This window comes from Oncorhynchus clarkii, chromosome 1 (genome assembly GCF_045791955.1).
Source record: "Oncorhynchus clarkii lewisi isolate Uvic-CL-2024 chromosome 1, UVic_Ocla_1.0, whole genome shotgun sequence".
NCBI lineage: Eukaryota > Metazoa > Chordata > Actinopteri > Salmoniformes > Salmonidae > Oncorhynchus > Oncorhynchus clarkii.
This window is the reverse complement of record NC_092147.1, coordinates 18,175,384-18,297,279: the sequence shown is the minus strand read 5'-3', so window position 1 is coordinate 18,297,279 and position 121,896 is coordinate 18,175,384. Positions and strand designations below refer to the sequence as shown.

At 42.0% G+C, this 121,896-nt stretch overlaps 4 protein-coding genes and 1 pseudogene across 6 annotated transcripts; 2 read left to right on the top strand and 3 right to left on the bottom strand.

Annotated features, from left to right (window-relative positions):
• Nucleotides 1–223: 223 nt before the first annotated feature.
• LOC139377028 (scaffold attachment factor B2-like) lies at nt 224–9,736 on the bottom strand. Of its 2 annotated transcripts, XM_071120110.1 has the most exons (19): nt 9,458–9,724; nt 8,499–8,589; nt 8,327–8,391; nt 8,038–8,220; nt 7,851–7,913; nt 7,687–7,732; nt 6,494–6,923; nt 5,715–5,761; nt 5,465–5,574; nt 3,853–4,002; nt 3,624–3,697; nt 3,049–3,181; nt 2,805–2,947; nt 2,357–2,668; nt 1,914–2,054; nt 1,610–1,652; nt 1,384–1,475; nt 1,160–1,276; nt 224–983 (listed from the first exon to the last, which is right to left on the bottom strand). In XM_071120110.1, exons 1-19 carry the CDS (start codon nt 9,620–9,622, stop codon nt 860–862), a joined length of 2,529 nt encoding a protein of 842 aa, XP_070976211.1. In that variant the 5' UTR covers nt 9,623–9,724; the 3' UTR covers nt 224–859. The 2 variants fall into 2 exon arrangements, with proteins under 2 accessions (XP_070976211.1, XP_070976249.1); XM_071120148.1 differs by lacking the exon at nt 1,914–2,054 and having other exon boundaries at nt 9,458–9,736.
• A 3,608-nt stretch (nt 9,737–13,344) lies between these two features.
• On the bottom strand, nt 13,345–18,419 carry LOC139416767 (uncharacterized; annotated as a pseudogene).
• Nucleotides 18,420–19,328: 909 nt separating this feature from the next.
• LOC139376954 (mitochondrial ribosomal protein L54) lies at nt 19,329–21,260 on the bottom strand. The gene is made up of 3 exons (XM_071120018.1): nt 21,060–21,260; nt 20,177–20,333; nt 19,329–19,974 (listed from the first exon to the last, which is right to left on the bottom strand). Exons 1-3 carry the CDS (start codon nt 21,241–21,243, stop codon nt 19,842–19,844), a joined length of 474 nt encoding a protein of 157 aa, XP_070976119.1. The 5' UTR covers nt 21,244–21,260; the 3' UTR covers nt 19,329–19,841.
• Nucleotides 21,261–30,482: 9,222 nt separating this feature from the next.
• Nucleotides 30,483–32,024, top strand: LOC139376885 (protein FAM32A-like). Its single transcript, XM_071119900.1, has 4 exons — nt 30,483–30,634; nt 30,962–31,103; nt 31,236–31,289; nt 31,391–32,024. Exons 1-4 carry the CDS (start codon nt 30,483–30,485, stop codon nt 31,457–31,459), a joined length of 417 nt encoding a protein of 138 aa, XP_070976001.1. The 3' UTR covers nt 31,460–32,024.
• A 5,738-nt stretch (nt 32,025–37,762) lies between these two features.
• Nucleotides 37,763–64,502, top strand: LOC139376758 (AP-1 complex subunit mu-1). Of its 2 annotated transcripts, XM_071119702.1 has the most exons (12): nt 37,763–38,039; nt 43,988–44,144; nt 44,418–44,485; nt 44,672–44,802; nt 45,039–45,186; nt 45,379–45,505; nt 45,812–45,954; nt 49,401–49,472; nt 49,614–49,772; nt 49,955–50,080; nt 56,494–56,569; nt 63,043–64,502. In XM_071119702.1, exons 1-12 carry the CDS (start codon nt 37,998–38,000, stop codon nt 63,063–63,065), a joined length of 1,272 nt encoding a protein of 423 aa, XP_070975803.1. In that variant the 5' UTR covers nt 37,763–37,997; the 3' UTR covers nt 63,066–64,502. The 2 variants fall into 2 exon arrangements, with proteins under 2 accessions (XP_070975803.1, XP_070975883.1); XM_071119782.1 differs by lacking the exon at nt 37,763–38,039 and having other exon boundaries at nt 44,077–44,144; nt 44,418–44,487; nt 44,673–44,802; nt 63,043–64,500.
• The last annotated feature ends 57,394 nt before the right edge of the window (nt 64,503–121,896 follow it).

The following is a 121,896-nucleotide window of genomic DNA, read 5'->3' as shown; positions in this document are numbered from 1 at the left end:
CCAGATAACCTGAAATACACACACACAAACACATTTCACAAGGATTGTGTCCTTTCTCTTTTTCTGGTTGCATGAAGAGTCCTGAGCTCTTATAAGCCCACTGTTCTATTGGGATTTGTGGAGAGTTATACATCTACCATGATCCTTTTGTTGTTAATCAAGTTTGACAGGTAAATGTTAATCATTATATTGTTATTATGATGAGAAAGACATCAAAAAACTGTTTAGCAGTTGCACTGCAAAAATAATTTTATTAGGCAGCATTTTCATTTCACAGAAAAATAGCCATCAGGTGCCATCCAGTGGTATAGTACAACTGCAGTTGAATCTGACACGGTTGTGGTTCCTATTGTGAACATGTACTTCTGTTCTGTGAAGAAGTTACAGTGTCAATACAAAGTCTGAAAAAGAGTTGTTTAAGTACAAAAACTAAAGACAATGACAGTTACTGAAATTAAGTCTGAAACAATCATGATCATTAATGGGTTCGTACTTCTCCGCAACCAAGTTCCCCACAGGTTTTAGCAAACGGTTTAAGCAGACGCATTCCTGAGCATTTCTACCAAAATTCAAACCCATACAAATCACTTAAAATACACAAAAAATAGAAAATAAAAAAAATCCAATCAATTTGAAAACAAAAAGGACACTCCGAATGAAAAACCAATGGATGATCTGATCAGAGACATTTAAAACTCAGATGTTCAGTTCAATCGTGTCTTAGTTTGAGGAAAGAAAGTCAAAGGGACTATAAAAGCAACATCTGAATTCACGAAGCTTCCGTGAGCAATATACAAGCTGCAGACGGTTTCACTTGCATACACTTAAACGTGTGACTGGGAACAAGGGTGTTCAGACCTCAGTAGCGGCGACCGAATGCCCCGCCACCCTGCATCCCACTGCCTTGCATCATCTGGTTCTGACGATTCAGAGCTCCAGAGAGGGACTGGGAGGTCCCCGTTGGCATGTAGCCTCCACCACGACTGTGGGTGAGATAAGACACTAAGCATCAGTATTGCTAAAAGGTTTTCGTCCTAACTGGAGGGAATAAAAGTTGCACCTGGCTCAAAAGATGAATCCATCTGGCCCCACATTTCCTAATCCTACATTGACTGGCGTGTGATGAAAACAGTAAATAATGCTATATATTTCAACTTACCCTGCCATTCCTCCCCGTGCCCCAATGTGACTTTGGCCTGGGATGCCCCCGTCCCGACCTGTTTGCCATGTTCGGTCCCCATCTATTTTTCGTCCTGAGTCCCAGTCACGGCCCACCCTGAAAGAAACAGCGGACAGTTGACGCAGAGAAGTGCAGAACACACGTTGGTCTCCAACTGGTGAGAGGTAAATAAACTTGTCAAAGCTATCCAAAATCAAGCTGACCTTGGATTAATAGTACGCTTGTCATAACTTCCTGCAGCGGTCCAGGTGTCACGAGTGTCCCTCCCGTGCCTCTCGGTACGGTCGGAGAAGTGCTGCCGAGAGGGAAGCATGATTAAAAACAAACAAATGTGTACCTGATTAAAAAGCCACTAAATGGGAGAAAATGCTGAAAAACAGAGGTGGTACTACAAGAACCTCAATGCATACATATGGCCATGTCTCTTACCGCACTATCCCGGTCTGCAACCACAGCCCGTGAAGTGTCCCTCCTACAGGAAAGAGCTCAGATTATTAAACAAACATCCAGCATTGATCAAAGCATGTGGCATATAACTAACTACAAATTCACCACCAACAAGCAGTTGACCAGTAATACTACTTTTTACATAAGTATACATATAGGCATCTGTTATAGAATCAGTCTAAAAATATTTGACCCCCCCATAAGGGCTACACAATGACAATGATGTCATAAACCTTCATAACAGCTGGTGTCAGCTCGCGGCAAATAACCTTAGTCTACTCTGTACCTGTCAATGACGGAATCGTCCTGGTAGCGACTGCGGTCCCTGTGGTCAAAGTCTTGGTAGCGCTCCTGGCGACCGAAGTCTGAGCGCCCCCCATAGCGGTCATCCATAGCCAGCCTCTTGTTGTCCTGCCAGTTGTCTTTCCTACAAGCAGCAGGTCTTTGTCAGTCAGTCGCAATAAAGTATTCTCAAACCACGCACACCTTTACATGACAGGCATGCATACTGAAGATCTATAGGCGCTGACGTTTTGGCCCTATCGATCTAAAAACCTGTCCAGGGACTGCGGGTGAAAATTAGCCGGTTGGCTAAAACCGTCACTTTAACTGAAACGTTGATTAATGTGCACTGTCCCTGTAAAAATAAACTAAAATCTAGCGACCTGGTAATTCAAACCGGGGGGGTACTGATGCTATGGAGAGGGGGGTGGGGGATAAAATTTCTACCTGCTGTCCACGTCGGCGTATGGCCTCTTGAGGGGCCGGCGGTCCTGCTCGAAGCGCAGCTGCTCCTGCTGCCTGCGGAGCTCATCCCTCTCCCGCTGGATCCTCTCCTGCTCACGCCGGCGCTCATACTCCACGCGCTGACGCTCGCGCTCCAGGAACTCACGCTCCAAGCGGTCAAAGTTCAGCCGCTCCTTTTCCACCTCCAGCCAGTTTCTCTTACGCAGCAGGCGTTCACGCTCCTCCTTCTCCCGGAACAGGCGGATACGCTCGCGCTCCGTGCGGCCGTCTGCACCACTGCCGCGGTCGCGCTCACTGGACCAAACAAAGGACCAGAGATATTTTTAGCTGATCCCACTTTAAACGACGAGTACCTTTTCAAAGCATACTACCAACTGTTATAACAAGCTGGCTTCAGGTGAAATGTCCTGCAACTAGAGCAACTCCTCACCCAGAGTGTCTGCGTCTCTCCACCTCCCTGATGTCCCTCTCCCGCTGTCTCTGTCTCTCTCGCTCACGTTGTTCCTTGATCTGGTCAAATGACAGTATATCCTTCTCTTTGCTTGCAGACTTGCGGTCACGACTGTTGGTGCTCTGGATTGAATAACAGATCATGTAGCGTAACCAGTTTTCAAATAAGTTTGAGGTGAAAGTTCAATAGATGGAGCACAGAGGTCAGCATGTGGGTATCTTACCCGGTCTTTGCTTTTGGCTTTCACGCTGACAACAGGCTCTCCCTTAGACTTGTCCATCACCACTGTTCTCTCATTGCGTTTTCCATCTTTCCCAACTTCCCCTTCAGCCTTTTCGTCCTTGTTTGCATCGGACCTGGATAGAGAAAATGTTAAAGGAATAGTTCACCCAAACTACAAAGTGACATTGGTTTCCTTACCCTGTAAGCAGTCTATGGACATGGTATGACTAAAATCTATGCTTTGGTTTAGTTTCCCTGGCACGGTTCCAAATGCTAACATTTTAGCATTTGTGGCACGAATTTCTCACACGTCCAAATCATCCGTATGTATTTAAAATTGATTGTGAAGCTCACCAAAGTCAGGTGACTTGAACATGCGTGGGAAAAATGCTAATATCAGTCCCATGATGTGAATGGGATTTGTGCGACAAATGCAAAAACTTTTGCATTGGAAACAGTACCAGCCACTGCCAGGGAAATTAAACCAAAGCATGGATTGCTGTCATACCTTGTACAGACTACATGACATAACATACATAATAACTTAATGTGTAATGATGTGTTCTCAGCTTTTACTTGGAGTCTGAGGAGTGTCTCCCATCGGTGCCAGACTGGTCAGCAGGTTTCTTCCCAGCAGGCTCATTCTTAGCCTGGAACAGAGGTCAGAGTGACAGATTAGAATGGTCAAACCTTCTCTGAATGAAGGCAACCCATTAATTTGAGAAACAACAGGTTTACTGTTGTGTACAGCAATGGTCAGTCTCAAAGGCAACTGATATGCACGGTGGTAGATAATGACCCTCACCCTCTCAACAGAGATCATTCTCCCGTGGAGCTCTGTCCTGTGCAGGTGGCTGATGCACTTGGTGGCCTCATCTGTGGAACACATGGTGACAAAGCCATAGCAGCGAGCACCGGGGCTCCGGGCATTAGTCACCACTTTAGCACCAACAACCTGAGGGACGGAGAATGATAGGACCCTAATTGTTGGGCAGGGAAAGTGTGTGTGTGGGCGCCAAAAGAACATCTTCAATTATTCCGACCAACGCAACAATTTCAAAGATTTTACTGAGTTACAGTTCATAATGAAAATCAGTCATTTTAAATAAATTCATTAGGCCCTAATCTATGGATTTTACATTACTGGGAATACAGACAAGTTGTGTGACCAACAGATGCTTACAAATGAAAGGAAGGAAGTGGATCAGAAAACAAGTCACTGTGATGTGCCCATTTGCCTCAGGCAGCACGACATCTCCACATAGAGTAGATCAGGCTGTTGATTGTGGAGTGGAAAGTTGTCCCACTCTTGTGCGAAGTTTCTGGAGACTGATGGGGAAACCGGAAGACCAGGTTGATCGTACACATTGATCCAGAGCATCCAAAACATGCTCAATGGGTGACATGCCTGGAGAGTATGCAGGCCATGGAAGAACTGGGACATTTTCAGATTCCAGGAATTGTGTACAGATCCTTGTGACATGGGGCCATGCATTATTATGCTTAAAACATGAGGTGATGCCAGCGGATGAATGGCACGACAATGGGCCTCAGGATCTCATAACGGTACCTCTGCATTCAAATTGTTATTGATAAAAATCTATTGTGTTCATTGTCCGTAGCTTATTCCTACCCATACCACTACCCAATGGGGCACTCTGTTCACAAGGTAGACATCAACAAACTGCTCGCCCAAACAACGCCATACAGTTGAAACCGGGATTTATCTGTGAAAGTGGCCATCGAAGGTGAGCACTTGCACACTGAAGTCGGTTACAACACCAAACTGCAGTCAGGTCAAGACCTTGGTGAGGACGACGGGCACGCAGATGAGCTTCCCTGAGACGGTTTCTGATAGTTTGTGCAGAAATTATTCAGCTGTGCAAACCCATAATTTTATCAGCTGTCCGGGTGGCTATTATCAGACGATGTAGAGGTCCTGGGCTGGCATGGTTACACACGGACTGCCGTTGTTAGGATGGTCGATGTAGAGCAAAATTCTCCAAAACGACATTGAGGCAGCTTATGGTAGAGAAATTAACATTCAATTATCTGGCAACAGCTCTGGTGCACATTCCTGCAGTCAGCATGCCAATTGCACACTCCCTCAAAACCTGAGACATCTGTTGCATTGTGTTGTGTGACAAAGCTGCACATTTTAGAGTGGCCTTTCATTGACCCCAGCACAAGGTGCACCTGTGTAATCAGCTTCTTGATATGCCACATCAAGTGGATAAATGTAAACAAAATTGAGAGAAATACGTTTCTTTGCGCGTAGGGAACATTTCAGAGATGTTCAGAGATGAGCTGAAATAAAATATGGGACCAACACTTTACATGTTGCATTCATATTTTTGTTCAGTGTACATTCATGCACATACACCAAAAGTGGTGGTATTTCTCCTCAGGATACTAACCTTCCCATACTTGCTGAACAGAGTCTTCAGATCAGTCGCTCTGGTGGTGGAGGAGAGCCCGCTAACCCACAGGTTTCTGCCACTACTAGCTGGAGCATTGCCTGCAGGGGCTTTTGGAACACAGACAAACATGACTAAGGTGGACATTCAACTCAAGAGCTGATTCAGCACCTCATTCAGGTGAGAGCACATTATCTACAATGGACATCCCAATCACAAAATGATAGAGGGGGACAATATTCACGCTTACCCTTATCCTCTTTTGAGTCAGGCTTGCTACCCTTTTCCTCATCAGAACTAAAGGCAAAGAGAACACACAATGAATATTTGTAACTTAGAAGACGTGGGGGAGGGGGTCTCATCCAGATTAATTATACTTACTCTGTGCACACAGGAATTATCCCCAACATAAACAACATCAGTGATTTGGGTTGGTATCAATGTCACTAGGCTGCCTTAGATGGCCAAAGAAACTCCCAATAGATGCAGTAAAGAGGTCAATGGAACGTAGACCATGAGGGCTAGAAGGATGCCGGAACGGTGCCCAATTGTATTGATTGGGCTACATTACATTTAGTAGCAGTGCATGTTCAGGTTTAGAAGTGACTGCTAAATGCTAAGTCCTGTTCGTGTAAGCTGTAATGCAGTTGGAAAAGATGACAAGAACATTCATTGGGGTTGACATCCACACAAGCATTAAACTCCAATTTTGACCTAATAGTGTAAAAAAACACAAATAGCCTGAAAGGAGAGTAATTTTGCGGGGGGGGGGGGGGGGGGGGGGGCAATGAGGAGATTTGGGATCTTTCCCCCACGCGTTTCCATTGTTTTGGTCAAGTTCCATTGACCTCTTTACCGCATCTATACATTACTTTATGATGGTTAAGAGGTGAGGTATAGGTGGGGAATGACAAAATGAAAACTTGACAAATGCGCAGACCATTTTGCCTCCAAAAGAGCACCAAAACTTGCTAAAAAGGAGCCAATGCAACAGATAGCCATTGTTCTAGTAGACAGAAAACAACAAACCTCTTTTTCTGATCATCGCCCTCAACAGAAGAGGACTCTTTCACTGCCGTTGATTCTGCAGCGTTCTCTTCAGTCTTGTCATCCTCCTCACCCTCAGCCTTAGAAACCATTTCAGAATCAACAGCGCTTTCGCCCTGCTCGTTTACACTAACAGCCTGAGTACTTTCAGTGTCAACGGTCTCTTCCGGGACATTTTGCGTGTTCTCAGCATCTTTCATTTGACGTTCAGTTAGCTTAGCAACGTCCTTGTCGCTAGTCGACAGTTCAGTCTCTACATTGATGGCCTCCTCTGCATTAGTGGTGTCGCACACATCGTCTTCCTCTGCAACATTGATCGTGTCCCCGATGGTGCCTTGATCTTCAGTTGGTGGCTCCTGGCACTCTTCATTTAGTGGCTCAGATAAACAAGACCCGGCTACTTTCTCATTTTCTACGGATTTAACAGGAATAGAATGGCAGAGTTTAATTACTTCTGAAACACAGCAATGGTTAACGTGGAACTGGCAAGGCTGGAAAAGGACGTGGCCCTCCGCTGTCATTGAACTATGTATACACAGATATACACGTAACAAGAGACTGGAAAAACCAAAGAGACTGACCAAGCAGTATAACTCCTCATTCAAGTCGACCATTTCAGTACACCTGATCGCAAGGTAGAAAAAGATCTGATCTGAAGAAAGCCACAAGATCAGCAGAGGCACAAGGAAGGTCCGTCTTCATGCAATTGCTGACTTCATGAGTGTCCATAATGTGGTAAGTGACATCGAATTCAGAATTCCATTAGTCTCATGTCCAGTGAGAATATTAGTCAGTCCTAAAAAGGCTTTTGAATGGTTGGTTTCAAATGGGCCTCGGTCTTCTTTTCTTCTGGGTCTTTGTGTGGCAACCTAAAAACACTGCATATCACTTGCAACATCTCACTAACTACATCTTTAATTACTGGCTCTGTGCTTCAGATTGTTAACCAGTTCTGTGTTAATAATAGGAGGGTGCCAAAAATGGACAGAATAAATGTGAGTATTTAACAATTTTAGTTAACAAGCATCAACACACAGTCAGCAATTATCTTTGGATTTCCAGTCTCTGACCAACCACAGCAATACTTTGTATCTAAAGGACTTGCATTCCAAGGTTTACACTGCAAAAGGAAAGTGTGCATTCATATGAACTTCCAACCACTTCTCAAAAGGTACCTATTTCTTCCTTTGAGTCTTCGGGACCCGGAACCTTCTCTTGAACCTAAAGAAATAAAGGGAAAATGTATCTAGTGTAACATTGGTCGGTACCAACCACAAATGGCTTTTTACAGTCACTCGGTGTGTTTTCATTCCAACTACAAACAAATGACCAACTATACCTCCTTAGCTGATGGGCAAGTGAGATCATTATCTTCCATGTCTGCTACTTTAGGCTGTACATCCTAGTTTTAGAAAGAGGAAAAAAAGAATCACACACCAGCATGGTGCAACATTTCAAACAAGTAAGATAATATTGGAAACATCATTAGACACGACTGTTCCACAACTCTTGCGCATGTGTCTCACCTCTTCAGGTTTGGCTTTGCCCATTGGCCCAGTAAAGCCAGAGATGCCGATGTCCTGTTCATCTTCATTCAGGACTTCATCCGTGTCATACTCCTCCTCTCCTGGCATACCGTTGTCATTCTCAGCTTCATCAAGCACATTCATATCCAGGATGTCCATGTCCTGCATGTTCTCCATGTCATCCTTGAAGGGAAGTGAATTCATCAATAGATTGTTATCCAGGGAGACTAACAGTAGAGCAAAGCGATTACATTAGATTAAACCAGGTGATTCAACGGTTGATACACACCTGCCCATCACCCGAATCTTCCTCCATGGTGCAGTCCTCTGGTTCATCGTTCTCCTGTCTTTTCCCTGCAGAAGAGCAATGTCTCATTTTAAGTCTCTCTGTAATATATTTTATCTTTACTTCAAGATATTATTGTTGACTTAAGACCTTTGCTCCCACTCCTTTAACATACCTTTGGAGGTCCGTTTAGCCAGTGCCTTCTTAGGAGTTCCATCGAGAACAACCTCCATCTCATCTGGATTTCCACCCTCTTCTTCAATCGCCTGTGGAGAAATTGATGATGACATGATGAATGAATGATGTTATCTAGCTACCTAGCCAACTATGTTAGATCTGGTTTCAGGAGTTAAGCCAATTTGGCTATCAAACACAGGGCTATGTGGTCAGTTATAGGCTACAAGGGTGCTGGCTGGTGGAATTATTGTTACTTAACGTTAGCTAGCTATGTATACATCTTTATATTACCTTTATTTAACTAGGCAAGTCAGTTAAGAAAAAATGACAGCCTACACCGGCCAACGCTGGGTCAATCGCGTGCAGCACTATGGGCCTCCCAATCACGGTCGGTTTAGATACAGCCTGGATTCGAACCAGCTAGCTGTTTCGCAAACCTCTATTTTATTTAACTAGGCAGGTCAGTTAATTACAAAATATGATTTACAATGACGGCTTACTTATAATGCCCCCCAGGCAAAACAATCCCATTACCCGGACGACACTGGGGCATTTGTGCGCCGCCCTAACCTCTCAGTAAGTTACCCTCCTCCATTCAACGTACTTTATGTATTCTAAAACTAGAACGTATGATTCAAATGGTAGAACTAACCACCAAGACGTTTGGTAGTTGAATTGGGTGTGCTAGTTCTAGAATACGGAGTAGGGGTACTCGAGGAAAGGGAACCATGTGGCTAACGCCACGCAAGGCCATGGTTCACTAACGTTTACTTTCCATTTGGAGTAAATATCAAATTTAGCTAATACTAGTGGTTATAGCTAACTATTGATAATTATATTAACTAATTCAATTATACTGGTTCCACTTAATTGTGGAATTATCACGAAAGGTCATCTCAGTTGGCAAAATACCAAGCACATTAGCACAGCTATCCATCTACTAGTTAGCATGTCTACCTTTTTCAGCCTCTCAGTCAGCGTACTCTTGATGCCAATGGTGTCCAGATTTCGTCTTTTTAATTCGGCTTTTAAGTCAATGACTCTCAACTCCGACAATTTGCGAATCGCTCCCTCCGGAATCTCAACAGACCGAGCTTCTCCTGCCGAAGAGTTTTCAGCCATTATTACACTGAGAAAACGCAACAAAAAAGTGTTTGCAATCACCGAATAGCTGCTCTCTTGCGCGAAAACAGGCGGTCTACTGTTACAAAATGGCGTACTTTGAAAAGGACATTCCACTGCGCATGCCTTTTTTCACAACAGTTTGTACCAGAGGACAGTAGGTGGCAGTGTTCTTCCTCTTCGATGAAGTTTAACGGCGGTTGGCATCCAATAAATGCTGCATTACCGCCACCTACTAGACTGGAATACAACTCTCTTATACTTTACCTGATAAACAAATACCCGACAATCTAACACTACACTCACAAAAAATAACATCACCATACTCCACTATTTAATCCTACCTCATGCCAAGAACCTGAAAGGATGGGACATCACTACTTAACACACCCTGTAACTCTTCTGATGTCAAGTTTCACACACAAATACCTCTCTGCAGCTGCCACCACAACCTTTTCTGCGACTTACGTTCCATCCCTGCAATACAGTTGATAACCATCGCTATAAATGCAAAAAATCCAATCTTACTGAAACATATATAACTTATTGGTCTATCCCTCTTTACTGGTACATACAGTGCCTTGCGAAAGTATTCGGCCCCCTTGAACTTTGCGACCTTTTGCCACATTTCAGGCTTCAAACATAAAGATATAAAACTGTATTTTTTTGTGAAGAATCAACAACAAGTGGGACACAATCATGAAGTGGAACGACATTTATTGGATATTTCAAACTTTTTTAACAAATCAAAAACTGAAAAATTGGGCGTGCAAAATTATTCAGCCCCCTTAAGTTAATATTTTGTAGCGCCACCTTTTGCTGCGATTACAGCTGTAAGTCGCTTGGGGTATGTCTCTATCAGTTTTGCACATCGAGAGACTGAAATTTTTTCCCATTCCTCCTTGCAAAACAGCTCGAGCTCAGTGAGGTTGGATGGAGAGCATTTGTGAACAGCAGTTTTCAGTTCTTTCCACAGATTCTCGATTGGATTCAGGTCTGGACTTTGACTTGGCCATTCTAACACCTGGATATGTTTATTTTTGAACCATTCCATTGTAGATTTTGCTTTATGTTTTGGATCATTGTCTTGTTGGAAGACAAATCTCCGTCCCAGTCTCAGGTCTTTTGCAGACTCCATCAGGTTTTCTTCCAGAATGGTCCTGTATTTGGCTCCATCCATCTTCCCATCAATTTTAACCATCTTCCCTGTCCCTGCTGAAGAAAAGCAGGCCCAAACCATGATGCTGCCACCACCATGTTTGACAGTGGGGATGGTGTGTTCAGCTGTGTTGCTTTTACGCCTAACATAACGTTTTGCATTGTTGCCAAAAAGTTCAATTTTGGTTTCATCTGACCAGAGCACCTTCTTCCACATGTTTGGTGTGTCTCCCAGGTGGCTTGTGGCAAACTTTAAACAACACTTTTTATGGATATCTTTAAGAAATGGCTTTCTTCTTGCCACTCTTCCATAAAGGCCAGATTTGTGCAATATACGACTGATTGTTGTCCTATGGACAGAGTCTCCCACCTCAGCTGTAGATCTCAGCAGTTCATCCAGAGTGATCATGGGCCTCTTGGCTGCATCTCTGATCAGTCTTCTCCTTGTTTGAGCTGAAAGTTTAGAGGGACGGCCAGGTCTTGGTAGATTTGCAGTGGTCTGATACGCCTTCCATTTCAATATTATCGCTTGCACAGTGCTCCTTGGGATGTTTAAAGCTTGGGAAATCTTTTTGTATCCAAATCCGGCTTTAAACTTCTTCACAACAGTATCTCGGACCTGCCTGGTGTGTTCCTTGTTCTTCATGATGCTCTCTGTGCTTTTAACGGACCTCTGAGACTATCACAGTGCAGGTGCATTTATACGGAGACTTGATTACACACAGGTACTTCACTGCCTCAGCATATGACAACTTCTGCACTACTCTAACCCTGGAAACCTCGACCGGCCTCTCTCGCACGGGTAATTTCTGATACCCAGCCCCATGGGCACCCCTACAATTAGCACATACCATTACTTTCCCCATTGATACACATTCCTTTGTCTCATGGCCTTCTGCACACTTCTCACACTTAGGAACCTCCATCCTACACACTGCTGCCACAAGCCTATAAGCTTGACACCTGCAACAATGTAATATATTCGGCACAAAAGCTTGTACAGGATAACTTATATATCGTAACATAACTTTGTCGGGCAAAGACTCAACATCAAAACTCAAAAGAACAGACAATGACTCTTCACTTTCACCACTTACGCCAACCTGTCTGCGTCGCACCAAACAACTAGCATCACAAACACCTGGGATCTTCCCCTTCAGTTGGTCAACTTTTACATTTACTGCTACCCCAGTAAACTCCATTCATTGGCACGCTTTTCTTGAGAGCAAAACAATTCACATTTCCTCGCCTCCATTCGATTAATGCAGAGCGCCTTCTCCCTCTGACCAGCAAAAACACAAACAATTATCACAAGACCACTTCTGGTTACCTTCACCGATTCCACAGCACCCAACTCTGTTTTCACCCACCCTGAAACCACAAATGGATCAGCCAAAAGGCAGGGGTCCACTTTTTCCAAAAACTTCACTTCTACTATCACAGACTCATCTTTATCCTGACCCTCAGGCTCCGAGAACTTCACCACACCTACCACCTCGATACTTTGACCTCATTCACTTCCATTTCTCCTCCTGTCTTCAGCTCACTCTGCTTACACTTTCTACCATGGTTTGTTAAAGAACAAACCATCTCCCTTTTTTTCACCATTTGGAACTGACTCAAGCTCACCCTCTTCCTCCCTCTCTCTCTTAGACCTCTTCTGCCTCTCTTTTTCCCCCTCCATTCCTCCTCTGTATTCCAAGTATACGTTTCCTTATGATAATACTGCACTTCTCCTGACATACATCTGGTTCTTGCCTTCTCAAGGGATGCAATTTAAACAGCTGTCACAATCTCCATACAATCAGCATGAAACCCTCAGGATTTAGTGCTCAACAGTGCATCCCGCTTATAAAGCAGCTGCTTCGTCTTAATGTTCTTCTTTATCAAAAGCTACCGCAACACTTTTCCATTTCAAACAAGCACGCTCTTCCAACCACCATCCCGGGCAGTGTCCTTGTTAGGAAAGTATTTGTTTATATAGTATTAAAGGGAAATTTGAAAATCTGAATGTTCAAAAACACGGTTTAATAAGTTATTTATGTTTTTATTAATGACTAATATTTCATACCACAATGTGAAAATAATGTAATAATACCATGCCCGAAATGTAATGGTTCTGCTTTGAACTATAGAAAACGCACTATGTTTTTATACAATTTTCACAAACACCCATTACAATTATTATTATTTTTTAATCTCTGTATCCTTTAACATATAAACAATGCAGGTTATAGGATCAATTTGTTGTAATGCTAGTTCAAATGAAAATCAAATCCAATTTGATTGGTCACAGACACATATTTAGCAGATGTTATTGCGGGTGTACTGTAGCGAAATGCTTGTGTTCCTAGTCCCAATAGAGCAGTAGTATTTAACAATTCACAACAATACACAAATCTAAAAGTAAAATAATGGAATTAAGAAATATATATTAGGATGAGCGATGTCGGAGTGGCATTGACTAAAATACAGTAGAGCAATAAGTTGCACAATAAGTTAATGTGTATGTCTGTAGACAAAACGGAATGGGTCGCACGCTTACGTTCCACAAATTGACACGACTAACATGAATGGAAGTTTTGCATGTTACTGAACCAATATGTGAGGTCCTCTACTTGACCATGAGGTAGGTTGTTGTGAGAGGCTGAGGTGCGTCAGAATCAAACAACTCTGCACTGTCATCCTCTACCTGTAGATTGACCTTCCCAGTGAAAGATGGGATGACAGACTCGCCTGGCTCAGAGTAATATGACCAGGAGGTGGAGGCTGAGACATTGCAGGAAGTATCTGAGGCAGGGAAGCTTGACCCAAAGCCCTTTGGGAAGGAGGAGGAATGGCTGAATGAGTGAAGGTCAAGTGAGGAGAAGGCTGAGTTGGAGCGGGGAAGCCGAGGTTCGTGGAGATTTAGTTTGGATACCAGTGGTTTGCCCACAATGACAGTTTGCTTTTCTTGGACCTCCTCATCCAAGTTCGTATACTGATACTGAAGGTACACAGTGAATGTCAGCTCCTTCTGTAATGAGAACAAGCTAAGACAGATGCATCAGAGCTCATAAAAAGGGATAGTCACATAGCTCATATAAACCACAGGCCTACACAGAGAAGGGATTCATAATCACCTTCAACAAGGTTCCTACAGGGTTGCTGGGCTCTCCCATTTCCAATATATTGTTTTTATTTTTAACTCTGCATCGTTGGGAAAGAGCTCGTAAGTACATATTTCACAGTAAAAATTACACCTGTTGTATTTGGTGCATGTATAAAATTAAATGTTATTTGATTTTGACAAATCTGGTAACAATGATATCCAATTTGGATTTCCAATACTAACACTGGTCCCACTGTTTTGTGGAACCGCCAAGAGTCAGTGTGTAATTTGAACTCTCACCTTGAGTCTTTGTACGCCCTTCAGGCGGGTGTAGAGGCTTGGAAGCTCTGTGGGCAGAAGGATGTCCATTGGCAGTAAACTCCCTGCATCTAGGAGGTTCTCCTGATTACCCATCTTCAGGTCCATATCCAAACCCTGCCATCATAAAGAACACAATAGGAAACAGGAACGAGTAAGATTACATGTCTACATGACAGAAACATATTACTGTGCTATGTTTAATAGGGTCACCAAGCCAGATTGTGCAGCAGTGGAAGACTATTGAACATATTTTGACAATGGAGCAGCTAACCTCAGCGAAGTCTGTGAGATTGGCAAAGCAGGACCCAATGTCCTTGGTCTTCTCCAATATTCTGGTGTAGATGATCATGATGTTGGAGAACTCTGCTGCGAAGCCCAGCTACACCTTCACGCCACAGTCAAACTGCAGGTTACGGCTCTCTGGAAGAACTGGACAGAGACAGGCAATGCTTATTGAAGCCATTATGCAGTGCTTACTTAGCTCTACCTGAACTCATAGCAGCTCCAAGAGCATTAGCTCAGAGGGATAATGCTATCTTGATTTCCACAGATGACCCAGCTTCAAAACCCATTTGGTCACTCCACTAATGTACCTTGATTGAAACATGCATGGTGAATAAGCCAAAGGTCTCACTATGTGCTATGGCCCACTGTAGGTTACGTGCTGAGGTGGTCTCTGACCAGCAAGAGCTCTGGATGCGGTCAGTGAGAGCACGTAGCTCAGACAGATTACTGCTTAATTCTAGAGCCTGCTGCACTCGCGTGATCTCACACAGACCCCTGTCTGTACAGATACATGAACCAAACAGAGAAACTACATTAACAGACATTTTTAAAGATTGGTATTCATGATGTTACAATACTTTGAAATATGTATTTTTTTTATAAGATATATTGAATGTAATCAGTAATAGTGATACCTTTAGCCACCCTGTCCAGCATGACTGTGACCTTCTCGTCCTCCATGACTCTCTGTTTGAGGAAACTGATGAAGATTCCATTGGACATATCGTCTTTGTTCACCTCAAAGGCCTTAATATAACACATTCTGTGATACGTGTATTTGAGTGAAGGAGGTACTTTTAGGCGGCAGAGTTGCAAAGAAAAAGCCATATCTCAAATTGGCCAATAAAAAGAAAAGATTAAGATGGGCAAAAGAACACAGACACTGAACAGAGAAACTCTGCCTAGAAGGCCAGCATCCCGGAGTCGCCTCTTCACTGTTGACGTTGAGACTGGTGTTTTGCGGGTACTATTTAAAGAAGCTGCCAGTTGAGGACTTGTGAGGCGAGGCGTCTGTTTCTCAAACTAGACACTCTATTGTACTTGTCCTCTTGCTCAGTTGTGCACCGTGGCCTCCCACTCTTCTTTCTATTCTGGTTAGAGCCAGTTTGCGCTGTTCTGTGAAGGGAGTAGTACACAGCATTGTACGAGATCTTCATTTTATTGTCAATTTCTCGCATGGAATAGCCTTCATTTCTCAGAACAAGAATAGACTGACGAGTTTCAGAAGAAAGTTATTTGTTTCTGGCCATTTTGAGCCTGTAATCGAACCCATAAATGCTGATACTCAACTAGTTTAAAGAAGGCCAGTTGTATTGCTTCTTTAATTATGACAACAGTTTTCAGCTGTGCTAACATAATTGCAAAAATGTTTTCTAATGATCAGTTAGACTTTTAAAATGATAAACTTGGATTAGCTAACACAACATGCCATTGGAACACAGGAGTGATGGTTGCTGATAATGGGCCTCTGTACGCCTATGTTGATATTCCATTAAATATAATCCGTTTCCAGCTAAAATAGTCATTTATAACATTAACAATGTCTACACTGTATTTCTGATCAATTTGATGTTATTTTAATGGACACATTTTTTTGCTTTGCTTTCAAAAACAAGGACATTTCGAAGTGACCCCAAACTTTTGAACAGTAATATGGGCCTAATCATAGAATTACATATAAAATCCCTATTCATTTAATAGGATCTCTGTGGGCCTAATAGTAAAGATTTGTAATTTAACTTTAAAATGTATTAGCCTACCTTTTAATGTGGCATAAACACAACCAGTCATGACGTTTTCATTTGACTGTCAAACAATTACTTCAAAAGGCTCATGTAGACTACCTGCGCATGTTACTCAGGGACAGCTGAAAGACAGGAGGTGCTGGAATATTACACTTTTCTGCTTATAATTTCCGACATTTGGTAGTCTATTTGTTAGTCAACTTGTCTGTAATTAGGTACATGTAGCTTCTCTTTTTTTATTACTTGATGCTCGTCCAGAATATTAAATAAACCTTGCTCATCAGAATAATGTCAGAAATTGATAGAATGTTCAATGCATCATCAACAATCTAGTTGACATCGGTAAAGCTTTCTCTTTCATTTCTGCTTCTCTCATGGAGCGAGGACGTTTGGGGACCAGGGAGATTTCCAAATGACATCCGTTTGACTGGTTTAAAGAAAATGAGAAGCTGTGAAAACGATCCAACACCTTTCTTTTAGTATTTCAGTTCGTCTTGGATGCATATTTTATGTGGTTGAAAATGAAATACTCTAATCTTTTATATAGCTGAATGAAATTGCACGTTTAGACTACACAACAGGTCCCTAAGCGTGCGATCGCATTTTCTCAAGATGTTGAAAGAAAGAAATAATATTTCTCCACTCATGTTCCTGAGACAAAATGTACATTTGGTCTATCATTTTACTGTGAGGAACACTTAATTCTGCAGGAGTTAACATTATAATAGGCTACATGTGAGGCTACAGTCAGTGTCCAGACTTCAGTTACTATTAGGCTACACTGGCATCCATACCGTGCCATTTGATAAACACCAAAAAGGGTTTATGAATCAGTGATTGTAACCTGAATTGATGTGTACACTCCTGTCCTCATACGTCTCGGGCTCGGCCACTCATCTCTGACTTGGCAAAATGTCAGTGTTATAGTTGAACCACGCCGCATTTTGGCAGATGTCCCGAGTTCATGCCAGATATGGGTCGAATCAGGAGAAAGTGGTACTGGCTAAGCAAGCAGTCATGTACATTACCTTATTATGTTCTCATATCACAGTTTATCATGGAGTTAACTGCGCTGGAGCTAGCTGACCGTACCAGGCGGACATGTGCACACTGGGAGAAGATGAAGCTCTCTCCATATTTGAACCTGCAGGTGCAGTGTCCATGGTAGGTTGGGGTTAAAGGGCAAAGGACCAGCTCTGGACTGCTTCCACCCAGAACCTGTTATCTCACTCAATGCCCAGTGGCATGGAAGCATCTTCTTCATGTTTTGTGTGTTGCATGTCTAAAATGCTTTCCTCAAATCAAAAGCACTTCTCACTGTATGTCGGAACTGGGTATATAATGACTGCAATATGCAACGGACTGACCTCTTCTTTGCCTCTGAACCACTGGTAGCCAATAGCAGTAGGACCACTGGCCTTACAGACCAGCACCACCTGCCTCCCTCTGTAGCATGCTGGGCCTTGGGCTGCATTGTTAGCTGGATCAGCTCCATCACTACACACGCACGCACAAACACACACACCAGGTAAGATGACTGAGAAGATGCCTGTAGTGTTGATGTTTTGCCAAAATGGAGCTGGACTATATGTCACATATTTCAGAGAAAGAGAGTCAGGAATTTGTTGAGGTTTTGACTATTTGTGGCAGTGAGGTACTGGACAGCGTCATGGTGCTCCATTGTCTTCAAGCAGTGCAGCAGGAAGCCCAGGGTGAAGGAGCGCTCAGACAGTCTCTCCAGGAGGTAGCGGCCGGGGCTGCCTGTAGGGCTGAGAATCTGGAACGAACAGCTGATCATATCATTCTCACTGTCAATCAATGGTGGCAAACCCCTGTCAGGTCAGGAGAAACACTCATTCTCTCCATGGGTCTTTATGCCATCTTTCAGACTTCCACAGCTTCACAACATCACAAATTAAAAAGTTACAGGTTGACTGTTATCATTGGGTAAAGATGACAAAGATTCTTCTGTGAAGAATATGAGGTATGGATTTACATATCAACATCAAATCTGTAATGATTATGAGTCAATGTTTTTAATATTGAGTGTTTAATTTCAAAGTCTCACCTGCAGCGGAATCGAAATTGCTGTGATAACATTGGCAAGTTGTCGCCATCCACATTTGGCATTGTCCAGCATGTCAGCTAACCTGTTCCGAGCTCCTTCACTTAAAATCCCATTCCAGTCACCAGTCATCTATCTCTAATCTGTCTTTAAACAATACTGTTGTTTGGAGGGAAATAACAATTGTAAATAATGGTTATTGATCCTAGTTTTCACAGTTCTCAAATTAAAACAATTTTAAGCGGTAATTCGACTGCAACAGTGGTAATCCAGAGTCAAGGGTGCCAGTCACACCTTGAGTGGCTGTGATGGCAGAACACTACAGAAGACACATTGTCACAACTTTCACTTGCTGACGCTTAGTGATTAGTATGCAAAGCATGCAAAAATAACATCTGGTTTGATTTTACGTAGCCTAGCTAAAAGCTATAACATGTATACACAAAAAAGCTGATCTACCCCCTAAAGATTAACACATTAGATTATAACAAATAAATATCTGCCAACTGCTGTAGCCTATTTATCCGAATTTACCAAAAAACTGAAAGCGCATCCATTTACTTGCGTTCTATTCAGATGCTTACTGCTTACGGAATAACCTAAGATTAATTTCTTCGTCCACGTAAACTACTATGTTTATCTCAAAGCATATAAACCCCTGCTTCTTTACCGATTCCGATGATGTTTTCGATTAGATAAGTTGTTCAATAATTTACAGAAGAACAGACAGAGATTTCTGAACTAGTAGAGTTCGGTTTATCTCAGAAGTAGCCTACAGTAATTTGCCTTTGCCAATCTCATCTTAAGTTTAGCCTACTTTCACCTTCTCTATCTATGCCAATAGATTCACACCAACCCATCAGATCAGCTATGGAAAAGAGCTGTTGAGAAAAGATCTGATGTGCTTGACCAATTAGTGGAAAAAATATCAGAATTGTGAACTCAGCCAGAGAAGCTTGGAATGATCAACAAACTCCAAACAACCACATGTTGCAGATTAATCAAAATAATAAAAAAGAATAATAAAAACAGAAACAGTCATTGAATTTAGAATGATGTTTATTCACCATCGATAGACAAACTCTTGCATGAAATAAATAGACCTCAACATGTATTTATTCAGGTGTTCACTGATAAATGACAAGAATAAACAAGGCCTTCATTTTTCTGAAAGTATCTAGCACCGCCATGCATCGATCACAGAGTATTCCAGATGCCATCTGCAAGATGTGAATCAAAACTCCTACTCTCACATAACATGTGAAAATTTAATGTGTGATATTTTTCAAAGAAGCTTATAGATGGTAACATTTGAGATAAGAAATCAAAAGGCAAAAGTTAAGATTAATAAAAAATCCAGGTCTTTCTTTTTGACTTTACTTACAACAAGTCCAAGTTCTCAAGTTGATTGGTGATTCCTTTTCAGCAGAAAGATTACATACTGACTGACAGTATTGAGTCGGTCAGGTTACAGCTATGCTGTAGTGTCTGGTGTACACAGATCTGCAGAGAGCAGCTGATCACCGAGGGGCTCTCTTTCACTGGCTCTGGGTCCTACAGCTTCTTCCCTTTGTGTAACCTGTTAAAGCGCAACATGTGCTCCTTCCTCAGGACCTTCCAGTACTCATGGCTATCTGGCTCCAGCTCGTGGATATTCTTTGGGGGACCCAGCTGCAACCGGAACAGCCTGGGAGGCAAGAGAGGTAGCAGCTTGGTGTCACTTAAATTGTTCATATGAAATGCTTTGTAATTATTAATTAATAACATTATATGTTTAAAACAAAACCTGCTATTCATGGACATGAAGTTGAGCATTTATAAAATATCCCAGAAAAACATAACTGATCTCCAGCCATCTTCTCAAGGTAGTACCATATTTGAGCACTTACCACTCTGGGTACTCCTCGGGAGGTTTCAGTGCAGGGTCGTCTCCTTGCTTAAAAATGTTGACTCCAACAGCGTGAGAGGTGAGCTTCACAGGGTCCTTACAAACCTCCGGTCCCTTCAGCACATCTTTCACCATACCCTTGCCCTTCCCTTTGGCAGCTGGGAGAGAAAGTAAGTTGGGATGAAAACAGGTTATGACTCATTCTATACTTTAGCACGGCTTTCACTGGTCTTATTACAAAACATGGAACAATGAGTTAAAGAACATGAACAAGATTGGACTTCTGCTTTGTTCTAGTCTCTGCTTTGTTCTAGCCATCTCTCCCAGTGTTTTTGAGAAACATATATGAAATTGTTTCCATTTATAGATATTTTTTTTACAAGTCTTACAAACAGTTACATTTATTAACCGATTAATTGATCTGGAAATGCAATAGCATTTATTTAACATCATTGGCTCAAGATATTGTCCTGAATGCTAAGTGGCAAGGAAACACTCCGATTAAATTCTAAAGATCCAGTGCCTTGAGATAAACTTCACAGTTAGAGATAACATGCAAAAGCAAGGCAGATACTATGATTCAGTGGGTGGGTGTGAAATAATTATTTTGATTGCACATGCATTCACGCAGGAAGTTATGACAGGAACTGTGGTACATAGCAAGTAGCTAGCTACCTCACTATATTGGTGCTATAATTATTCATACTGTAATCAAAGAAATAACATTGCTCATCATGCCTGTAATTTACCTGTTCCTGGGTTCATCACCCAGTTATATTTTCTAATGGTAACTAGCTAGCTAGAGACATTTTCTTGTAAACATATTATCCACCGCACCATTTTATTGTGGGGGAGAAGGATTTTTACAGACGCCATTTACTTACCAACTTTCTTTGCATATCCACACGTCGGAATTCTATACAACAGGTTACTCATACAAAATCTCACAGGTGTATTGGTCGCAAAGCATTTAATTCTCATTGTAGAGCAGAATAATCCGTACCCTGCCATCCTTTCTTGCGGTAAGGGATAACACAAATGGCCACCATGCATGTCTTTGACATTCATAATCGCCACTTCCGGGTAACTTCTTCCTCTAAGGAAAAACGAGCGTATCAGCCGTCGCTGATTTTCTATTGCACGTTACTGCCACCTGCTTGGAGGAATGCATGCGATCAATATGCCTCTATGCGAAAGCAAAGTACCAATCATTAAACTAATCTGCATAACATCAAGAGAGGAAGATATCCACAACAACAGGTTGACACAGAAATCTGGTGTAGGTGGTTGATCAAAACTGGACTGTGACTGGATCAGAGATGGATGGAAAGGTAGAGGGGTTAGTAGTTAAGGAGGACGGGATGGAGTGTAGTGATGGAGTGGAAAAAAGTAGAAGTATAGTAAGAGTAAAGGTTAAGAAGAAGAGGAAGCCTGAGGAGCCTTTGCAGGTATTGTCAGAGGAGAGTAGTGATGATGAGGTCAGGTTTGGTTCACAGTGTTGTACTGAGAGAAGTGGAGTTCAAGGTGTTGGTGAAATTTAAGGATCAAGGTGGACTTACGGTGGTGAGGCCTATCGCGTTGATGAGGGATTTGGAGTAGAAGAGTTTGTGTCTGCTAAAGTTCTTCGTGATGGAAGTTTGGTGGTGGTGCGTTTCAATGCTAAACAGTATGAGTTGGCACTCAAACTCAAGCAGGTATGTAAACGTGTGGTTGATAGTAGCATGCCGGATCAAACTGGACGGAAGTGGGTGAAGGGCATTATTACACGAGAAAGGAAGAAGGTGGATAGCTTGTCAGTGCTACTAAACTTTGAGGATCTGGTATTGCCAGGAAAACTTAGGATTGGGTATATGAGTTACTATGTGGGAGCATATGTTCCGAAACCATTGCATTGCTATAACTGTCAAAGGTTTGGGTGTGTAGCTGTGGTGTGTAAAGGCAAAAGGAGATGTGCGAAGTGTGGGGGAGAACATGCATTGGGGAGATGGGGTCCAGTTAAAGTGCTGTAACTGTGGGGGTGCCCATAGTGTAGCATATGGGGGTTGTTCAGTGATGAAAAGACAGGTGGGAAGTGCAGCAGGTGAGGAGTGAGCTTAACATCTCGTATGCAGAAGCAGTGAAGGTAGTTCACACAGAAACAATCGGGGCACCTAGAAGAGCAGGTATTCCAGGGCCAATTGGGATGTAGGTTGGGCATGATGAAGGGAGCAGAATGGGGGAGAGTACATAGTGGAGCAGGCAGTGAGGTATCTTGGGATCACAGTACCTTCATGGGAAAATGTACAGGGTGACCTCAATAAGATTGAGAATCAGTCCAGCCAGGAATCATGTATTGGTTCATTTGCATTATGGTGTTAATCATTCAATGGAATGCCAGAAGTTTGATGGCTGATGGGCAAGAGTTCAACCAGTTTATTCAGGAGTTACCAGCCAAACCTGATGTTATATGTTTCCAGGAGACATGGCTAAAACCTACTATAGGTTTTGTAATACAAGGTTATGTTGCAGTCCGTAGAGATAAGGTGGCAGGGAGAGGATGGGGGTGTGTTACCTTTATAAAGTGAGGGATCCCTAATAGGTGTGTGGGAGAGGGAGTGGAACAGGAGTATGTAGTGGTGGTGGTGTGGTTGGGAGGGGGGAATATGGTAATAGTGAACTTTTACAACCCGTGTAAGAGACTGGAGTTGCGGGTCCTTGGGAATGTAGAAGGTCCAGATGGGAGATGGGTAATGTGGATTGGGTATTTTAATACTCATAGTACACTCTTGGGAGGGTGACAGACTTAGGTAAATGGACAAGTGTTGGAGAAACTACTGGATGAGAAAGGGCTTGTGAGTCTTAATGACAGCTGGGGAACAGGATTGACCCAGTAACTGGAAATTAATCTGCTCTGGATCTTACTTTGATCTCAAGTTCAATGGCAGGCAGATGTGGTTGGAAGGTTTTGGAAGAATCTGCAGTGGGCAGTGATCACTATCCTATCATATGTACTGTTGGAATGAGGGAGGAAGAATTAGTAGGAAATGGATTGAGGAGATGGATATTTGGGAAAGCGGAGTGGGTTCGGTTTCAGGAGTTGAGTGAACAGGAGTTGTCTCAGGTAGATCTTAATTCAGCTATAGAAACAGTCGATGCAATAAGAGGAGCAAATGTAGGAGCTGCAAGGCAGGTGATTCCTATTGGTACAAAGGGGAGAAAGAGTAACGCAGTCCAATAGTGGAGTGATGAGTGTAGAGAAACAGTGAAGAGTAGGAAAAGGGCTTTCAGAATGTTGAAAACATACCATAATTACAGCTAAGAGGGAGTATTGGAGGACATCCGGGGGGTCCTGGATCAGAGAGAGATGGTGGGGGATACATTGAATAAACCTTTTACATTGGCCTAGATGAAGAGAGCATTAGCTAGAACTGCCTGGAAGTTGGAAGCAGGTGGTAGTGGTGCCAATACGGAAACCTGGAAAAGACCATACTAGTCCTTCAAGCTATAGGCCGATAGAGTTGACATCTCATGAATGTAAAATTATGGAAAGGATGATAACGGAAAGACTGATGTACTTTCTGAAGAGTAGAGGACTGTCACAAGATCAAAGTGGGTTCAGGAAAGGCAGGGGGAACGATGGAACCTGTATTGTGTCTCGAGTCAGGCATACTTAAGGCACAGGCAAATAAAGAGGTGGTGGTAGCCATTTTTTTCGATGTAGAGATGGCTCGTGATATGATGTGGAAGGAAGGCCTACATATCAAGCTGGATAACATGGGGGTTGGACAAAGGGTTTTTAACTGGATACATTTGATTTTTGGGCGATCAATACGAGTGAGGGTGGGGAGCTCTGTCAGAAAGCTATGAGGTAGACAATGGTACCCACCAGGAAAGTGTCATTAATAACAGCTGGTGAACGATGTCTAACATTAAAGTCTCACGGTATTGCTCGCCTGAGGTGGAGTACCTTATGATAAGCTGTAGACCACACTATCTACCAAGAGACTTCTCATCTATATTATTCGTAGCCGTCTATTTACCACCACAAACCGATGCTGACACTAAGACCACACTCAACCAGCTGTATAAGGCCATAAGCAAAGAAGAAAATGCTCATCCAGAAGCTGCAAACCATTACAGACTACAAAGGGAAGTACAGCCGGGAGCTGCCCAGTGACACGAGCCTACCAGACGAGCTAAACTACTTCTATGCTCGCTTCGAGGCAAGTAACACTTAAACATGCATTAGAGCAACAGCTGTTACAGAAGACTGTGTGATCACGCTCTCCAAAGGCCGATGTGAGTAAGACCTTTAAACAGGTCAACAGTCACAAGGCTGCAGGGCCAGACGGATTACCAGGACATGTGCTGTGAGCATGCGCTGACCAATTGGTGAGTGTCTTCACTGACATTTTCAACCTCTCCCTGTCCGAGTCTGTAATACCAACATGTTTTAAGCAGACCACCATAGTCCCTGTGCCCAAGAACACTAAGGTAACCTGCCCAATGACTACCGACCCTTAGCACTCACATCTGTAGCCCTGGAGTGCTTTGAAAGGCTGGTCATGGCTCACATCAACACCATTATCCCAGACACCCTAGACCCACTCCAATTTGCATACTGCCCTGACAGATCCACAGATGATGCAATCTCTATTGCTTTGCACACTGCCCTTTCCCACCTGCATAAAAGGAACACCAATGTGAGAATGCTATTCATTGACTACAGCTCAGCGTTCAACACCATAGTGCCCTCAAAGCTCATCACTAAGCTAAGGACCCTGGGACTAAACACCTCCCTCTGCAGCTGGATCCTGGACTTCCTGAAAGTCCGCCCACAGGTGGTAAGGGTAGGTAACAACATATCCGCCACGCTGATCCTCAACACAGGGCCCCCTCAAGGGTGCGTGCTCAGTCCCCTCCTGTATTCCCTGTTCACTCATGACTGCACGTCCAGGCACGACTCCAACACCATCATTAAGTTGGCTGAAAAGTGACTATGCCTCCTGTGATGCATAGTCACTTTAGCATATTACCTTGACTAACCTGTACCCCCGCACATTGACTCTTGACCGGTACCCCATGTATAATCTCGTTGTTGTTATTTTATTGTGTAACATTTAATTTTTAACTTTAGTTTATTTAGTAAATATTTTCTTAACTATATTTCTTGAATTGCATTGTTGATTAAGGGCTTGTAAGTAAGCATTTCACGGTAAAGTCTACACCTATTGTATTCGGTGCATGTGACAAATAAAGTTTAATTTGATTTGATTTTGATATGATTAGTCCTTTGTTGTTTTCCATTATGATTGACGATGTATTCTCTCAGGTGAGCTCTGATATTGGGAGGTCGTTGTTTGCGGATGATGGTGTCGCGATACGAAACCTTCAGCCCCGCCCCTTGGCCCGGCAGCGGGGTGCTAGAGGTGGTTAGCGTCCCGTTCCCTGGATTGGACAGGGCACTATAGATACTTCAGGTTATCTCGGTATAACCAGGACCGCTCGCGTAGCCCTGCCTCTCTTTCTATATTGATACGTTGTCCGCGTAGAGAGGTCTTTTGCCTTGTCACTCTCAACGGTCTAGCTCTAGCTGGGATGTGTGAACCCCACATTTATCCTCTAGACTCCTTTTACACCACTAATGGATCCTTGAGTTGTTATTAAGCCTTCTTCCTACCAGTCTCCATATGATTTCCCTCAGGTTGAGTATTTCCCTTCTGTGATGTATCTAGTTTAAAGTGTGAAGACCTTTAGTCAACTTAGTCTCACTACTCTGCCCGTCGGCTATGTATCGCTTGGATAATAAAACTTAGATAGATCGATAAGACAATTAATGAATCACTACTGGACACACATTCCTCCTTGTCTTTTAATGGTAACTCACTTTGTCATGGAGTATTGGTCTCCGTTACCAGTGTCCCGGTAGAGGGGAGTGTCAGAGTTGTTATCTCCCGTGCCGTTAACTGTCTTGGGAGGGCATTTTACTCAAGACAAAATAAGACTACCGTTTATTTTTGGAAACACTCTGTGTTTTGTCTTTTACAATCAAACACACTTCAAAATACACAATTTGTTACTTGGTCACACACAGCGTTAATCGAAAACATGCAAATGCCTTAATGCTCTATAAAGCCTGGTACAATGATAACACTTATCTCTATATTAATGCTTATAATAGCTCTTTAATTACCTTTGAGAGATGACGGGGAGACCCACGAGATCAGGAGCAGAGTTTCAATCGGTCAGAGTTCTGAGAATTTAGTTTAGGTATCGATTCCTCCGATGAGAGATCGGTGGTTCAACTAAATTTCGAGATTCAAGTTAGTCTGGAGAGATCAGAGGTTCACCGTTGATCTACCGCAGTGTCTGTGGCAATAAGTCCTAGCCGGAATGTTGAGCTCAATCAGTTAAGATATTGTTGCATCAAGATAAACCGAGCACAGGTCAAATGGCGACAAGTACGACTGTCCGATAGGTAAGCGGCACGAACCTGAGTTCAAGCAAGTTAGAATCTATAGGTAATTTGAGTCGAGCATTAATGGCTCAAGGTCAAATGGTTGTCTAAATTAATTCAAGATTCAAGAAGTCAGCGCCAATTTAATGGCAATTTCTCTTTATATACCTTTTGTTTCTCTGCACCGGATCCGCTCCTCGTCCTCTCTGGCAAAGACAGTGATGACACATTACCTCAGCGACTATATCAAGTGCAGTAAGTACAGCAGGAAATACTTTTCATAGTACATATATGGGCCTTCGTTTATGACAGAGCCTCTTACTCTAATAGCAATGATTCTAGCAGTTTTTCCCATTCATCTGGGGTGTCGTCGGTCAGCGGGGTGTGTGTTTCTTGGTACCAGTCTGTTGTGTTGGGTGGTGGACTGGCGTCCTCTGCTGGAGATTGAGCCCAATCTGGTAGGTCAGTTGAGTCTGGCTGAGACAGTGGTGGAGGGGACAACGGGGGTAGGGTGGCAGGAGGGAGATCCATTTGACGTTTCACTACAATGGGAGTGCTGTGGAATCGAGGGAGAAATATTACCCATAGAGCCAGAAGAGTTCAAGAAGTGATGAATGAAGTAGAGCAGTGGTCCCTTAGGTGGGGCTTTAAGTTTTCAATTGAGAAAACACAGACTGTGTTTTTTTTCTAGAAGAAAGGTTGGGGAGGAAATATACTTGAAGTTGTATGGAAGGAATCTGCCGCTTCTGGTTTGACACTTGAAATGACATGGACGGAGCATATTAAGAGAGTAGTTGTCAAAGGAAAGAAAATATTGAATGTGATGGATTGCTTGTCAGGAGTGGAGTGGGGGCAGATAGAATGACATTGAAAATGATATACACTGCTCAAAAAAATAAAGGGAACACTTAAACAACACAATGTAACTCCAAGTCAATCACACTTCTATGAAATCAAACTGTCCACTTAGGAAGCAACACCGATTGACAATACATTTCACATGCTGTTGTGCAAATGGAATAGACAACAGGTGGAAATTATAGGCAATTAGCAGGACACCCCCAATAAAGGAGTGGTTCGGCAAGTGGTAACCACAGACCACTTCTCAGTTCCTATGCTTCCTGGCTGATGTTTTGGTCACTTTTGAATGCTGGCGGTGCTTTCACTCTAGTGGTAGCATGAGACGGAGTCTACAACCCACACAAGTGGCTCAGGTAGTGCAGCTCATCCAGGATGGGAACATCAATGCGAGCTGTGGCAAGAAGGTTTGCTGTGTCTGTCAGCGTAGTGTCCAGAGCATGGAGGTGCTACCAGGAGACAGGCCAGTACATCAGGAGACATGGAGGAGGCCGTAGGAGGGCAACAACCCAGCAGCAGGACCGCTACCTCCGCCTCTGTGCAAGGAGGAGCAGGAGGAGTACTGCCAGAGCCCTGCAAAATGACCTCCAGCAGGCCACAAATGTGCATGTGTCTGCTCAAACGGTCAGAAACAGACTCCATGGGGGTGGTATGAGGGCCCGACGTCCACAGGTGGGGGTTGTGCTTACGGCCCAACACCGTGCAGGACGTTTGGCATTTGCCAGAGAACACCAAGATTGGCAAATTCGCCACTGGCGCCCTGTGCTCTTTACAGATGAAAGCAGGTTCATACTGAGCACGTGACAGACGTGACAGAGTCTGGAGACGCTGTGGAGAACGTTCTGCTGCCTGCAACATCCTCCAGCATGACCGGTTTGGAGGTGGGTCAGTCATGGTGTGGGGTGGCATTTCTTTGGGGGGCCGCACAGCGGCACACCTCCATGTGCTCGCCAGAGGTAGCCTGACTGCCATTAGGTACCGAGATGAGATCTTCAGACCCCTTGTGAGACCATATGCTGGTGCGGTTGGCCCTGGGTTCCTCTTAATGCAAGACAATGCTAGACCTCATGTGGCTGGAGTGTGTCAGCAGTTCCTGCAAGAGGAAGGCATTGATGCTATGGACTGGCCAGCCCGTTCCCCAGACCTGAATCCAATTGAGCACATCTGGGGCATCATGTCTCGCTCCATCCACCAACGCCACTTTGCACCACAGACTGTCCAGGAGTTGGCGAATGCTTTAGTCCAGGTCTGCGAGGAGTTCCCTCAGGAGACCATCCACCACCTCACCAGGAGCATGCCCAGGCGTTGTAGGGAGTTCATACAGGCACGTGGAGGCTACACACACTACTGAGCCTCATTTTGACTTGTTTTAAGGACATTACATCAAAGTTGGATCAGCCTGTAGTGTGGTTTTTCACTTTAATTTTGAGTGTCACAACAAATCCAGACCTCCATGGGTTGATAAATTTGATTTCCATTGATAATTTTTGTGTGATTTTGTTGTCAGCACATTCAGCTATGTAAAGAAAAAAGTATTTAATAAGAATATTTCATTCATTCAGATCTAGGATGTGTTATTTTAGTGTTCCCTTTGTTTTTGTTTTTTTGAGCAGTGTATACATATATATATATATATATATATATATATATTGTATGTATATAGCGTTGTTACGGTCATTAATGGATCAGCAGCTCAAACATTTAAAAAAATGTGAGATGTTGTCCAGGCCAAAGCCCTAATAATATGTTGTGGAGCACTCAGGACCTCCCCGGTGGCAGCAATGCAGGTAGAGTTGGGAGAGATGCCGTTTAAGTTAAGAAGACAGCTGGCCATGACATATTGTGTAAATCTACAAGGACATAAGGTTACACATCCTACAAAAAAGGTGAACTAAATCTGAATACAAGCTTTGGGTGGATAGGCAATTGCATGGCGAGGGAGATGGGGTTGTTTGGGAGGGAGTTCAGCCCCTTTGCGGTTCTCACTGCTTTCCCACCTTGGTTTCTCCCTCAGCCAGTGATAGATCTAGGGTTGCTTGAGAGGGTGTTGAGGAAGGAGTTGATTCAGTTGTAAGTGAACATTTAAGAACACAATATTTTAATATTATATACTACACTATTATATACTATACTATTATATACTATTAAATATATAATATGATATACTTTAATATATTCACAGATGGATCTAAGAACCCTAAAACAGGGACGACGGGGCAGTGACGAAAAGAGCAACGGATAATTTATCTGTTTATACAATGGAGTTGTTGGCCATACTATTGGCTGCAGAGAGGGGAGAGGAGGTGAGGCCAGAATTCATGTGTGTCTCAGAGCGGAAAGGATGTAATTGTATGAGGTTTTGCAGTGCTTGTATAGGGTGAAACAGACGGGGTAAATCCTACCCAATCATCCCTTCTCCCTAAGGAAACGAAATACATAATGAAATACTACATCCCCTTTAGATTTCCCCAGCAGTTCACTTAATCCTGGCCTTTCAACCCCATTACTCCTCAAATCCAATAACAATCACTCCCTTTCTCTCACATATTTCTGGCACTGAAATAGAATATGTTCCACTGTCTCCATCTCCTCCTGACTATGATCACACCTCCCAGTCGGATGTTTCTCCCCCAATTTCAATGTACTATTTAGCCTTGTGTGTCCAGTCTCAGCCTTGTGAATACACTTTCCTTCCCTTCTCTCTCGGCCGGAGGACTTCCCTGCCCCAACCTTTTCCTGGATCTTATACAGGTGTCTTACCTTACTCTCTCTCTGTTCCACAATTCTTGCCACTTTTAACCACTGTTCTTGTTAACCCCTTGGCTTCTGCTTTACTGATTGACAATTCCATCTCAACATTAGGATGTTTAAGAGCCTGCTTGGCGATAATACCCACTTCCTCATCCCCCTCTACTCCCACATGAGCTGCTACCCAGAGGAGCATAACAAATACCCCCATCGATTTAGACCTCCACTGTCTCTGATCCACACTCCAATCTCGTTGGTGGCGGTAATGCGCCTTAAAGTTGTTTGCCAACCGCCATATAAATCCACAGAAGAAGAAGACGACGAATCCACAACAACAAAGATGTCGGATCAATACGCCACCGTTCAGAAAGGCTCCCTGAAATTGAAAGGGATTGGAGTTGTTTCCGCTGGTAAAAAGTATGTATTTCATGTTATTATTACTTATAAGTCCGTGTGCTCTAAAACCTATGTAGCTCTTTCACCTTGGTCGGACGTGAAAGAGTAGCTAGCTCTGTCCCTATTAACCAGCTAAAGTTAGCTTCGCTACAAGCACACATGGTAACCGCAACATCATCGGTTGTTCACTGTAAATTGTTACATACGTAGCTAGTGTCAGCCTATTTAAATTCATGTAGCTTTAAGTGCAAGTAATCAGACATGTAGGCCTAATCTAGTATTTCCCTCAAAGCTTTAGTTGGTGTAACGTTACCTACCATGTTATTTATTTATTTATTTATTTATTAGAAAGAAGAAGAAGGACAAAGAGACGAAGCGTTTGGAGCAGCAAATTAATACAAATCGAAACGAAGAGGAGGAGACCAAGAGTGGATACATTGACAAAAGAACACCAGCTCAAATTGCATTTGACAAGATGCAAGAGAAGAGGGTAATACTCATTGTTCTAGATAAATGTATTGTCCAACTGATGTTAAAGCACTGAAATAGATACAATGTTGGTGATGGGATGAAATACTTAGTTTACCATTATTCCCCCCCACACCTTTTTAATTTCTTTCAGCAAATGGAGAGGATTTTGAACAAAGCAGAAAAAACTCACAAGAGGAGAGTTGAGGTAAGACATTTTATGCAGTTACTGTAATTCTGAAAATATGCTTGGAGTTGAGTTGTACAAACCACTGGCATTTACTATAAACAACAGTATTTTTGTTGCAGGATTTCAACCGTCACCTGGACAGCCTGACAGAACATTACGATATTCCTAAAGTCAGCTGGACCAAATAAAGAGGACTACTTGATCACTTATTTTAGAATATGCTTTAGAAATTCATTTTATGCCCATTGTGACACATGCTGTCATTTGTTTGTTAATATGTAATATGGGTCAGTTCTTAAATTCACTCTGGCTATCTCCTCAGATTTAAGAGCATGATATGGTAGTTTGTTGCCAGCAGCACAGTTACTCACCAACGCTCTGGATAACATGAAAACAACAGTCTAACCAGCTCTGCTAGGGAGAGTAAAATGATCAGTGAGGTGCTCTCTCATTTGTCTGAAAGTAGCTAGCCAACGTTAGCCAGTTAGCTTGGGTGCTTGACTGCTGTGTGAGGTCAGAACACTCATATCAATCCTACTCCTCAGCCAGAGCTTCCATTGTATGCTCTGAATTCATGAACAGATAATCAGACAAAGTTCTGAATTTACAAATGCACAGAGTGCACTCCGGCACTCCAGAGTGACTTTACGAACACACCCTTTGTGAATACATTTGTTCCATATGCTGAATTATTCTAGATTACACAGGAATGCTGTTGTAATCATGTGTATTTGATTAAAGTGAGTTACCTTTCATTGTATTTGGAAATTCACTCATACACCATAATATTGATTGTTGCAGTTGGCTGTGTGTAGTTAATTGCTGTAAAGATGGCATTTTCCACAGGCCAAACTGCAGAGCCATCTAATTGTGAAGTAGAGGCATGGAGATCCTACAATTATTATTATAGCCCCAAATTGTTTGAGTAGGTGTGCTGATCTCAGATCAGTTTTGGCCTTTAGATCATAATGCATATGATCATAATGCATATGTACAGATCCTTGATCAGCACTCCTATTCTGAAACACTTTGTGTATATGTGCCCTGGTCTCTTACACCACCACATGCATAAGTAAGTACTGTGTATTCTCCAAGGTAATTCAAATTTGTAATAGAAAACAATATGGACCAAATTATGTCTTATGTATGAATGAAACATTTTGTCTTGGAAAAGGTGGTGCTAGAACACAGTTTCCAACTCTAGCGGCAGTTTCGGGGTAGAGAGAGGTTGCGAGGGCAGCATGGAGGAGCATAAAGTGATTCTGAAGTTTAGGGAGGAAGGGGGAGTTGGGGGTGACGAGTCTGAAGGTTGTGATACGAGAGTTGATCGGGGAAGTTGTCAATCCTAAAGTGTTAAGAGATGGGAGCTTGTTGGATTTCTGTAAGGACATGGTGCAGAGGGGGAAAAAGGTCTGAGGGAAGTGTAAGGTGGTGTCGAGCAGCTGGCCTGGCTAAGCGGGGAATCAGTGGATTACAGGGGTGCCTTGGCACTAAAGAGAAGCGTCAACTTGAGAAGGCATTGTAAATGTTCAAAGATTCAAAGCAACAAGGGGTGGTGTTAGTGTAGATAGCTCATCTATTCTGTTACACTTCAAGGACTGGGTACTGCCAAATATAGTAACCATAGGATATATGAGCTATTATGTGAGGGTTTATGCCCTGAAGCCTTTAAGATGTTATAACTGCCAGAGGTTTGGGCATGTGGCAACAGCATGTGTGGAGGGGAGGATGAGTATGGAAAGTGCTGCAGCTGTGGGGGTGCTCATAGTGTGACATATGATGGTTGTGAGGCAATGAAGATAAGAGAAAGCTGGTGACATTCATAGCAAGAGCTATCAATAGCACTGCTAAAGTAGTGTCTAAAACAGAGGATTCAGCTCATAGTGAAAGCGGCTGGGAGACATCAGTTTATGATAGTTGACATGGGAAGAGGTTTGAGATTACCTCATCAGCCGAGGGTGAAGTCATGTATTACTGGATGGCCAAGTGATGGAAAATCTGATAGAAATGAAAGATCTGGTGTGCCTGAATGATGGCTGAGGGACCAGGATTGATGTAGCCACAGAGAAAGTCTGCCATGGACCTCACTCTTATCTAGTGCGATGGCAGGAATCTGTAAGTGGGAGGTATGGGAGGAGTCAACAGTAGGGAAAGATCATTACCCCATAGAATGCGCAGTAGGCCGGAGGGAGGTGGTGTTAGTGAATGGAGTAGGCAGGTGAATGTTTGGAAGTGGGATCCGTTTCAGGAGCTGAGTGAGCAGGTGATGACTTGGGTGGATAAGAGCGGGGATGTGGATAGTATGAATAACTGGGTGAGAGCAGCTTTAGTGGGGGCAGCTACTGAGGCTATACCTAAGAGTTCAGGGAGGTGGAGGAGGAAAGCAGTCCCATGGTGGATGGAGGAGTGTGGAACAATGGTGTGGAGTAGAAACAGGGCATTTAGAGTACTGAAAAGGATGCATAACTACCAACATCTGATTCGGTATAAGCACCCCCTGGTGAGGAGAATTATCTGTCAGGCAAAGAGGTCATATTGGCGTCGGTTCTGTGACACTGTTGGAAGAGCGACACGTGTGGGAGATGATTAAGAGGATGGTTGGAGTCACAAGGTGGTGGGATTATCCATTGTTGACGAGTGGAGATGATATGGCAGTAACAGACGAGGAGAAGGCCGAGATAATTGCCAAAGCGTTTGTCCAAATGCATAGCTTGGCAAATTTGTCAGAGGAGGGAGGGAGAGAGAGAGAACGAGAGAGGAGAACCCTGGAGTGCTGGATAGTAGGGAGGATTTAAATGATGCATTGAATGCACCATTTACCATGGCAGAGATGAAAAAATCCAATCAAATGTGTTTATATAGCCCTTCGTACATCAGCTGATATCTCAAAGTGCTGTACAGAAACCCAGCCTAAAACCCCAAACAGCAAGCAATGCAGGTGTAGAAGCACGGTGGCTAGGAAAAACTCCCTAGAAAGGCCAAAACCTAGGAAGAAACCTAGAGAGGAACCAGGCTATGTGGGGTGGCCAGTCCTCTTCTGGCTGTGCCGGGTGGAGATTATAACAGAACATGGCCAAGATGTTCAAATGTTCATAAATGACCAGCATGGTCCAATAATAATAAGACAGAACAGTTGAAACTGGAGTAGCAGCACGGCCAGGTGGACTGGGGACAGCAAGGAGTCATCATGTCAGGTAGTCCTGAGGCATGGTCCTAGGGCTCAGGTCCTCCTCCGAGAGAAAGAGAGAGCACACTTAAATTCACACAGGACCCCGAATAGGACAGGAGAAGTACTCCAGATATAACAAACTGACCCTAGCCCCCCGACACATAAACTACTGCAGCATAAATACTGGAGGCTGAGACAGGAGGGGTCAGGAGACACTGTGGCCCCATCCGAGGACACCCCCGGACAGGGCCAAACAGGAAGGATATAACCCCACCCAATAGGTAAGGCTGGGTTAACTTCACCTGGGAAAGATGAGGTGTGCTATGTTATGTTGGCCCATCTTAGGGATGAGGCACTGGATAAGGTATTTGTGTTGTACAACAGTGTGGTAGGAGGGGAAACTACCAGGCAGCTGGAAGGAGGCAGTAGTGGTTCCAATCCGGAAACCAGGGAAGGACCCAATGAGGCCAACAAGCTATCGGCCAATAGCTTTAACAACACATGTACTGTATATAAGATTATGGAGTGTTTGATTTCGAAGAGGCTACTTACTTCCTGGAGAGCAGTGGGCTAGTATTGCCCCGTCAGTGGGTTCAGGAAGGGTAGGGGAACTATGGACCCAGTGCTATGCTTAGAAGCAGAGGTCAGGAAGGCTCAGGTGAACAAGGAGACTGTTGTAGCTATCTTTTCAGTTGTGTAAAGTATTTAAGTAAAAATAATTGAAAGCACTACTTAAGTAGTTTTTTAGGTTATCTGTACTTTACTATTCATATTTTTGACAACTTTTAATTCACTGCATTCCTAAACTCACTTTAAAATAATGTAGATTTTTCCTGACACCCAAAAGTACTTGTTACATTTTGAATGCTTACCAGAACATTTTACAATTCACACTCTTAAAGAAAAAATCCCTCGTCATCCCTACTGCATCTGATCTGGTGGATTCACTAAACACAAATGCTTCATTTTTAAATGATGAGGGTTGGAGTGTGCCCCTGGCTATCCGTAAATAAATAAAAAACAAGAAAATCATGCCGTCTGGTTTGCTTAATATGAAGAATTTGACATTTACTTTTGATACTTAAGTATATTTAAAACCAAATAATTTTAGACTTTTACTTAAGTAATTTTCTATTATTGTATCTTTGCTTTTACTCAAGTATGACAATTGGGTACTTTTTCCACCACTGGTCTTTTTTATGTGTAGAAGGCATATGATATGATGTGGAAAGAGGGGTTGTTAACCAAGCTTGATGTTATGGGTGGTAGGAGGAAGAATGTACAACTGGATAAAGGATTTCCTGTTTGGAAGGTCTATCCAGGTGAGGGTGGGGAAGACTATCAGACAGCTAGCTACCTGGTGGATAACGGTACACCGCAGGGGAGCGTCACTCTGTTCTCAATTTTGATCAATGATGTTTACTCAGGGACAGACGGATATTGGGAGGTCATTATTTACTTCTTATGGAAGAGGAGAAGAAATGTGAAATTCATAGTCATGAAGTTACAGGAAGCAATTGATGAGGTAGAGCGGTGGGCATTAATGTGTGGATTCAGGTTCTCTGTAGAGAAAACTCAGACAGTGTTCTTTACCAGGAGGAAGATGTGGTATACTTGAGGTTATATGGAAGAAACTTTGAGAGGGTGGGGTAATTCAGGTTCCTTGGGGTATACTTTGACACTAGACCTGGGCAGAACACATTGAAAGAGTGGTGGGAAAGTGTAAAAGGTGCTAAACGTGATATGCTGTCTGATGGGGAAGGAGTGGGGGGCTGGGTGTTCCTCACTGAGGACCATGTATGTTGCATTGATTCGATCTGTAATAGACTATGGCAGTATAGCATATGGACCTCATTTAAAGGCTAGATGTCATACAGGGGCAAGAACTCAGAATATGTAGTGGGGTGTTTTTGACCTCCCCAGTGGCTTCGCTACAGGTGGGATATGCCATTGCAGATTAGGAGACAGCATCTGGGAATTAATTATTGGGTCAACCTACAGGAACATGGGGTGTCTCATCCTGCAAAAGGGATTTTACAGGCATGCTGGGAACATGAGTGAAGACAGAACACAAGCTTTGGGTCGGTGGGTAATACCAAGGTGAAGGAGATATATGGAAGGGAGTTCAGTCCAACGGTAGCTATTCCTATAAACCCACCATGGCTACTCCTGCCTCCAGTAGTTGATCTAGAAGTGTTGGAGAGACTACAGAAAGATAGGGATGGTGTTGATCCATCTGATTTGTTTAAGAGACAGCTGGATACTGTGTATTAGGATTTTGTGGCCATTTACACAGATAGTGCAGGAATGTGGGGTGGCACTCAGGAAACATATTACAGATCATCTTGCTGTATATACGGCGGAGCTGATGGCCTTTATTTAACTAGGCAAGTCAGTTAAGTCAGTTAAGAACAAATTCTTATTTTCAATGATGGTCTAGGAACAGTGGCTTAACTGCCTGTTCAGGGACAGCTTGGGGATTTGAACTTGCAACCTTTCAGTTACTAGTCCAAAAATCTAACCACTAGGCTACCCTGCCACCCCCAGCCTTGCAGTGGGTAGAGGAAGTCAAGCCAACCAGAGTAGTTATTTGCTCTGATTCATGTGCAGTGTTGATGAGTCTGCAGTCTTTTAGCTCAGGTAGCAGACAACTCCTACTTTATGAGGTACTACAAATCCATTGCAGGATTAGACAGATGGGTATACAGATAAGATTTACTTGGGTCCCAGACCATGTGGGGCTGGAGTGGAATGAGACAGTTGGATGTACTGGCTAAACAAGCACTTAGTAGTAGGGATGTTGTAGTTTCAGTAAGCAAAGCAGAGGCAAAAAACCTGATATGGACAGTGATGGTGGAGAGATGGCAGGAGCAGTGGAATAGAGATACTAAGGGCAGGCATTTATTTCAAGTTCGGGGGAAAGTCGGGGATGGGAGGACGGCAGGAAGGGACAGAAGAGAGGAGGCTAGTTTTAAAAGATTACGGGTGGGACACAGCCAGTTGAATAAGACTTTAAATGTGATAGGAAGGCATCCAACGGGAAAGTGTGATTATTGCCAGGAAACAGAGACCGTGGAGCATGTATTGCTACAGTGTGGTTAGGATCAGAGGGATAGAGAGAGGCTTAAGCTCTAGTATGAGGGAGAAAGGGATACAGGAAATTAGTTTAAAGAGTATATTGGGTGGAACTTCATTAGATATAGTCTCAAGTACTTTATATTGTTTGAGCAACGGCTCACACTTTTGAGCAACGGCTCACACTCGAGTAGAGTAGGTGGCGGTAATGCACCATAACGTTGGATGCCAACCGCCGATTAACCCCACCAAAGAAGAAGAAGAAGGCGGTGACAGCTTCCCGGAAGTGGAGCATGTAACGTTTTGTGTCTTCTGGCTTGTGAAGTGACGTGTGCACAAAACCTGGTCAATGGTAGCGAAAAACACCTAGCACCCCTAGTTGGATGCTACCGTACCGCTACATATTTTTATATTGTACTGTTTAGATATTATAAATATATTTATCACCAACTCGTAGTAAGTTACGGCGAACTAAAAGCAAAATGTCAGCAAGTGCGGTTTACGTGTTAGACCTCAAAGGCAAGGTAAGAGGACATGACAGATTTGGGTTAGCTAACGTTAGCCAACTAGCTAGCTAGCTAAATAACTAGTGTTTCACATTTAAAATGTTTAGCTAATAATGCATTGCACGATTTGATGAACAACTTACAATATAAAGCTAGCTAGTTTACGTTATAAGAAAAATATAGAGTATTGAATTTGAGAGCTTTATGTTGACATGGGGAAAGTAGTGATGGGAAACCGAGGCTTTCTGAAGCCTTTGGGGCTTTTACCAAATTGTGCAGAAAAACGGTTAATTACTCTGAGCTTTTAATAACAATGCACGTTAGCGATGATCGTCGGTGCCAGGTGCGCCGGTTCCTGTACACATTTTTGTTGTTGTTAAAATGTATGAACTCACAGCGTCTGCTAAATGACTCATGTAAATTACATCTGCTGGTCATCAATGAAAAGTACCGTTTGATGTTTTATACGTTTTTTCCACACTATTCATCAAATTTCAATGGTGCAAAGGTTAGTCGCTAGTCTTCGTAGCCTACAATTAGTTACCATTACATTGCAGATTCGTACCTTATATTATGCTTCCCTTTTTTTGCTGTGAATCCCTTTTTTTGCTATCAAAAAAAGGAATCTATGGCATTATCTAAGATCCTTAAGACAAGTAATTGTTTAAAGCTGCAATATGTTGGTTTTTGGGCGACCCAACAAAATTCGCATAAAAAAGTAAGTTATAGATCAGTCATTCTCGGTGAAAGCAAGTAAGACGAGGTAGATCTGTTCTATGTGTGCTATTTCTATGCTTCACGGTCTTAAGTTTTACTTTTCATTATTTTACTTTCGGTTTTGTACCTGAGCTTCAAACAGCTGAATGTACAATATTTTTGGTTATGGAAAATATATTTCACAGCAGTTTAGATCGACCTGGCCAAGGCTTTCGACACTGTCAATCACCGTATTCTTATCGGCAGACTCAACAGCCTTTGTTTCTCAAATGACTGCCTCGCTTGGTTCACCAACTACTTCTCAGATAGAGTTCAGTGTGTCAAATTGGAGGGCTTGTTGTCTGGACCTCTGGCAGTCTCTATGGGGGTACCACAGGGTTCAATTTTCGGGCGGACTCTTTTCTCTGTATATATCAACAATGTCGCTCTTGCTGCGGGTGATTCCCTGATCCACCTCTACGCAGACGACACCATTTTGTATACATCTGGCCCTTCTTTGGACATTGTGTTAACTAACCTCCAAATGAGCTTCAATGCCATACAATACTCCTTCTGTGGCCTCCAACTGCTCTTAAACGCTAGTAAAACCAAATGCATGCTTTTCAACCGTTCGCTGCCCGCACCCCCCCGCCCGACTAGCATCACTACTCTGGACGGTTCTGACTTAGAATATGTGGACAACTACAAATACCTAGGTGTCTGGCTAGACTATACACTCTCCTTCCAGACTCATATTAAACATCTCAAATTCCTATTTTGCAACAAAGCCTTCTTCACACACGCCGCCAAACAAAACAATGGTCATTATGGCCAAAAAGTTATATTTTTGTTTCATCAGACCAGAGGACCTTTCTCCAAATAGTACGATCTTTGTCCCCATGTGTGGCTTTTTTATGGTGGTTTTGGAGCAGTGGCTTCTTCCTTGCTGAGCGGCCTTTCAGTTTATGTCGATATAGGACTCGTTTTACTGTGGATATAGATACTTTTGTTTCCTCCAGCATCTTCACAAGGTCCTTTACTGTTGTTCTGGGATTGATTTGCACTTTTCGCACTAAAGTACGTTCATCTCTAGGAGACAGAACACAACTCCTTCCTGAGTGGTATGACGGCTGCATGGTCCCATGTTGTTTATACTTGCGTATTATTGTTTGTACAGATGAACATGGTACCTTGTTGTTTTGTTTGGAGGAAAAAGGGGAAGGCTTTGCAAGCCGAAAAACACCATCCCAACCGTGAAGCACAGAGGTGGCAGCATCATGTTGTAGGGGTGCTTTGCTGCAGGAGGGACTGATGCACTTCACAAAATAGATGGCATCATGAGGAGGAAGATTGTGGATAAATTGAAGCAACATCTAAAGACATCAGTCAGGAACTCAAAGCTTGGTCGCAAATGGGTCTTCCAAATGGACAATGACCCCAAGCATACTTCCAAAGTTGTGACAAAATGGCTTAAGGACAACAAAGTCCAGGTATTGGAGTGGCCATCACAAAGCCCTGACCTCAATCCTATAGAAAATTTGTGGTCAGAAATGAAAAAGAGTGTGCGAGCAAGGAGGCATACAAACCTGACTCAGTTACACCAGCTCTGTCAGGAGGAATGGGCCAAAATTCACCCAACTTATTGTAGGAAGCTTGTGGAAGCCTACCCGAAACGTTTGACCCAAGTTAAACCATTTAAAGGCAATGCTACCAAATACTAATTGAGTCTATGTAAACTTCTGACCCACTGGGATTGTGATAAAAGGAAAAAAAGCTGAAATAAATAATTATCTCTACTATTATTCTGACATTTCACATTCTTAAAATAAAGTGGTGATCCTAACTGGCCTAAAGACAGGGAATTTTTACTAGGATTAAATGTCAGGAATTGTGAAAAATTTTGTGTGTGTAAACTTCCGACTTCAACCGCAGCCATGTTATTTTTACTCCTTATTGTTATTCAATCTGCATTGTTGGAAAAGGACCCGTAAGTAAGCATTTCACTGTTCGTCTACACCTGTTGTTTACGAAGCATTTGACAAATACAATTTGAAAGTACAGAATGTCACCTTTGTGGGTATTTTTTATACTTATCTGTTTTACCTTTTAGAAATGAAAGCACTCCATGTATCTAGTCCCCCCCCATTTGAAGAAGTCATAAATATTTGGACAAATTCACATATAGTGTATTAAAGTAGAAAAAAGTTTAGTATTTGTTCCCATATTCCTAGCACTCATTGACTACATCAAGCATATATGACTCTACAAACTAAATAACAAATCCATCTCCGCCTCACCTCTATCATGTCTATGAGGTTGTAGAATTACTGGGTGTTGTCGATGGTCAGTTTGCTGTGCTGGTACATGACTCGGTAGTGGATGACTCGGTAGTGGATGACCTGGCTGTAGTAGCCGACACAGAGCACATAATCACCAGGGTGGCGGGATGGACTCCTGTACCAGGAACAGGCCATCCTCTACAGGCCGGGTCTCACATCTTTTCAGTTTGCTGCAGCTAGTGACTGGAACAACCTGCAACAAATACTCTATACCATTTGTATTTCATTAAGAGAGCTGCTGGCAAAATGCACGAAAGTGCTGTTTGAATGAATGTTTACGCGCCTGCTTCTGCCTACCGCCGCTCAGTCAGATACTTAGATACTTGTAAGCTCAGTCAGATTATGCAGGACACGCTAGATAATATCTAGTAATATCATCAACCATGTGTAGTTAACTAGTGATTATGATTGATTGTTTTTTATAAGATAAGTTTAATGCTAGCTAGCTACTTACCTCGGCTTACTGTATTTACGTAAAAGGCAGTCTCCTTGTGGAGTGCAACGAGAGAGAGGCAGGTCGTTATTGCGTTGGACGAGTTAACTGTAAGGTTGCAAGATTGGATCCCCCGAGCTGACATGCTGGAAAATCTGTCGTTCTGCCCCTGAACAAGGCAGTTAAAACTAGTTAGGGATAGGCGGGACGCAAATGTCTCAACTGGCCAATTGCCAGGGAAAATGCAGAGCGCCAGATTCAAATAAAATACTATAAAATTCAAACTTTCACCTGTTAAGTCTACCCCCTCCTTTTTCGAACATTCTGTTAAAAATCGCGCAACTTTTCAGCGTCCTGCTACTCATGCCAGGAATATAGTATATGCATATGATTAGTATGTGTAGATAGAAAACACTCTGAAGTTTCTAAAACTGGTTAAATCACGGCTGTGACTATAACAGATCGTGTGTTTCATTGAAAAGCGCAAGAAAAACTGCTCTCTGAAAGCTAAAAATTATTTCCATGCGTCACTTTCATGGGTTGTTAAAAGGGCACAAAATTATTATCAACCTGCATGCAATTCCTACAGATTCCACACGATGTCGCCATTGTCGTCATTTTCAATGGAGTTTTTTCTTGGTAAATCCAACTAACTGGATTCCGTTTCTTCCGGTCTCCACCAGGATGTTTTGAATGTGCACATTGGCAGCCATTGATTTGCAGACGAGGAGCTATTGAATATACATCGCCCTGTAATCATTTTGATAGATTATAAACGTTTACTAATACCTAAAGTTGGATTACAAAAGTATTTCGAAGTGTTTTGTGAAAGTTTATCGTCGACTTTTTTAATTTTAAAAAATGACGCAGCGTTTAAAAACAATGTTTTTTTCTGAATGACACAGCTTCCATAGAAAGCTATTTTGGGTATATATGGACCGATTTAAACGAAAAAAAGACCCAATAGTGATGTTTATGGGGCATATAGGAGTGCCAAGAAAGAAGCTCGTCAAAGGTAATGAATGTTTTATATTTTATTTCTGCGTTTTGTGTAGCGCCGGATGAGCAAAGTCTTTGTTTACGTCGCATTCAGGCATTTTGAGGTGTTGCATGCTATCAGATAATAGCTTCTCATGCTTTCGCCGAAAAGCATTTTAAAAATCTGACTTGTTGGCTAGGTTCACAACGAATGTAGCTTTAATTCAATACCCTGCATGTGAATTTTGATTAAGGTTTGAGTTTTAACGAGTACATTTAGCATTTAGCTTAGCGCATTTGCATTTCCAGGTGTCTACTTGAGACATCTGCGTCTCAAGTAGGAGCAAGAAGTTAAATCACACATGTAGATACTCAATTATAGCTACACTCGTTGTGAATCCAGCCAACATGTCAGAAAATGCTTTTCGGCGAAAGCATAAGAAGCTATTATCTGATGATAGCACCAGCAGTAAACAAAGGGGTTAGCATATTTCAACCCTGCAGGCGCTACACAAAACGCTGAAATAAAATATAAAACATTCATTACCTTTGACGAGCTTCTTTTGTTGACACTCCAATATGTCCCATAAACATCACAATTGGTCCTTTTGTTCGATTAATTCCGTCCATAAATATCCTATAAATAAATGTCTATTTATAAAGCGCATTTGATCCAGAAAAAAACAGCTTACAAAAAACGTAACGTCACTACAAAATATTTCAAAAGTTGCTTATGAACTTTGCCAAAATATTTCAAACTACTTTTGTAATACAACTTTAGGTATTTTTAAACGTTAATAATCGATCAAATTGTAGACGGGGCAATCTGTGTTCAATACAGGAATGAAAACAAACCAGCGCCACTTTTCACGTCTTGCGCAACTCTCAACTCTTAACCCTAACCCGAAAGAAATCCTGCTCCCAGTAAGTGCTCAGTAACTAAGTGCTTTCCATTCCTTAAATTAAAATAATGGCAAATAATGGCACAGTTTGTGGCCTGCCTGTTAGCTTGCAGGAGTCTTGCCATTCTCCTTCAACCTCTCATCAATGAGCTGTTTTCACCCACAGGACTGCTGATGACTGGAAGTTTTGTGTTTGTTGCACCATTTTAAGTAAATCCTAAACATTGTTGCGTGTAGAAAGTCCAACACGACTGGCACCGACGATCATACCATGATCAGTCGCTTTGCCCATTCTAACATTAAATCGAACATTAACTGAATGCCTCTGTCTATCTGCTTTTTATAGCAAGCCACGTCCACGTCACTCAACGTACATGGGAGCAAACCATTTGAACGGGGTGGTGTGCCTAAAAAAACTGTCCGCTGTGTGTGACGGCTCAAATGCATAGTCCAATTATGATGACCCATGTAGATTTTTGTGTTCCATATCAAGGACACTTGACTTGCCAGTGATTCCTGTTCAGGATGTCGTCAGGAGACGCATGCCATGTAGATGTCCTAACATGATGGATAGAGAAAGTGAGAGTAACTTCCTGTTGATTTGTTTCACCTTTTCAGGTTCTGGTTTGCCGTAACTACAGAGGAGATGTGGACATGTCAGAGATTGAGCACTTTATGCCCATCCTCATGGACAGAGAGGAGGAGGGTAACTTATCCCCTATCCTGGCCCACGGAGGTGTCCGCTTCATGTGGATCAAACACAACAACCTGTACCGTATCCTTACTGCCACTCACTCATCCTTTCACAAAATGTGTTTACAACTACTGCCTCAATATTGCTTTGCCTTTCCAAAATTGGTAAAAGGGAGAGTGATGGTTGGTTTGAATGCTTAGGTCAAATATACTACTACTCCTTTAGAGCTCACAAAAGGATCACTTCCAGTAAATACCACTTTCAGTTATTTCTCAAACTGACCGCCTTTTCCAGCTCATGTTTGTTTTACTTATCAGCCCCACATCAACTTCACCTTAACATATTTCCAATCAGTTGTAGCAACGTCTAAGAAAAATGCTTGTGTCTCATTGGTCTTCTCTTTCCTCTACAAAATTATTCAGGTGAGTTGCATATTTTGGGTGATAAATCGTAGTCTTATTTGACCAATTATTACCCATAGGTTATTACAGATGTTTAACTGGTTAGCTATAACACATTTCTTGTCTTTGAATTATTATATGAAGCACTGCTACCAACTTCATAAGAAGTGAGGTGGGTAACTTCATTCAAGTCCTTTGTCTCTTCAGGTTTTTTCAGAGTATTTTAAGGAGTTGGAAGAGGAGAGTATCAGAGATAACTTTGTCATCATCTATGAGTTGATGGATGAGTTGATGGACTTTGGCTACCCCCAGACCACTGACAGCAAGATCCTTCAAGAGTGAGTATCCTCTCCAGCCTTTAATCAGTCTCCTGAACTCTGTACCAACCCATGTTTTGCTTCCATTAAACATTTTCATATTCCTCCAAGTTAAACACATGATACGTAGTGATCTACAGTAGTGTATGTACCATATATCTAGAATTTCACCCAAACACCCAGTATGGCTGCAGACAGAGTGGTATATGTCATTGTTGTCCTATCCTCTCACCCTGTTTGTCTCTGTTGGTTTTTAGGTACATCACCCAAGAGGGGCACAAGCTAGACACGGGGGGCCCGCGCCCCCCTGCAACCGTCACCAACGCAGTGTCCTGGAGGTCAGAAGGCATCAAGTACAGGAAGAACGAAGTCTTCCTGGACGTCATTGAGTCTGTTAATCTTCTGGTGAGGCGCCTTGTCATGTCGTGTTCTAACACTCCCTTCCCTCTAATACAGTCGTGCCTTGCAATGTTTATTTTTGTCTATGACAAAATCATTCAGTGTTTTATTGAAATACTATCAACCGTTTGAACTTAGACACATTTGAGCAATTCTTGTAAAATGTCTGATACTTCTCCTTTTCTCATGTATGTGCAGGTCAGTGCGAATGGTAACGTGCTGCGCAGTGAGATCGTGGGCTCCATCAAGATGCGGGTGTTCCTGTCAGGGATGCCCGAGCTGCGTCTGGGGCTCAACGACAAAGTTCTCTTTGAGAACACTGGCCGTGAGTTCCTCTGCACTGTTTGCCACTGGATGGGTTACAGTTCAGTTAAAAGACAAATGCATGTAGATTTCAAAGCTGTTTCTGTGTGGATTCTCAGCCTTAACTTTAGACACTTAGCCATCAATGCATGATTTGCAAGACAGAGTTGTTGTGCACACATATCTCAAGTTAGGATTCAGCTCTTACCTCTAATCTATTTCCATTAAACATAGCTTTCATTTTTCTCAGAACTGTACTTGTACCAAGTCCAATCCTCTAATGCCCTCTCCAACTCTCCATATTTTTCTATTGCTGTGCTGATCACAGGAGGGAAGAGTAAATCAGTGGAGCTGGAGGACACCAAATTCCACCAGTGTGTGCGTCTGTCCCGCTTTGAGAATGACCGCACCATTTCTTTCATTCCTCCCGATGGAGAGTTTGAGCTCATGTCCTACCGCCTCAACACACACGTATGTACTGTATCAGAGACGGGACAGTTTAATTGCATAAGATGGGCTTGTCATTATAGTTTGTTTTCTCAGACAAAGATTAAGTGTAGTCTTAGACTAATAATGGAGTTTCTCCATTGAAAGGGCTTTAATAAATAAATATATTGGGTAAGTATTCAGAACCCTTGACTTTTTCCACATGTCATGTTACAGCCTTATTATAAAATGTATTAAATTGTTTTTTTTCCCTAATCAATCTACACACAATACCCCAAGATGACAAAGCAAAAACAAGTTAAGACATTTTTGCAAATTTATTACAAATAAAAACCAGAAATATCACATTTATTCAGACCCTTTACTCAGCAATTTGTTGAAGCACTGTTGGCAGGGATTACAGCTTTGTGTCTTCTTGGGTATGACACTACAGGCTTGGCACACCTGTATTTGGGGAGTTTCTCCCATTCTTTTCTGCAGATCCTATCTAGCTCGGTCAGGTTGGATGGGGAGCGTCGCTGCAAAGCTATTTTCAGGTCTCTCCAGAGATGTTTGATCGGGTTCAAGTCCCGGCTCTGGCTGGGCAACTCACGGACATTCAGAGACTTGTATTGTCTTGGCTGTGTGCTTAGGGTCATTGTCCTGTTGGAAGGTGAACCTTAGCCCCCGTCTGAGGTCTTGAGCGCAAGGATCTCTCTGTACTTTGCTCCGTTCATCATTCCCTCAATCCTGACTAGTCTCCCAGTCCCCACAGCATGATGCTGCCATGGTCATGTGGCGTTTGGCATTCAGGGCAAAGAGTTGAATCTTGGTTTCATCAGACCAGAGAATCTTGTTTCTTACTTCCTTACTGATGTCTTGAGATGCTGCTTCAATATATCCACATAATTTTCCTGCCTCATGACGCCATCCATTTTGTGAAGTGCACCAGTACCTCCTGCAGCAAAGCACCCCCACAACATGATGCTGCCACCCCTGTGCTTCACGGTTGGGATGGTGTTCTTCGACTTACAAGCCTCCCCATTTTTCCTCCAAACATAACGATGGTCATTATGGCCAAACAGTTGTATTTTTGTTTCATCAGATTAGAGGACATTTCTCCTAAAGTACGATCTTTCACCCCATGTGCATTTGGAAACCGTAGTCTGGCTTTTTTATGGCGGCTTTGGAGCAGTGGCTTCTTCCTTGCTGAGCAGCCTTTCAGGTTATGTCGATATAGGACTCGTTTTACTGTTGATACAGATACTTTTGTACCTGTTTCCTCCAGCATCTTCACAATGTCCTTTGCTGCTGTTCTGGGATTGATTTGCACTTTTCACACCAAAGTACGTTCATCCCTAGGAGACAGAACGCGTCTCCTTCCTGAGCGGTATGACGGCTGTGTGGTCCCATAATGTTTATACTTGCGTACTATTGTTTGTACAGATGAACGTGGTACCTTCAGGCGTTTGGAAATTGCTCCCAAGGATGAACCAGACTTGTGGAGGTCAACAATTCTTTTTTCTGAGTTCTTGGCTGATTTCTTTTGATTTTCAAGCAAAGAGGCACTGAGTTTGAAGGTAGGCCTTAAAATACATCCACAGGTACACCTCCAATTGACTCAAATGATGTCAATTAGCCTATCAGAAGCTTCTAGAGCCATGACATAATTTTCTGGAATTTGCCAAGCTGTTTAAAGGCACAGTTAACTTAGTGTATATACTGATGCACTGGAATTGTGATACAGTGAAATAATCTTTCTGTCAACAGTTGGAAAAATGACTTGTCATGCACGATATAGATTTCCTAACCAACTTGACAAAACTATAGATTGTTAAGAAGATATTTGTGGAGTGGTTGAAAAACGAGTTTTAATGACTCCAACCTAAGTGTGTGTAAACTTCTGACCTCAACTGTACATAAAAAATTTAGTCTCAAGGTCAATGAGGATTGTGGATATGAGGGTTTAAGTGAGATTGCTTATAAAAGTGCCACCTATAGGCCAATCAGTACAATTCTTTTTGATTAAATTACTCATTGTATGCCAAAGTTTTGACCATATCAAGGACAAATAATAATCTAAGAATAACAATAGCTTCGCTGTGAACCCCTCATGATAGCTTTATTTGTATAGCGCTTTTCAATACAAGTGCTTCGCATCATAAAATAGAGTACTTACAAAGAAACAAAGACAGGAGGAAGGAGAATGAAAAAAGATGGCCAAATAAAGTCATACATTGAAATCATACATTAAAAGCAGCTTTATAAAAATGCGTATTCAGCAGGGATTTAAAGCTACTTTGTTGGGGAACCGACCAAATTCAGAGATGTGAGTTAGACCTTTCATTCCCGTTGAAAGCAAGTGTACAAAGCGGTAGATCTGTTCTTTGTGCTATTTCTATGCTTCCTGTTCTGAAGTTTCGTTTTTGTGTCTTTTGGTTTTGTACACCAGCTTCAAACAGCTGAATATACCCTGAACAAAAATGTAAACGCAACATGTAAAGTGTTGGTTTCATGAGCTGAATAAAAGATCCTAGATATTTTACATACATATGAAGCTTTTTTCTCCAATCTTGTGCACATTTGTTTATATCCCTGTTAGTGAGCATTTCTCCTTTGCCAAGATAATCAATCTACCGACAGGTGTGGCATATCAACAATCTGGTTAAACAGCATTATCATTTCACAGGTGCACCTTGTGCTGGGGACAAAAGGCTAATCTAAAATGTGCAGTTTTGTCACACAGCACAATGCCAAGTTTTGAGGGAATATGCAATTGGCAAGCTGACTGCAGGAATGTCTACCAGAGCTGTTGCCAGATAATTGAATGTTAAATTCTCTACCATAAGCCGTCTCCAATGTTGTTTTAGAGAATTTGGCAGTACGTTCCACCGACCTCACAACTGCATACCATGTGTATGGTGGTGTGTGGGCGAGCGGTTTGCCGAGTCAACGTTGTGAACAGAGTGCCCCATGGAATGGGCAAGCATAAGCTATGGACAACAAACACAATGAATGCACAAACATACCGTGACAAATACAGTTTAAAAAAATAATGATAAGTTATCTGTGACCAACAGCTGCTTATCTGCTTATTCCCAGTCATGTAAAATCCATAGATTAGGGCCCAATTAATTTATTTCAATTGACTGATTTCCTCCTATGAACTTTAACTCAGTAAAATAAGTGACGTTGCATGTAGCGTTTTATTTTTATGTGAGTATACAATATTTTTGGGTATAGAAAATGTATTTCGCAGCAGAGTGTACTTTTTGTTGTTGTTGCTACGATGCTGGATGCTCCTCATCTGGTGTCATCAACAAAAACAATAATACATGCGCTGGGGTGAACAGTGGCACTGTTTCGTCTTATGCAGATTTCAGCTTTAAGGTATTCATATTGTTTTATTCATATATGAGAAAGACGTGTCAAAGCAGAAATGTATTGTTGAGAAGTTGTTTTTTTAAGCCTTAGAAATGTGTTGTCCTCAGGTGAAGCCCCTGATCTGGATAGAGTCGGTGATAGAGAAACACTCCCACAGCAGGATCGAGTACATGATCAAGGTAAACACCAGCCCTGCAACGTTACCCAGCAGCTAAGATAACAGTGTGCTTAGGTATCAAATCAATAGTTAACCACGAAGCTATCATAAACACAATGAGCATGATCTTCTGAAATACAATATATTGATCTCACTCACTCAGGCTAAGAGTCAGTTCAAGAGGCGGTCCACAGCCAACAATGTGGAGATTCACATTCCAGTTCCCACAGACGCCGACTCGCCCAAGTTCAAGACCACGGTGGGCAGTGTCAAGTGGATCCCAGAGAACAGCGAGGTCGTCTGGTCCATTAAGTCATTCCCGGTTAGTACAACAACACACTGGACTGCATGCTAAAGTAGGCCATAGTTTCAAAGTGGGGTTCTTTGAGTGACTGAACATCATAACCACAAATACAGATCTCAAGTGTCACAACTAACCTGGATAAATGTATGTAAAAAAAACAACACCATGATCCTAACTGTTGCTCTTTCATCTTGTCCCAGGGGGGTAAGGAGTATCTGATGAGGGCCCACTTCGGTCTGCCCAGTGTGGAAGCAGAGGACAAGGAGGGGAAGCCCCCCATCAGTGTCAAGTTTGAGATCCCCTACTTCACTACTTCTGGCATCCAGGTAAGATGCCTTCCTCGCTGAAGTACCTATTTTATCCACCAGGGGTGTCTTGTTGCTTTTAGTAGTGGGAAACGGGTAATCATTCTAACACATGATGGAGCTATTGTAACACATATGAGGTCTGGCTGTTCAAGCTGAGACCTGAGGTGTGTCTGGTTTGGTGTGCTTGGTTTGCTGCTTCGGCGACTGGTGCTGTTTATGTAGTATTTTGACTACATACTGTATGACACTGTCAGTTAACACAGGGAGAACAACATCCTTTCATCACCATAGTGTTTGCCTGGTCGGTCTCTATCAGAGATGTTGGTCTCTCTGTCACAAAGCTACACTGGAGAGCTTAGGAGTTGACAAGCTGCTCTCTTTCTGGGAAACAGCAGAATGTGTGCACTGTATCCAGAAAGATCTGCACAGGTGCTGTATTGCCAGCATTAGGCAATTGCCCCCCCAAAATAAAATTACAAATGATCCACACACTGCTTTTAGCACTCAAAATTGCCTTGTTGCATTGAGACATTGTTTTGACAAATACTGTGACATAATGGTCAAAATCTTGTTGATGGGATGGTTAAGAGAATAACAATTAGGAGCACAGTACAGTGTGCAGGTCTGTATTGTTGTGGGTCAATGTCATTCTCTCCCTGACAGCCCTCTGGGAGCTGTGGGTCCCCTGATAGATCCAATCAACCTCCAGATCTGCCACCAGGGAAATGACTTTGTAGGAAAGCCTTTTCATTGGCTCAGAGGGGGTTCTCTCACCTCATGTCTTTGTATGCTCTCAGGACAGCCTAAATTTGTCAGGGACTGGGCAAGGTGTCGAAAGCATTTCACAGGGATATTGGCTCATGTTGACTCCAATGCTTCTCACAGTTGTGACTCATTTCTCTGAACAGGTGAAGAAAAACATCACCAAATCCACTGGGGAAACTTTACATAGGATGAAGATGCAGTACTCTGGCACCTCCGTACTACCTGTTGTTGGTGTGGGGAGGATTGGTGTGGTGGGTCCATGGGGGGCTTCTGATAATTTCATATCGAACTAGTTGTTAGAAAAAAGTTTTGTCCAAATCAGATGTTAGTTTCTATATTTATTGAATATGATATGAATCCTATAAATTAAAATGGTCAATTTGCGTGCAACCAATTAGTTTAATTTCCCAGATCAAATTATATTTCAACAGAATGTTGCAATTATAGTAATTGTATCTGTTTCTAACAACAAACAATTTCAGACCAATCTGAGATGGTGGGTGTCAATCCTCTAGTGCTTTCTGAGGTGAAACGACACGTATCATGTTTTGCACTGGACGCAGCACATTCAATAACATCCCACACATAATTGAGAGGCAGGGGATTAAATTACACTTTGCTTGAATTTCTCTGGAAATCAGGAAGTTTTGGCACTAATGGAAAATGAGGGACTTTGTAATGAAATCAAGCGACGGAGATATTGATAGTGTCTTCCTGTTATGTTCTACCAGAGAACGGTCACTGAAAGGTTTCATCATCACTCCAAGATGCTCTCGTTAACGTAGCAACACATTGGCCTACTTAACCCCAGCAATGGAACCTTGAGGAAAGAGTTGCTTGTAAACCACAGCTCCTCAAAATAACTCACTCAACAAGAGATCAATGGAGACATCATCAGAGATGCCGCTGGAAGCTGCTATTTAGGGAGTTTGATTGAGCTACTGTGTTTTTTGGCTCTGGCTGACCCCAAGTCCGCTTCGCTGGTGTTCCAGGTCCTCTTGAATTGTGCAGAACCCCTGAGCCCACCGCACGCCACCAAGGATCTCTTCTAGCATGGAGGGAACGTTTAGGCAGCTTGGACTTATCATGTGAAATCCATAGATTAAGGCTAAATGTAATGTATTTCAATTGACTGATTCCCTTATATGAACTCTAAGCCAGTAAAATTGTTAATTGTTTCATGTTGCGTTTATATTTTTGTTCAATCTAGTTTATCAACATTTTAAGCTAAAATTTCTGATCTGTTGTATGAGCCTCATTGCTTTTTAAATGATTTTGGGTGTAGCTTAGGCCTACTGGTTGTTTGGGATCAATCATCTGACAACTCCCAGTCTGTTTGACATAAGTTATTTCTTTCTTGCACAGAACGACAAGCTGACCAATAGAATAGGTATACTTTTCTACTATGGAGGATAGTATATTGACAGGTTTGATTTTGCTGTTCGTTTCTCGTCTTGTTGGCTGAGAAAAAGTAAATTGGGATCGGAATTCGTTAAGGACGCACACTTGCATCCTGTTCTGCTAAAATGAATTAGGCCTACTGTAGTCTGCATGTGATTTCAGTCATTCTGAGCATTGTGGGTGTACGCCCTAATCAGGTCATGCATCCAATGCATATTGGTCTGGTACATTTCTTAAATGTCCAGTAAATTAAAATGCTGCCAGTCAAGTGTCCGGGGTCACATTTTCCTAACGGAAACCCTGGTGTGTGGGCATATGTGTGCGTGCCTCTGCGTATGCCTGGCTACATGTGCGTGCTCACTCTCTCCACGCTCCCATGTCTCTCGCACACGACACGCGGCACCAGCAAAAAAAAGAAAAGAAAGAGGAACCACATCAGCTCCTTAATTAGACTGTGTGGTATATCAGAGCGTATCAAAGTGGTGTTTAACCCCACTGCCAGCCTTGCCAGGCATACATGCAGATGTGCATCAAGCTCAGCCATACCCCATCTGAGGTAGAAAAGGAAAGTTTAACACCAGAGAGGTTGGACTGCTGTAGAGGCAGGGGCTGCATTCTTTATTTTTAACCTGCTGATGGTAGGGGAGCCACATCAGGGCTCATCTTCCCCCTCAAGGGGATAATTAGAGCTAGGTTCCCCTGCCTTCAGACACAGTGGTGTGACCCACCAGCCCCTCAGAGATGTACTCCATATAGGCCCAGTCAACCATCAGAACAGAACACATGACCAACTGCAAGTTCTCATGTACTATAAATTGTACAATAAATACATCATAGTCCATATCATGTTTGTACTGTGTATGAAAATAAGAATTGTGTTTGGCACAGACATCATGACAGATATCCTGAAAAATAGATATTATATTCAGGTGCCCAAGAAAGTGATTGATGGATGTGCCTTTGCTGTAAGTTTTGTAAGCACATGATCATTTGATCTTAATTTGATGTAAATAAACAGTCGTTCCTGTTTTGGGGTGGCACAGGTAGCCTAGTGGTTAGATCGTTGGGCCAGTAACCGAAAGGAAGCTGGAATGAATCCCCGAGCTGACAAGGTAAAAATCTGTCGTTCTGGCCCTGAACAAGACAGTTAACCCACTGTTCCTCAGTAGGCCGTCATTGTAAATAAGAATTTGTTCTTAACTGACTTGCCTAGTTAAATAAAGGTTAAATAAAATGATTTCTGTTTATTTTATTATTGGACATCTATCAGTAGGCAGTAGAGCTGTCATGTAGACCTTGTTTCAAATAATAACTGCAAAAACAAGTTTATTGGACCCTGGTTGACAGATTCGGTGCTTATTTTAGCTTCAGCATTAATTGAAGCTATTGATTTGATCAGCATGAGGCAAAGAGCTATTGAAATGGTGAATGATCTACCAGAGCCTGGAGAAAGCACTTATTAACATATACATATACATCACATTCTGTACCATCAGAGACATCCTTGAAGACTGAGGACACATTCATCCCCAAGCTAAATATGCTGTATTTCAAGAGGGTGTCCTTGAAATATGGCATATTTAGCTTGCTCCAAATCTGTCTGAAACTTTTTTTTACCAACTGTGTGAAAAATGTTGCCAAATCGTGTCTGCTTTGGTCTTACAGTAGTTTATAACAACAAACATCTAAATTTGTAAGGCTCCAGACAACTTAGACATAGAGTATAGTAGGCTACACCTCGATTTAGCTGTGTTTTTATTACAGAATCACATCAGCCAACCTTCTTACTGTCTGTGACTAACTGGTAGTGTAGGAATATGGAGCTACCAATTTCACCACAGGCCATGTAGAGTTGTAGACAGGTCAACTAATGTTGGAGATGTCAGAAGTGGAATAATGCTTTGTCCTTGTTTCACCCTGTGGGTACTATTTCTGTATCTCTGGCGGTTTCTCACTATGACTCTTGATGACTAAAACTTTAGAAACTATGAAATATTAGGGAACTTTGAATAGGCTCACTTATAGTACCACGTTTAGGCAAGATGAGACTAAAGGTTAGGGTGATTCTTGCTGATTTAAAGTATGAATGTATCGATAAGGCCAAGAGTGTGCAAAGCTGTCATCAAGGCAAGGGTGGCTACTTTGAAGAATCTCATATAGAATATATTTTGATTGGTTTAACACTTATTTGCTTACTACATGATTCCATATGTTTTTTTTCATAGTGTTGATGTCTTCACTATTATTCTCCAATGTAGAAAATAGTCCAAATAAAGACACACCCTTGAATGAGTAGGTGTCCAAACTTTTGACCGGTACTGTACGTCATTCATAATCTTTATTGTTATATAGGTCTATGTATGAGCTGGTAGCACAATTGAGGTTAGCTAGGGCCACTGTCAGTGATAACCACCAGGCCTTTCTGAATCGGCCTTGTAGGCTTGCTTTAACTGCTAGCACTCCTGTTCTGCCAATGACAACCACTGGACCTCACTGATGTTAGCTTTGACATGCCAGCACTGAGATCCTCCTGTTCTCACAATGAGAAGAGCCTCTACTGTCTAGACTGCAGACACACACTCACACAGCTCTGAGACCGTTCAGAAACTCCTCCCATATGCATATAGACCTATTCATTTTGCATTGTGTATCGGTCGTGTGATCTGCCTCAAACACCCTTTAGATCTTAAATAACACTTGGAATTGGCGTTGTGCGTAAATGGGAGGAGATTTACAGTCCAAATACAGCGCTAGTCTGACATGAATAATGTCAAGTCAGCAGACAGATTTACTTCGGTGGAGTAAATTGTGTTTGTATCCTACTAGGTTGCCTTTGCACCAGTTTATGGGAAATAGCCTTTTCATAGGGGAATGCAGCAGCCCCCTCTGTAGCCGTTTTGGTATTTTATTAGGATCCCCATTTAGCTGTTGCGAAAGCAGCAGCTACTCGTCCTGGGGTCAACACAAAACTTGACATAATACCGAACATTTAATAGACAAGAACAGCTCAAGGATAGAACTATATCAATTGTTTATTTGTTGCCTGTTATGAGACAAAGCAATATTGTGTGTCTTGGAGGTAGGTTGTGCCCTAGTACTAGCAGTGTTCACACCTTTCTGAGAGGAAGAGCAAATATTTAGTTTGGGTGGCTGACTGCATGCCTGTTGCATCTTCATCGGGACCACCAGACAGATCAGACCTAGAGGTGCTCATTGAGGAGCCTTTAAGGGCATGTGATGTCCTGGCTTTCTTCATTATGGCCCAGTTATGATTGATGGTACCCTTGGTGTAAAGTGTTTCACTCCCAAATGCAAAAACTATCATCTTCCCCATATGGTGTTGATAAAAATCTCAGTTTTTATGTGAAGAGAGCTGGGCTGCGGTGTGGTGTGCTGAGTCCATTTACACTTTGTCAAATCTGCCTGTCAGTGTATTTCTCTGGGCTGTTATTGCAAGTGTTTTATCTTGGGGAAGATTTAAGACTTAATCCCCCCCACTCTCTGTTAGAATCTCTGAATGCCTGAAGGTGGTCCTCGTTTCAATGAGAGCCCGGCCATGTAACAATGGGGGAATATGAAGCTCAATTAATTATGAGCGCCACGAAGATAAGCATATTAAAGGGATACTTCTGGATTTTGACATGCTAGCAGTTACCATAGACTTCTAGCCATTGTGCTAACGCTAGTTGGCAATTGCGCTAACGCAAGTTAGCAACTTCCTTCAAACTACATGCAGACATAAAAATGGTATCCACAAGTTCATCTGACTCTAGGGAAGTGGATAAAATGCTTTATTGAACAGTTAGCCCCCTTGTGGTATGGCTCAATTTGGATTTGGTAAATTCTTGCAATATGTGTTCCCTTGGTGGATCTTATTCAATAGGTTGTAGTTTGAAGAATTTATGAAATTTCACATAGGACCGGGAAGTGCTAGTTCCCCACTTTTTGTTTTAATATCGAAAATGTTCTTAACCACTTCTTCATACCAGCTTGTTTCTGGAATGTGAGAAGTTCTCATCTGCAGACATTGACTTGTGTTTCAGCCAGGGCATATTTGACCTTTGTGGTTGTTGCCTTAAACGTGGCATTGTTAAAGTTAGTATTTGAGAGAATATAAACAAAATCATCCTGGTAAAAACAATGCAGTGTCATATACAGTAAACCTGATTTTGTTCTATTCATTATAGTGTACTTTACAACCCCCTCCCCCCACCTTCCTCACTTGAAACACGGTTTGCTCTGTGTGATGAAAGTCTTGTTTTTAGGTGCGCTACCTGAAGATCATTGAGAAGAGTGGCTACCAGGCTCTGCCATGGGTTCGATACATCACACAGAACGGGGGTAAGGTTGAACATTCTCCACACCATTTAGTATTAATAATAAGCATTCACACTCTTCTCTCAAAGAAGACTTCATCTCAGACCATTATACTGTAATAATGATCTCTCATTATCATACCACCCACTAAACATCTGCATGTAAAACACCCTGTCAACTACCATCAATCCTATGTGTTGAATTGTGCATGTATCTGAACAGCCATGTGGCTCTGCTCCGGTCCTCCGTTGTTCCATTGGCTCTCCTGCTCTGTTGCCCCTCACATTAAATGTCTTGGCCTTTTTATTGGTTTCAATAGTTTTAGTAATTGCAGCACTGAATGTTGCTTCTGATACCTTTTTTTCTCCCTGCCATGGACTACATCTAGGAGACTCACTGCTAGTAAGAGGTCTGTAACGCCAGTAGATTTGGTTATTTTCTCTCCCCTCTTCTACTGTACAGTACATCATGTTGTGAGGTTCTACAGTACAGTCTGCAGTCCGTGTCTCCAGGCCTCTCTTCCTGATAAGGTTATCTGTGCAGATGGTCTGAGACAGGGCCCCTCCCACCTCTGATTGGCAGGAAGGAAGTAGCCAGGCAATAGCGTTGTTCTTGGCGGCCGCTGGCCAGCTGTCATGCTGTACTACACCCCATCGAATGGCTGTCTGAATTATAAAGCAGAGAAAACCCAGCCAATCTTAATTATCTCCGATATCAACCAAAGGAAGGCATTCATCTCCACTTGACTGGGCGCTTGTTTTGATACTTTGTCAATCAGGGGGGGTTGAGTCTTTTGGTCTGCGCAGTCTTTTGTCTGCTCTGTGCAAGGTCAGACTACAGGTCCTGTGTCTGTTTTTGTCTGCGCGTGTGACTTGAAGATACAGTTGAAGCCTAGCCTATTTGGAATCACTGACTCGCCGATGGAATTCATGTCAATCTTTTTACTACAATAAAAGTAGATTAAACTGACAAACTGTATCTCCAGTAGAGTTGGGCGGTATCCAGGGTATGACATTCAGGTAAATTTGTCAGTGGCAGGCCGGGCCAGTACCAAGTGGCATGCAGAATTCCAATAGTGGGTGATTTCATGTTTCATTTGCAGTCTGGGCAAGTACCCTTTAAAAAAATATATATATTATAGCTAACCATAAAATCTGATATTTATACTATTTACCCCCCCCCCCCCCTCTCTCTCTCTCTCAAGGATGACAATAGCCTTAACATACGAAACTGTTTAAAATGTAATATTCTCCTCTTGAAATGAGCCCAATAATATATTGCAATATCTTTAGGGCGTGTACATTATCCATATTATCAGGCAGGTGTGCTACTATAGCAATAAGCATTATCACCTGAAGTCAGATGGATGTAGCATGGTGACTACATGGCTGAAGAATGGGGTTGCTCTTCTGCATTGTTAACCACAATATGCTATTCATTAGCTAGGCCACACTCTAAATATCACCTTGTTGCTTGCTAAATGTTCTAAAAAAAACTCCCTATGTCACTAATAAATCATGTGATTTTGAGTGTTTTATAAACACTAATTGTTTGCATTTTCCAGTGAATATAGGCCTACCGTTTATGCATTCAATTGGCCGACGCGCTTCCCGCTGGTACTTTTTTTTGTCATGCCAGACACCTCGTTTGTAAAACACTGCCAATTGCGGTAAAGATGGAGTTGAAAAATGAATCCTACAGCGCTGAAAAGCCGTGGTCAGACTCTTTTCAATAATTGCAATCAAAACTGTTGTCTTTCTGAGATTGCAGTTATAAATGTTGTGCAGTGACTGGGCTTATTAGAACATATTATTTTCCACTCAGCGATCAGCTGTGTGAGGAGATGTGCGCTTTTGCCACCCAACAATGGATATTCAGCTGATAAACGACATAGCTTCAGAAATTAATCTGTTATTAAACAATTATATAAACTTGACAATCAAGCAGTTCAATAGTGAAGGCCTACATAAACCTTTCTTTGCTAATGACATCGCTGTGTACGATGTTGTCTAATATGAAAATAGACTGAAAAGCAGGTGGAGAACTTTTTATTCTGTGATTGTGTGGATTCCAAGTGCCGATGTTCTGAATTGGGCTTCCCGCCTCCGCTGACATGTGTCCGCACGTGTATCCAGGATGTAGCCTACTGGGGCGGGGCTCACTCGAAGGACAGGGAAGGCTTCCTCCGCTTGGACACCGAATGCTGATTTAATAAATAATGTGAAGCGTCAGATGTCTTGAAGATTAAGGAATAAATACAAATATTCATTATTATTTTCTGTTTTGGAGTTTGAAAATGTACTGGCTCAAGCGGCCATATGAAAGCTTCATTAACTTGCCCAGGTGAGCTCGGCAGAGGTTGCTGGGCCAGCGGGCAGCCCTGAATGTTGAGCTCTGCCTTCATACCATTCCTGTACCATAACAGGGTGCACACAAGGGCCGCTATTTATTCCCCCCCCCACAAAAAAAAATTTGTGGTACAAAACAACATTAGGAGGCAGAGATCTTTATCCAGGAGGGGATTTATTGTCTTTGCTGTAAACAACAAGCTTGATCTGGCAAGTTAGCGAACCAAATGCATCGCTGGAGCCCTGAGATGGAGATACTTTATTTGGCACATCTTACATAGTTAAGTTATAAGCAGTGGCGTAGCATGCCCCCCTGAGCTTTAGGGCACCTCAAACCCCCCCAAAAATAAAGCATTGACAGCAGTTCAAAATAGCCAGGTGTATATGGTATACCGCCAAAGCCTAATCTCCAGTGATCCATATTCACCAGGAAGTATAATGAGGCCTGGCAATAAGACGGCTCCGTTTTGTTTCAATCCCTCTGAATAGATGAGTTCCACCGCCATTGTCTGCGAGAAGGGATAGAACCAAGATATGCTGAAGCAGTTAAGTGTCAATGCCAGAGGTGCAGAATCATTCTTTTTTAAGAGTGGAAAAAAGGGAAGAAAAACACAGGGAGAAAAGCTTTGAAGTTCCAGAGGACTGTGAGAACCTGCTAGCGTAGCGAGAGGGGAGGGCCGGCCGGAGAAGTCTTTGCCAAACGTGGGTGACTCCTCCGGTTTGGGGTTGGCGGATTAAGAATGTAGGCAGCCTACAGGGACTACACATGCATGCCCTTGCTCTTAAAAGTTTACCTTTCGTCACTGGGTTATTGACAGTGCATTTAGCCAAGGAATGATTTAGGCATGCATATGTGAGTAGGGGAATTCAGCAGTGCTGAAACTGAAAGTGTAATTTTCTCAATGCTTTTGATAAGATTTAATAAAACAAGCACCAGTGGGTCTGTTGAATTACTCAAGTCAAATCAAATTTTAGTAGTCACATGTGCCGAATACAACAGGTGTAGACCTTACAGTGAGATGCTTACTTACAGGCTCTAACCAACAGTGCAGTTAAAAAAAAATATGGATAAACGTAACAAGTAATTAAAGAGGAGCAGTAAAAAAAAATATGTAGGGGGGGTGCCGGTACAGAGTCAATGTGCGGGGGCACCGGTTAGTTGAGGTAGTATGTACATGTAGGTAGAGTTAATTAAAGTGACTATGCATAGATGACAACAGAGATTGGCAGTTGTGGAGAGGGGGCAATGCAAATAGTCCGTGTTGCCATTTGATTGGCTGTTCAGGAGTCTTATGGCTTGGGGTTAGAAGCTGTTTTAGAAGCCTCTTGGACCTGGACTTGGCGCTCCAGTACCGCTGGCTGTGCTGTAGCAGAGAGAACAGTCTATGACTCGGGTGGCTGGAGTCTGAAGTCTTAAGTATGGGTGATAGATTTCATACTGGAGAGGTTAGACCTTAACTGTGAGTGGATCGCTGAATACCTACAGTAGATGTACTGTGCATATACACAGATAAAATATATATATATATATATTGTTATTAACTTTATGTGTTTATTTAAGCTGTCACGGCAATCAAGCAACACAGGAGATCACTGATGTGTAATTATAAACTATGTGTGAAGGTGTTTGTAATTAACTGGGAAGACAAGACATCTCTGGGCAGTGCCAAGTTTTAAGTCCACATTCACCCCCAACAGCCCAACTGAATACAAGCCAACGCCACCTGATCTGAGTACTTGCATCATCTTGATGAGCTCTGGATTTTAGTTGCCACACTGGGCACCCGTTTCCAGACGGTTTCCTTGCCAGTGTCCACCGCAGACTGCTACCACACAACCATTTTATTTTATTTTGTTCAAGAAAGTGATGCAGCCTTAATTGACAGATGATTCAGTCTGAGATGTATTCATTTGAAAGATCAAATGTAGTTAGACATCCTTAATATTAAGCGTGGCACCCTGTGGTTTTATTCATCTCATTCATTAACATTTACAACTTCAAAGGGAAAGAAGTGAATCATTATTGACCTATGCCCAGCCTATATGACATATCACTCTGTTATCAAACAATGAAAGACGAAGTACTTCAAATCCACCTTTCATATCACTTTTAAAAAGGAGCAGTGTTATTTTATGGGGAAGTGATACACTTCACTGTACAGCAGTGGCCCTAAGTCAACTAGAGGCCTTGATCTCTTTGGCAGCCTAGTGTTTTCTTCAGGCTGATTGAAAATCCTTGTCAAATTTGCAGTGGCCTGGGGGCCTTGATGTGGCCTTAGGTTCTGATTGGCATGCTGATGGCAGTTACTGTGGTGTCACAGGTCTGTGGTTTAGCTTCACCCCTGCACCGACAAGCACTCTGCTGTGGACGACAGCGTGCGAATCGCACATTATCTGCGTGTCCCTGTGTGAGTGTCGAATGGCCAGGAGCCTGAGTCAGCAAAGCCACGCACTGTCTCCATCTCCGCAAGAAAAACTGTGTGCATACGTTTTTGGGGAGAGGGGCTCATAGGACAAAATTAGAGATCTCCCATGAGCGGGCAGTAAAGGCCTGTAAACACAGCCTATCAATTACCACAGCCAAAGTAGTCCTAGACTTAAGCTGTCTTATTCTACCCCTTTTCATGTTCTCTCTCAAACGCCATATAGGGAATCAGCATGTGTTTGATGGTTAAGAAGGGGGGAAACCAGTAGAACCATTGTCTAGCCCGTGGCTTGTGCTTGCTACAATTTAAAAATAGTTTATCCATCTGTGTTTGTTATTTAGACTGATGTGAAGACTGGATAAGAGTTCTGTTAAAAGAATCATATTTTTTAAGAAATGTCATATTACAGAGTAGTAGTATTTTGAAGTTTATTAGTTGTTAAATGTTTAAAAAACGGTCAAAAAGTATTCTGTTTTATGCACATGAAAAAAGTATTTCAAACTAACAATATGAATCCCAACATTTAGAAAGCGAACCGTTGAGTTTCACTAGAAGTAAACATGTTGTGAAATTTAAAGCGTGTGTGGCAGGGACTTGTGGGCGTCTGTGTTAGACTCTTCATAACTACTGAATTTGGCACAGAATTTCTCCAACCACCGTCACAAATAAATTACAAATATGTCAGTAGTGTGTTTCAAAGTCAACTCACGTCACGTAACAATACTATTGGGCTCCATGCACTATTGTTCCAAGTGCCCTTGGTTCCCCTAGCAACCACATAAACACTGTTCCACCTTAACCTTTGCACTTAATTGCTCTTAAAGCAGATACGGTTCAAGGCAAATGAAAACCAGATACGCTGGGCTTGGGGGGCAAACCATTTCATCACTCCACGTCTAACGTTCCACACATCACACTGTTTCCATAACTGTTTTTAAAAAATTGTTATTACATACATTGATGCTGTTTCTTAGGCTAAAGAGTGATTTTGGAGAGGTTTCTACTAACAGACTGTACTGATCTCGTTAAATCCGGCCCATGCTGCTTGCTTTCCCACGTTGTGACGTCTAAGAGGACACACAAAGTCCACAAACATAAAGAAGTACACAGGCCAGTGTGTGGGTGGATGGGGGGGGGAGTGTGGATGTCATGCTCACCTCTACTCAAAACTCTGAGATTCCTGAACAGATAAGCAGTCAGAACTTGGCCTGAGCAGAGAAACCAAACTCGACACAGCTGTGTGCTTCCCATTGTAAATCTGTGTATTTAAGATGTTTGTTTACAACTCATACTGCCAAGCAAAGCACCAGGGAAACTTAACTCAACATCTCCTTACTTACACACAATCTTTGGTCTTAGGGAACCAAAATAAGGAAACTTATCCTTGAGCTGGTTCTGCTGGTTGAATCAGTTATCTCATACATACTTGTCCTCTGTTAGTTTTACAGTGGGTGGAGCCAGCTCCCAAGAGACACATCCAGTTTTCTTTTGTTTGGCTCTAGGAATAATATTGAAACACTAATTCATTTTGATGAATTATTTTCCATTGTGAGTGTTTGAGGTTAAGGTGGAAGGGTAGGGTAGGAAAACGGCTTCTCTAAGCATTAGCTTTTATGGCCAAACGGATTTATTAAATATCCATCAATATCCATGTATGACTGTGTGCTAAATTGATGTTACTGATTAGATCACTAATGATATTGGTTTCCATTTTCTTTTCCAGATTACCAGCTCCGAACCCAATAGAAACTGCAGCAGGAAAGGGAAAGGCCCATATTTCTATGGATGGAACATTGTTGGTCACGGATGTGTAATTACTTTTAGTCCTTTGTCATGGACATTTGTTGTTAATTGACTTCATTTTGTTTTCTTTTCAAGTTTGAAGTTTGTTTCATGTTTAGTGCCATAATACAGAAATTATATTCCTCAAAATAAATATACGTTTTTATTTGGTTACAGTTGTGCTCTAAAAGTAGTGAGATGTATGATATTTCTATAGTAGGTCAGTTGCAAATAATGAATACAATTGTTGATACTCTACTTACCTCTTTTCCATCTAAATCACCTGCTTGCAATGTGGTCATATATTTTAAAGGTCAATTTCAGGTGTTACAAGTTGAGTGTGACCAACGAACCAGTGAAGTGTTATAAGAAGTTTAATGTGAATTTACACACAGCGTTCTTCATTTTTCGGTTTTCCTGATTACTTAGTGATAGCCTGATGCAAGGCTGAAAAAGCTCTTCAATATATTGCCTGGTCCGGAATCATCGGACATCAGTCTGTATGGCTGTTATGATGAGAATAAGGTGCATTGGTACATTTGTGCAGATCGAAGTGAGCACTTAAAATGGTCAAACTATAATAAAATATTTGCCACAAGTCTTTATTGCAGTTCCTTTAGGCCACCATTACCTCTGAATAATCAAATCCTAAATGTTTATTGGGATGTATTAAGTTGCTGATTAGCTGTTGATACATTTTTATATTTGTGTCATTTTCATCTCTTGATTTATCCTCACATTATTCAGTGGAATACAACATGCTCAATGGAAGGCAACATTTTTATAAACCGTTTTGAATGAAGGTAGCTATTAAATGGTATTGTACATTCCTAGCAGATCTTTTAGGTGACTTGTGTTAACAATTGACTGCCATGGTTGCTTCAATAAGTTCTCAAAAACTAGGCCAAAAGCTTTAAACCTCAAATTTGCATAAACATCCCTATAGTGATACCACCATCAGATATTTTCTCCCTCATAAAATAAAAATGTTATGGTCTTGTTTGCTGTAAACTGATGTTTATGTCCAAATCAAAGAGACAACAGTCCGAGTGGTTGTGTGTTTGAGGTTTCTCTCTTTCTTGTCCATTCATTTTGATCACAACACCGTTGTGGCCAGAGCTTTTGCATATGCAGAAAATGTCATCGATTTTGACACTTTTTTTTACACCTTTAGGTCACATCCAATTGATCTTTTAAAATGAAGGTTTTGTTGTACTTCATCATCCAACCAAACTTTTGCTTACGTTATACTTATGACACAAGGAACCCTTCAATCAGTTAAAATGAGGAAACCTCTTTTAGCAGTGGTATTGACTTGCCTATATTTAAAATCAAGCGTCTATAAAAGTTATCAAAAAGAGCTTGACTGTTTCCTTTTGTATTAAACTATTTTCAACTTAATTGCAGGCTTTCTACTGCATTGTTGTCTGCAGCATGTTTAGGCAACATTTTAATACTTAAAAAATGCATCCATCCTTTGAAGTAATCACTTATCTGACTTGACTGCATCTGTGAATGCGAAATAGTGACACCCCTGCTTTCACCTAGCCAAACGTGTTCGATCAATGATTAATTTCAAGAAAGTGTGAGAGGAAGGATGCATTTTCATAGTATTCCAAAATTGAATAGTTTTATGCTAACAGGTATTTGATATCTATCAATACAGCCCATGTGTGTTACATCACAACTCTGAGGAGAGTAGAAAGTGAATTGTCAGTGAGTCTAGATGCTGTGTTGCGTGCATTCCTCATGCTCCGGCTCCAGATCAGAATGGTGTATCTCCCTGCAGACCACTGGGGTGTGAATAATAGCATGCAGGCCTGTGAGTCTCATTCTCGCTCTCTAAAACAAATCTATCTGCCATTGTAACAGTTAATGAGCTTTAGATCATAATGGTGATACAAAGACCAGTTCTGCATAGCTGGTCTGCCCTTTACACAACAGAAGTGTGTCGTCTCGAGGATATGTCTCCTCAGATATGCATATACAAGGCGGGAGTGTGGTCAGATTAGACAAAATTGGCCTTCTGGAAACCGGTTCAAACTTCAGAACATGAACTGGATCAGCTAGAAAAGCGACAGAATAGTGAGAATATTCTCCCTACCGGAAGATGGGGGGGGGGGGAAGGGGACCATTCAAGCTGATATCAGAGGAGCTTGACGTGGATGTATCACTGGAGGATCTGGAGTGATGCCATCAGATCGGCGTGAAGCAGAAGAACGCTAAATACCCTCGCATGATCATATGTAAACTGGAATTCTCAGACCAAAGTCAACTTTCTTGATGGCACGGGGGAAAGGAGATCAGGGTCCAGGTGGGAAAGGGAAGTGTGGAGTGCAATAGAGATTGTATCATCTGTGGATCTGTTGGTGCGGTTTGAAAATTGGAGTGGGTCTAGCGTTTCTTGGATAATGGTGTTGATCTGAGCCATGACCAGCCTTTCAAAGCATTTCATGGCTACAGATGTGAGTGCTACGAGTCAGTAGTCATTTAGGCAGGTTACCTTAGTGTTCTTGGGCACAGGGACTATGGCGGTCTGCTTGAAACATGTTGGTATTACAGACTTGGGCAGGGAGAGGTTGAAGATGTCAGAGAAGACACTTGCCAGTTGGTCAGCGCATGCTCTGAGTACACGTCCTGGTAATCTGTCTGGCCTTGTGAATGTTGACTTGTTTAATGGTCTTACATCGGCTACGGAGAGCGTGATCACACAGTCGTCCAGAACTGTTGATGCTCTCATGCATGTTTCAGTGTTACTTGCCTCGAAGTGAGCATAAGTTATTTAGCTCGTCTGGTAGGCTCGTGTCACTGGGCAGCTCTCGGATGTGCTTCCCTTTGTAATCTATAATAGTTTGCAAGCCCTGCAACATCCAACGAGCGCCGGAGCCGATGTAGTGTGATTCGATCTTAGTCCTGTATTGACGCTTTGCCTGTTTGATGGTTCATCGGAGGGCATAGCAGTTTTTCATATAACCTTACGAGTTAGAGTCCCGCACCTTGAAAGCGGCAGCTCAACCCTTTAGCTTAGTGCGAATGTTGCCTGTAACCCATGGCTTCTGGTTGGGGTATGTATGTACAGTCACTGTGGGGACGACGTCCTCAATACACTTATTGATAAAGCCAGTGACTGATGTTGTGTACTCCTCAATGCCATCGGAAGAATCCCTGAACATATTCCATTCTGTGCTAGCAAAACAGTCCTGTAGTTTTGCATCTACTTCATCTGACCACTTTTTTTAAAGCTTCCTGCTTTAATTTTTGCTCGTAAGCAGGAATCAGGAGGATAGAGTTATGGTCAGAATTGCCAAATGCAGGGTGAGAGAGAGCTTAGTACGCGTGGGTCTCTGCGTGTGGAGCAGAGGTGGTCTAGAGTTTCAAATCAAGTTTTATTTGTCACATACACATGGTTAGCAGATGTTAATGTGAGTGTAGCGAAATGCTTGTGCTTCTAGTTCTGACCATGCAGTAATATTTAACAAGTATACACACAAGTGTAAAGGAATGAATAAGAATATGTACATAAAAATATTGAATGAGGGATGGCCAAACGGCATAGGCAAAATACAGTAGAGGGTAGAGTACAGTATATACATATTAGATTAGTAATGTAGGGTATGTAAACATTATATAAAGTGGCATTGTTTAAAGTGGCTAGTGATACATTTCTTATATAAATTGTTACGTTATTAAAGTGGCTGGAGTTGAGTCAGTATGTTGGCAGCAGCCACTCAATGTTAGTGATGTTGTTTTTACCTCTGGTTGCACATTTCAAATGTTGATAGAAATTTGGTAAAACTGATTTAACCTCTAGTGACACCCCACCGCAACGGACATAAATCTTCCTAGAAAATCTTCCTATTCATGAAAATCACAATATTGGAACACAGCCTTTTGTTAATCACGCTGTCACCTCAGATTTTCAAAATATGCTTTACAGCCAAAGCTAGACAAGCATTTGTGTAAGTTTATCGATAGCCTAGCATAGCATTATGCCTTGCTAGCAGCGGGCAACCTTGTCACGAAAATCAGAAAAGCAATCATATTAAATCGTTTACCTTTGATGAACTTCGGATGTTTTCACTCACGAGACTCCCAGGTAGATAGCCAAAGTTCATTTTTTCCCAAAATAGTATTTTTGTAGGCGAAATAGCTCTGTTTGTTCTTCACGTTTGGCTGAGAAATATTCCAAATTAGCTCCATAATATCGACAGAAACATGGCAAACTTTGTTTAGAATCAGCCTTAAGGTGTTTTTCAAATATCTATTCAATAATATATCCACCGGGACAATTGGTTTCTCAGTAGAAGCGATTGGAATAATGGCTACCTCTGTACTTTACTCAAAATTTTCTCCGGGAGCATCATGTGACCACTTGCGCAATGTAGCCCCCTACGGGTATTCTTCAACATAAATGCGTAACACTACGTCACAATGCTGTAGACACCTTGGGGAATACGTAGAACGCGTAAGCTGGTTCATGGCACATTCACAGCTCAATAGGGACTCATTGGCACGCAGCGCTTTCAAAATATGGGGCACTTCCGGATTGGATTTTTCTCAGGCTTTCGCCTGCAACATCAGTTCTGTTATACTCACAGACAATATCTTTACAGTTTTGGAAACGTTAGTGTTTTCTATCCAAAGCTGTCAATTATCTGCATATTCTAGCATCTTGTCCTGACAAAATGTCCTGTTTTAAAATGGGAACGTTTTTTTCCCCAAAATGAAAATACTGCCCCTAGAGTCGCAACAGGTTTTAAGGTTCCCTGCATTAAAGTCACCGACCACTAGGAACGCTGCCTATGGATGAGCGTTTTCCTGTTTGCTTATGGTGGAATACAGCGCATTTAGTGCGGTTTTAGTTCTAACCTCGCTCTGTGGTGGTATAAAGACAGCTACGAAAAAAAACTGATAAACTCTGGGTAAATAGTGAGGTCTGCAGCTTCTCTGAAGATACTCCACCTCAGGCGAGCAAAACTTTGAGACTTCCTTAGATATCATGCCCCAACTGTTGTTTACATAAATGCATAGGACCCACCCCGTGTCGGCTGCTGTTCTGTCTTGCCGGTAGCGTGTATAACCCACCAACTCTATGGTCTTAATGTCGTCGTTCATCCACGACTTGGTGAAGCATAAAATATTACAGTTTTTAATGTCCCGTTGGTAGGATATACATGCTTTTAGTGCGTCCCATTTATTTTCTAGCTATTGAATGTTAGCTAGCAGAACGGAGGGCAAGGGCAGATTCGTCACTCGTCGCCTGGTCTTCACAAGGCACCCTGATCTTTTGCCTCAATCTACGTTTCCTTCTCCAGCGAATCACGGGGATCGGGACCTGGTCAGATGTCAACAGTATATCCCTCGCGTTCCGACTCATTGAAGAAAAACTCTTCGTCCAGTTTGATGTGAGAATTCCCAGTTCTGATGTTTAGAAGCTATTTTTAGTAATAGGAGACGGTAGCAGCAACATTATGTACAAAGCAAGTTACGAACAACGCAAACAAACATAATGGCATGATTGGTTGAGGGCCGATAAGACGGCCCTACCCACCAGCGCCATCATATCAACATCTCTCCAGAGATGTTCAATCCCTTTACTCAGTACTGTGTCGAAACCCCTTTGGCAGTAATTAGAGCCTTGAGTTTTCTTGGGTATGAAGCTACAAGCTTGGCACACCTGTATTTGGGGAGTTTCTCCCATTCTCTGCAGATCCTCTCAACCTTTGTCAGATTGGATGGGGAGCGTTGCTGCACAGCTATTTTCAGGTCTCTCCAGAGATGTTAGATCGGGTTCAAGTCCGGGCTCTGGCTGTGCCACTCAAGGACATTCAGAAACTTGTCCCGAAGCCACTCCAGCATTGTCTTGGCTTTGTGCTTATGGTCATTGTCTTGTTGGATCTCTCTGTACTTTGCTCCCTTCATCTATGCCTCGATCGTGACTCATCTCCCATTCCCTTCTGCTGAAAAACACCTCCACAGCATTATGCTGCCACCACCAGGCTTCACCGTAGGGATGGTGCCAGGTTTCCTCCAGACATGTTACTTGGCATTCAGGCCAAAGACTTGAATCTTGTTTTCATCTGGCCAGAGAATCTTGTTTCTCATGGTTTGAGAGTCTTTCTTTAGGTGCCTCTTGGCAAATTCCAAGCGGGCTGTCAAGTCCATTTTACTGAGGAGTAGCTTCCGTCTGGACACTACCATAAAGGCCTGATTGGTGGAGTGCTGCAGAGATGGTTGTCCTCTGGAAGGTTCTCCCATCTCCACAGAGGAGCTCAAAGTGACCATCGGGTTCTTTGTCACCTCCCTGACCAGCTCCTCTCCCCCGATTGCTCAGTTTGGCTAGGCGGACAGTTAAAGGAAGAGTCTTGGTGGTTCCAAACTTCTTCCATTTAAGAATGATGGAGGCCACTGTGTTCTTGGGGACCTTCAATGCTGCGGACATTTTTTGGTACCCTTCCCCAGATCTGTGCATCGACAAAATCCTGTCTCGGCGCTCTACAGACAATTCCTCGACCTCATGGCTTGGTTTTTGCTCTGACATTCACTGTCAAATGTGGGCTCTTATGTAAACAGGTGTGTGCCTGTCCAAATCATGTCCATTCAATTGAATTTACCACAGGTGGACTCCAATCAAGTTGTAGAAAAATCTCAAGGATGCTCAATGGAAACAGGATGCACCTGAGTTCAATTTCAAGTATCATAGCAAAGGGTCTGAATAGTTATGCAAATAAGGTATTTATGTTTTTTATTTTTAATACATTTGCAAAAATGTGTAAGCCTGTTTTTGCTTTGTCATTATGGGGTATTGTGTGTAGATTGATGAGAAAATCATTTAATAAATATTTCAGTAAGGCTGTAACGTGACAAAATGTGGAAAAGGGGAAGGGGTCTGAATTCTTTCTGAATGCACTGTAATTAAATGCACTAAAGAGGAACAATGGATTCATATTGAAGATGTGCATGCTCATCCCTAGAATATATTTACGTGTCTATTTTCAAAGGTTAAAGCTAAGAACATTAACTTCATAGTTAAGAGCACTATAGCAATGTGGAAGAAATTGAAACATATTTTAAAGAACCAATATCTCTCCCTAAAAACACAACCTTATGGAACAATCATTGGATAGCTTTGCAGAATTCACAGCTAAATTGGTCAGAGTTAAAAAGTAATTTTGGACTGACCAATGTAGATAGTTTCAAATACATGCACCTCAAGTTGCATTTCACAAAATGTTATTGGAGTCAGAAAAGGATGTTCATGTGATAGGTAAGATATGCAAAAGCTTGGAGAGAGCATATCCAACTGACAATATCTTATAATTGTTTTAATTATTATTGGAACTCAGACTTAAAAAGAACTGATGTTGGCACAAGATGGAAGGAAAGTTGGACCATAACTATTGTTAAATACAGTTAACGGTTAAATGTATTCTTAATCCACTTTAAATTCATTTATAGTATTTATTATACAAGAGATACAATTCACAAATTCCAAAGCACAATGGCAGAGTCATGTCTCAATTGTAAAACTTAATGATCCAATTATCCATGCTTTCTGTGAATACTGTGAAGTCCAAAAATTATGGGCAGAGCTTGAAAGTTGGCTGTCAGAAGTATTCCAATGGAAATGTACTTTTAATCTGTCTGCATATTTCAAGACGTGGCATATGGGGGTGTAGTGAGATACCCAATGGGCTGGACGATTCACTTCTCATCTAGAAAAAATGAATATTAAAAACTTGGAAATCACTTCATCCGCCATCATTAACACAGTGGAGAAATCGAATGACTTGTTAATGAAATAGCCTGGGTGACTGAGAAAAAACTAATTGTTTCAGTTTAAGGCCAAGTGGCAAACAATAATACAAGCACCAGGGACGGAGGCGTGAGCATGCGCTTCTGGCCACAGTAGATGTAATTGTTTGTGTGTAAAAAATACATATAAATCTATTTTTGTGTCTCCTCCCCCTTTCCACTGATACAATGTAACAACAAAACACAACAACATTGCCTATAAACCAAAGGCTGCCAGTGTATGTATGGTTGGCTGTGTATGAAGGATAAAACAAACAAGGGGTCTGACTTGCATTCTCATGGACCAGGAAGTGGCAGGCTGTTTTACCTGTCAACACACCCACAGAGAGATAGAGTCTGATGCTGTCTCTATGTGTTGAAAGCTGGGCCAGCCAGTCTGCCATTGAAACCAATGTTACACATGGTCTGAGGGGGGTTTGTGACTGTGTGAATGCTGCAGCTCCAGCCTGGGCAACTGTGAGGTTACGTCCTGAGTCACAAGCAGCATTTTGGGGGGAAAAGCCCTGGAATGTTGAGAAGGAAGTGATTCAAAGAGGGGATTATACTGGGAAGCATGGGGCCTGACTCAGCTAGGTTCATTCCCCAACACACACAAACACACACACAAATAGGACATACATTGTGTTCAGGTGTTCCCAGACCTGTAGTAGGCCATGTGTGTTCGTTTGTGAGGTAATCAAGTGCACCTCCATATACAGTAAGCAGCACATCCAAGTACAGTAAGCAGCATTTCAAACAATGGACTCTACTGGTCTCAAGGCCTCTATATTGAAGTTAAGAATGACTTCCAGCTGCTTTTGTTTTTTAGTAAACAAATACAACTTCATGACTGAGTGCATTGAATGCACTGAATTGTTGCATTGTATAAATGCATGAAAGAAGCTTATGAAAAAACATCACCATACAATACATCCTGTTAATGCATGCAAAAACATTGGGATCAAACATGTATTCACATATAACAAATATTTTTAACCTCGTATTAGACTGGGTTTCGGGCTTGATAATACTGAATCCTTCAGTGTTTACCTATCAGACAGAGCAGAAGGAAGGCAGAGCACTTGTTTCGTGTGAATGGCGGTGGCTCTCAGACAGACACATCTCCAGACTGCTGTACTATCACCTTATTTCAGTGGCTCTCCCCAGTATGCCTGTGGTAATTAGGCTACTACTACTGGATCTGCAAAGGAAGCTTCAAAGTGGATGTTCAATTCAAGATGTTTCTTTATTGTTAAATGATAATGCACATGGTGCTGCATTAAAGCCTTCACCAGTTGGCTCCGTATTTCTCTTTATGAGACTCTTGAATAATGTGGGAGTGTACCGCCCAGCCCTATGTAAATACTTTACAGTACAACAGAATGGAAAACGGGGGCGAAAAAGGGAGATCCATACAGTACACAGAAATAAAGGGGGAGCGGGGGGGGGGGGGGGGGGGGGGGGGGGATTGGGAATCTAATTTCAGTGATTTGTCTCTCAAATGGAGTGATGGATGTACGAGTGTGTTGATGCTCAGATCACCAAATAAGGCTGATGCTCCATTTACTAGGACTTAAGACTGAGGCATTTACTCTTTAGGGGAGAGAGTGGGTGTAAGAGTTACAGAAACTGTAATACACTGAAATGCCAGTAATAACATTCAATAAATAGTCCATCTGGATTCCATTCCACTGTTATGTGGCATGTTCATGTGGAATTATATAGGAGCAAGGAGGAGTGTATAAGCATGCACAGGCACAAGTGAGGTCCTCACTTACTGGACTCTTTAAAAAACACTCTCTTCGGCATAAATTAATAGCAACATGTTGCATTAAACCTCTTTGTGGCCATTTTGGGAATCCACGGTAAAGATTTGATTTGATGGACTCCTGATAGTCTGTCCACAGCTATAATGTAGACACACGAGTCTGTCCTACAACAGCTATAATGTGGAGACACTAGTCTGTCCTACAACAGCTATAATGTGGACACTAGTCTGTCCTACAACAGCTATAATGTGGAGACACTAGTCTGTCCTACAACAGCTATAATGTGGACACACGAGTCTGTCCTACAACAGCTATAATGTGGACACACTAGTCTGTCCTACAACAGCTATAATGTAGACACACGAGTCTGTCCTACAACAGCTATAATGTGGACACACTAGTCTGTCCTACAACAGCTATAATGTGGAGACACTAGTCTGTCCTACAACAGCTATAATGTGGACACACTAGTCTGTCCTACAACAGCTATAATGTGGACACACTAGTCTGTCCTACAACAGCTATAATGTGGAGACACTAGTCCGTCCTACAACAGCTATAATGTGGAGACACTAGTCTGTCCTACAACAGCTATAATGTAGACACACGAGTCTGTCCTACAACAGCTATAATGTGGACACACTAGTCTGTCCTACAACAGCTATAATGTGGACACACTAGTCTGTCCTACAACAGCTATAATGTGGACACACTAGTCTGTCCTACAACAGCTATAATGTAGACACACGAGTCTGTCCTACAACAGCTATAATGTGGACACACTAGTCTGTCCTACAACAGCTATAATGTGGACACACTAGTCTGTCCTACAACAGCTATAATGTAGACACACGAGTCTGTCCTACAACAGCTATAATGAGGACAAACTAGTCTGTCCTACAACAGCTATAATGTGGACACACTAGTCTGTCCTACAACAGCTATAATGTAGACACACTAGTCTGTCCTACAACAGCTATAATGTGGACACACTAGTCTGTCCTACAACAGCTATAATGTGTACACACTAGTCTGTCCTACAACAGCTATAATGTGGACACACGAGTCTGTCCTACAACAGCTATAATGTGGACACACTAGTCTGTCCTACAACAGCTATAATGTGGACACACTAGTCTGTCCTACAACAGCTATAATGTGGACACACTAGTCTGTCCTACAACAGCTATAATGTGGAGACACTAGTCTGTCCTACAACAGCTATAATGTGGAGACACTAGTCTGTCCTACAACAGCTATAATGTGGAGACACTAGTCTGTCCTACAACAGCTATAATGTGGAGACACTAGTCTGTCCTACAACAGCTATAATGTGGACACACTAGTCTGTCCTACAACAGCTATAATGTGGAGACACTAGTCTGTCCTACAACAGCTATAATGTAGACACACGAGTCTGTCCTACAACAGCTATAATGTGGACACACTAGTCTGTCCTACAACAGCTATAATGTGGACACACTAGTCTGTCCTACAACAGCTATAATGTGGACACACTAGTCTGTCCTACAACAGCCATAATGTGGACACACTAGTCTGTCCTACAACAGCTATAATGTGGACACACTAGTCTGTCCTACAACAGCTGTAATGTGGACACTAGTCTGTCCTACAACAGCTATAATGTGGAAACACTAGTCTGTCCTACAACAGCTATAATGTGGAAACACTAGTCTGTCCTACAACAGCTATAATGTGGAAACACTAGTCTGTCCTACAACAGCAATGTAAGAGCAAATGTAAATGGGGTTTGCAATGACAAATTACTTCCTTCTAACTCCACCACTTTAAGGAGTGTCTTGCCTAGTCTTCCTGGACAGGTTTTTTACCCTATCCATATGCAACCATATGATTCATATAATAAATGATTTATTAAATGCCGTTCAATGTAGTTATGGATTTGCCCTTATCTTTATGTCCCCAGATAGCGCCAGGTGGTTATCGAGCTTAAAAACAAATGTTGCAGATTGTTTTGGGTCTCATTTGAAATACATCACCATCTTGAACAGTCTTATCTGAAGGGAAAGGTCCCTGGGGAGTAAGTGTCTTTGTTTTCTTTAGCCTGTGGCCCTTCCCTTGGCGTTCAGTCTCTGTGTGGGTGGCTTTGGCTTAGGTCACAGTGAGCAGGGTGCAGCAGCCATAGTGAAATAGTGAATTTAATATTTTACCCATTATTATGGTTCTGTTGACATTCTGGCTGCTCTTGTGCAACTGTCATGGCTCCAATCAGTAGCTGAGATCTGGCTTACTGTGCCAGACCAGACCGTAACAGACAGACAGACATGTCCATGGAATAGGAGAGAGACGTAACCTCACCAGTTTACCAAACACAGCCAGTCACTGTGACTAACTCACTGGACCTCTGACTACAATCAGGTCACAGTGTATCTTGATAAAATATGACTGTGACATGTTGTCATAATGTCTTTATGTCCTTATCTATGTAGAATAGCTGCCTGGCATACAACTACTGACATGACATCTGAACTGCTCGTGTCACGGCGGTGGTTCAATCAGACAACTGGTTTAGCCTGAAAGATAATCTGCTAGTTGATCGTTTTCGTTGTTGAAGCTGTTTATGAGATATGAGGGGTGGAGAGGGGGACTGAAACTGCAGAGTTAGTATCTGTTTGAGTGATATTCGGGCGTTGCAGGTCTTCTGTGTACCACCACACCCCTAATCTATACCAACAAGGGGAACTATAGATCACATTAAATGTGTGAAATAAGGAAGTGGGTATGTACCCATGCCGAGGTTAGAGATGAGAGGGTAGGGGACTACTGGTGATGACACAGAGTCTGACATCACATCTCTTTGTTCTCTGGTGGTGTTGTTGTGAGAGATGTATTAGAGGATGCAAAACAAATATCTGATTAATTATATATTTTTATCACATACTATGCTTGGTAAGAGACAGCAGTGTGAGATCTATTTCTAGACAGTGATAAGATTGATCTCCATTTTGTAATTTAACTTTATTGTTGGCTATAGACAATAAAATGTCTTTGACAATATCATTGCCCACTAACTAAGCAGCCGTCTATAAACTGGAATAACATGTCAAGTTTATAGGAAATATCTGTTGGTGAGCCTGAAAAAGGCTGTTGTGGATTTTGTTATATTCATAATAATACAATTGTCTGAGATTACATCTCTCTGAGAGAAATTTGAGGCCAAGTAAGACAGATAGATGAAACTATACGGAGGGTACTCTAGCAAACAAACAGCAGAGACCTGAAGACACCATCCAACCTGGAACTGAGTGAGTAGTGTTTGGTCTGACGCTGTTTTGAAAGCCAAGAAGAAAAAAAGAAAATAAAGTACATCACAATTATTATTATTTTATTTTATGGGGACTGAATGCTGAGTTAAGGCTCCCAGGCTTGCAAGAACAGACCAGATACAAATTCAAATAGCACTAAGGTGTGAGGTAAAAGGTGTCGAGGACTTTGGGCCCAACAAGTGTGAAGAGTCTTTGAAGCGTCCTCTGAAGCCCCCTCGTGCTGTTTAAAGACCATTCACTGGCATTTTCTACAAGAAGTCTGCCTTCAGAAATTAAAGCTTCACCCAAGTGGGTGTGATACCTACTCTCTTTGCCTGCTGCGCTGCTGCTTGGCTTCCACTTGGCGATAAGTTCACCGTCTGCCCTGGCCTGCCTCCCCCTGTCTGGTACAGGTACCCCCACCACACTCACCCCTCTCTCCAGAGCTTTCGCTCACCTCCAGCGCTCACGCACTGTTGGGGCGAGTGACTCTGAACTTACAATGGCTAGCCCCAAGTCGTTATATATATATGTTTTTCTTGTGCATTTTCCTATTATGCTATTTGCCTCATGACTTCTGCATACTTTGATGACTACAAACTTTCTTTACCCAAACGTAGGACAGACTATGTTTGTTCCCACACTCGGGACTATGACTCTCCATAGGTTACACAGACTTTTGGCCTCCCATCCTCTTCTAACCACCTCTCACCGGCTTTGTATTCATGTTACCTGATGAAATTGCCATACAATATGATCTTGTTGCCATTTGATGCACATTCGGGGCGGCAGGTAGCCTAGTGGTTAGAGCGTTGAACTAGTAACCGAAAGGTTGCAAGATCGAATCCCCGAGCTGACAAGGTAGAAATCTGTCGTTCTGCCCCTGACCAAGGCAGTTAACCCACTGTTCCTAGGCCGGCATTGAAAATAAGAATTTCTTCTTAACTGACTTGCCTAGTTAAATAAAGGTACAATTTAAAAATCAGATGTCATAAATCAGCACTATGTGGTCTCTCCCCGTACTATGCCGTGCCTTGATTGTGTTACTGTTGATGATATCTGGAAATGTGCATGTACACCCTGGCCCATCTACTGTTGCTAGCCCCAATTCTGACTTGTGCTCTGATATCTCCTTCACTGATTTCTGCTCTCGTAAAAGCCTAGGTTTTCTGCACGTTAACACTAGAAGCTTATTACTTAAAATGGACGAATTGAAAGTGTGGGTTCACAGCTCCAATCCAGATGTGTGTGAAGGAAGAGTGTTTTGAATACTGATGTTAACCTTTCGAGTTAGAACCTTTTTTGGCAAGACAGATCTTCCAAAGGTGGGGGAGTGGCAATCTTTACCAAGCATCACCTTCAGTGCTCGGTTGTCTCCACCAAGTCTATCCCGAAACAATTTGATTTGCTGGTTTTAAGCATTACACTTTCAAATAGCTCTTTGTTGACTGTTGCTGGGTGCTATCGTCCTCCATCAGCACCGGCCTGTACCCTATCTGCCCAAAGCTCTCTCCTGGCCCCTTACACCAAGTCTGAATTTGTCCTGCTTGGTGACCTAAACTGGGACATACTTAACCCACCTGACCAAGTCCTAAAGCAATGGGACTCCCTAAATCTTTCTCAGATTATTACCAATCCCACAAGGTATGACTCCAAACACCCTGAAAAGGCTACTCTCCTCAATGTTATCCTCACAAATAATCCTGATAGGTATCAGTCTGGTGTTTATGTAATGACCTTAGTGATCACTTTTTTACAGCCTGTGTTCGTAATGGCTGCTCATTGAAACGACCTGTCCTGATTTGTCATAGACACTTGCTAAAAAACTTTAATGAGCAAGCCTTCCTTCATGAACTGGCCTCTGTAAAATGGTATAGAATCAGCTTCATCCCCTCTGTCGAAGACGCTTGGACCTTCTTTTTTGATATTTTCAGTGGTATTGTTAACAAACACGGCCCCATAAAGAAAATGAGCATTAAAACAGGTTCAGCCCCTGGTTCGACCGTGATCTTGCAGAGTTACTCCACCTCAAGAATTGCATTTGGCCAAAGGCTTGGCACACGCATACGCAGGCTGACTGGCTATTGTTCAGGCAAATGAGAAATAAGTGCACTCAGGCTATCCGGAAGGCCAAAGTTAGTTACTTTAAGGAGCAGTTCTCTCTCTCTCTCTGTGCATCTAACCCCAAGAAGTTCTGGAAAATGGTTAAAGACCTGGAGAATAAACCCTCCTCCTCACAGCTGCCCATGTCCATGATGTGGTTGTTACTGATAAGAAGCATATGGCTGATCTAAACTTAGCCCTTACCCTAAAGCTAGCTGTAACCGTAAACTTAACCCTTGCCCTAACCCTTATTCTAAACCTAACCTTATGCTGCTATTTTTATTGACTTGGCCAAAGCTTTTGATACGGTAGACCATTCCATTCTTGTGGGCTGGCTAACGAATATTGGGGTCTCTGAGGGGTCTTTGGGCTGGTTTGCTAACTACCTCTCTCAAAGAGTGCAGTGTATAAAGTCAGAAAATCTGCTGTCTGTCACCAAGGGAGTACCCAAAAGCTCGATCCTAGGCCCTACGCTCTTCTCAATTTACATCAACAACATAGCTCAGGCAGTAGGAAGCTCCCTCATCCATCTATATGCAGATAATACAGTCTTATACTCAGATGGCCCCTCCCTGGATTGTGTGTTAAATGCTCTACAACAAAGCTTTCTTAGTGTCCAACAGGCTTTCTCTGCCCTTAACCTTGTTCTGAACACCTGTTGGTTTGGTAAGAATAATGTCCCTTCTCCTACAGGTGTTATTATTACCTCTGAGTGTTTAGAGATTGAAGTAGTCACCTCATACAAGTACTTGGGAGTATGGCTAGACGGTGCACTGTCCTTCTCTCAAAATATATCAAAGCTGCAGGCTAAAGTTAAATCTGGACTTGGTTTCCTCTATCGTAATCGCTCCTCTTTCACCCCAGCTGCCAAACTCACCCTGATTCAGATGACCATTCTACCCATGCTAGATTACGGAGACATCATTTATAGATAGGCAGGTAAGGGTGCTCTCGAGCGGCTAGATGTTCTTTACCATTCGGCCATCAGATTTGTCACCAATGCACCTTATAGGACACATCACTGCACTACTCCTCTGTAAACTGGTCGTCTCTGCATACCCATCGCAAGACCCACTGGTTGATGTTTATTTATAAAACCCTCTTAGGCCTCACTCCCCCCTATCTGAGATATCTACTGCAGCCCTCATCCTCCACATACAACACCCGTTCTGCCAGTCACAATCTGCTGAAGGTCCCCAAAGCACACACATCCCTGGGTCACTTGTCTTTTCAGTTTGCTGCAGCTAGCGACAGGAACGAGCTGCAACAAACACTCAAAATCTTTTCATTCAAAGACTCAATCATGGACACTCTTACTGGCAGTTGTGGCTGATTTGTGTGATGTATTGTTGTCTCTACCTTCTTGCCCTTTGTGCTGCTGTCTGTGCCCAATGATGTTTGTACCATGTTTTATGCTGCTACCATGTTGTGTTGCTACCATGTTGTTGTTATGTTGTGTTGCTACCATGCTGTGTTGTCATGTGTTGCTGACTTGCTATTTTGTTGTCTCTGGTCTCTCTTTATGTAGTGTTGTGTTGTCTCTCTTGTTGTGATATGTGTTTTGTCCTATATTTATTTTGTATTTTTTAATCCAAAGTACTGTCCCCGCAGGAGGCCTTTTGCCTTTTTGTAGGCCGTGTTTGTAAATAAGAATTTGTTCTTAACTGACTTGCCTAGTTAAATAAAGGTTAAACTAAATAAATAAATAAAATATTAATGTATATGGATTTTCTGGTCAATAAAGACATGCTCTGGAACTTTGGCAACTACTTAGACTACTAAACCACCCAATTTGGGTTGAATGTGTCAATGTGTAGTTCATACACACATAATCTATGAGCAGAATTACTGTTTTACCTCAATTAGCCATGAAATCCCTCGTTTGAAAGTGACTGTTTACTGGAAGCTGTGCGGCGCCATTCCCCTATATTTTGACCCACGTGGACCAGCCCCCTAGCAGTTCGAGTTCCAGCCAATGAGCTTCAGCCCCTGGCCATTTCAGTGACAGCTAGCAAAATGCACACAGAGCAGAGCAGAGTGAGAGAGAGAGTAATGACGTAGTGCACACATCTGCACATACAGTGGGGGGAAAAGTATTTAGTCAGCCACCAATTGTGCAAGTTCTCCCACTTAAAAAGATGAGAGATGCCTGTAATTGTCATCATAGGTACACTTCAACTATGACAGACAAAATGAGAAAACAAATTCCAGAAAATCAAAAAGGTGTCGAGAGCCAGAAATCCTGCTTGTTTGTAGGTGACCAAATACTTATTTTCCACCATAATTTGCAAATATATTCATTAAAAATCCTACAATGTGATTTTCTGGATTTTTTTTCTCATTTTGTCTGTCATAGTTGAAGTGTACCTATGATGACAATTACAGGCCTCTCTCATCTTTTTAAGTGGGAAAACTTGCACAATTGGTGGCTGACTAAATACTTTTTTGCCCCACTGTATGTTATGTAGTACACAATTTTAGAGACCACGTTTCAGAACTACATTCAGAACTACTTGCTGAAAAGTATACAAAAGTACCGGAAAATCTGTCAAAGGCCCAATACAGCCGTTTTTATCTCAATATTATTTATAGGTAACAATCAAGTACCTTACTCTGATTGATTTCAATTAAAATGGACAAAAAATAAAAAAAATAGGAGTCGGGAGAGGAAGACTGAAAACTTTCTGTTATTGGTAAAGCGGTTTTGAACTCTCTTTTTTATTAGTCTATTAACTAATTTACTGCATGGTGACGTGGAAGGCCAATACTCCGTCCCACCAAAACAGGCTGAAATTTCAGGCGGTCTTTTCAAACAGCTCTTACATTAGAGGGGCATTATTCATGATTTTCACAAATTCACAGTATTATTCCATCATCATAGTGTGAAAATATATTTATGACACAGGAAATCGTGTTTTTGACTGCACTGGGCCTTTAATAGAATATACACTGAACAAAAATAAAGAAATATATTTTAACTCAACATGACCAACATTGGTCACCAAGATAGCAGTCTTTTGTCCTCGTCAGGTCGTGTCCCGTATATATATATATATATATATATACAGTGCCTTGTGAAAGTATTCGCCCCCCTTGAACTTTGCGACCTTTTGCCACATTTCAGGCTTCAAACATAAAGATATAAAACTGTATTTTTTTGTGAAGAATCAACAACAAGTGGGACACAATCATGAAGTGGAACGACATTTATTGGATATTTCAAACTTTTTTAACAAATCAAAAACTGAAAAATTGGGCGTGCAAAATTATTCAGCCCCCTTAAGTTAATACTTTGTAGCGTCACCTTTTGCTGCGATTACAGCTGTAAGTCGCTTGGGGTATGTCTCTATCAGTTTTGCACATCGAGAGACTGAAATTTTTTCCCATTCCTCCTTGCAAAACAGCTCGAGCTCAGTGAGGTTGGATGGAGAGCATTTGTGAACAGCAGTTTTCAGTTCTTTCCACAGATTCTCGATTGGATTCAGGTCTGGACTTTGACTTGGCCATTCTAACACCTGGATATGTTTATTTTTGAACCATGAAGCTAACCAGAAGCTAACCAGAAGCTATTTAGCTTCTTTCCTGGCTAATTGTTAGTATTCAGCTAACCACGGTTTGTGGTCATCAGCTATCCTTTAGCTTGAAAATCTATCGCCAGTTTTGTACGGCGCAGCTCGGACCGGAACATACCGGACCTATTTTTCTCTCCATGTCCCCGGATTTCAACCGCAACCTCTGGACATTTATACCTGGATCTCGCGCCTAGCTAGCTGCTATCCTTGTGACTATCGGCTTACGTCGATCCCGGAGCAAACATCAATTATTCCGGAGCTAGCCAGCTGAAGAGTTCCATCAGCCACTCCTGGGCTACAATCACCTATCCGGACCCGTTTTACTGCCAACGTGGAGCCCCATCGGGCCTTCACAACTGGACTACCGACGTTATCTGCCCGAGGGAGTTATCCAGCTGGCTCCTCCGTCGCGACGTTACCTGAACGCCCATCTGTGGTCCGCTAATCGTTAGATCTATTCAGATAGCAGTCGATAAGACAGCAATCTGACAATTTTTTTCTTTTTTCTTGGGCCTCTATAACTATAACTATTTTTTTTGCGAATTGGATTGATCCCCTCTACCACACGGAACCCCACTAATCCTACCGACGGAAACGCACGAGGTGGCTAGAAACAGACCTCTATCCTATGCTAGCTTGCTACCGATGGCCCGGCTAGCTGTCTGAATCGCCGTGACCCCAACCAACCTCACTACTCACTGGACCCTTTTGATCACTCAACTAAGCATGTCTCTCCTTAATGTCAATATGCCTTGTCCATTGCTGTTCTGGTTAGTGTTTATTGGCTTATTTCACTGTAGAGCCTCTAGTCCTGCTCACTATACCTTATCCAACCTATTAGTTCCACCACCCACACATGCGATGACATCTCCTGGTTTCAATGATGTTTCTAGAGACAATATCTCTCTCATCATCACTCAATACCTAGGTTTACCTAGGTTTACATCCTACCATACCTTTGTCTGTACATTATACCTTGAAGCTATTTCATCGCCCCCAGAAACCTCCTTTTACTCTCTGTTCTAGACGACCAATTCTCATTGCTTTTAGCCGTACCCTTATCCTACTCCTCCTCTTTTCCTCTGGTGATGTAGAGGTGAATCCAGGCCCTGCAGTGCCTAACTCCACTCCTATTCCCCAGGCGCTCTCTTTTGATGACTTCTGTAACTGTAATAGCCTTGGTTTCATGCATGTTAACATTAGAATCCTCCTCCCTCAGTTTGTTTTATTCACTGCTTTAGCACACTCTGCCAACCCGGATGTTCTAGCTGTGTCTGAATCCTGGCTTAGGAAGACCACCAAAAATTCTGAAATTTTCATCCCTAACTACAACATTTTCAGACAAGATAGAACTGCCAAAGGGGGCGGTGTTGCAATCTACTGCAAAGATAGCCTGCAAGAGTTCTGTCCTACTATCCAGGTCTGTACCCAAACAATTTGAACTTCTACTTTTAAAAATCCACCTCTCTAAAAACAAGTCTCTCACCGTTGCAGCCTGCTATAGACCACCCTCTGCCCCCAGCTGTGCTCTGGACACCATATGTGAACTGATTGCCCCCCATCTATCTTCAGAGCACGTGTTGCTAGGCGACCTAAACTGAAACATGCTTAACACCCCAGCCATCCCACAATCTAAGCTTGATGCCCTCAATCTCACACAAATTATCAATTAACCTACCAGGTACCTCCCCAAAGCCGTAAACACGGGCACCCTCATAGATATCATCCTAACCAACTTGCCCTCTAAATACACCTCTGCTGTCTTCAACCAAGATCTCAGCGATCACTGCCTCATTGCCTGCATCCGTAATGGGTCAGCGGTCAAACGACCTCCACTCATCACTGTCAAACGCGCCCTGAAACACTTCAGCGAGCAGGCCTTTCTAATCGACCAGGCCGGGGTATCCTGGAAGGATATTGATCTCATCCCGTCAGTAGAGGATGCCTGGTTATTTTTTTTAAATGCCTTCCTAACCATCTTAAATAAGCATACCCCATTCAAGAAATTTAGAACCAGGAACAGATATAGCCCTTGGTTCTCCCCAGACCTGACTGCCCTTAACCAACACAAAAACATCCTATGACGTTCTGCATTAGCATCGAACAGCCCCCGTGATATGCAGCTTTTCAGGGAAGCTAGAAACCATTATACACAGGCAGTTAGAAAAGTCACGGCTAGCTTTTTCAAGCAGAAATTTGCTTCCTGCAACACCAACTCAAAAAAGTTCTGGGACACTGTAAAGTCCATGGAGAATAAGAACACCTCCTCCCAGCTGCCCACTGCACTGAAGATAGGAAACACTGTCACCACTGATAAATCCACTATAATTGAGAATTTCAATAAGCATTTTTCTACGGCTGGCCATGCTTTCCACCTGGCTACCCCTACCCCGGTCAACAGCACTGCATCCCCCACAGCTACTCGCCCAAGCCTTCCCCATTTCTCCTTCTCCCAAATCCAGTCAGCTGATGTTCTGAAAGAGCTGCAAAATCTGGACTCCTACAAATCAGCCGGGCTAGACAATCTTTCTAAAATTATCTGCCGAAATTGTTGCCACCCCTATTACTAGCCTGTTCAACCTCTCTTTCGTGTCGTCTGAGATTCCCAAAGATTGGAAAGCAGCTGCGGTCATCCCCCTCTTCAAAAGGGGGGACACTCTTGACCCAAACTGCTACAGACCTGCCTTTCTAAGGTCTTCGAAAGCCATGTCAACAAACAGATTACCAACCATTTTGAATCTCACCATACCCTCTCTGCTATGCAATCTGGTTTCAGAGCTGGTCATGGGTGCACCTCAGCCACGCTCAAGGTCCTAAATGATATCTTACCCGCCATCGATAAGAAACATTACTGTGCAGCCGTATTCATAGATCTGGCCAAGGCTTTTGACTCTGTCAATCACCACATCCTCATTGGCAGACTCGACAGCCTTGGTTTCTCAAATTATTGCCTAGCCTGGTTCACCAACTACTTCTCTGATAGAGTTCAGTGTGTCAAATCGGAGGGTCTGTTGTCCGGACCTCTGGTAGTCTCTATGGGGGTGCCACAGGGTTCAATTCTTGGACCGACTCTCTTCTCTGTATACATCAATGATGTCGCTCTTGCTGCTGGTGAGTCTCTGATCCACCTCTATGCAGACAACACCATTCTGTATACTTCTGGCCCTTCTTTGGACACTGTGTTAACAACCCTCCAGGCAAGCTTCAATGCCATACAACTCTCCTTCCGTGGCCTCCAATTGCTCTTAAATACAAGTAAAACTAAATGCATGCTCTTCAACCGATCGCTGCCTGCACCTGCCCGCCTGTCCAACATCACTACTCTGGACGGCTCTGACTTAGAATACGTGGACAACTACAAATACCTAGGTGTCTGATTAGACTGTAAACTCTCCTTCCAGACCCACATCAAACATCTCCAATCCAAAGTTAAATCTAGAATTGGCTTCCTATTTCGCAACAAAGCATCCTTCACTCATGCTGCCAAACATACCCTTGTAAAACTGACCATCCTACCAATCCTCGACTTCGGCGATGTCATTTACAAAATAGCCTCCAATACCCTACTCAATAAATTGGATACAGTCTATCACAGTGCCATCCGTTTTGTCACCAAAGCCCCATATACTACCCTCCATTGCGACCTGTACGCTCTCGTTGGCTGGCCCTCGCTTCATACTTGTCGCCAAACCCACTGGCTCCATGTCATCTAAAGACCCTGCTAGGTAAAGTCCCCCCTTATCTCATCTCGCTGGTCACCATAGCATCACCCACCTGTAGCACGCGCTCCAGCAGGTATATCTCTCTGGTCACCCCCAAAACCAATTATTTCTTTGTCCATTTCCCCTTCCAGTTCTCTGATGCCAATGACTGGAACGAACTACAAAAATCTCTGAAACTGGAAACACTTATCTCCCTCACTAGCTTTAAGCACCAGCTGTCAGAGCAGCTCACAGATTACTGCACCTGTACATAGCCAACTTATAATTTAGCCTAAACTACTACCTCTTTCCCTACTGTATTTATTTTATTTTATTTATTTATTTATTTTGCTCCTTTGCACCCCATTATTTGTATTTCTACTTTGCACATTCTTCCACTGCAAATCTACCATTCCAGTGTTTTACTTGCTATATTGTATTTACTTTGCCACCATGGCCTTTTTTTTTGCCTTTACCTCCCTTATCTCACCTCATTTGCTCACATCGTATATAGACTTGTTTCTACTGTATTATTGACTGTATGTTTGTTTTATTCCATGTGTAACTCTGTGTTGTTGTATGTGTCGAACTGCTTTGCTTTATCTTGGCCAGGTCGCAGTTGTAAATGAGAACTTGTTCTCAACTTGCCTACCTGGTTAAATAAACGTAAAAAATAGTAATAATAATAGTACAAAATGTAAAGTGGTGGTCCCATGTTTCATGAGCTGAAATACAAGATCCCAGGGGAATCCATAGATTTGGGCCTAATTTATTTATTTAAATTGACTGATTTATTTATATGAACTGTAACTCAGCAAAATCTTTGAAATTGTTGCATGTTGCATTTATGTTTTTGTTCAGTACAGATTTACCTTAGTAGAGCTGCAGTACTGCTGAAGGAGAGATTGGGGGTGCTGTCATCCACTCACTCCATCACACCTCTCCCTTTCTCAGATCTCCTGTCACAAAGCAACGAAACAATACATACATATTCACATATAAACTGTTTAGTTAATTGAGTCAATTCTTTATGGATTGCTATGACTGAGTCCTGAATTCTCACAAATGTACAAGGCTCTTTGTTGGAATACACAAAATGCATTCAGTGACAAACAGAATGTTTGTGGTTTCGCTCCAAAATTGAGAGCAACCACTTGAAACAGGGAGCATTCCTTAGATGAGATCTATAGTTTCAGTGAAAGGTTGTGACAACACTATAAATGAACAACATCATAAATGCTGCATAAACTACACATGACCTGTTTCATCAGCTGGTTACAACGTGTGATGTGGTTAAAAACAACATATCCACCTGGGCCTCTGAAAACTTTAGGTAATGCACTTTCCACTTCCACAGAAAGTGTATTACAAGAGATAGAGAGACTTTTTAAGCAAGAGCTCTTGATTACAACACAGTATTAAATGCTCACACATAGGCTAACCAGTCCCCTCTAGGACTTGGCCTATGGTATGTTTACTTACAATTGTTCTCATATTATGATTCCATCATACTTCTCCTGTCACTGGCATGTGAAATAGGACAATGGTCCTTTCTGCTTGTTCAGTCATTAACAATTCATCTCTCCTCAGCTGTCCAATAGACTCAAGAGGCCATTTCATTTAGGACCAATCAATCACTGCAGAGCAAACTGGTGCTAAGCCCTGCTACCTAACTCATGTGCTAATGAGGAAATTACTGCAGCTTTAGCCCAATCAATGCAAAGTCTGTTGGATTATGGGGGGATATGACCTACAGCATATTGTTGGTGAAATAACACGTGACTTTCTGAAAATAACCATCTACTGGACAGGCTCAGGAGATAAAGCAACAATTAGATGATGGTCATATTGGTTTTATGACTTGGAAACACACAGACATGTACATGTGCATAGGTGTATGCAATCACACACACATACGCTATCAGTCCCTAAGTGTATGACAGAGCGACAAAGAACAGGTTGAGCCCACACACACATGCACACGCAGGGTTGGGGAGTAACTGATTACATGTAATCAATTACATGTATTCTGATTACAAAAAACGGTAATCGGTTTCGTTACCAGCAAAAATATTGTAGTCAGATTACACATGCTTTTGAAAAACTAGATGATTACTTCTTGGATTACTTTTAAATTCATAAAATATGTTTACTGGGGAAAAAATACATTATGACACCTTAATGACATTCAATTAATAATTGAAAAAAGACACAAGTTTAAGTTTGTTCCACCGGAGCGAGTCTCACCACAAGTCAGAGACCTCTATGATGACACACCAAATGCATTTGATGGATCCTTTTTGTCTTCTTCTAATGCCTCTTAAGGGAAAAGTAATCCAAAAGTAACAGTACGTAATCAAAGTAATCAGATTACATTACTGAATTTGGGTAATCCAAAAGTTTATCTACTGTTAACAATTTTGGACAGCTAACTAGTAACTGTAACAGATGACATTTACAAAGTAACCTACTCAACAGTACGCACACGTGCATGTCGCACTCACACACAGCACGCACACACACACACACACACAGGCTGAATCCCTTCTACAGACTTCCAACCATTTCCAGGAACAGGTGGCTTATATTCCTTCCTCTGGATTGTGTCCTGTTAAAACTGAGAGAAAATCAAGTTGGTCAAAAGTCTCACATTGAATAAATTTGAAAAACGTTCACAATCATTTCACAATGCTTCGGATTACAGAATGATTGTTACTGTAATGGAACTTGCTAAGTGTTCTCTTCAAACACTTATTTACCTTACTCAATTATACAGTGATATTTACATTTATATAACCCCACAACAACCTGACAACAGCACATATCATAAAATAGATGCCATTGTAATGGGTCTAAGATGAGTGCACTTGAGTTGTAAAAAAGTCTGTTGGCATTCTAAAGTGCTGGGCTTTAATATGAGCCAATTAGGAGCAGGCAGGTAAGCCAGTATCGGATTGCGAGCGATCCGACCTAAGCTCCCACAGTGACAGGTATGCTACACGCCACAGAAGCACAGTGTTTGTTATGGTCTGGCGCTCCATCGCCTAGCAACCCTCATTCTTGCAGGGAAGCCCTTGCGTGTGAGTGAATGAGCTGGGTGCGTGACGTCGTCAGCAGACAATATTTCCTCACATTGAGGGTGTAGTAGGGCAAGGGGGAGCGGAAGTGGGAGGGGGAGGGGGGGGGGGTAGTTAGAAGGATGGAAGGGGAAGGGGGGAGGAGGTATGAGGTAGAAGAAGGGGGAATGGGAGGGGGAAGAAGGGACGTGGGGAAGGAGTAGAGGGAAGGGGGGAAGGTATGGAAAGGGGAGGATTAGGGGAAGGTAGAAGGACAATGGGGGTAGGTTGAGGGTGGAAGGGGGAGAAGGGGCACCAAAGTCTACCTGGAGAATTGAATCGCCCCCACACTGGCTGCGTCTGACTGTCTGACAGGGAATCACTTGTTGGGATCAGACTCCCACACACATAGGCATGATACCTGAGAGATTGGGGAGGGAGGGAGGGAGGGAGGGAGGGAGGGAGGGAGGGAGGGAAGGGAAGGAAGGAAGGAAGGAAGGAAGGAAGGAAGGAAGGAAGGGAGGGAGGGAGGGAGGGAGGGAGGGAGGGAGGGAGGGAGGGAGGGAGGGAGGGAGGGAGGGAAGGAAGGAAGGAAGGAAGGAAGGAAGGAAGGAAGGAAGGAAGGAAGGAAGGAAGGAAGGAAGGAAGGAAGGAAGGAAGGAGGGAGGGAGGGAGGGAGGGAGGGAGGGAGGGAGGACATTGAGGTTAAACACAGACTAAAGTGGAGGCTGGGGGGCATTTGCTTTACTGAGAAAGGAGTGGGAAGACTCAAATGTACTTGAGTGAAATAGCTTCACTCTTATTGTTTCTTTGATTACAGTGTAGTGTAGATATGTTTCTGAAGAATCACAGAGTATATAATCAAAAGTATACCTGGAAATATCAGGAGTATCAAATATCCCCCTAGTAAAGGATGTCTCTTCAGACCCCCTGGTTTATGACTTCATCACGTGTGCATGATGAGAGCAAAAGTGTACAATGATAGATATAATCCATCAGGAGAGATTTGTAATATTCTTTAAGCATTCCAATGGACTCAACGGGTACTGACAACTTGGATATTACTCCGAATTTTATCTACTATGAAGCAGACACTGAGCCGGCTAGGGTCCTTTGATTGCAGGTTAACGTTTTTTTGTCATGAATCTTGTTCTGGAGGCAGCTCTGCAGATTGGTCACTAGCGGGCACAGCCACAAAGTCATAAAATCTGATTTTAACCCTAACCTTAACCCACACTGCTACCCTTAATGCATAACAATAATATTAAATTAAGACCAAAAAGTGTTTTCATTAAGTTTTACAATATAGCCACTTTTGACTTTGCAGCTGGCCAATCTAGCGGAAATCGCTCAGTTCTGCCTTCAGGGCAAGATTCATGACAATAAATGTCAACCTGCACTTTGAAATGTGTACAGTGTGTAGTTCCGGATTTCCCTATTGCTGTTTGTTATGTGATGGCCCAAGGCGGACATACAATGCTTTGACATGTCTGCGGAGGATGTTTTGTGCTGCAATCGCACTATTTTGGAAAATCTGACGCTTGAGTAATACGTCTCTCCCAGATACACTGACGCTCAGGTGATTACACGATGCACAAGATAAACACACTGGTTTGCCCGCTGCCATGGTAATGGAAATAATAGGGAATGAGTCATCCGCTCAGAGTTCTAGAAGTTCTCTGTGTTGTGAACTCACTTGTCCCTGATCAAGGCTATACTGCTTACACAGATACACACCCACACACACACATCAATTTTACTATCCTTGTGGGGACCAAACAATTGATTCCCATTCAAAATCCAATTTTTCCTAACCCTAACCTCAACCTCAACCCCAAATCCCTAAACCTAACCCTAAACCTAACCCTCATTTTTCCCCTAACTCTAATTGTAACTCTAAACCTAATGCCTAAACCTGAAATAGCTTTTTCCTTGTGGGGAATGCCGAAGTATCCTTGTTTTACTATCCTTGAGAGGACTTCTGGTCCCCACAAGGATAGTAAAACCGAATACACACACACATAGAGTAGGTTTGGCTGAGATCCACCTTGAACGGCGTCCAAGTTCTAGTGGTGCCATAACATCTGATGGCACGAATTCCCTCTTTGAACTTGACATGCAAGCTATGTGCCTCTCCATATTAGTGTCAGTATGTCAAACTTTCTCACAGTTTCACACAGTGTTTTGAAGGCAGTAAAAGTTCTGTATGTACCAAGTAAATAGCATTGATGCATTTAACAAATAAAGAATAACAGTACAAGGGCATACAGTTCTATCTCTGTCATTGTTAGCTGATTGTTTTGGCACTCACTATGGATTTTTTTATACAGGCACAGGATGATCATACATTTGTATTGGGAGCCAAAACAAATACCACAATGTGACAGTTGCCCATAACAATTAACTAATAAACATAAGCTTTAAACGTCTGTGACTGATTCAACTACTATAATTCATTTAGATATGAAATAGAAACTCAATACAAACTTACACAAATGTTGCGTTGGCAATCACATGTCCAACAAAGTTGTGGTGACTCTAGAGTTTACTTTTAACTATAGCAAAAACATTTTTGGGACAGGACTTGGATGAATATTCCAAATCCATTTGCAATGACAAAAAAACAAACATTTAGTTTAATGTGTTACAAGTATGTTCATGGTAGCAGTGAAAGAAACATGAATCAGTTCGATTCTTCTATATCTACAGTGCCTTTGGAAGGTATTCAGACCCCTTGACTTTTTCCACATTTAGTTTTTTCTTATTCTATAATATATATATATATTTAAATACCTCACTAATCTCCACACAATACCCTATAATGACAAAGCAAAAACAAGTTTTTAGACATTTTTGCAAATTTATAAAAAAAAACAGAAATACCTTATTTTCATAAATATTCAGACTCTTTGCTATGAGATTCAAAATTGAGCTCAGGTGCATCCTGTTTCCACTGATCATCCTTGAGATTTTTCTGCAACTTGATTGGAGTCCACCTGTGGTAAATTCAGTTGATTGGACATGGAAAGGCCCACATCTATCTATATAAGGTCCCACAGCTAACAGTGCATGTCAGAGCAAAAACCAAGCCACGAGGTGGAAAGAATTGTCCGTAGAGCTCCGATACAGCATTGTGTCGAGGCACAGATCTGGGGAACGGTCCCAAAAAAATTCTGCAGCAATGAAAGTCCCTAAGAACACAGTGGCCTCCATCATTCTTAAATGGAAGAAGTTTGGAACTACCAAGACTCTTCCTAGAGCTGGCCGCCTGGCCAAACTGAGCAATCGGGGGAGAAGGGCCTTGGTCAGGGAGGTGACCAAGAACCCGATGGTCACTCTGACAGAGCTCTAGAGTTCCTCTGTGGAGATGGTAGAACCTTTCAGAAAGACAACCATCTCTGCAGCACTACACCAATCAGGCCTTTATGGTCGTGACCAGACGGAAGCCACTCCTCAGTAAAATGCCAAAAGGCACCTTAAGACTCTCAGACCATGAGAAACAAGATTCTCTGGTCTGATGAAACCAAGATTGGACTCTTTGGCCTGAATGCCAAGCGTCACGTCTGGAGGAAACCTGGAACCATCCCTACGGTGAAGAATGGCGGTGGCAGCATCATACTGTGGGGATGTTTTCCATCGGCAGGGACTGGGAGACTAGTCAGGATCAAGGCAAAGATGAACGAAGCACGGTCTGATGAACAGTCTGAATACTTACGTAAATGTAATATTTCAGTTTTTTTTTATTCTAGAAATTAGCAAACATTTCTAAAAAGCTATTTGCTTTGTAATTTACAATAAACGATTTAATCAATTTTAGAATAAGGCTGTAAAGTACAAAAATGTGGAAAAAGTCAAGGGTTCTGAATACTTTCTGAAGGCACTGTAGAAGTAGGATATTAATTTTAGCCAGTTTGCTACAGCAGGAAAATAATTATGTAGCAACAGGAAATGTGAATGATTATATTCACATTATAATTAATTGAATTTTTCTGTAGGGGTTGATACATCTTTCCTTAGGGCAAATCAAGTTTTAAAGTGAAATTTTAAAGTGGATATTGCAAACTTTAGAAGTCTTTTAAAACCTTGAATAAACAACATGTTTCAGGAAAATTCTCAGCAGCAAGAGAGTGATCCTACATCTGTACCACTTTTGTGAATTACTGATCATGTTAAAACCCCTTACTGGGTTCTAGATTGCAAACACCAGTGCTTGGAAAGATCATGCAAGCCAGCGTCAGCCCCCTAAAAATGATATATTGGTTAGGTTTAGGGGTTTAGGGGTTTGTAAAGGCAAGACGTGTTTGAAATCAGAGTCCGCATTGTCATTGTCTCACCCCAAGCACACTCAGGACTGGAGCTGTCCTGACAGTGTTCAGAGGGGACTTCAGTCAATAGTTATCATGAATTACCTTTTCTTCCCGATAGAAGTGTAATGCAAGTTGATCTGTGACTTTATATTGGTAATGTCAGCAATGGCTCTGAGGGGAATTTTCATTTAAGCTTGAGGTAAAACGTTGAGACATGGCAACTAAGCAGAAATGTCAGCCTTAAACACAGCCATTTTCTCAAACACCCATAATCAGGGATTTTGTGCTGACACACGTGCACGCACCACAAAAATACACCCAATCAAATACAGTATATGCAAATCTACACTCAAAAGTGACTTTGGCTACTTTCAATGCTGTTCAGTAGTTCAAGTATTCCCCATATCACTCCCCCCCTCCGTCTGTTTCCCTCTGAGGCTGCAGGCTAACCACCAGTGTGACATATGTGCTGCCTGCCTCCATAATTTGGTCCCCTCTCCACCGAGACCACTCTCCATAATAGCCATGGTGGTTTAGTGCCGTAACGGCTTTAAGGGAAGTCAAAATAAACTCCATAGACACATGTGCTTCTCATTTGACTCAGGGGGGGAAAGAAGAGCGGCACTCATTGTAACCATTTTACTTTGAGTTGTTATGATTAGGCACAAACCAGCATGCAATTTACAGATCATTTTCTTCAAATCAGAGGGTAGGGTTGTGTGTGCAAGAGATGAAAGTTCATAAGCACTGAGAGGAGGGGGAAAAAGTTTTTGGGTAAAAAAGAATGGGGAGTAAAAATAGACTACATATCCCACATAATGACATCTACAAATAGCATAGCACACAGAAAAATATAGTTCTTTATGAAGAAATCCAAGAATGCTGAACACAGTGAGTGACATCTCTACGTCACTCTTCTGCATGTGTTTCTAAACTAGGAGTTCTCAAAAGTTTTTGGCCAGTGACCCCATTTTGATATGAAAACATTTTTGCGACCCCACCATGTAAAAAAAGGTATGTAATCAACGACCAATGTTACATTTTGTAATTGGGGCTATGACAATCTATTACAAATCAGTCTGACAGTACTTTGACAGTATTTCAATCTTAAGGAAGTATGGTTTGAAGTGACAGAAATGCATCAGAAAGGTATTGGGAAGCTCAGAACATCATCCGGCAATCATTTTGTATCCTCTTCTGTGTAAAAAAGAACATTGTCATTGATGATGTTCTATTTCCCCCAGTCTGACTTAGTGCCTGGTCTTGTCCACTCTGTTCGCAGGAGTCCTGTGTTGCTTGTGGGCGTTGTAGAGGGAAACAGAAGACACACACCTGTTCCTGAGAGGCTTATCTTTCAGTGAAAATAATTTGTAGCTTAAACAGTTCAAAAGAGAGCCACATTTGTAGGAAGAAAACAGAAACCGTTCTGTCTAATACAACAGCATCTAGCGGCTACCGGAGGTTACTGATGAAACCCCGGTTCTATGAACCATGCACTATTCAATTCATTTTTTCTGAGTTTCTCTCACAACCACATTTTCATATCAGGGCAACCCCACTTGGAGTCGTGACCCCTATGGAAATTCTGCACTAAACTGAAAAAAAGCACAAAGTCGTATTTTGATGTTTAGCCAGACGAAAATGTGCAGAGCACTCTATTACCCTATTCATTACAGAACAGTTCCATACAATGAAAGGTGAAGTAGTTCAAAGCTAGTCTAAGCACAAAAGTCAAGCCAGAAAACATGCAATGCAATCTATTTGTCTATACAATGAATGGTGAAATAGTTCAAAGTAATTACAAGTCATAAAAATGGCTTTGGCGTTCCATTTCACAACACTTCTCCTCCTAGGTGAACTTCAGTCACACGTTGCAACAGAGGATAACCTGACATGCATAGGCCAACGTATCCATGAAAGCTTGGCCCTCCCACTCTCATACACTACCTCTGTCTATAGGTGTGTCACTGATGTTATACACATCTTACACACCTATTACAGTTAACGATGAAGATAATTATACAGATCAATATTTTTTTTACGTTTCCCCTTCTTTTGTTGGACACCATATGCTTTTATTTAGTTGCTGATGTAAAACAATGATCTAAACTGGTGTTCTGCACACAATGTGGAATCTGTGACCAAGCCATGTGCTTATCAGTGGACTTCTGAATGTACAGTACCAGTCAAAAGTTTGGACACACCTATTCAATCAAGGGTTTTTCTTTATTTTTCCTATTTTCTACATTGTAGAATAATTAGTGAAGACATCAAAACTAAGAAATAACACATCATGTAGTAACCCAAAAAGTGTTAAACAAATCAAAATATATTTTAGATTTTAGATTCTTGTTGACAGCTTTGCACACTCTTGGCATTCTGTCAACATGCTTCATGAGGAATGCTTTTCCAACAGTCTTGAAGGAGTTTTCACATATGCTGAGCACTTGTTGGCTGCTTTTCCTTCACTCTGCGGTCCAACTCATCCCAAACCATATCAATTGGGTTCAGGTCATCTGATTGTGGAGGCCAGGTCATCTGATGCAGCACTCCATCACTCTCCTTAGTCAAATAGCCCTTACACAGCCAGGAAGTGTGTTTTGGGTCATTGTCCTGCTGAAAACAAATGAAAGCCCCACTAAGCGCATCAGATGGGATGGTATATCGCTGCAAAATGCTGTGGTAGCCATGCTGATTAAGTGCCTTGAATTCTAAATAAATCACAGTGTCACCAGCAAAGCACCCCCACACAATCACACCTCCTCCTCCATTCTTCACTGTGGGAACTACACATGCAGAGATCATCCGTTCACCTACTCTGCGTCTCACAAAGACACGACGGTTGTAACCAAAAATCTAAAAATTGGATTTCCACCGATTTAATGTCAATAACTCGTGTTTCTTGGCCCAAGCCATCTTATTATTGGTAGTGGTCGTTTAGTAGTGGTTTCTTTGCAGCAATTCGACCATGAAGGCCTGATTCACACAGTCTCCTCTGAACAGTTGATGTTGAGATCTGTCTGTTACTTGAACTCTGTGAAGCATTAATTTGGGCTGCAATCTGAGGTGCCGTTAACTCTAATGAACTTATCCTTTGCAGCAGAGGTAACTCTGGGTCTTCCTTTCCTGTGGCGGTCCTCATTAGAGCCAGTTTCATCATAGCGCTTGATGGTGTTTGCAACTGCACTTGAAGAAACTTTCAAAGTTCTTGAACTTTTTGCATTGACTGACCTTCATGTCTTAAAGTAATGATGGACTGTCGTTTCTCTTTGCTTATTTGAGCTGTTCTTGCCATAATATGGACCTGGTCTTTTACCAAATAGGACTATCTTCTGTATACCAGCCCTACCTTGTCAGAACACAACTGATTGGCTCAAACGCATTAAGAAGAAAATAAATGCCACAAATGAACTTTTAACAAGGCACACCTGTTAAACGAAATACATTCCAGGTGAATGAAGCTGGTTGAGAGAATGCCAAGAGTGTGCAAAGCTGTCATCAAGGCAAAGGTTGGCTACTTTGAAGAATCTCAAATATCAAATATATTTTGATTTGTTTAACACTTTTTTGTTTACTACATGATTCCAGATGTGTTATTTCATAGTTTTGATGTCTTCACTATTATTCTACAATGTAGAAAATTGAAAAAATAAAGAAAACCCTGAATGAGTAGGTGTCTCCAAACTTTTGACTGGTGCTGTATATGAATGAATAGTACAAGTGGGCTGATCACTGTGGAAAGAAAATGGTGTAGCTTGAATTATGCAAAACATCCCACCTTCGAACTGCAGGTCACCACCTACACCATTGGCTGAGCTTGACCATGACACACAGTCAGGCTAAAAAATCAGTGGTGACCAAAAGTGACCCCCAGCAGTCACTCACTCACTTCCTGGTGGGGTCATCCTGGTGGTGCCATTGCCTATAAATTGAAACAGTTCTATGTGAGAAACACTGCAATTTCCAGAAACTGGGCTATCTGATAAATGCGAAATGTAACGATATAGAATGAGTGAAAGCACTCAGATTTATTTGGAATAAACATGTCTGAGTGCCCACTCTGAGGAAGACATCAGCTTGACGTCGAAGCGTCAGTCACCTGTATACTTATACTGAACATTGGATTAAAGTGAGCTAAAATAAATGAATCTCTGGCTTTTTTGTGGAGCACTTCATCTCCTTTCTGCCTCTAATTAGTCCTTTTGGAAGTTTTTCTTGTTAAGTCCTTTTCATTTATAAGTGCTTCTATATATAAAGTTATTGTTAAAGGATATGACTAAGTGTCATGACTTTCACTGAACCACCAGAGCTCTTAATGGGAAATGACCATGAAGAATGACGGAGAACTTTCACTGTAAGGACACAGAAGGAGGGAGGCCGTTTCAGTAGTCACATAGACCTACTGAGCTTCCTCCTCTGACACATATTTTGAAACTCTCTAACACACACACACACACACACACACACACGCACACACACACGCACACACACACACACACACACACACACACGCACACACACACACACACACACACACACACACACACACACACACACACACACACACACACACACACACACACACACACACACACACACACACACACACACACACACACACACACACAGTTGTGGCATCAGTGTGATACCACGCAGACTACCACACCCCTTTTGGAGGCTCTCATCATCACGAACACATTATATACACAGGGTGAACAGCCCCTGAAGTGCTAGATGACCATTTGACAGCAGGCACTCTAGCAGTTAAGAGGCTTGAGCAAGTAACTGAAAAGTTGCTGGTTCAAATTCTCAAGCCCAGATGAAAATTCTGCCAATGTGCCCTTGAGCAAGGCACGTAACCCTAATTGCGTCTGTAATGCGCTCTGGATAAGAGCGTCTACTAAATGCCTCAGATGTAAATGTATAACGTAAAAAAAGTCAAGGATTAGGGATGGATTTAGTTTAAATGGCCTCTCGCAATTGTATCTACGATTTAAGTTGAGCGCTGAGCTGTGAAGTGACACTGTGTTGGTTGGTACAACCCTTGATTCATTAGTCAATGCCTTATTGTGAGTCACTATGCAAAGAGTGGCGCTAAACGCAAAATCAATAACCTCTAGTAAGGACCACCGCAGGAGGTGTATGTATGTTTTTGTGAGGGGAAACAAACAAACATCAAACAGACATCTAACAACTAGCCTACTTCACTGAGGAAGCTACAAGGAGACGAAGAAGCTAAAGGGTAGAAGTATTTGCATTTAAGATTGAATATTGTGGAATGCTGGAATTCAGTTCCTGTTCTGACTGTAAACACTTGATCCCACAGTAAAAATTTGCTTGACAACCAGTCAGTAATATATAATCCAGAAGTACTGTATTTCCTTGGGTCAACATTACAGCGTGGTTCACAAAAGGTGCATTAGTTAATCTATGACTTCCTTCTATAGGGAATGACGAATTACTATTGTTTAGACCAGGTGGCTGAAAATGGTCCTACAGCGACAAAGAAGATGTATCGAACATGACAGACTATGCTTTTTAATAGCCAAGTAGCTTTATCTTATCATTGTCGTTTGTGAAACTTTGTGTTATGTTTTATGAAACAAAATCTTCCTTGAGAACTGACTAAACATAGCAAGGGACGATACATATACTGTAAACATAATTTTGGCACAATAACATTCAAAAATCACAAATCGAATAAAGGGATGAGAGAGAAGAAGAGAGGCGAGAGCGAGAGAGAGACTGATGATTTTGGACCTCAGATGTACTGTAGGTTTATTGTGTCCCATTTGCAGCAGGTCCACCTGCATTCTGAGACGTTCTGTTTTCGCTGGGTTTGAATGTCTTTGCAGTCAGTTCCATGTTCCTGTCCACAAGCTGATGGCGCCTCAGGGCTGTGAGAGAGAAACCCCTTCCTTGCTTAACCAGCTCTCACTTGCACCACATTGCACTAGCTCCCAGGTCTTTATTCAGCCTTGCACTTGGACCTGTGCCAGGTGAACTGTTTGGCAGGAACACGGAGATACAGTATGGCCGCAGGGCAGGAGAGAAAATGAGGAGGCAGACAAATTAGTTGAATGTGGGAACTGCAACACTAGTTCCATGTATATATCCTTTTTAGGAATGTTCTGCCTCTGAATGGCCCCTTTAAAGCGGATATTTTACTCTGCCTCCACCTTCTGCCTATCTCCCCTGTACTCCGTATACTGTGTCTCTGCTGTGTTCCGCTTGCTTCCTACCTGATATGGTGTGAGTACAACAGATAAATCCATACTGCTGAGGACAGAAGGATCATGCCCTCCGGTTGTAATTAACTTGCGTCTTCTTCCACACGGAAAGAGGGAGAGGAGTGAGGAAGATATCAAATCAAATCAAATTGTATTTGTCACATGCGCCAAATATACAACTGGTGTAAACTTTACCATGAAATGCTTGCTTACAAGCCCTTCCCAAAGATGCAGAGTTTCTAAACGATAATAACATATATATATATACAGTGCCTTGCGAAAGTGTTCGGCCCCCTTGAACTTTGCGACCTTTTGCCACATTTCAGGCTTCAAACATAAAGATATAAAACTGTATTTTTTTGTGAAGAATCAACAACAAGTGGGACACAATCATGAAGTGGAACGACATTTATTGGATATTTCAAACTTTTTTAACAAATCAAAAACTGAAAAATTGGGCGTGCAAAATTATTCAGCCCCCTTAAGTTAATACTTTGTAGCGCCACCTTTTGCTGCGATTACAGCTGTAAGTCGCTTGGGGTATGTCTCTATCAGTTTTGCACATCGAGAGACTGAAATTTTTTCCCATTCCTCCTTGCAAAACAGCTCGAGCTCAGTGAGGTTGGATGGAGAGCATTTGTGAACAGCAGTTTTAAGTTCTTTCCACAGATTCTCGATTGGATTCAGGTCTGGACTTTGACTTGGCCATTCTAACACCTGGATATGTTTATTTTTGAACCATTCCATTGTAGATTTTGCTTTATGTTTTGGATCATTGTCTTGTTGGAAGACAAATCTCAGTCCCAGTCTCAGGTCTTTTGCAGACTCCATCAGGTTTTCTTCCAGAATGGTCCTTTATTTGGCTCCATCCATCTTCCCATCAATTTTAACCATCTTCCCTGTCCCTGCTGAAGAAAAGCAGGCCCAAACCATGATGCTGCCACCACCATGTTTGACAGTGGGGATGGTGTGTTCAGCTGTGTTGCTTTTACGCCAAACATAACGTTTTGCATTGTTGCCAAAAAGTTTAATTTTGGTTTCATCTGACCAGAGCACCTTCTTCCACATGTTTGGTGTATCTCCCAGGTGGCTTGTGGCAAACTTTAAACGACACTTTTTATGGATATCTTTAAGAAATGGCTTTCTTCTTGCCACTCTTCCATAAAGGCCAGATTTGTGCAATATACGACTGATTGTTGTCCTATGGACAGAGTCTCCCACCTCAGCTGTAGATCTCTGCAGTTCATCCAGAGTGATCATGGGCCTCTTGGCTGCATCTCTGATCAGTCTTCTCCTTGTATGAGCTGAAAGTTTAGAGGGACGGCCAGGTTTTCGTAGATTTGCAGTGGTCTGATACTCCTTCCATTTCAATATTATCGCTTGCACAGTGCTCCTTGGGATGTTTAAAGCTTGGGAAATCTTTTTGTATCCAAATCCGGCTTTAAACTTCTTCACAACAGTATCTCGGACCTGCCTGGTGTGTTCCTTGTTCTTCATGATGCTCTCTGCGCTTTTAACGGACCTCTGAGACTATCACAGTGCGGGTGCATTTATACGGAGACTTGATTACACACAGGTGGATTGTATTTATCATCATTAGTCATTTAGGTCAACATTGGATCATTCAGAGATCCTCACTGGACTTCTGGAGAGAGTTTGCTGCACTGAAAGTAAAGGGGCTGAATAAATTTGCACGCCCAATTTTTCAGTTTTTGATTTGTTAAAAAAGTTTGAAATATCCAATAAATGTCGTTCCACTTCATGATTGTGTCCCACTTGTTGTTGATTCTTCACAAAAAAATACAGTTTTATATCTTTATGTTTGAAGCCTGAAATGTGGCAAAAGGTCGCAAAGTTCAAGGGGGCCGAACACTTTCGCAAGGCACTGTATATATATATGTATTTTTTATAAAATAGCAACACAAATGGAATGAAATAAAATACACGAGAATGGAGCTACAGTGGGGCAAAAAAGTATTTAGTCAGCCGCCGATTGTGCAAGTTCTCCCACTTAAAAAGATGAGAGAGGCCTGTAATTTTCATCATAGATACACTTCAACTATGACAGACAAAATGAGGAAAAGAAATCCAGAAAATCACTTTGTAGGATTTTTTATGAATTTATTAGCAAATTATGGCGGAAAATAAGTATTTGGTCACCTACAAACAAGCAAGATTTCTGGCTCTCACAGACCTGTAACTTCTTCTTTAAGAGGCTCCTCTGTCCTCCACTCGTTACCTGTATTAATGGCACCTGTTTGAACTTGTTATCAGTATAAAAGACACCTGTCCACAACCTCAAACAGTCACACTCCAAACTCCACTATGGCCAAGACCAAAGAGCTGTCAAAGGACACCAGAAACAAAATTGTAGACCTGCACCAGGCTGGGAAGACTGAATCTGCAATAGGTAAGCAGCTTGGTTTGAAGAAATCAACTGTGGGAGCAATTATTAGGAAATGGAAGACATACAAGACCACTGATAATCTCCCTCGATCTGGGGCTCCACGCAAGATCTCACCCTGTGGGGTCAAAATGATCACAAGAACAGTGAGCAAAAATCCCAGAACCACACGGGGGGACCTAGTGAATGACATGCAGAGAGCTGGGACCAAAGTAACAAAGCCTACCATCAGTAACACACTACGCCGCCAGGGACTCAAATCCTGCAGTGCCAGACGTGTCCCCCTGCTTAAGCCTTTACATGTCTAGGCCCGTCTGAAGTTTGCTAGAGAGCATTTGGATGATCCAGAAGAAGATTGGGAGAATGTCATATGGTCAGATGAAACCAAAATATAACTTTTTGGTAAAAACTCAACTCGTCGTGTTTGGAGGACAAAGAATGCTGAGTTGCATCCAAAGAACACCATACCTACTGTGAAGCATGGGGGTGGAAACATCACTGTTTCCACCCCCAAAATGCTGTTTTTCTGCAAAGGGACCAGTATGACTGATCCGTGTAAAGGAAAGAATGAATGGGACCATGTATCGTGAGATTTTGAGTGAAAACCTCCTTCCATCAGCAAGGGCATTGAAGATGAAACGTGGCTGGGTCTTTCAGCATGACAATGATCCCAAACACACCACCCAGGCAACGAAGGAGTGGCTTCGTAAGAAGCATTTCAAGGTCCTGGAGTGGCCTAGCCAGTCTCCAGATCTCAACCCCATAGAAAATCTTTGGAGGGAGTTGAAAGTCCGTGTTGCCCAGCAACAGCCCCAAAACATCACTGCTCTAGAGGAGATCTGCATGGAGGAATGGGCCAAAATACCAGCAACAATGTGTGAAAACCTTGTGAAGACTTACAGAAAACGTTTGACCTCTGTCATTGCCAACAATGGGTATATAACAAAGTATTGATATAAACTTTTGTTATTGACCAAATACTTATTTTCCACCATAATTTGCAAATAAATTCATAAAAAATCCTACAATGTGATTTTCTGGATTTTTTTCTCATTTTGTCTGTCATAGTTGAAGTGTACCTACGATGAAAATTACTGGCCTCTCTCATCTTTTTAAGTGGGAAAACTTGCACAATTGGTGGCTGACTAAATACTTTTTTGCCCCACTGTAAGTACGGTCACTGTGGGACGACATCCACTGTAGGCAACGTCCTCGATGCACTTATTGATAAAGCCAGTGACTGATGTGGTGTACTCCTCAGTGCCATCGGAAGAATCCCGGGACATATTCCAGTCTGTGCTATCAAAACGGTCCTGTAGTTTAGCATCTGCTTCATCTGAACATTTTTTTATTGACCGAGTCACTTGTGCTTCCTGCTTTAATTTTTGCTTGTAAGCAGGAATCAGGAGGATAGAATTATGGTAAAATTTGCCAAATGGACGCCGAGGGAGAGCTTTGTACGTGTCTCATTGTGTGTGGAGTAAAGGTGGTCTAGAATTTTCTTTCGCTCTGGTTGCACATTTAACATGCTGATAGAAATGAGGTAAAACTGTTTTGTTTCCCTGCATTAAAGTCCTAGGAGTGCTGCCTCTGGATGAGCATTTTCCTGTTTGCTTATGGCGATATACTGCTCATTGAGTGCGGTTTTAGTACCAGCATCGGTCTGTGGTGGTTTGTAGACAGCTACGAAAAATACAGATGAAAACTCTCTATGTAGATAGTGTGGTCTACAGGTTATCATGAGATACTCTACCTCAATCAAGCAAAACCTTGAGACTTCCTTAGATATCGTGCACCAGCTGTTGTTTACATATATGCATAGGCCCCCGCCCCGTGTCTTACCAGAGGCTGCTCTTCTATCCTGCCGATGGAGTGTATAACCTGCCAGCTCTATGCTCTTAATGTCGTCGTTCAGCCACGACTCGGTGAAACATAAGATATTACAGTTTTTATGTCCCGTTGGCAGGATATACGTGCTTTCAGTTCATCCTATTTATTTTCCAGTGATTGAATGTTAGCTAGCAGGACGGAAGTCAAAGGCAGATTAGCCACTCATCGCTTGATCCTCACAAAGCACTCTGATCTTTTTTGTTGTTGTTTCCTTCTCCAGCAAATGACGGGGATCTGGGAGTGGTCAGGTGTCTGTATTATATCCCTCCTGTCCGACTCATTGAAGAAAAAGTCTTTGTCTAATCTGAGGTGCGTAATCACACACACACACACACACACACACACACACACACACACACACACACACACACACACACACACACACACACACACACACACACACACACACACACACACACACACACACATACACACACACACACACACACACACAGGCAAATATTTTCAGCTGGCAGGCAGAGAGTTGAATACATTTCTGAGTGACAGAGTGAGGGCTTTGCATAGGCGCCTTGTTGCGTTTTTGTGGGCCTGAAAAAAATTCCCAGAACATAAAATTACGTTATTAACCATTTCCCATGCTTTTAAAATAACGGTTCTGTTCTGCAACAGTATAGATCACTTTCGTTCCTGGCTCTGATTCTGTTCCTCAAAGTGTTTTGTTATTTTCAGTTTTTTGGTTCTGTTTCCTGAATCGGTTCCAAACCCTGCTTTCTAGACCTTATAAACAGTCGAGAGTAGACACAACAACTGATCCAAATGGAATGAAACATTCAAATCACACCGCTTTTGCGCCGTTATTCAAGTGACATTTTCACTGCAGCCCAGAGTAGAATTTTGTACTCACAGGAAAACAATCTTGTAATTATTCATTGCATTGTGGTGTTGTAGGCTAGTCTAGGTAGGATAATTGCATTGTCCCTTAACGAGATCAATAGGGAAGCTTTCTGAGCTGAGTGTCTCATGTCTTCACTGTTCTTTCATGTTCACTATGAACATCAGCTATTCCTCTATGTTCTTGTGGATTCAAATAGAAGATTTGAATGATTGTATGTGTGGTATGATTGCTAGTTAGCCTATTGCAGATCTGGACAAACGATCCACCTACTGTACCACTATTGTCACTATGAATGGTGGATAGAGGGCAGGATAGACAGTTAGACTGGTAAACTATATTGACCTGTGGTATAGTAGTAGTTAGTAAACACCTTGATATAGGGAGGCACATGCAAGCTGATAAGGAAATTTGGCAAGGCTGGAGGAAATTATATATTACAACCTGCAAAAGGGCTAATGTAAACCAGGGAAAAACGCACAACCCTCCTCAAAGCAAAAAAAAAGTTAGACAACCCTCCTCCACCCCAGTAAATTTCAAACTGTCCCTAGTGGGTACAGAGCTTTAGCCTCATTGCTAATGTAACCTCTCAGCTATTCACCAGATGCTACGCTAACGACAGCCAAACCAGACTCCCTTTTAACTCTGCCCTTGAGGTTCGCATGTTTTGCTTGCACAGCCTCTACTAAACCTTCCTCTGGTAAACAAGCCAAAACACTATGTGGCGCGATGCATAAACATCTATTTAAAGCTTTCTCTTATAAGGGAAGCTAATAGTATTATCTGTAAAAAGCCCCTATGCTCATATTGGTTGATATTTCACAAAACAAAATGCACAGATAAATTCTCAGCAACATGTTGACTTGAAGTGTTTTTTCTTGTTGTCTTGGCTGTTTTTCTTGTCTTTGTTGCACTGTCTATTTCTGCAGCATTTCCATGTACTGTAGTTAGAAATCTACCACATGTTTACCATCCCAGCTGGGCAGCAGGCGGACCGGGCAGATGGAAAACACTTATGCAATGATGCTCAGGGCTTGATGTGAATGCATAAATAAAGTCAATGAGGTCATCCCCCTGGCGCAATCCTTGGGAATAGACGTCCTTCAGGGAGTTTTGATTTCTTTCCTTCCGCCATACCTCCACATGGCTACTGTAGCTAGCTATTGGCTAATCGTTGCAAACATATTTGCACATTTGTTCCAGAGGAGAAAAACCAAACACATTTCCTCACAGGAGAGGAGAGGCAGGTGGAGAGGCTGTGGCCAGTCAGGCAGGGACAGTAAGAGGAGCAGTAATTGCTTATTTGATACCAGAAGTCCTCCTCTCCTCTCCATGCCTCACCAGCAGATAAGTAGAGGAGAGGAGATGCCAAGACCCGAAAGCTGCATTTATCAACGTCTGGATGCCTGTGTGTCACTCATGTGCGACAGTATGCAGCAGGCATACCCTAGTAACCATTATACTTCCTAGAAGGCAATGGAGATATGTACTCCCACAACGAACCCTCTCACAAGGAACCTTTCAGACTCATTGTCGAAGAACCAGAATGTTCAGAGTTGTTTTGAGTGCCTAAAGTTGTTTGATAAGCACTCCTATCCATTGCCTTCCAGGAAGTCAAATGCTTCATTCACATTAAACATAAGCACGCCGTTACGTTGTGTCGCATGTCATTCTTTTCAATGGGGATCGTCTACAATGTAGTGGAATCACAACGCTCCCCTTGCGGTTGGAGGCTCCATTGCAAGACAGGTGCTGAGTCTGTTGAAGAACAGGACTAGATTAAAATATATAGGTTTCGACGATGGGTTTATGGTATAGCTAGCAACTTGCAAACAATTACCAATTCCTATAAGTGAGTACTATTTTAAAATTATGTTAAATAATAAGCCTCCATGACTGTTCCCTCCCATTTTAGTTTATTGTGGTATGTTTTCTTTAAATTATAATTATTAGGTGAAGGTCGCTAGCTACAGTATTGCTAGCTGCTCTGTAAATTAGCTTGACTTGCTAAAAAGTTATAGAAACAAGTTGAGGAAAAAGTAACTACATCAACTGAAATAATATGTTTCTCTTGTCTTGAATGAAAAGGTCATAATTATCAATCTCCCAAAACAAATGTGATCTCTGACGAGAGACTAGGCTCTCTGCATGAAGATGACGTACAACGTAATGAAATACGTCACAATGTAAACAGGGCATAATAGTTACAAGGGCATGCCTGCTGCATACTGTAGTATACTTGAGTGGAACACAGGCAACCAGAAGTACTTTACCTCACCCCCTATTGCACAGATCAGGTCTGAGGTGAGTGCCAGTGTGTAGGAATGTGTGAGGATGTCATCGAGCACAAACACTGCCCACTGTGTGGACGGGCTTACGGTTGGTGTTATTATGGAACTGGAGTTTGCTTCATGTACGTACTATTTACTAGGGCTGGGAATTGCCAGGGACCTCTAAATATAATATTATCATGATACTTTGGTGCCGATATTATATTTATTGCGATTTTCTTGATTCAATCTGTATTGCAATTCGATACTGTAATTTTATTGTGATTCAATTTTCTAAATATATTTCTCACCATATGTCTGCTGCAGAGGGAGATAAGAGAGAGCCATGAGAAAACACAAATAAAAATGCTGAAAACAAAATGGCTCTCCGTTTAAAAAGAAGATGGTACAGGTACAACCAACTAGTGCAAAAATGATATATGGTCAAAACGATACAATATGATATATGGTCCAAAATAATATCCCGATATGTAACTGTATACATTTTTTTTCCCACATCACCACTCTGTACCAACTGTTAGTTTTCACTTTGAACAGCTAGGAATATGAAGCATTTTGCTTGGTCATTGCTACTGAGAAAGAGGTGCTGTGCGTTGACTCATTCCGTCTGAGTTCTTTCTTTCTTTCTTTCTTTCTTTCTTTCTTTCTTTCTTTCTTTTTCTTTCTTTCTTTCTGTCTGTCTGTCTGTCTGTCTGTCTGTCTGTCTGTCTGTCTGTCTGTCTGTCTGTCTGCCTGCCTGCCTGCCTGCCTGCCTGCCTGCCTGCCTGCCTGCCTGCCTGCCTGCCTATAGTATTAGGTGTAGCCCACTCTACGTCTGACTCGGCTGAGACATGACTCATAAAACACACACATCAAACCCGATTATCAAACATGTTAAAGCGCTCCTAGGATCCATCTATGCATTCATAAATATTACCTCAGGGATTATTGTTGTAGTCAAATGTTCACTGAGTGTACAAAATATTAGGAATACCTTCCTAATATTTAGTTGCACCCCCTTTTGCCCTCAGAACAGCCTCAATTCGTCATGGCATGGACTCTACAATGTGTCGAAAGCATTCCACAGGGATTCTGGTCCATGTTGACTCCAATACTTCTCACAGTTGTGTCAAGTTGGCTGGATGTTCTTTGGGTGGTGGACCATTCTTGATACACACGGGAAACTGTTGAGCGTGAAAAACCCAGCAGCATTGCCGTTCTTTGCACAAACCGGTGAGCCTGGCACCTACTATCATACCCCGTTCAAAGGCACTTAAATATTTTTTCCTGCCCATTCCCCATGTGAATGGAACTCATACACAATCCATGTCTCAATTGTCTCAAGGCTTAAAAATCATTATTTAACCTGTCTCCTTCCCTTCATCAACACTGATTGAAGTGGATTTAACAAGTGACATCAATAAGGGATCATAGCCTTCACCTGGATTCACCTAGTCAGTCTATGTCATGGAAAGAGCAGGTGTTCCTAATGTTTTATACACTCAATGTATGTTCAGAATTATGTGTTAAAAAGGAGTTGACGTTGGCTATGGGCCATAGCGATCATAGGAACGATACTGTTGTATCGGGGAATGTTCAACTGTCAAAGACATTTCCAGACTTTCCTGGGTTCTCTTGAACGAGCGCTGAAAGCTATTTTAGCCCCTGGTCTGTATTTTCCCTATCCATCCACACTACCCCCAGATTATCCTTCTCCCTCCATCATCTCCTCATGGAAAGCTAACACACCCTTCTCCTCCGACATCCACCTAATTATGGTTTCAGTAAGACCTATTTTTTCCAAATGTTGCAAAAATCTCTTCCGGTGCTCCTTTATTTTCTATGCAGAGTGAGAGACAGAAAGAAAGGGAAAGAGAGAGGAGAGAGAGAGAGACAGAGAGAGAGAGAGAGAGAGAGAGAGAGAGAGAGAGAGAGAGAGAGAGACAGAGAGAGAGAGAGAGAGAGAGAGAGAGAGAGAGAGAGAGAGAGAGAGAGAGAGAGAGAGAGAGAGAGAGAGAGAGAGAGAGAGAGAGAGAGAGAGACAGAGAGAGAGAGAGAGAGAGAGAGAGCAAGAGAGAGAGAGACGAAGAGAGGGAAATATAACAACAACAACATTCCTAAGAGCTATAATTTTCTTCCGGTGGGTAAAAGAAATGTCCATTATGGTCAGGGTCAGAGAGGAGATGTTACCCAGTCATCTGATGCTCAGGGCCGGCCACATCAAAGGTCCAGTCTGGGGCCCTCAATCTGGCACAGACACACCAATCACCACAGAGGAACCTCTGGCCCCCAAAACCAGGACCTTTGCTCTCTCAAATCACTGCACTCTTGCCCACAATTACGCCATAGGAATACCAATATAATCCCAGCATATCTGTGATATACCCTCAGATATGCAGTTAATATTCCATGTTACTTTTAGAAACATATGGCGGTTAACCAAAGACTCAGGGCCGCCTTAGTTTAGGTAGACCTAATCCAGTGTACAATTATTGACTGATGGATACAATAAGGATATGATTAACATTAATCTAAAAGGTTGAATGTGCACAAACAGCAGCTAGCCTATATAGATATTTACTGCCGATTAGCACACACCCCTGCAGCCCCCGCAAGGAGGGAGCCCCCTGGAGGTCGCCAGCCCCCTGGAAGTTGTCAGTCTTTCCACTGAACAGTGGAGGCTCCTCAGAGGAGGAAGGGAAGACCCATCCTCCTCAGTGAATTTCATATAAATGTTTATTGTAAACCATTTAAAAATGCATTTAAAAAAAAAAAACTAAACTACATATATTCACGTCACCAAATAATTGTTTTGCAATGAAGGTCTACAGTAGCATCAACAGCACACTGCACGGTAGCACCACGGTACCCACCATGGTGTAGCCCGGAGGACAGCTAAGGAGAAAATTAAGGAGAAGCAAGAGAGAGATGGAGAGATTGTAATTTTTCAGTTTCAGTTTCACTTACTTAACTAGTAAATGCAGCTAGCTAGTTTAAACTACTCAAACACTTTGCTCAAACAGAGGGATGCTATATTAGCTAGCTGGCTATGACTATCCAACACAACACTAGAACTCTTCCAAGCTTTTGGTTTTACTAATTTACTAATTTATTGCCACTGGGGCCCGCCGGTGTAACTACTAAACTGCTTACTGACTATACACTGTAACATTACTCCATGATTGTAGCGGGTTTACTAAGGCGGTAGTTCTATTAGCTATGTTGATTATGACGTTACTTTAGCTAATATGGAGACAAATATGTAGGCTGTGTGCAGCGGTTATAATATGGTTTGGCTTGGGAAGGTTTTTTCACCTTGTCATGTGTTGTGCATTGAAGTCCACAAACTAAGATAAAGGTGAGAGGAGGAAAGCACATAGATGCGAGAAATAATACAATGTGGCTGCTATGAAAGTGAACTGTGTTTACGCGTGGTCAGAGGTGTATTCATTCCGCTTGTTGAAAAACTTTTCTTAAACAGAAACAAACAGAACGAAAAAGGGATAAACATACCTGAATTTGTCCAATAGAAACTATAGTTTACAACTGTTCGACTGATGATACACCCGAGATCAGCTAGATGCAGGCAAGAGTGTGCAAGACGGTACTGAATTTGTCACTGTCTGTCCATGTGTCACTTTCTGTCACCTCAAATGTTTCTCTCGATCTGTGTGCACCTGAACTTTCGGCTAGGCTAGGTTGTAGCAACCTCATTATAGGTATAGGGAAAATGTTTGTATCATTTAGTAGCCTAAAACTGCCGCTGTTACATTGAACTGAGTGAATGGAATATGAATGACAGTCATCCAATATACTGTAATAGAAATTTTCCTCCCTCATCTTAAACGGAACTGACCGTGACTGACACTGAAATAGGTTTTGAATATGCCACATTATTGTAATCTCGGTTGTCACTAAGTAAGATTAATTTGACTGTCTCATTTGTATGCAAAGTTTAATTTTGAGCAGGGAGTACAATATTTTGATTGCTGCGTTTTGTTTTGCAAGATGTCTGTGGGGTTTGGGGAAATTGTTTTGTGTTTTGTGTTTAGAGTTTTGAGTACCTGATATGTAGTTTCAGCAAATGTGTGTTAACAATTGGGAAAACCTGTGATAACTTACCAGGGTGTTTACAAACACTACAGGAACAAGATCATCCACATATATTGATCACATTTTTACTAATACTGTAAAACCTTGTTCTAAAGCTGTATCTGTACCTATTGGATGCAGTGATCACAATATAGTGACAATATCCAGGAAAGCCAAAGTTCCATAAGCTGAGCCTAAAATTGTGTAGAAGAGATCATACAAAAGATTTTGCTGTGACTCTTATGTGGATGATGTTACAAATATTTGTTGTTCTGATGTGATTAATAAGGAGCATCCAGATGCTGATTTATGAAATTGCTTCTTCCAATTATTGATAAACATGCACCTGTTAAGAAACTAACTGTTAGAACTGTTAAGGCTCCATGGATTGATGAGTAATTGAAAAACTGTATGGTTGAAAGAGATGGGGCAAAAGGAGTGGCTAATAAGACTGGCTGCACATCTGACTTACAGCAAATTGAGAATTATGTGACTTAACTCAACCTAAAAAAATAAGAAACTGTATTATGAAGCCAAGATAAATGATATAAAAAATGCTGGAATCTTTTGGGGGAGTCCTTTAAATGAAATTATGGACAGAAAGACAAATTCAACTCCATCTTTCATTGAATCAGATGGCTTATTCATCAAAAAACATTTGATGTTGGCAATTATTTTAAATTGGCAAAGTGGACAAACTTAGGCAGGAAATGCCAACAATGAACAGTGAGCCATCGTACACATGCATACAAAAACAAATAATGAAAGAAACGCATTGTAAGTTTACATTTTGTAATGACAAACCTCCTGGCATTGACAACTTAGATGGAAAGCTACTGAGGATGGTAGCTGACTCTCTAACCACTCCTATCTGTAATATCTTTAATCTGAGCCTAAAAAGAAAGTCTTTGTCCTCAGGCCTAGAGGGAAGCCAAAGTCATTCCGCTACCCAAGAGTGCCAGCTCTTAGCAAAAAATTGTGTTTGACCAAATGCAATGCTATTTCTCTGTAAACAAATTAACAACAGACATTCAGCATGGTAATAGAGAAGGGCACTCAACATGTACTGCACTGACACAAATGACTGATGATTGGTTGAAAGAAATTGATAATAATAAGATTATGGGAGCTGTACTGTTAGATTATTTCAATGCAGACTTTTGATATTATTTAGCATAACCTGTTGTTGAGAAAATGTATATTGGATTCAAAGCTATATATCTAATAGAACTCAGAGGGTTTTCTTTAATGGAAGCGTCTCTAATGTCAAACATGTGAAGTACGGTGTACCGCAGGGAAGCTCTCTAGGCCCTCTACCCTTTTCCATCTTTACTGAAGACCTGCCACTGGTATTAAACAAAGCATGTGTGTCCATGTATGCTGAGGATTCAACCATATACGCATCAGCAACCATAGCTAATGAAGTAACTGAAACCGTTAACAAAGAGTTGTAGGATGTTTTGGAATGGGTGGTCAGTAATAAATGGGTCGTGAACATCTCTAAAACTGAGAACTTTGTATTTGGTACAAACCAGTGCCTAATTTCTAAACCTCAGCTGAATCTGGTAATGAATGGTATGGCTGTTGACCAAGTTGAAGAGACTAAATTACTTGGTGTTACCTTGTATTGTCATAGTCAAAACATATACTGTAGATTAAATGGATGTATAGATGGGGTGAGGTCCGTAATAAAGAGATGCTCTGCTTTTTTGACACCACACTCCACAAAGCAAGTTCTGCAGGCTCTAGTTTAATCTTGTCTTGGTTATTGTCCAGTCATATGGTCAAGTGCTGCAAAAAAAGACCTGCAGCTGGCCCAGAACAGAGCCGCAGGTCTTGCTCTTTCATTGAGGGTTACAATTAACAATTAAATACTATGCTATTTTTAGGTCTCTCCAGGTGCCCTTCGTTCAAGTCCGATTAGTCCCGAAGCCACTCCTGCGTTGTCTTGGCTGTGGCTTACGGTCGTTGTCCTGTTGGAAAGTGAACCTACACCCCCAGTCTGAGGTTCTGAGTGCTCTAGAGCAGGTTTCCATCAAGAATCTCTCTGTAGTTTGCTCCGTTCATCTTTCCCTTGATCCTGACTAGTCTCCCAGTTCCTGCCGTTGAAAACATCCCCACAGCATGATGCTGCCACTACCATGCCTCACCGTAGGGATTTTTCCAGGTTTCCTCCAGATGTGATGCTTGGCATTCAGGCCAAAGATTTCAATCTTTGTTTCATCAGACCAAATAATCTTATTTCTCATGGTCTGAGAGTCTTAAGGTGCCTTCGCAAATTCCAAGTGGGCTGAGGGGTGGCATCCATCTGGCCACTACTAATTGTAAAGTCTTTTGTCTGTAATGTATTTTTCGTTATGTGTAGGACCCCAGTAAGACTAGTTGTCCACATTGGTGTTGGCTAATAGAGATCCTAAGAAATCAAATCAAATCAAGTTTAATCTACGTTTTCACATTAGGCTATATTATTTTTGGGGGATAGGATAAGTACAGAGGAGCCAACTTTAATTCTCTCTGATCACTTTTATTAAAATTTTCATGTTGCAAACAGTGAAAATTATTTTTCATGCCACAAGAAGTACCGGATCCTGGCAAATAGGTTCCGGAACGAAACAGTTCGAAACTGAGAGTTGATGGATCCTGTTCCGGTAGGATCCGGATCAAATTAAGCACTGGGTTTGTAATAAGCACCTTAAAGAGATTCTCTAGTCCTTTTGTTTACATTTTAGCCAGTACTTCTTAAAGAAGTGCTCACGAGCCAAAAATCACCCCCAATAATGAAGTACTACTTAACATATGAGCAGATATGTGCACCACGTCATTGCTCTCACTCTCGCTCTGCTGTGTGTGCATGCTATGCGTCTTACTAGCTGTTACTCATATGGAGAGGGGCGGTTGAACTCAAATTGAACTCAATTTGCTGGGGGGCTGGCCCACGTGGGGGAAACATTTTGTGAAAATGGTGCAGCACAGCTTCCAGAAAAACAGTTGCTTTCAAGCTAGGAATTTCATGGCTAATTGAGGTAATGCAGTAATTCTGCTCATAAATTATGCGTATATGAACTACAGACTGACACATCCAACCCAAAGCATGTCTTTAACCTGTTGCATTCACAAAAGCCACATCCAAAAAGTACAATTTCTGTTATGGGTCACCACATTCTTGTAATAAGAGAAACTTTATTCCTGCAGTGCCTTCATAGTGTGTGGGCTGTGATGGTGATGGTATGGACTTGTGCACAGCCTCTGTTTGCAGACACTCAAGAATGCCGTCCTTTCTCTTCTATAGATTGATGTCAGATAAGCATCACACTGCTTCTTATATCACTGACAGACAGATGCAGACACCTGCCTTCAGAAAGTCTTCATATCCCTTGACCTATTCCACATTTAGTTGTGTTAAAGTGAAAAAAAAAAATTAAGAATGTTTTTCTAATTTCTTGAAAATTAAATACAGAAATATCTCATTTAGATAACTATTCACACCCCTGAGTTAATACTTCGTAGAAGCACCTTTGACAGCAATTGCAGCTGTGAGTCTTTCTGGTTAAGTTTCTAAAAGCTTTCCACACCTGGATTGTGCAATATTTGCCCATTAATCTTTTCCTTCAAATTGTTTGTTGATCATTGCTAGACAACCATTTTCAGGTCTTGCCATATATTTTCAAGACGATTTAAGTCTAAACTGTAACTGTCTTCTTGGTAAGCAACCCCAGTGTAGATTTGTCCTTGTGTTTTAGGTTATTGTCCTGCTGAAAGGTGAATTTAAAGCAGACTGAACCAGATTTTCCTCTAGGATTTTCCCTGTGCTTAGCTCCATTTTGTTTATTTTTTATCCTGAAAAACTCCCCAGTCCTTAACGATTAGAAGCATACCCATAACATGATGCAGCCACCACTGTGCTTGAAAATATGAAGAGTGGTACTCAATAATTTGTTGTCTTTGATTTATAAATATAACACTTTGTATTCAGGACAAACAGTTAACTGCTTTGCCAAATTTCTTTGCAGTATTACTTTAGTGCCTTGTTGCAAAGATAATGCATATTTTGGAATATATTGTACAAGCTTCCAACTCTGTCAATTAGGTTAGTATTGTGGAGTAACTACAATGTTGTTGATCCATCCTCAGTTTTCTCCTATCACAGCCATTAAACTCGTTAACTGTTTTAAAGTCACCATTGGCCTCATGGTGAAATCCCTGAGCGGTTTCCTTCCTGTATGGCAACTGAGTTAGGAAAGACGCCTGTATCTTTTTAGTGACTGGGTGTATTGATACGTACATCATCCAAAATGTTATTAATAACTTCACCGTGCTCAAAGGGATATTCAATGTCTGCTTTTTTTAATCTTACCCATCTACCAATAGGTGCCCTTCTTTGCGAAGCATTGGAAAACCTCCCTGTTCTATGAGGTTGAATCATTGTTTGAAATTCACTGCTCGACTGAGGGACCTTACTGATAATTGTATGTGTATGGTACAAAGATGAGGTAGTCATTCAAAAATAATGTTAAACACTATTATTCCACACATGCAACTTATTACGTTACCCATTAAGCAAATTGTTACTCCTGAACTTATTTAGGCTTTCCAAGGGGTGGAATACTTATTGACTCAAGACATTTCAGCTTATAATTTTTCATTAATTAGTAAACAATTTGAAATTATGGGGAATTGTGTGTAGGCCAGTGACCAAAAACATCTCAATTCAATTTAAATTCAAATTCAAGGGGTGTAAATACGTTTTGATGACACTGTACACACTGTACACACTGTACACACTGTACACACACACACACACACACACACACACACACACACACACACACACACACACACACACACACACACACACACACAGTCTGAATGCATTGTTTGCATTGTTTACTCTGTGCTTGGTGGGAAGTGTGGAAACCTTGAATGGAATCCTATTTTGGTGCAGCACTATCAATCTCAGACATCACCTAGATAAGATCTCATTATTTTAGGCTCTTCGGGCTTACATATTTACAGTCCTGTTCTACTGGAATGGTAATCCTATCCTAAGAAAAGTGTCTCTACGAGTGAGGATCCAAGCCCAAATCTGATTGCAGACTTAGACAAGATACAACATGTCCTTCTAATCTAGAACATCAAGTACTTTGTATTTGTTTATGCTCTCTAACAGAGCTGGTAAAAGTATGAAGCAAAAATGCAACCTCCAACACACAAACACCATAGGGCCTGTCAAACTAAAATTGGTGAGCTTCCCTGAAACACTGTGAATGATGAGAGGAGTATTGAAAATAATGTGTGTTGGAGGTTGCATTTTTGTTATCAATTTGTTATAATAATGTAAGAAGGGCTTTATAAATAAATTTGACTGATCAATTGATTTAAAATCACTCCATACAGTGGCAACCTGTCATTCAGGGCAGGTGGGGCACAGCTGTTTTGAGCCCCAGGTGTTTTAATAGTTACAGGCAGTTAGATTTGGGCATGTCATTTTAGGTGAAAATTGAAAAAAAGGGGCAGATCCTTCAGAGGTTAATACGTGTCACATATCAGTTTGCAAAATATACTATTTTTAAATAAAGATTTAATAAAGCTGCATTCAAACGCTGTGATTCGCTCAGTGTTCTGTCACTCATGGGGACACTATGTCACCACAAAATCTACAGAGAGAGCTAGAAAGTTCAAGACCCTTGGGTGTTGCCATAGATTTGCATTAGAAGTGCCAATCTAAAGGCTCAAAGTCATTGGCCACAGATAAAATTACTTCAAATCACGTAATATCTACCGTAGTTTTGATTGGTCTGATCATGTCAACATCATACTTTTAAAATCTTAGTTAGCAAGCTAGACAAGCAGTCATCATTATGAATGAAGTTGACAATCTGCTGGCAAATCTTTTCATTTCCTTGTCATATGAAGAGAAATTATAGATAAAAGGTATCCCATGCTCTTTGGCCATTGAACATACAGTAAACATTACACAACAAGTTGGAAATCGCAAATTCAACAATGAGTTGTTTGGAAGGAATCCGTGGCTAACTCCAAGCAATGCAAAGTAATCACTTGCCTGATATTTGGTGGAGAGGGTGTGTGGTCCAAGTCTGGGTTTAAGGTTCTCTTCACCAAGCTTAAAAGGATAAACATTCACATGCAACACCACGGGACAGAAAATGTTGAATACATTGGCCATGCTGTCAATCCAGCATGACTTCAACTGCGTTCTAAACAACTGGAAACTCTGAAATGGGAAATCTCAGACTTCAATGAGTTCAACACAACTGGGAACTCTGAAAAAAACGATCTCCGACCGGGAAAATACGTTTCGAGCGGTCATCCAACTCAAACGTCCAAGTCTCTTTCTAGAGCTCCGACCTGAAGATCACTGACATCATGATTCAACCTTGTTTTTTTCCAGAGTTCCCAGTTGTCTTGAAAGCACCATAAATCCAGAGAATGACAGACCAAAGTCCAAAAATGTTTTGTATGCTGCTGCATAAATTATGTAATATGCCAGGGAGATATATATATATTTTATGTAGCTAAGAAAGAAATACTAAGTGTATGTTGTGTAGTAAGCTGTTAGTAACCCAGTAAAGAGGTGACTCCGGGATGCTGGCCTTCTAGGCAGAATTCCTCTGTCCAGTGTCTGTGTTCTCTTGCCCATCTTAATCTTTTATTTTTATTGGCCAGTCTGAGATATTACTTTTTCTTTGCAACTCTGCCTAGAAGGTCAGCATCCCGGAGTCGCCTCTTCACTGTTGACTTTGAGACTGGTGTTTTGCGGGTACTATTTAATGAAGCTGCCAGTTCAGGACTTGTGAGGCATCTGTTTCTCAAACTAGACACTCTAATGTACTTGTCCTCTTGCTCAGTTGTGCACCGGGGTCACCCACTCCTCTTTCTATTCTGGTTAGAGCCAGTTTACTCTGTTCTGTGAGTAGTACAGGGAGTAGTACAGAGTGTTGTACGAGATCTTCAGTTTCTTGTCAATTTCTCGCATGGAATAGCCTTAATTTCTCAGAACAAAATACACTGACAAGTTTCAGAAGAAAGTGCTTTGTTTCTGGCCATTTTGAGCCTGTAATCAAACCCACAAATGCTGATGCTCCAGACACTCAACTAGTCTAAAGAATCAGAACAACAGTTTTAAGCTGTGATAACATAATTGCAAAAGGGTTTTCTAATGATCAATTATTATTTAAAAGTTATACACTTGGATTAGCTAACACAACGTGCCATTGGAACACAGGAGTGATGGTTGCTGATAATGGGCCTCTGTACACCTATGTAGATATTCCGTTAAAAATCAGCCGTTTCCAGCTACAATAGTCATTTACAACATTATCAATGTCTACACTGTATCTCTGATCAATTTTATGTTATTTTAATGAACAAAAAATTTGCTTTTCTTTCAAAAGCAAGGACATTTCTAAGTGAACCCAAACTTTTGAATGGTAGTTTATATATATATATTTATTTATTTGGGGGGCCGGGAGTTTGCCTCTTTTGCATGTTATTTTGGCATAATACCTGCCAGTTTGCAAATAATGTAAAAAAATATATGTCATTATAAAATAAATATCATTGACTTAATAAAGCCGCATACAAACAGGCAGCTCCAAAATGCAGGTGTTTCAGCCTAGCTCAGTGCTTTCTGTGGTGTTGGGGCATGCCAGCAGAAAAAAGGAGCATTGCACTGTGATTGGCTAAGCATTGCACCATGATTGGCTCAGTGTTCTGTCACTCATGGGACACTACATCACCCACCTAGTAAAGGGGGACATCAAGAATGTGAGCCCTCCTGTGCCCTTCCAAGAAGGCTCAAGGTCATTGGCCACAGAAATTACATCAAATCATGTTATATGTACAGTCATTTTGATTGGACTGATCATGTCAACATCTTACTTTCACAATCTTAGCTAGCAGTCATCATGATTCGTGAACCAATTCTACTGGCAAATCATTTTTAATCCTTGTCATATGAAGAGAAAATATAGATAAAACGTATCAGTGCTCATCGGCCATTGGACAAACATTACATAACAATTTGGAGATTACAAATTCAACAACGTGTGGTTTGTATGGAATCGGTGACAGTGGCTAACTGCAAGCCTTGCAACTGGGAAAATACATGTTCAACGGTCATTCAACTTGGAATTGTAAATCCGGCATCTTTCTCATTGATGACAAAATTTGCCTACGAAGGACTTTCCTGTTTAAACACATCACAACAACCGTGAGTACAAAAATGTCTTATGCTGCTTCATAAATTTGTGGGCACCGTTTGTCACAGTTATAGTGCAATTAATGTATTGTTTAGTATTGTGTTATGGCTTTGCTGGCATGCATCTACAAAATATATATATTTTTGTTTGCACCACCAACATTTACATGCTAAAAATGCCGCTGGCTATGCCATTACAATTCAGTTAAACATTTCCACAGGTAATAAATTAAAGCTAAACATGAGGTTAGTAATGTGACAGGACATTCATCACTGAAAGTGCTTGTATCTAATGATAAGGGACTGCCAAATAGAGACTTGGTTCATCTTCAATTTCACTTGGAACTTGCCCAGTAGCACCACCACAACAGCAGAGATATGAAGCAACAGCGATGAACCACAGAAGCCGCAGTCACGCTACCAGGGTTGGGTATAGTCGGTTACTTTCTAAATATAATGTGTTACCAGTTACCTGTCAAAATTGTTATCAGTAATGTAACTTTTGGATTACCCAAACTAAGTAACTTTTCCTGATTACTTTCAGATACTTTTGGATTACTTTCCCCTTAAGAGGCATTAGAACAAGACAACAAGGATCCATCAAATGCATTTGGGGTGTCATCATAGAGGTCTCTGACTTGTGGAACAAACTTAAACTTGCACCTTTTTTCAATGCTGAATTGAATGTCATTGAGAAAACAGAAAGATGTTATAATGTATTTTTCCACTAACATCCTTTCTGAGCAATCCAAAAAGTAACCATCTAGTTTTAATATTGTAATCATCTGATTACAACATTTTAGCTGGTAACGTAACTGATTACAGAGGTTTTTTGTCATCAGATTACATGTAACTGATTATATGTAATTGCCTGTAATCAGTTACTCCCCAACCCTGCACGCTAAAGATAAAGTAGTGATAGGCTGGGTACTATACACTCTGCGCAAACAAATTCCTGTCGAGCCTGTTTGCCTAACTACAATACTGTACCTACCATCCTGTCTACTGGTCTGCTTACCCATCTGCCCACATTTCTGTCTGCCCACCTACTATACCTACCAGCATGCTTACTTGTCTGCGTGCCCACATGTCTGTCTGCCTGCTCACCCACCTGTCTGTAACCCCTGGAGGTCAGACTTTAGGAGGGGAGATGAGGCAAGAGAGGCACTACAGGGGGGCATAGAGAGAGAAGAGAGAGGCACTGCAGGGGGGCATAGAGAGAGAAGAGAGATGCACTTCAGGGGGGCATAGAGAGAGAAGAGAGAGGCACTTCAGGGGGGCAGAGAGAGGAGAGAGGCACTGCAGGAGGGCAGAGAGAGGAGAGAGGCATGGGGAGGCCCTGAGATCATGGGAGCAGACAGGGATCAGCTGAACGCTGTCTAGACTGAGGTACCTGCATTCCTCCTAGAGACACTCATACCAACCAGCTTAGAGACAATCTTGTGCAAGACACGTGGGCACTGTGACATTACTGCACACAGAAACATGGACCTGTCTTCTTCTTCTTCTTCTACTTCTTCCTTTCTTTAAACCCCCTTCACTAATGGTTTAATGTTTGGTCAGGCCATGGGATAACAAGCAGCTGGTGATGAGGGCCTGTCATGTTGCATTTATTCCATGCCAAAACACCCCGTCCTCGTCTTTAACCCCTTCCCTCCACAAACACAGCAAGGCCTCACATTACACATGCAGCCAAGCCCCCAATCATGGCATTATAAAATGCACACAAAACATGTCATTTTAGCTTGGCAACTTACCGTTGAGCTGCTGACTGACTGTAATTTAGTAAATGTACACATACGTGACCACACACATATGCACACGTACACAAACAATGCCTCTGGTGTCCCATTGACTCAGAGGCCCACTGCTTTTGGGGAAACCCCCTGAAAACAGTCTCATTAGGTGGATGTGTTATAACAAACAAATACAAATAAGTTAAAAGCTAAAGTGACACTTCACAGCATCCTGTCCATCATGTTTTCCTTTGAACACACAAAACCATCTACAGAGAGAGCCAGAATAAAAGAAGACAGTGTCTGCTGGAGGTGAAATTAGGCTTTCAATCATTTCACTGTATAGCAATAATGGACCTCAAATGATTTTCTTCTCAGGGAGTTATAGTCAGTCACATGGGTTTCATGGCCATGTGGGCACGTACCTCCATTGGTCTGGGGACGTGGATTGCCAGATACGCTGAACTCTGTTGCTCACGTAGACGTAGAACCGCCTTGTTTGCTTGTGGATGTACCCAAGCACCACTTTGCTGTCCGAATAGTATGTGATGCTGTCAAACTTAAGATCCATCTCCTCAACTATCAACTCTGCAATCTTGACTGCCAGCACGGCTGCGCATAGTTCCAGTCTGGGGATAGTGAGTTCTGGCTGGGGAGCCAGCTTGGCCTTTCCAATGACAAAGCCGACTTCACTTTTTCCATTTTGAGTGGTGTCCTTCAGGTAAGCTACAGCTGCGATGGCTTTCACCGATGCATCTCAAATCAAAGTATATTTGTCACGTGCGCCGAATACAACAGGTGTAGGTAGACCTTACAGTGAAATGCTTACTTACAGGCCCTAACCAACAGTGCAAAAAAAGGTATTAGGTGAACAATAGGTAAGTAAAGAAATAAAAAACAACAGTAAAAAAGACAATGAAAAATAAAAGTAGGGAGCCTACATATAGGCACCGGTTAGTCGGGCTGATTGATGTGGTATGTACATGTAGATGTGGTTAAAGTGACTATGCATATATGATGAACAGAGAGTAGCAGTAGCTTAAAAGAGGGGTTGGTGGGTGGCAGGACACAATGCAGATAGCCCAGTTAGCCAATGTGCAGGGGCACTGGTTGGTCAGGCCAATTGAGGTAGTATGTACATGAATGTATAGTTAAAGTGACTATGTATATATGATAAACAGAGAGTAGCAGCAGCGTAAAAGAGGGGTTGCGAAGACACAAAATTCCTTGAGCTGAGCATTAGAGGTAGAGAAAAATGTGTAGGTGAGAGGTATTTGGAGCTACTGTAAGTCTTGAAGTGAATCTCTCCATGTGTTCCACTTCTCTTGCATGTCTGCGGGAAGGAGTGAATCCCAATCTTCTGCTTGTGTAGAGAGCTCTCTGAGGAGTAGCCTGATGTGTATGGTGACAGGGGCTAGGAAGCCAAGTGGATCATATAGGCTATTGACTGTAGAGAGCACTCCCCTGCATGTGAATGGCTTCTTGGAATGTGAATGTATCTGCTGTGATGTTCCAA

What these genes read in the sequence shown, in the direction of transcription:
- LOC139377028 (XM_071120110.1), bottom strand. Translation starts at nt 9,622, where the DNA reads ATGGCTGAAAACTCTTCGGCAGGAGAAGCTCGGTCTGTTGAGATTCCG. An exon ending in AGACTCAAAGGAAGAAATAG is followed by an intron (nt 6,924 to 7,686) that starts GTACCTTTTGAG and finishes TTAAATCCGTAG; the next exon opens with AAAATGAGAAAGTAGCCGGG. An exon ending in GGCGATGATCAGAAAAAGAG is followed by an intron (nt 5,762 to 6,493) that starts GTTTGTTGTTTT and finishes CTTTGCCTTTAG; the next exon opens with TTCTGATGAGGAAAAGGGTA.
- LOC139376954 (XM_071120018.1), bottom strand. Translation starts at nt 21,243, where the DNA reads ATGAATGTCAAAGACATGCATGGTGGCCATTTGTGTTATCCCTTACCG. An exon ending in TGGATATGCAAAGAAAGTTG is followed by an intron (nt 20,334 to 21,059) that starts GTAAGTAAATGG and finishes TTTCTCTCCCAG; the next exon opens with CTGCCAAAGGGAAGGGCAAG. An exon ending in CCCGAGGAGTACCCAGAGTG is followed by an intron (nt 19,975 to 20,176) that starts GTAAGTGCTCAA and finishes CTTGCCTCCCAG; the next exon opens with GCTGTTCCGGTTGCAGCTGG.
- LOC139376885 (XM_071119900.1), top strand. Translation starts at nt 30,483, where the DNA reads ATGCGCCTTAAAGTTGTTTGCCAACCGCCATATAAATCCACAGAAGAA. An exon ending in GTTGTTTCCGCTGGTAAAAA is followed by an intron (nt 30,635 to 30,961) that starts GTATGTATTTCA and finishes TTTATTTATTAG; the next exon opens with AAAGAAGAAGAAGGACAAAG. An exon ending in CTCACAAGAGGAGAGTTGAG is followed by an intron (nt 31,290 to 31,390) that starts GTAAGACATTTT and finishes TTTTTGTTGCAG; the next exon opens with GATTTCAACCGTCACCTGGA.
- LOC139376758 (XM_071119702.1), top strand. Translation starts at nt 37,998, where the DNA reads ATGTCAGCAAGTGCGGTTTACGTGTTAGACCTCAAAGGCAAG. An exon ending in TCCTCTACAAAATTATTCAG is followed by an intron (nt 44,486 to 44,671) that starts GTGAGTTGCATA and finishes TTGTCTCTTCAG; the next exon opens with GTTTTTTCAGAGTATTTTAA. An exon ending in TCTCTTTGAGAACACTGGCC is followed by an intron (nt 45,506 to 45,811) that starts GTGAGTTCCTCT and finishes TGCTGATCACAG; the next exon opens with GAGGGAAGAGTAAATCAGTG.